A 144,179-nucleotide genomic window follows, 5' to 3' on the forward strand; every position below is an offset into this window, starting at 1 on the left:
AGAGGCTCATCTGGAACCACTGCGACCAAGATTTGGACGTCGGTGAAAAACTTCCCTAATGGCCCGTCATCAACTACATGTGATGGATCAACGCTCATTTGAATGCCACTCACAACTTTGACCGTCTCATGTCGAATGCTCATTAATGTAACTTTAGAAAAAAGCCAAATAATCAGAAATAAAATCATATGTTAAATAATTCAGGCAGTTTTTTCCATATGATATAGATTAAAAGTCACGATATTTATTCCGGTCTTACCAGAAGCTCATCTCCCTGCTTGCTAGTGGGGGGTACATGCTGTTGTGGAGGAGCAAGATCGTCGGATGCCTAAGAAAAAAACAAGATAGATACATGAAGGAAAGACCGAACAAGTAGATCTATTAAATGAAAAATATATTATAGACATACGTTGTGTAAGCCCAATGGTTTCCACCTTGGCATTCCCATCTTATTTTGATGATTCCAATACACAAGTGATTTATGATCACTAATGTGTTTGATTGTCTAAGTTGTAGATCACATTGGTGCTAAGACAACATTGCTTGGACTAAGGCCAAGAAGATCTCATTGGACCACATCATGAAGGCCAAAGTCATCGAAGTCCAAGACGAATGAAGACTTGAAGAATCGCATTGAAGATCGAAGTTAATTTAGATTGTAAAAGATTCAATCTTAAATTAGATTTTAGAGGCATAAATTAAGTAATCTCACACACCCCTAAAATGTATAAGTGATTGTCCTTGTGGTGTTCCAACACTTTGGAACCCTCATAACAATCCCAAGTTGGTGTAAAGTTGGAAGCCCAAAAACAAGAAGTAAAAATCTGCTCTACATAGGCTTCTTGGAACTCCGAGAGAATTCTCGGAGCTCCGAGCTCGGAACTCTGAGAGATTCCTCAGAGCTCCGAGAAATGGTCCAGTAGACATTTTTTCAATTCTGTTTGCATTCCCGGAACTCCGAGATTTTTTCTCGGAACTCCGAGAACATTATAACGGTCGGAAAAAGAGCCGTTGGTAATTTTCCAGGAATTACAACAATGCCCTTGAACGGTCATATTTGGCTTTTCCTATATATATGGGCATTCTAAACTTCAAGACCATCTATCCTAATACTCTAAAACTCTACTTGAATATCCCAAGAGTGAATCAATACTTGTTTATGCCTCTCATCATCTAATGATTAGGATTTGGATCATAGGCTCAATTTGTACATCTTCTACATTTTGTAAACCCTTGTGAGGGATTGTTTTTGTTCTTTCTTTCTTATCAAGAACTTTGTATCGGGCGAGTGTTCGGAGAAGCGTAGCCCACTCTCCGTGGTGAAGATCGCCACCAAGGTTAAAGACGGTTGGAATTTTGTAATCGGCATTGATCTCCGAAGTTAAGAAGATCACATAGTGAAGCCATCAACGGGTTTTTGTTGGTGGAGTGGAGTAGGCCTCGCGTTTTGAGGACCGAACCACTTTAAATCTCGGTTGCACTCTCTCTTGAACTCTAGCTCTTTATTTGCATTGCACCTCTAGATGTAACTTGTGTGCTTAAATTTCATTGTTGATCTCTTAATTTCCAAATTAGGTTTGAGTTTTTCAAAAGGTTAAAACTTGCTAGCAACCTAATAATTTTCATTCCTCATAGTTGCCGTACTCGGGACCACCCTTGGATTTTCACTTGGTTTCAAAGCCTTGACTCTTAAAAGATTTTCTTTTCTTAAAATCTTTGGAAATTTTTTTGTTTTCAACAAGGAAAAGATCATAAGATCTTTGGCAACTTTCTAATTGTGTAATGGCGGATAGAAATGAAACCGGACTTCCGGAGGGCCATTCCACAACTAGACCTCCTTTCTTTGATGGGTCCAATTATGGACATTGGAAGACAAGGATGCGCATCTATCTTCTTTCGATAGATGTGGAACTTTGGCATATTGTTGAAAATGGATACATTTTGCCTTCCACACCATTTGAAGAATGAAATACGGTAGAAAAAAGGCATGCAGATTTAAATTACAAAGGTATAAATTCTTTGTTTTGCGCCTTATCTATGGAGGAGTTTAATCGAGTTGCTTTTTTTATTCCGCCAAGATTATTTGGGATACACTTGCCGTTACCCATGAGGGAACATCTAAAGTCAAGGACTCCAAAATAAACTTGTTAAAGAGCAAATATGAAATGCTTAGAATGGATCAAAATGAAAGTATTTCCGATATGTATACCCGATTTTCTAAAATTTCTAATGAATTAGCAAATCTTGATAAATCTTATGCTACTAATGAGCTTGTGAGTAAATTGCTTAGGTCACTTCCTCCTTATTGGGACCCAAAAGTCACAGCCATCCAAGAATCAAAGAATCTCAAGACGCTAACCATGGAGGAGCTTGTAGGATCTCTTATCACTAATGAGATGCTCCTCACTATCCGACAAGAGAAGAAGAAGCCAAAAGAGAAAGAAAAAGAGAGTAGATCCTTAGCACTCAAGGTGAAAGCGGACTCATCATCCTCAAGCGAGGTGGATAGTGATGAAGAAGAAGCTTTAAGGAAATTTAAAAGCTTATGGAGAAAAAAGCATAAAAAGGATAAAAAGAAGAAGAAAGAAGAAAGTGAAGTTGATGGAGCTTTAAGATGCTACAATTGCAAGAAGATTGGACACAAAAGACCGGATTGTCCACTCCTCAAGTCCTCTTCCTCAAAGTACAAGGGAAAGAAGGATTGGAAGAAGCATAAGGCTCTTGCCGCCGGATGGGATGCTTCTAGCACCTCGGGAAAGAGCTCAAGTGAAGGGAAAGAAAATAAAGATGACCTTTGCCTCATGGCACTCTCCCATGAAGTCGAGGTAAATTCTAACCTCTCTTATAATTCATAGTGATAGTGAAAAAATATCCTATGATGAATTGTGCTCAACCTTGCATTCTCAAATTTCTAAAAATAAAGTTCAAAAGAAATCTATTTCAAAATTAGAAAATGAACTTAATTTTTTGAGGAATGAATCTTCTTCCAAATCTCAAGCACAACTTGAAATTTTTAAACTTGAGATTGAAACCCTTAAGGGTATTTTGGATGAGAAAACTTGCCAAATTGTAAAACTCCAAGATGTGGCAAGCTCTTCCAAATCTTATGAAGATGAATTTAATGATTTTCTAAATCAAATAACCCGTCTTCATAATGAAAATGAAAGGTTAAGATTATGTCTCCATGGATTCTTAAATGGTGACAAAATTATTGACATAATCTTAAAGAAGACTAGTCAAAGACCTAAACATGCATGTTATGATAGGACTAGCGTATCTAACCCTCATGTTAGATGCCATTATTGTGGAATAAATGGTCATTACCAATTCCAATGTGCATCTAAGATTAGGGATAGCGGTGGATCCAAGAAAGCTTGGGTTCCTAAAGCCCCCATATGATTTTCATCATATGTGCTTAGATTAGGGGCTTGCTCTAAAATTGAATATCTTTCTATGGATAATTAAAATATCCCCTCTTATGTTGAATAAAAATTCTAAATAAGGGGAGTTCTAGGTTTGTCTTTTTTCTTGAAAAAGGGGGAGCCTTAAATTGAATATTTCATCCCTTTGTTTCTCTTTTACCCCAATTTTTTTGATTGATGCCAAAGGGGGAGAGAATTCTAGTGTAAGGAAAATATGTATGCTTTTATTGGAAAATCTCTTGTGCTTGTCATCATCCAAAAGGGGGAGATTGTAAGCCCAATGGTTTCCACCTTGGCATTCCCATCTTATTTTGATGATTCCAATACACTATTTATGATCACTAATGTGTTTGATTGTCTAAGTTGTAGATCACATTGGTGCTAAGACAACATTGCTTGGATTAAGGCCAAGAAGATCTCATTGGACCACATCATGAAGGCCAAAGTCATCGAAGTCCAAGACGAATGAAGACTTGAAGAATCACATTGAAGATCGAAGTTAATTTAGATTGTAAAAGATCCAATCTTAAATTAGATTTTAGAGGCATAAATTAAGTAATCTCACACACCCCTAAAATGTATAAGTGATTGTCCTTGTGGTGTTTCAACACTTTGGAACCCTCATAACAATCACAAGTTGGTGTAAAGTTGGAAGCCCAAAAACAAGAAGTGCAAATCTGCTCAACATAGGCTTCTCGAAACTCCGAGAGAATTCTCGAAGCTCCGAGCTTGGAACTCCGAGAGATTCCTCGGAGCTCCGAGAAATGGTCCAGTAGACATTTTTTCAATTCTGTTTGTATTCCCGAAACTCTGAGATTTTTTCTCGGAACTCCGAGAACACTATAACGGTCGGAAAAAGAGCCGTTGGTAATTTTCCAGGAATTACAACAATGCCCTTGAACGGTCATATTTGGCTTTTCCTATATATATGGGCATTCTAAACTTCAAGACCATCTATCCTAACACTCTAAAACTCTACTTGAATATCCCAAGAGTGAATCAATACTTGTTTATGCCTCTCATCATCTAAAGATTAGGATTTGGATCATAGGCTCAATTTGTACATCTTCTACATTTTGTAAACCCTTGTGAGGGATTGTTTTTGTTCTTTCTTTCTTATCAAGAACTTTGTATCGGGCGAGTGTTCTGAGAAGCGTAGCCCACTCTCTGTGGTGAAGATCGCCACCAAGGTTAAAGGCGGTTGGAAGTTTGAAATCGGCATTGATCTTCGCCGAAGTTAAGAAGATCACATAGTGAAGCCATCAACGGGTTTTTGTTGGTGGAGTGGAGTAGGCCTCGCGTTTTGAGGACCGAACCACTTTAAATCTCGGGTGCACTCTCTCTTGAACTCTAGCTCTTTATTTGCATTGCACCTCTAGGTTTAACTTGTGTGCTTGAATTTCATTGTTGATCTCTTAATTTCCAAATTAGGTTTGAGTTTTTCAAAAGGTTAAAACTTGCTACCAACCTAATAATTTTCACTCCTCATAGTTGCCGTACTCGGGACCACCCTTGGATTTTCATGTTGCTACTTTGAACGCCCTGAAAATGAGAAAATAGTGTCGCCATCTGTCACTCCTTTTAGGTCTTCCTATCTCTCATACGCACCACCTCATTATCTAGTTGTTCATTGGTCCGCTCAAGTGATGCAGCCTTCTCTTACCACATCCCACCACCTGACAAAGAGCCAAACAACCTAGATGGGGAAGGGCCAAGTCCCAGCATGCGCACCCTGCCCTGTCTCTCTACGCCAAAGACCTGCCCTAAGTCATCATCTGGGGCAACCGAGGACCTAGACTCGGGATGCTGAGTCTGGATGTCCTTTTTCTGTGTCTATAATAAAGAGAAGGTGAAATAATCTAGTTTTATATAAATTGTAATGTCTGACTCAAGGAATTTATGCTTTCAAAGTGTAAGTTCTTTGCATGCATCAATTCATCTACCAAAGAAAATCTGAGAAAAATTGTTCATTTTTTGCTCAGGTCACTGTAATGTTTGCTCCACACAAATTCAAAATGGTCTGCTCTGAGTAATACCCCAAAACCTTCAGCAATTTCCTCAGAATTCTCACACATGGATGCTTGGAATTTCCAAGATAAAAATAGAGAAACAAGCAATCACAGATCTAACTCTTGCTAAAAAGTATAAAAGATCAATTAACACCTTCTCCAACAGCTTAAGCTTTTGGAGTGACTGGTTGTTTCACATGACCACACATGAGGGGGAGTGTTAAAAAGTGTAAAAGATCAAATAACACCTTCTCCAAGAGTTTAAGCTTTTGAAGTAAACTGTTGTTTCACGGCTATGATATGGCTTGTTCATGATTGAAACAAAAGTGTAAATCCTCTAACTATTAGTGTGTAATCAGCAGCAACCAAAATTATTAACATGGAAAAGAAAATGGTTGAATTCTAATGGAAAATCCTTGGAAATTTCTACTTGTGACAATCGTAGTTTAATGCATAGTACTAAATACCAGTTCTACTATTTCTGATGATTCATCGCCGAATTCATCATAAGAGATTCTTATCAATCAGTCTCCCAACTAACAGAAGTCCAGAATACTACCAGAATAAAGAACAGGGATGAGAATCATGCAAAACTCCAAGAACAAGCATCCATGGCAGATTCAATTGCAAGATCCGAGTTGGTGATCGCAAGAAGTGCTAATTCTATATTTTATTAATAATAATTTGATGAATCAAGAGGGGAGAGGCATGATTGTTCTAATACAAAGAATTCCTTGCAAACAAGGAGTAACTTGATGAAGAACAAGAGGAAGCTTGGAAGAAAACAAGCCATGACCTCCCTCCTTGCACAAAATTTCACTTCAAATTCAGTTTTTTTCCCAAGAAATTGATGCATGCAAAGAACTTAGAGTAGATTAACAACGAATGTTAGGAAACTTACGATAATGGCTCCGCAGGTATCATCATAAGCCGTTTCACCTTTCTTTTGGTGGGTACATATGAAGATATCTCCACGGTTTTGATGCCTACACTTCTTGACAGTCTGCCCTCATATTAGAAATATCATTGTTTGTCAATATCAAAGAGTAGAAAAGTAAATCAATTAAAGTCATTATAGAAATTACCTCCTCTTTCAATATATTGCGTTGCTTTTTGTCCCACCAATGTGTTTTATCGTTTGTAAGGTGCGATTCGCTTTGTTTTAAATGCAAAGGTCCTAAATCATGACATCCAAAAAATATTCAATTTCATTCTTTTGTAAAAAACCCAAAATTTATTTAACATTGAATCTTACCTTTGATGCATGTGCACTCTAGTGGTCACACAGAAATCGGTACTGCGACTCAATAACTCTACCTAGTGGCAGCGGAAGATCCTCGTCAAAATAGACTATCTTCAGGGTACACTTCCATTTCCGCCACTTCCTTCTGATGTTTGCAACAACCCAGCCCTTATGGCTATCATGAAAAGCCCATTTTTCCGACATTACATGTAAAAAATAATAAGACCGGAGTATGTTATAATTGGCAATTTGATGATGAAGAAACAAAGACGAATATGTCTCTCATTTCAGTATACCATAACAATATCCCATGAATCATCTTTTTTTTGCTTAGGCATCTTCCTCCAGTCAATAATAGTAAGCGGCAATTTATCGCCCATTCTGGCTAGTCCCAAGGAAATTCGCTAATTTGCAAGTTTTTAGACAGTTGGGCTGCCTAAACTCATTAAATTCCACAGTTTTTTCTCTTTAGAACCCCACGTATCTTTGCAATGTGTGGACCCTCGAGTCATCCTCGATGAGGAGGGGATGAAATGGGAAGACTGTGGGACCCGATCCCGCGAGAGGGGTGGTGGCGCGAGAGCCGCCACGCACTATCTCTTGGTCTCTCGTACCCACGCGATTGGCGTGTGCCTTTTATTATTAATTTTAATTCATCTTTTATGTGAACTTGGGATCACTAAGGCAATCCGAATTCCACACAAAAGAGACTGACAGAGTCGCCACCTAGATGTGGGATCTAGGACCCATAATTAACCAGAAATCTAGACTCGCTACCTGGTTACAAGAATGGAAGGTATGGGGATTTATCCACCACATGCACCATTCCTGCCCGATAATCGGTCTTCAATTCCAAAAGTTAACTCTTTTAAATTCATTTTTAATGGCTCATTCAACTCTCTGTTAATGTGCTATCTATGTGACATGCATCCTATGATCTAATTTCAATGTGAATCCTAAATGTGTATCTTGATTTCTTAATTGGTTTGGATTCAATCTAAGTGAAAGTTCTCCTAAAATTCTAATTTCATGGAAAATCCTAAGTGATTTGATTGTTTCAACAGTTTTAAAAGTGATTAGCCCGAGTCCTCAGATGGTCTGGTATTCATCCAAAGAAGCCTACGTATCCCCGCCTCCACGAGAATCAAGGCAACGTAGTTCTTCGCGCCTATTCTAAGTTATGATGCCTAAGACACCTAGACTTCTATCCTAGACTCGATCTAAAAGACCGAACCGGTTATTAAAGTTTCTTGTACGATTATTTAAATTTCAGTGAATTGTGGATTTTATGACACCCTATATGCCCTAACTAAATGCAGATTAGCCCTAAGCTAATGCAGGTGGTTCTTACAACCTATGTGTGACTAGGCTGTATTTCCTAAGGAAAACCAAGGGTGGACTAGCGTATCCTACTCTAGTCATCACTCGGCGATATGGATCGCCGACTGACCGGACGGAGGCGCTCCTATAACTCTAGGACAGACCCCTAACTCTAAAAACAAGCACACAACAAACAAACAATCAAACTACCTATCAAAAGAAAAACCCTAACTCTAAAACTCTCTATCTAGGAGAAACTCCTAACTCTAGAGGAAGATCTTTTGAAAATAAGATTTTAAAGGTTTTTGAAGAAAGTTTAAGATATTATTTACAAAAAAGGTTTGGCTGGACTTGGGATATAAATCCCAAGCTGCACTACGTACCTCGGAAGAGGATCAAGCCAACGTAGTTCGAAAACGAACTCTCAAACTACGCTTCTAAAAGAAACACTCACACTTCAGATTTTTTAAGGTTTTTTTATATTTTCAAATGTTTTTGATATTTTTAAAGTTTTCAAATGTTTTTGAGTTTTAAATTTCTAATGTTTTTGGATTTTAAAGCTTTTCCAATGCTCAGGACCTTTAGATGTTTTCAATCTTAAAGGGAACACGCAAGAACAACCATAAACTAGGGCAAAGCCCTAAATCCAAAAGGGGAAACCCCGAATAAGCAACTAACGTCTCAAAGAGACGAACCACAACAAGAAAGATAGCGTCCCAAGAAGAGAGAAAACGATCCAAGATCCCAAGCAAGCAAAGCTCTAATAAGACTGAGTTAGTCTCTAATAAGAGCGAAGTAATCAACAACTCTAAAGGAGAAACTCCGAACTAACAACACTAAAGGGGGGAAACAAATGAGTCAGAGACTCTCTAATACTACAACTTAGAGGAGGAATGAGTCAAAGACTCCCAAAAAACGCCAACAGAAGAACCAATGAGTCAAAGACTCCCTAGTAATACCACAAAAGAACGAATGAGTCAAAGACTCTCTAATAATACCTACTAAGAAAACGAAGTGAATCAAAGACTCTCTAAAAGAAAAGGAAACACGAGTCAGAGACTCCGCTAACACCCACTAAAGGATAGATGAGTCAAAGACTCTCTAAAAGAAATGGAAACATGAGTCAAAGACTCCACTAACACCAACTAAAGATAAATGAGTCAAAGACTCTCTAAGAGAAAAGGAAACACGAATTTGAACATTTGGCAGAGGTAAAACACCCAGCCGGGCCGGACAGCTACCTAGCCCTAGGGTGCAACAAATGTGCAACCCAATACCCATAAGGGTAGGGGTATGAAGCCAAGCCGAGTATGGTGTTCTCCCAAAACCAAACGGCGCACAAAGAGGACTAACGAGAGAATGAGACCGGGCGGGTCTCCCAAACAAACACAAAGATGGGCTCCAAGTAACCTTATCATTGCCCTTGCAAGGGGGAAGCAAGGCTAAGACAACTAATTGACCAAATTGGTCTCTAATTAACAGAGGCACAAATTGAGGTGCAACCTCAGAGAGGATTCTAAAAATGAGGCAAAGCAGACCTTCTTAAGGAATTAAGATGTGACAGAATTTAAGGTCCTTTAAAGATTTTAAGATGATTTTCAATTAATTTCGGATTTTCAATGAATTTTATCAATTTTAATCATAGGAGTGATTTTACAAGTGAAGTTGTTGCAAACGAACTCAAAATGAGTTGAAACTTCTCCAGAAACAAGATATGATGAGATGTAACTTACTGGAATATTTTTACAGATTATTACATTAAACTCATATTTAATTTGGATTTAAAAATTAATTGACCAGATTGCAAAAATAACACAGAAACTACTAGAAATAGAAATCTAAATTCCATGAAATTTCTACAGTAGTAAGATATAAGTGAAAATAGCATGCTGTGAGATTTCCATGAATTTAGAAAACTATTTACTATCAGTTTCGGATTTTTCAAATTTCAAACCAGATTATGAATTAACACTACAGCTCATATGAAACAAGATCCAAATCACTTGAAAAGTTTACAGAAGCAAGAAGTATAGAATTTAAGACTACTGTAAAACTTTGGAGAATTTTATCTGTGATTTGACGTCAGTAACAATTCTCCCAAAATCTGATAATTTTCAAAGAATGCGTAAAATAATATACCAAACAAAATCCAAAAATTCTCACAAATTCATGGTAGAATGTATCATTATCATATTATTTTCCCACGAAATTTCATTATTTTTGGAATCTGTTTAGTATATCATTTAGTTTTCTTTGTTAAAAATCATGCAAAAATCCGAAAATATACCAAATAATTCTAAAAAAAATTCCGAGAACGGTGTACCTACCTGTGATCGAAATCCTCGCCGAATCCGAGAGCCGAAAAACTCGAAAATTCCGCCTCCGTGCGATCGCTTCCGCTTTCTTTCTCTTTTTGCTTCTTTTTTTGTTTCTTTTTCTTCTTTTCTTGTTTCTTTTCTTTTTTTTTCTTTTCAACCCCTCATAGCAACTTTGTTAGAACACATGATAGAAGAGAAATGAGTTCTCCCCCTCTCTTACTCACCCTCATTGAACCATTTATAGCAAAGGAATGGGAGGGTGGTGGCCACCATTGTGGACTTATTCCATGGTAGGTGGCCACCATTGTGGACATATTCCATGGTAGGTGGCCACCATTGTGGACATTGAATTTTGACATGTGTGTGGCCCCATGCATGTTTTTTAAAGTCCTTTTGAGTAGGTAAAAGATAACCCAAATGGGTCCCATATGTGACCAAATTCCCAATTGTGCATAAAATCATATGCCCCACTCCAAAGTATGATCGGAACCGTTCATTTGATGGGCGACAATGTGATTTAATTTGTGCTCCGCTAATCAATCCTATGGGCTGATCCAAGCCATCCAATAGATCAAAATGTGAATATGTTACCCCATTTTTAAATCACTCCCATTTGATGATCCGAACCGTCCATTTGATGGGCGACAATTGATGATCTTGACCGTTCAAATAGTGGGCTGCGATGTGATTTAATTTGTGCTCCACTAATCAATCCTATGGGCTGATCCAAACCATCCAATAGATCAAAATGTGAATATGTTACCCCATTTTTAAATCACTCCCATTTGATGATCTGAACCATCCATTTGATGGGCGACAATTGATGATCTTGACCGTTCAAATGGTGGGTCGCAATGTAAATTGGTTGTGCCCCCTTAAATCATTCCTCTATGACGATCCAGACCATCCAATTGATGGGTCCCCTACCTAAGTAGGTTGTGTCCTCCTAAATCATTTCAATGGGCTGATCCGAGTAACTCAACCTGATGATCGTAACAAAATTGGTTGTTTAAAACGACTTCTCTGAGATCTTGACCGTTCTCTTGATGATCATCTTTAGGTGTTGGATCGAAGTAGGTTCAAAACTCATTTTTCACTAAAACAATGCGCGGGCCACCCTGTTTGATCCAAATCTAAACAAATGCTCAAGACGGGCCCATCAATCGGATCCAAATTCTCTCTTGCTCGGATTCTTGGGAATAATCTCTCTCAACACTTAACGGAAAAGTGCGAAACATGGCGGAAATGATTGGATGGGGTTTCGCCCAAGCATAGCGAACTTGGGTCCGATCAAAATGGGGTGTCTACAGATGCCCCTCTTTGGCAGAGCGTGTGTAACACGCGAATGGCAAAGCTGAACAGACGACACATTTTGACTGACCCAAAAGCAAAGCAAATTTTTGGGTTCTCAGGTTCTAAGGGTGGTATTCACAAGGGCACACAACAAAGTAACATTAAGAGACTCATAAACAACAAGCAAATGGGAGATAACCTCTCACCGACCCTTAACTCGGCAATCACGACATCTCAATGAGATGGCCTCTCTCTAATACTCACGACTCAACTATCTAAAACAAATACGCAAGGGCTCTATTAAAGCAAACACAAACACACACTTTTTAACAACAAAGTTTTAAGAAAACTAACGCAATGAAATTACTTTTAGAGAATGCAGACCATTATCAATGCAAATATAAATCAATCACTCAAACAAATGTGAAACAATCACTCAAAGAGTCAGTAACACTCTGGGAGTTTCAAAACAATCACCCAAAGAGTTTGTAACACTCTGAGAGTCTCAAAACAATCACTGAAAGAGTCTGTAACACTCTGAGAGTTTAAAACAAATCACTCAAAGAGTCTATAACACTCTGAGAGTCTCAAAACAATACAGAAATCTTTATACTCAAAGAGACCTAACTACCCGAAGAGTCTCTAACACTCAAAGGGTCTCAACTACTCAAAGAGTCTTAAACGCACACGAAAAACCTTTATACTCAAAGAGCCTCAACCACCCGAAGAGTCTGTAACACTCAAAGGGTCTCAACTACTCAAAGAGTCTCAAACACACACGAAAAACCTTTATACTCAAAGAGCCTCAACCACCCGAAGAGTCTGTAACACTCAAAGGGTCTCAACTACTCAAAGAGTCTCAAACACATGCAAAAACCTTTATACTCGAAAGAGTCTCAACTACATAGAGAAACCTTTATACTCAAAGAGCCTCAACTACCCGAAGAGTCTGTAACACTCAAAGGGTCTCAACTACTCAAAGAGTCTCAAACACATCAAAGAAACTTTTATACTCAAAGAACCTCAACTACCCGAAGAGTCTGTAATACTCAAAGGGTCTCAACTACTCAAAGAGTCTCAAATACATCAAAACTATTTATACTCAAAGAGTCTCCACTACCCGAAGAGTCTGTAACACTCAAAGGGTCTCAACTACTCAAAGAGTCTCAAACCAACACAAAACATTTATACTCAAGGAGTCTCAACTACCCGAAGAGTCTGTAACACTCAAAGGGTCTCAACTACTCAAAGAGTCTCAAATCAACACAAAAACATTTATACTCAAAGAGTCTCAACTACCCGAAGAGTTTGTAACACTCGAAGGGTCTCAACTACTCAAAGAGTCTCAAATCAACACAAAACATTTATACTCAAAGAGTCTCAACTACCCGAAGAGTCTGTAACACTCGAAGGGTCTTAATTACTCAAAGAGTCTCAAATCAACACAAAACATTTATACTCAAAGAGTCTCAACTACCTGAAGAGTTGTAACACTCGAAGGGTCTCAACTACTCAAAGAGTCTCAAATCAACACCAAACATTTATACTCAAAGAGTCTCAACTACCCGATGAGTCTGTAACACTCAAAGGGTCTCAACTACTCAAAGAGTCTCAAATGAACACAAAATATTTATACTCAAATAGTCTCAACTACCCGAAGAGTCTGTAACACTCAAAGGGTCTCAACTACTCAAAGAGTCTCAAATACAACACAAAAACATTTATACTCAAAGAGTCTCAACTACCCGAAGAGTCTGTAACACTCAAAGGGTATCAACTACTCAAAGAGTCTCAAATTAACACAAAACATTTATACTCAAAGAGCCTCAACTACCCGAAGAGTCTCTAACACTCAAAGGGTCTCAACTACTCAAAGAGTCTCAAATTAACACAAAAATGTTTATACTCAAAGAGTCTCAACTACCCGAAGAGTCTGTAACACTCAAAGGGTCTCAACTACTCAAAGAGTCTCAAAACAAATCAAAACATTTATACTCAGAGAGTCTCAACTACCCGAAGAGTCTGTAACACTCAAAGGGCCTTAATTACTCAAAGAGTCTCAAATCAACACAAAAATATTTATCGATCTTATATCGAGTTCATTGATAGCATAGCTATCTCCTGCCGAGAATAAATGGGAGTGCATGATCATTATTGAAAACCAAACTCAAGTAACTTGAAAGAATTTTTGGGTATTGACTCTTTTAAAGAGAGGAAAAGCATTCTGATGAGGTTTGAAGGATGCAGGAGTAGATTCTATACTCCGCTGGGAATTGAAGTTTCTGAAACTGACTCCAAAAGGAATAATTTGATCAAGGAATTCAACTCAAAGAGTATGCTCAAGCTTCTCTGGTTTCTATTTGCTAAGAATAGATATCCCAGTTATCATTGTGTAATATCTTTTATGACGCCAGTCATAAAAGATGCCCCTAGTATGATGTGCTTCCATGACAAGGTCTTAAAAAAGCAGAACCGAGGTAAGTAGGAAAAATTTGAGTTTGCATGGGTTCTTTCTTTGGTATAATGGTAAGACCATCTTCACAAAGGCTGAACGTAAGAGTTCTTCATTTTGCTCAGTGCTTGAGGCTTTGATGTTTCAGGCAGGTCTGAATAACAAATCTCTTGCCCTTCTTTGATTCTTAAACCAGGATCTACTCTAGATTTTTCTTTACATTTCGGAAGGTGTACACTCATTTTCTCCAGTGCCAAACACTTTGGATTCTAAAAGAAAACAATGATAAACAAGGAACAGACTCCTGAGGACTCTTTCAAAGAAGACTTACAATATTCAAAGGACTTGACTAAATTTTGATTCACTCTTAAATCAAATGTATCATTTTTTAAATGGTAAGGTCAGCCACTCTTAGAGTAGTCTCAAAAACCATGCCAAAAGGCTCTAGTTTCCTCCATCAGGACATCCGTCATGGTTATACCCCTTCGGATTGCTCGGTTTTAATGCCCCTAGTTTAAAAAGGTGTCAAAGTAAGCCTTGCTGACACTATTCGGATTCCAGGATCCTGCCCTATAGAGGTTGCTTCTCGGTCTCCTTGATTTGTCTTTTCGGAAGAAGTCAAAATTAATGTCTTCCAAGTTTTCAGTCTAAAAGACCACTTATCTCAACTTTTGCTTTCCAAGCTTTCAGTCTAAAAGACTACTTATCTCAATTTTTGCTTGTACTCAAACTTAGGAATTCTACGTAACTGAGGAACTCCTTCTGCTTCTATTCAACTCAACTTTTCATGGGAAGTATTTGCCTCTAACTAGATTGTCTCTTCAAGTTTTCAATCCAGCATACCACTACCCTTACCTTCTGATAAGTCAATCATTTTGCTTGTTGACTTAGCAAGAAAAACGACTTTCACCTTTCTCTAGGCCGCCCTTTCGGGTTTTCAACCTAGCGGGTCTTCAGACTCTCATTCTTTTCTTTCTGTTTTTCTTTTCATTCGCCTCGAACCTTTACTTGTTTCACCAGAAGGACTTTCTAGGTGGGCTTGGGTTCAAAAGGGTTGAATACCTAAGTTTCTAAGGATTTAGACCGAATCTGGTCTAGCCAGACTACCTACGTACCCCAAAAATGGAGGATCAGGTCCGCGTAGTTCGCTTAAGGATTTTTCAAATAATGGTTTAGCATTTAGCTTCAAAATTTTGAAAAGGGATTTTATCCCAAGGTTTGACCGAACCTGAATTAATCAAGTTGCCTACGTACCCCTGAAGAAATGGGGATCAGGTCCGACGTAGTTCGGGTGCATAAATGCCCCGGATTTATAATGTGTTTGAAAAGAAACATTGGCTTTAAATTGTTGGCCCAAAGGGTTCTCAAAAGGATTTTAGGATTTTGGCTATTAAGGCTCAAATGTCCAATGATGGCCTCCTGATGTATATGATGTACAAGCTCTTGAATGCTGAGGTTCAAAGACTTAGAATTTTTTTTTTTTATCGAGGAGTCTGGCGGTTTTCTGGCAAAACTTCAACCACTGTGCTCCACTCTCATCTCAAAGATCTTGGATTTATGCTCAAGATTCCACAACTCCTTGTCCGAAAATCTTCTCTCAGTATTTCATCAGCTCCACAGGATGTCTGAGACTTATCTCTTTAAAATTGTACTCTTCAACTGGATGCCTAAAGCAGATGAAGTCTTGCTTTGCTCAACGACAGGGCATTCCCCTGGTTTATCCTTATAGGATCAAGCAAGACCACCTCAAACCCCTCTAAACAGGTTTATCAATTCTTTGCGCTCCTTAGGAGATAAAGTTTTTCCAATCCATTTCTCCCGAGTTTCGAATTTCGATACCACTATCAATGGCTTCGATTTCTTCTTCAAGTGGCTATGCTCGACGCTCTTCCTCTCGTTTGACCATCTTTCAAATCTCAAGGGGAATTTCGTCTGCATTCTCATCCGAGAAGGGGGTCTTGTAGTTGTTTTAAACATTTAATCCAAGAGTGAATCATAAAAAATTGAAGATACAGACTCAAATGCTTTATTGAATTGAAATACTTTGAAGTACATAGATGACTTTGAACGCGCTTCAGTAGGCTCTACATTGAATTTAATCAAAAAGCTAAACACCGACTCTGAACGAGAAAGACTGATTGACATGACACATTTTCTTTTCTTTTTTTAACATCAACATAACTGAACTTTTCCAACTTCGAGAGAAGAAAGTTGATGTACACTCAATGAAAGACAAATCTAAAGACACAGGACACTTCTTCAAAGGTAGTGAACCGGCACTGAAAGTTTATAGGTGATACACCTTTCTTCATGATAATGATAATTACAAAGTTCGATCCCGAAGTAGGAATCCCAGAAAAGGCAACTCCACAAGGTCTAGGTTAAATGGGGCAACAAAAGGCTTATGCTGACAATGTGGGTAAAGCAATAGACTGATGTATCGAATGAATTCAGAAATGGTCAGTCTTTTGGAAGAGGGGCTTTTTGTTGAACACAGACTTTTGACTTAGAAGCAATCACACTATCTCAATAGTCATGGGATAAAAATTCTAAACAAATAGAGAAAAGAGTAATCTTGAAATACATCAACGGGTATGTTAATTTGGAAAGAATCCTCAATCTATTCCTTAAGATGTTCTTTGGGTATAACCGTTCTTCTTTTGGGAATGAAAGAGTCAGGAACGATAAACATCCCTAATCAGAATAAGTTTCGATCTCAGCAACGATCATGCACTCAAAGAATACAGGTAAGATCAAACTTTTCCATCAATGATTTCGATATGATCCAAAGGTAAAAGATATATGATAGGTAAACATTGATCAATGAAAAATCAATGGCTCAGATAATAGACCATGGCCATAAGAATGACAAAAGTAGAGTCCAGGGCCAGATCTAAAATCTGAATGATGGATATCAACAACTGTAGATCAATATGATTAGATCAAGATGAGATGAGATAGCATAAGATTGCTTTCAACGGATGGATCATGAATGACTAATCCTATGAGATCTTTGGAAATGAATGGGATTTACATCCTAACCCCAAAGGAAAAGTTTTTTTAATCTTCGCACATTTTATCAGTGTTACCTGAAGGCATCAATCCTAACCCTAATCTAGCGGAGTGGAGAGAGGATCTCGACTCATGACTTTGTTTGTGTACCTAGGACCGATCGTAGCCATTGGAAGATGGACTACGGCTTAATCTAGACACAAATGGGTTGGATATCCTAAACTAGGCTCACACACGTGATGCACATGTGTTCGTATACTACATGCATGTGTGGGTTAATCTAGGGGTAAGGCCGGGAGTTCCCTTAGCGCGAATCCATGTTCGATATACTGTACCAGTGTCCGGTGTATCAGTACGTGAACAAGAGATCCGTTTACGTACCATAAAGGTACTAGGCTAAGGGTGGAATGCTTCTCTAGCACAGAGGCACCAGGTGATGAAATCCCAGTCAACCATGCTAGATAACACTCCGGGTTCCTAAAATAGGACGTGTGTGCATGTGAGATGCAGGGGTTTAGATGAAAGTGATGTAAGTGTGTGCAATAAGTTCGCGCAATCTATGATGCCTTCAGGTTTTGTTAGATTAAGTTTGAGTAAATGTGATGAGAAAATAAAGCATACAAACTAATCTAACAAGCATAAAAGAGATAGAGTTTTCATGAGCCAGTTGAAATAGATTCAAATGAGTAATCCTTTGGAATTGTAATGAAGTTAGGTTATCCCCAGCAGAGTCGCCAGTCTGTGGGACCCGATCCCGCGAGAGGGGTGGTGGCGCGAGAGCCGCCACGCACTATCTCTTGGTCTCTCGTACCCACGCGATTGGCGTGTGCCTTTTATTATTAATTTTAATTCATCTTTTATGTGAACTTGGGATCACTAAGGCAATCCGAATTCCACACAAAAGAGACTGACAGAGTCGCCACCTAGATGTGGGATCTAGGACCCATAATTAACCAGAAATCTAGACTCGCTACCTGGTTACAAGAATGGAAGGTATGGGGATTTATCCACCACATGCACCATTCCTGCCCGATAATCGGTCTTCAATTCCAAAAGTTAACTCTTTTAAATTCATTTTTAATGGCTCATTCAACTCTCTGTTAATGTGCTATCTATGTGACATGCATCCTATGATCTAATTTCAATGTGAATCCTAAATGTGTATCTTGATTTCTTAATTGGTTTGGATTCAATCTAAGTGAAAGTTCTCCTAAAATTCTAATTTCATGGAAAATCCTAAGTGATTTGATTGTTTCAACAGTTTTAAAAGTGATTAGCCCGAGTCCTCAGATGGTCTGGTATTCATCCAAAGAAGCCTACGTATCCCCGCCTCCACGAGAATCAAGGCAACGTAGTTCTTCGCGCCTATTCTAAGTTATGATGCCTAAGACACCTAGACTTCTATCCTAGACTCGATCTAAAAGACCGAACCGGTTATTAAAGTTTCTTGTACGATTATTTAAATTTCAGTGAATTGTGGATTTTATGACACCCTATATGCCCTAACTAAATGCAGATTAGCCCTAAGCTAATGCAGGTGGTTCTTACAACCTATGTGTGACTAGGCTGTATTTCCTAAGGAAAACCAAGGGTGGACTAGCGTATCCTACTCTAGTCATCACTCGGCGATATGGATCGCCGACTGACCGGACGGAGGCGCTCCTATAACTCTAGGACAGACCCCTAACTCTAAAAACAAGCACACAACAAACAAACAATCAAACTACCTATCAAAAGAAAAACCCTAACTCTAAAACTCTCTATCTAGGAGAAACTCCTAACTCTAGAGGAAGATCTTTTGAAAATAAGATTTTAAAGGTTTTTGAAGAAAGTTTAAGATATTATTTACAAAAAAGGTTTGGCTGGACTTGGGATATAAATCCCAAGCTGCACTACGTACCTCGGAAGAGGATCAAGCCAACGTAGTTCGAAAACGAACTCTCAAACTACGCTTCTAAAAGAAACACTCACACTTCAGATTTTTTAAGGTTTTTTTATATTTTCAAATGTTTTTGATATTTTTAAAGTTTTCAAATGTTTTTGAGTTTTAAATTTCTAATGTTTTTGGATTTTAAAGCTTTTCCAATGCTCAGGACCTTTAGATGTTTTCAATCTTAAAGGGAACACGCAAGAACAACCATAAACTAGGGCAAAGCCCTAAATCCAAAAGGGGAAACCCCGAATAAGCAACTAACGTCTCAAAGAGACGAACCACAACAAGAAAGATAGCGTCCCAAGAAGAGAGAAAACGATCCAAGATCCCAAGCAAGCAAAGCTCTAATAAGACTGAGTTAGTCTCTAATAAGAGCGAAGTAATCAACAACTCTAAAGGAGAAACTCCGAACTAACAACACTAAAGGGGGGAAACAAATGAGTCAGAGACTCTCTAATACTACAACTTAGAGGAGGAATGAGTCAAAGACTCCCAAAAAACGCCAACAGAAGAACCAATGAGTCAAAGACTCCCTAGTAATACCACAAAAGAACGAATGAGTCAAAGACTCTCTAATAATACCTACTAAGAAAACGAAGTGAATCAAAGACTCTCTAAAAGAAAAGGAAACACGAGTCAGAGACTCCGCTAACACCCACTAAAGGATAGATGAGTCAAAGACTCTCTAAAAGAAATGGAAACATGAGTCAAAGACTCCACTAACACCAACTAAAGATAAATGAGTCAAAGACTCTCTAAGAGAAAAGGAAACACGAATTTGAACATTTGGCAGAGGTAAAACACCCAGCCGGGCCGGACAGCTACCTAGCCCTAGGGTGCAACAAATGTGCAACCCAATACCCATAAGGGTAGGGGTATGAAGCCAAGCCGAGTATGGTGTTCTCCCAAAACCAAACGGCGCACAAAGAGGACTAACGAGAGAATGAGACCGGGCGGGTCTCCCAAACAAACACAAAGATGGGCTCCAAGTAACCTTATCATTGCCCTTGCAAGGGGGAAGCAAGGCTAAGACAACTAATTGACCAAATTGGTCTCTAATTAACAGAGGCACAAATTGAGGTGCAACCTCAGAGAGGATTCTAAAAATGAGGCAAAGCAGACCTTCTTAAGGAATTAAGATGTGACAGAATTTAAGGTCCTTTAAAGATTTTAAGATGATTTTCAATTAATTTCGGATTTTCAATGAATTTTATCAATTTTAATCATAGGAGTGATTTTACAAGTGAAGTTGTTGCAAACGAACTCAAAATGAGTTGAAACTTCTCCAGAAACAAGATATGATGAGATGTAACTTACTGGAATATTTTTACAGATTATTACATTAAACTCATATTTAATTTGGATTTAAAAATTAATTGACCAGATTGCAAAAATAACACAGAAACTACTAGAAATAGAAATCTAAATTCCATGAAATTTCTACAGTAGTAAGATATAAGTGAAAATAGCATGCTGTGAGATTTCCATGAATTTAGAAAACTATTTACTATCAGTTTCGGATTTTTCAAATTTCAAACCAGATTATGAATTAACACTACAGCTCATATGAAACAAGATCCAAATCACTTGAAAAGTTTACAGAAGCAAGAAGTATAGAATTTAAGACTACTGTAAAACTTTGGAGAATTTTATCTGTGATTTGACGTCAGTAACAATTCTCCCAAAATCTGATAATTTTCAAAGAATGCGTAAAATAATATACCAAACAAAATCCAAAAATTCTCACAAATTCATGGTAGAATGTATCATTATCATATTATTTTCCCACGAAATTTCATTATTTTTGGAATCTGTTTAGTATATCATTTAGTTTTCTTTGTTAAAAATCATGCAAAAATCCGAAAATATACCAAATAATTCTAAAAAAAATTCCGAGAACGGTGTACCTACCTGTGATCGAAATCCTCGCCGAATCCGAGAGCCGAAAAACTCGAAAATTCCGCCTCCGTGCGATCGCTTCCGCTTTCTTTCTCTTTTTGCTTCTTTTTTTGTTTCTTTTTCTTCTTTTCTTGTTTCTTTTCTTTTTTTTTCTTTTCAACCCCTCATAGCAACTTTGTTAGAACACATGATAGAAGAGAAATGAGTTCTCCCCCTCTCTTACTCACCCTCATTGAACCATTTATAGCAAAGGAATGGGAGGGTGGTGGCCACCATTGTGGACTTATTCCATGGTAGGTGGCCACCATTGTGGACATATTCCATGGTAGGTGGCCACCATTGTGGACATTGAATTTTGACATGTGTGTGGCCCCATGCATGTTTTTTAAAGTCCTTTTGAGTAGGTAAAAGATAACCCAAATGGGTCCCATATGTGACCAAATTCCCAATTGTGCATAAAATCATATGCCCCACTCCAAAGTATGATCGGAACCGTTCATTTGATGGGCGACAATGTGATTTAATTTGTGCTCCGCTAATCAATCCTATGGGCTGATCCAAGCCATCCAATAGATCAAAATGTGAATATGTTACCCCATTTTTAAATCACTCCCATTTGATGATCCGAACCGTCCATTTGATGGGCGACAATTGATGATCTTGACCGTTCAAATAGTGGGCTGCGATGTGATTTAATTTGTGCTCCACTAATCAATCCTATGGGCTGATCCAAACCATCCAATAGATCAAAATGTGAATATGTTACCCCATTTTTAAATCACTCCCATTTGATGATCTGAACCATCCATTTGATGGGCGACAATTGATGATCTTGACCGTTCAAATGGTGGGTCGCAATGTAAATTGGTTGTGCCCCCTTAAATCATTCCTCTATGACGATCCAGACCATCCAATTGATGGGTCCCCTACCTAAGTAGGTTGTGTCCTCCTAAATCATTTCAATGGGCTGATCCGAGTAACTCAACCTGATGATCGTAACAAAATTGGTTGTTTAAAACGACTTCTCTGAGATCTTGACCGTTCTCTTGATGATCATCTTTAGGTGTTGGATCGAAGTAGGTTCAAAACTCATTTTTCACTAAAACAATGCGCGGGCCACCCTGTTTGATCCAAATCTAAACAAATGCTCAAGACGGGCCCATCAATCGGATCCAAATTCTCTCTTGCTCGGATTCTTGGGAATAATCTCTCTCAACACTTAACGGAAAAGTGCGAAACATGGCGGAAATGATTGGATGGGGTTTCGCCCAAGCATAGCGAACTTGGGTCCGATCAAAATGGGGTGTCTACAAAGACGAATCGGGATCCAGTGAAGGTGGGATCAACTCATGTGCATCTGAATGTGGGCTCCTCTCCTGCATCTCTGAAGGTGGGATCGTCTCTTGCCACTCTGAAGGGGGAGCGTCTCATCTGACATGTAAAGTGCGTGTGGCTCTGTCTATATGTCTCCTCATAGAGGGTGGCAATAAGTCATGGGAGGTGGGGATATTTTTTCTCTTTGCTATGACCGAAGGATAAAGATGTGACCTGTAATATCAAAAAAAGGGAGATCTACATCAGGGATCTATAAGATGCAAGCATTGAGTGCAAAAATAACATGTTCATAGATTATTTGCAACGAAACATACAATGTATTAAAAGCACAAATGTAGCACAAATGTCATGAATTAAAATTATAGATATCTATTTCAAATTTGATATTTTTCACCTATGTGGATAAATAATCAACATATGCACTTAGATACTTGTCTTAAAATACAAATAAGTGAATGAGGGGATGTAGACACCCCATTTTGACCGGAACCTTTTTCCCAAAATCAGATAAAATCCCGAGGTTGAGTCGAGGTCCCGAACCGAATCCCCAAAATTTCTGAAGGAGTGGGCCCCAAGTGCGAAGAAGAAACCCAAAATGGTACCAACCTGTTATGCACATCGACAAGTGCAAAGTTCCCAAAAGATAGTTAATGTTTCAAGAAGGGTGCTCGCAAAATTTCAGGTAAATCAGATGGAGAATCACAAACAAGACAAGCTGAGGCGAGTGCAAAAATCAAATTGATGGAGCTAACATTATTTTCTTAGTTAAATAAGGAGAAGAAGGGTGCATTATCAAGGCTAGAGTGTCCAGGTTGATCCCAGATCCGTTGGTGTAGAAAGGACAAAGTAAGTTGGTGCAAATATTAAATCATGGTTGTGCTACTGTCATTTCTATTTCTTTGTACAAGAGGGGAGTGAATTAAGCACAGAGAGGTGTGCCTGTACCAATTTGATAACCACCAAAAACATCCTCTATTTGCCCTTCATTTTCACCCCGAGACCACCCCTATTGTGTGTAAGGAGTAGTAACAAATGTACTAAGACGGGCTGTCCTGTACAAAGAAAAGGGGGCGAGAATATCATTTTCTTTATCATCTTGATTTCGCCCAGGACACCCCTGTAGAAAAAATATAGTAGTCATAAATATGCCATATGGGGGATGTCCATGGAACAAGGAGGGGGCTAATTTAATCATTTTGCTTGTTCTCTAAGCAACCAAATTAGGGCAGAAAAAGGAGGCTTCCTCATTTTTTTAGTTGAAGGGTAAAAACCCTAGCCACAACAGAGGAAAAACAGGGGAGAGAGCCTCATTATTTTCCAGCCGCAAGAGAGAACAGAGAGGGAGAGGGTAGCTGCCATATCCGACCATTTTTCGGCCTCCATTGCCACCACCATATCATCACTCCAACCATCCACCCTCTTCTCTTATCTTCTACCACCATCAACCACTATCCCACCTTCTCCACCTCCCTCCGGTCATCCCCACCTCCATCTACCTCTCCATCAGCCATCTCCCTTTCGTTTTCCTAAACCCAAACCCCAATCCTTCGTCTTCTCTAGCCACCTCCACCTTCGCCCCATCTTCTCTGGCCGGATTGCCGGAATCCGGCCAAGTCGCCTCCACCTTCCTCCATTGTAATCCCCATTTTCTTCTTCTTCTACCATCATCCTCTTCATCTTTCCCATTGATTTCAGCCACCACAACCACAACAGATCTATTCCCAAACTCTTCTTCAAAACCCATATGGATTCTTCACCTTCGGCCAACATCTCAGCCTCCATCTCCATCTCCTTCTCTTTGATTTTTTTTCCAACAAAAAAAATAGAGCAATAGAGAGAAAAATAGAGAGTGAGAGATCTAGAAGAATAGAGAAGAAGAAGAGCTTGGAAGGGTTTGGGCATTTTGCAGAATAGGAGGGTTTAAGGGGAGTTTCGACCGAACACCATTGAAATCTGGCCATGCAACCACTCTACCTCCTTCGCTGTTAGCCCCATTCTCACCTTGATCCACCCAACATTTCACCCTATATCTTCTTGATAAATTCATATGGGTTTGAAGGAAGAAGGAAAGAGCACCATCAATGCGCGGTTCCGATCATTGCCATCACAATTGTACAACACAGGTAACTTCATTTAAAATCCCATTTCCTATTCTATCTTCATGATCTGAATATTTTATATCCTCTTTTTCTCTTGGATTTCCTTCTCGAGTTATGAATTTGATTCTTATCTGATTTTAATCTCAACCATGATTTTTGGTCTGGATTACAAATGGATTGTGTAGCGATCTGTGCTAGCAAAATTGGTTGTGTAATATTTCAGATTTTGTAAGCTAAGTGAAAATGCTTCATGCTAATGAGGCTGATTTAAAAAAAAAATCTGGAGATTTCTATTAAAATGATGTTCAGTCAGTGTTGTAAGGCTATGTTAATTTCAATGTTCCAAAGTCTCTTAAATCATTTTACCTTGCAGCCTGTAGATCAAACCCCTCTTTAGCTTACTTGATTTCATTTTCTGATTTAATCTTTAATGCTAAATTTCACAGGCTTATTCTTTTTCTTTACATGTGTGTTAAAGATATTTTTTAAAAAAAGGTCTAAATGACATGGAATGTATAGCCTGTTTCATTACGGATGTTAACACTTCTATATGTCTGCTAGTAGTTTGATGCTCATTTGCTTGGCGTCTCTTCTACTTTTATTGATGATTGTATGTTTCCATAGTTGGATACTCGTCATAGAGTTCGTTGTGTTTTCATATTTCGATTCGAGTGGATCTTTGCATTTTATTTTGTGACTGTTCTAATCGAATGTTATTACAGTAGATGTGGAGTGGAATTTGTTTAATCTGGTGCTTTAGGTTATTACAATGACTTGAGATCAGGTGGTTTGACCAATCATAATTGAATTTTACTCATTTCGTAGTAGTCTGCCATTGCAGGATCCTTGAGAGGAGATAAATTGATTCTACATCATTGTTGATAACAAAGATATTCCTGTTATATTCCACCTCCATACTCCTTGATACTACTTGACCTTCATTTCTATAATCCCGCAACGCTTATTTCCCATCCCTGCTAACTCGATCTCTCCTTCTATTAGTGGTTCAATTGTAGTGATCTTCGGGTTGTTGTGAATATCAAAGAGTGCTTGGGTTTATTTCGCTGACATGAGAAGGCTTCCTTTGGGCCTAAAATGGGGCTATTCGGAGTTTGCTCTTTTCCCTCCCTTTTCCAAATGTTCTTCGCTTTTAGTTGAGGTTTCCTACTGCTTTCAGAGTTTATACCATAACTAGGAATTCCATTTGGGGATTTGGGACATCCGTTCTTTGGGAATATTTCCTCATGTCAGGCGATGACGGAATGCTTCTTGAGAAACCCCTTTACCCCTCTCGTCTCTTTCCTCATCCTAGGAATTCTTACAGGGTTTAGGGGTACCCCCCTTTTTCAGGATTATTACTCTTTGTAGGGTTTAGGGGTTTTCCTTCTTACCATCATTCGGGATTATTCTTCTTACGTCCTAGGGATTCTCTTTGCATTTCAGGATCCCATCGATTTTGGGAATATCTTATTCGGGTCTAGGCGACGACGGATGGAAACCTCCTGAGCCAAAACCCCCTTTCAATCAATAGGGATAAAAATACAAAACAACAAAAATCCAAAAACAACAAAAAATATAAAAAAACACTCAAAGCGTATTTCGAAAAGCTGTTTTGAACTGCGTTGGCATGATCCCTTTCTACAGGGTATGTAGGCAGCTTGGGACCGTCATCCTGAGTTCAGTCAAACTTTTCAATAAAATCATTTAAACCCTTCAAAAAATCATTTAAACATAAAAAAATCTTTCAAACCTTTCAAAACAAAAACCAAAATGGGCAAGGATGGTGATGGCCAGGTCATTCGGAGCCCTCATTTCATTCCATTTCCGATCTTGATCGTGGTTTTTCGGTTTTCATCGATTTTTCGACGTTTTATCGGGTTTTGGGACGGGTGACAACGTAGCGTGGCCCCTTCACAGGGATTGTCATCGCTGAGCCCAACGATAGGCTATGACGAGCGGCGAGACTTGTCCGATCTTTAGCGGATCAGGATCACTGTGGTCGATTCCTTTAGAATGGCTCCCTGAGTCTATCGTATGTTCCCTTTTCTTTTTCCTGGCATTTTGGGTTTACGCATACCGTCGATTTTCTGATTCCTTTCTTTCCTCGCATCTTTTAGCTTATCGTGTGTTTGTCTTTAGTTCCTTGTGTGTTTACTTTCAGCTTGCTTATTCCTTGTGTGTTTAGTTTTACATGTTTATTTACATGCTTAGCTTTAACATTTATCTGCTTACTTATCATGATCATATGCTTAGCTGTAGATATTTACTGTTTTCCTGCTTATCATATCTGTTATATCACTTGCTTAGCTGTAGCTGTGCATGCGGATGCTACTGCTTTCCTAGATGTGATGGGTTAGGAGTAGATGCAGTGAGTTAGGATTTGGATGTTTATTTTCTTTCGCCCATCCCCGGGTTGTGCATGCTTAGATAGACGTTTTCTCAGGGATACTCGTACCCATTTCATCTGATTTTCGCCCTAAACTCTTCAAACTTAATAATAAATGGCATAAGAGACCAGGTGCTCGCACTTGGGCGAATTGGGGGTGCTCTTCGGATCTTCCTCATTCGTCACTAGGAGCGCACTTTTGTATCTTTGGTTATCCGTTGCGACAGAGTATTGTATGGGATCCAGGGCCCATTTTCTTGGATGGCGACTCTTCTTTGTTATAGGTACATCTTGGTTCCTAGCTAGTCCCTGAATGAAGAAGTATCTCATTTCTATCGCCACCCATGCTGTGAGTGGTATCATTTTGAGAGTTCCTTGGTAGAGCTCTCCTTCACATTGTGGAGATCTTAGAGGATTGACATGGGATCTCGTATCTCTCGCTCACCGTCCTCGGGATCGGAGTCCACAGGCTGGCGACTCTGCTGGGGAGTTCTTGGAACATTGCCTAACTCTGTAAAAATGCCATTTTTTTTAATTTTGAAGAAATTTTGGGGTAAAATCATTATAAATGGGAACCTTTTTCGCTAGAAGCCAGGGGCACTAAATAGGTGCGTAAATTAAAACAAGGGATTCACACACTGCACAACATGCATTATCATATTCCTTACTTCTTTCATGGTTTTTTAGTTCTTTCATTATTTTTTTATTGTTGGCTCCACGGGGTAGATTTGGCACGTACTAGATGGGATGTCATTACCTTATGGGCCGTTGAATCTATTTCCAAGCTATGCGCCAGTGCTGCAGCCATAAACACTAAGGTGTACTTGTGTTTACAGCAGCCGATGAGCAATGAAGCATACTATGTATAACACTAGGTGTACTTGTGTTATACATCTAAAGTATGGATCATATGTATAGTGCCCGATAGATTGAGTCCGAAGACCCTACTTTATTTTATATATTATGTATATACTTGCTGACTTAGTGAAACCCAACTAGGAAGTGCCCGTGTTTATATATATATATATTGCATTCATATGGGGATGAACATGTGTTGCTTACACATGTGGACCCTAGAGTCAGCAGCCTTGACCCATTTATAACTAGGGTAGTTCACCTCGTGTGGCTACAAATGCGGTCCTAGTACACTCATCAGTCTGTCATGAGTTAAGACTTCCTTGACTCTGCTAGATTAGACTAGGGTTGGTGCCCCTGGTTAGGATGTATATATATATATATGTATATGTATATATATTTATTTACTAGATTAGGGTCTGCTTCTTAGTTAGGTTTTCCTCCTTAATCTTACCATTTTTTCCCCATCTATCCATCTTTTGGATTATGATCAGATCATTGGTTTCAACTCATTATCTTTATAAGCCATGATCTATCTTCCATGAGCCGGATCCTTTGATTGACCTTGACCATATCGTGTTCCGCTTGCCAATTATGAGTCTACTTTGCCATTATCATTACCGGAGTGTGTGTTCTTTCTGAGAGTACTGTTTCATCTTGACCTTGTCGGCATACTCTCTATACTTAGTTGTCCAGACCCCTTTGTACAGCCGTCATGCTGTTGGATTTTCCCTAAAAACCTTAAAGTGATCATTATTCTTTTAGGCTTGTTGACAAACCATGTCTTTACCGTACCACATCTCCTAGTATAGCTGTCATGATGCCAAATTTTCTCTAAATACATTGAGTGTGGTCATTATCCTTTTAGGCTTGTTGACAAACCATGGGCTTACCTTACCACATCTCTTTCTACAGTTGTTATGCTGCCGGATTTTACCTAGAATATATTGAGTGTGACCGCTATTCTTTAGGGTTATTGATAAACCATGAGCTTACCTTACCATGATCCTTCTATGGGGCCGTCATGCTGCCAGATTTTATTTAAAACCTTCTGAGTATGGCCCTATTATTTAGTGTTAGTGATAAACCATGAGTTTACCATGCCATGATCCTTCTGTAAGGCCGTTATGCTGCCGAATTTTTATTTGAAACACGCTAACTGTGATGGTAATTCGTTTAGGTTTGATGGGCCGTCATGACCCTTCTTATCATTGTTATACTGCTGGTTTTTACCCAAAGGAGAGATGTGTTTGTATTATCTCTTGTTTCAATTTGTGCATAACATTCTTTCTGATTATCTTAATTTAAATTAGTGTTTTTACTTCCATTTCAGGAGTCTGAGTTAAGCAATAGCCATTGCTCCGAAAAAAGTTACCATGTTAGCATTTCACAGCCTACTTGGTCCCGACAATCTTCTACGTCGAGACTAAGTCGTAGATCTTCTTCACCTATCTCACAAGCTTTATTTCCACTTGTCTCCCCTAGTCTTAACCAAATGACTGAGTCAAATGAGATGCTGTCTGAAATGAGAGACATGATGAGGAACCTTACAAGAGAGGTATCTTCCCTGACGGAAGAAGTTACTCAGTTGAAAAGTGAGAAAGCCGCTACCTCGTAAGCACCTGTCGTCCAAAATCCTCCTAATGTGATTCCAGGCTTTAATCGGTCTGTCATCTCCCCTGAAGATGATTTCTATGACGAGCAATATGTAGAGGAGAACTGTCTCCCGCAATTAGTTAAGCCAAACAAGGAGAAGGAATTGGTTGATAAGGTTGAAAAGTTGACCCAACAAGTTGAAAGCATGCAAGTTAAGGGCCCAAAGAAGATCAATATGTTTGAGTTTTTCCTTTTCCCTGGTGTCACCCTTCCTCTAAAATTCAGAATGCTAGATTTTGATAAATATGATGGGACGGGGTGCCTGTGGAGTCATCTGAGGTTGTTCATTTCAAATCTAGAAGGGTATGGGCTGTCTCCAGAGTAGATCGCTAAGGTATTTTCAATGTCTCTGACGGGAGTAGCTAAGAAGTGGTTCCTTCATCTGAAACCCGAAGAACTCGGAACTTTAGACGAAATTACTAACAAGTTTGTTGAGCAATTTTTGATGGAAGAAGGAATAGAAGTTACGAAGAGGGATCTGAAAGCAATAAAGCAAGGACCTCAGGAAACGTTTACCTCTTTTGTAAGAAGATGGAGGAGAAAAGCGGCCCAGATGACTAATCGCCCTCCTGAAGAAGATCAGATCAAAATTGCGTTCAACTTTTTTGATATCTCCTCTCTTCTTCCCTCATCAAAATTGCGATCAGATCAAGACTAATCAATTTATAGAATACCCTTGACAACTAGTAACATTAGGATTTGGGCGACCACTCAACCATATCAACTTTTTTGATATCTCCTCTCTTCTTCCCTCATGCAATGCTTCAACCTGTTAAGAGTGACATTCTATTAAAATTATAGAGTAACCTTCTGATAAAATGTTACATGGTAGGGGCTGGGTCGGGACGTGGACGTCCAAGTTGATGTGATGTGCACATGTCACTTATGTTTAGACCTGAAAAATGGGTGGGCCAGGCCAAGGTTTACCCAACCCTTACGGGTCCGGGTGGTACGGGCTGGGTCACAAATGATACAGAATCTTACGGGTCACAGTTTATTACCTGTAAGAGTCAGAGGGCTAAGATCTTCCTATGGAAATGATTTTTTGGGCACAACCTATTTACTTTGTGTTCCATCACATGGACGGTTTCGATCATCCTATGATTTGGTCCATATAGTACTTTCTGAAAAATACGGGACTATAAGGGCTTACAACTTATAAAATCTCAATCATTTGGGTTTTTACGGGCACCCACGCATCCCGGCCCAGTTTTGATGGGACTCGTACGGGCCGGGCCAAATTTCAACCGATCACTAATTTAGTGATCCAGACCTGTACATTACAGGCGGGTAGGGTGGCCCGCGAGTCCAGGTCACTTTTTGCCAGGTCTATTTATGTTTGTTAGTAACTAGTTAATTAATTATTATTTAATTAATAACTTAATTTAGGTTTTTTTTTGTGAAAGTCAAGCATATACACGAAGATTGAAGCATTCTATCCTATTTTTATTTAGATAGGAACATACATTCATTCAAAGCACAGATATGTATACGTCATGGACCATAAGGCAGCCATCTAGATAGAGAGGCAAACTTTGCAGACATGATCCCAAGCTGGCTTACATAAGTACTCTCCTCCCTTGCCGGCCTTAGGGTGCGCATGATCGAAGTGTTCATGAACTTTTTGATTGTTTCACATGGGACTATCCCCGGCTTAGATGTATAGGACATTGGTGGAGAACAGGTTGCCAATCAGTTAGTCAGATTTCTAACCATACACACAGGCTCCAGGACGGATTGGTCACAGATCGAGATCACATGCGCATTAAATAATAAGGAAAGGAATGAGTGATTACTCCCGCCACCGATTTCTTATTGTCAGTCAGGTACATAGATTGGGTCTCGAGCATATACTATATCAGTCCGTAGTTAAGAAGAATGGGAAGCTGTGTGTGCGAGTCGATCGAGTTTAGAAACCTGAATGCCATCATTGTTGAGAAAATTCGTCGGGCAGAACAATCCGATCGTGCACAAATTAAACGGGAAAGTAAAACTGGTAAATCAAGCCACAAGATTAACACCAAGATTTTACGCGGTTCGGCCGAGCCTACTCCACAGGTGAGAAACATGATCTTCCACTATGAGAAAAAAATATACAAGGATTACAATGGATTTAAACCCAAGCTCAAAACCCGCAACCCTTTCCTTGCTTCTCTCAACCCAAAACCGTACAAGAGAACACCGAGAAGAAACCCGAGAAAAACCCAAGAGAATATCTAAGAAAAAACTCCAAGAGAAAGCTCCAAGAGGAACCCAAGAGAAAACACTTTCTTCTTCTTCTTTTCTCTACCTCTTTCTCTCTCTCTTTCTTTGTCTCTCTTCTCTCTCTTCTCTCTTGCTTCTCTCTTCTCAAGTTGTCGTTCTCTCACTCACAAGAGAGAATACCAACTCTCTTTTTACACTAGGGTTTTCCAAAAACCCCAAAAAGCATCTTACCTATTTCCCTTTTGCCTTCCCACCGACTATGGTGGAAAATAAGGCAACTTTCCAACAATCTCCACCTTGGCTTATTTCCCAGCCACCTGAAGATTTTCAGTTGATGTCACCATCGGTCCGCTGTCACCGCAAACCACCATAGGCCTTCTGAAGTACGAGCTACACACCCTCAAATTATCCTGGTTCTGACTCCTCCCGATTCGATCAACACGACCAATGCACATGTGTAGCTGCCAACCCGTTGACTCACCTAGTCAACCTTGGAGAGGGATCTCGATCCATCCTCCCCACCGCAGGTACCGTCATCCTCTCACCATCATCTGCAACCCGAAAACTTGTCTCTGCACCAACTACGAAAGAGACCTTACGTGTGAGCACACAATTACCCTGTTTTGAGCTAACCATCGAGATCTAAGGAACACTAGTCACCATGTCCCCAACCGGACGATATAATTCGCCACACTTCTCTCCTTTCATCAGAACCATACAACCACGTGTGGATCTTGACTTACCTTTACCAGATCCCCTGTCAGACGACCTTCCTCTTTGATTCCCACCATGAACAACCAACTCTTGCTCTTCATTTGCACTAAGAAGAGGTCATTTGCACTAAGAAGAGGTTTCTTTCGCATCTCATTTGATAAGAGCGATGCCGTGACTTCCTCCAACTTTATTGTATACTTACCATATAATAAAGTCGTTATCAGGTTGTCATACGAATCAGGAAGTTAAGTAAGAAGTAATAGGGCCTTATCTTCTTCCTTCAACTTTTCGTCAACCTTGTGGAGTTGATCCACAAGCCCGTTGAACACCGTGATGTGTTCCAAAAGATCTCCGCCTTCCTGCATCTTCAGCCCGTACAATTGCCGCTTTAGATACAACCGGTTGGCAAAGCTTTTTGACATGTAAAGCTTTTCCAACTTCTCCCATAATTAAGGCGCATCTTCTTCTTCCATAATGGTAAACATAACGCTATCTGCCAGACATAGTCGAATTGTGCTGACCGCCTTCGACTCAATGTCTTCCCACTCGGCATCCGTCATCTTCTCAGGCTTCTCATCCTTTCCCTTCAACGCCTTAACCAAGCTCTGTTGAACTAGGATGTCCTTCACCCCTATCTGTCATAGGGTGAAACTGCATTTTCCATCAAATATGTCGATGTTGAACTGAGTAGAACTTGATTTTACTGTCATCTCATATTACTCTGCACTTCAGGGTGTAGCTGTAAGCCCAAGGGTTCTCATGGGTTCAATCATTCACCTTTACCTTCTTGTTTTGATTCTAGCGAACCCAAATTGATTAGTCTTTATGGACTAATGTGTTGGCTTCTAGTGTTGTGCCTTAGACCGAAATTTCACATGCCAATCGCCATTACACAACTCACTCAACTCAACACATCGCTTGCGGATCAACATGCACAATGGACCAAAGACCTTGTACACACATGGGAGAGATCATCCTCGGAAGATACTCAAGTCAAGAGCTCAAGTCAAAGATCCCACAAGTTGCCTAGCAAGTGCCAAAGAGAAGTTTGCAGATGAACTAGCATTGGTGGCCTTCTCATGCAACATTGAAGATGTCCAAGAGATGGAGGAAGCCACATGATCCGAATAAAGTTGGAGAGTTCACTCGCAAGTCAGAGATGTCCAAGAAAGTGCAGATGAGCCAAGCAATCCAAGAAGACTCAAGGTTTTATCTTTTTAGATTGTATTTTGAGTCCTCTTGTAAAATGAATTTGCACTTTCAAAAGGTTTTCAAAATGGTTTCGTAAAACAAATTTGATATCTTTCGAAACCATCTACACTCCCAAAAGGTGTTTGAAAATCTTGGACAAAAGGTCAAAGACCATGGCCCAAGACCCTGCATTTTTGTAAGTTAAAAAAGATTTTCAAACAGGGCCGGTTGACGGGGGTTACCCGGGCGACAGCGGCAAGGTGGCTGGAAATCCAGCACTTGTCGAAACATAGCGGGCCAGTCGATCGAGGCTTCCCGAGCCACCGTGGAGGTGTTCGTGGAAATTCAAAAACACTCCATCATGGTCGGGCCGGTCGACTGCCATAGGGCCGGTCGATCGCAGATAGGGAACTAGACAAAAATATAAAAGTTCAGGTAGCCCTCGTCGGGCGACCGCCATGGGCCGGTCGACCGCGTCGGTTTGAAATTTGAATTTTATATAAAGAGCCCGATAAGGGCGGGCGACCGCTGTGCCTCGGTCGACCGCCGCGGCCTGGAAAAAGTGCCGTTGGGGCTTTCGCAGGTTGACTTTTTCAACCCAGTTTATTACGGTTTTACCTCCAAACGGTCATTTCTTTCCATGGGCTATTTATAGCCTATCCTAGACCTTCTAAATAACCTTTTGCAAGATCATTTCACATCTTTGTGAACTTAACTTGAAATCTAAGGTTGTTTTCCAAAATCCTCTTCGATGCTTTAATTTGTACATTTACATTCAACAAGAGGATCTCCATAAGGCTTTTATTGGTGTAAGCTTTTGGAGAGAGTGTGAGCTTTTGAGTGTTTGTATTAGCCTATCAAGAGGCATTAAGTGAGCTTTATTTTCTTCCATTCTCATTGTAATCGGGGTCTACAATTCGGCCCAACAACAAAGGTGAATCCAGCGCGAAGAGGAGCTTTTCCCATTGAGGCGTTTGGGAAGAGGGATTGTTCCTTGGAAGCGGTTTGCAAAGAGCGTTTGTTCCCTTGGAGGCGGTTTACATTGTAAAAACTTGGGGATTCGGCATTTGAAGAATCCCATCATAGTGAAGGAAAGACCAAGTACTTGGGTAGTGGAGTAGGTCCGTTTGTGACCGAACCACTATAAATCTTTGTGTGGTCTCCTTGCTCTCCTTCTTGCCTCCTTTGGGTGTTTGGTAACTTCTAACCTTTATTTATGTTTACGCTTAATTGAACAAGGGTTAGATTTAAACTTCTGTTGATTTCAAAATCCTAATTGAACTCGTAGTTGCTAATTGTTAAAATTGGTTTTAACATTACACTTAATTAGGGCAAAAATTTTAATAACCCAATTCACCCCCCTCTTGTGTTGCCTATTGGGATTTCAGTAGCGCTCCACCTCGAACGAGAATCTTTCTTAGACAATCTTTCCACTCACAAAGATCGCTCTAACTACGATCCAACCACAACACCTACGATCACTCCACCCGGCCTTGAAGATCGCTCCACCTGAGCTCTGATACCACTTGTTGAGAAAATCCGCCGGGCAAAACAATCTAATCGTGCACAAATTAAATGGGAAAGTAAAACTAGTAGATAAAGCCACAAGATGAACACCAAGATTTTACGTGGTTCTGCCAAGCCTACTACACGGGCGAGAAACAAGATCTTCCACTATGAGAAAATAATATACAAGGATTACAATGGATTTAAACCCAAACCCAAAACCCGCAACCCTTTCCTTGCTTCTCTCAACCCAAGGCTGTACAAGAGAACACCGAGAAGAAACCCGAGAAAAATACAAGAGAATATCCAAGAAAAAATTCCAAGAGAAAGCTCCAAGAGGAACCCAAGAAAAAACCCACTTTCTTCTTCTTCTCTCTGCCTCTTTCTCTCTCTTCTCTCTCCTCAAGTTGTCGTTCTCTCACTCACAAGAGAGAATGCCAACTCTCTTTTTACACTAGGGTTTTCCAAAAACCCAAAAAAGCATCTTACCTATTTGCCTTTTGCCTTCCCACCGACTATGGTGGGAAATAAGGCAACTTTCCAACAATCATGCAAAAAGACCAGTACGTACCCTATGTCCATGGCCAATCTACTAGTTGATGGCATGATATTCTTTCTTTCATGGATGGAAAATCCAGTTATAATCAAATATTCAGTCAAGGAATGTGTCCACCAAATAGCCTTTTGATGCTTGTTCTGATTAATAGTGGCATTCATTCTACTGAAAGGTCATGCCCTTAATTTGGATTTTGGACTAAGGAATACTGACTGGTGCAATGTGCCAAAAGGGATGAACATTGTGAATTTGTGATCTTCCATGACATGATTGGCCGATTCATGGAGGTATAAAATGGAGACATCATTAATTATAAAATAAAAATGCTCGGTTAGTTATGTTGAAGACGTAATGCTGGCATTTGTGTGCATGAGGGAGCACGGATTGAACCTTTTGAATGCATCACTGATGTGCCCGCTGGACCGATTCAACTTTTTGACAGGCCGTTTACGATGAGAAATGTACGGAATGTGTGTGATAGTTTTGAGAAATTACGGATTTCTGGCACCTTTGAAAACAAGCACCAAACACGGGTGATTCTTCAAAATTGAGTGGAAAAAAGACCCTAATACCCTTCTGACTTTATCAGAGTCCTTGTATAGTCGTATGTTGCCCTTCCTGATGGATGAGAACGTCAATCATTATCTTTAAAAATTAAAAAGGATGAGAACGTCAATGCAGGGGGAGTGAAAATATCATCAAAAAGCGTTAAAGTTTCCCACTTAGAACGACGACGTTATTGAACATTTTATTATTTCCCACGTCTATTTTGGCTTAGAACGCCGCCGGATTCTTGAGTACGCCGCCGGAATATCAAGTATGCCGCCAGATTCAAGAAACACCCATCGTTCAAAGATATCAAGTACCCCGCCAGAATATCGAGTACGCTACTGGATTTTCTAGGTTCAAACATGTGTTCCAAACGTATCGAGTATGTCGCCGGAATATCGAATACGTCGCCGGATTCTAGAGAATGCCGCTGGAATATCAAGGGATATGCCGGCAGAAATAGGGTGTAAGAAAAAATAATGGGTATGCCGGCGAAATCTCATACAGAGAGGCGGTATTATTAGAATACGCCACCTTTCCATATTGATGTCCACGTGTCATGGATTCGACCGTCTATGCATATTGGCGACGGCCAAGATTTAAATGAACCCAAGGGACTCTGGGTTCAAAGAAAGATTTCAAATCCAATCCAAACCGGCTGTGTATAGATATGCCAGCATTCCAAAAAGTTTTTCAACACGTGTCAAGCATCCATCCGTCTCTAGTTATTTCTGACGGCCAAGATAGAAACGAGCTTGTGGACCCCGATCCTGAGGATGAGGTGGGGGATGAGCCCCCAGCGGCCTCTGGATCATCCACATATGAAGGAGAGCTCTACCAAGGAACTTTCGAGACGGTTGCCACCCTCATAGCATAGCCCGAGTGGCGATAAATGAAAGAGATACCTCTTGATCCAAGGATAAATCCTCAAACCAAGATGTACCTAAAACAAACTCAGAGTCGCCATCCATGGATAGGCCATGGAACCCCAAAAATAAATATGCTCTGTATACCATGGATAACCAGAAATATATATGAGCTTGTGCCTGATTACGAATGGAGAAGGCTTGAAGAGCACCCCCAATTCGTCCGAGTGCAAGCGCTTGGTCTCTTATGCCAATTATTATTAACCTTGAAGAGTTTAGGGCAAAAATCATGTAAAATATGAACAAACATCCCCAAGTGGATATTTACCTAATCATGCATGATCTGGGGATAAAATAATAAGCATGTACAAAATAAATGGAAGAAGTGTCGCCTAATCACAGCTAGGTTATCAGTGACATGCCTAACTGGTGTCTAAGTTTTGATGGACAAACACATGCATGCTACAGCTAAAGGTATAAGGTCTACACAGGATGAGAAATCTAAAACTAGCAGTTAATCATGAAATGAATTAGGATACAGTAAATGAAATAAAGAATACATAGAAATACAGGCAGATAAAAGAATAATGAAATAAAACCTAGGGCGTATGCCTATCTACATTAGGGCGAAAACAATAGCACCTAATATAATATAAGATCCCAACACATCCCATCTATAAAGCGGTAAATGATAGATATGATAAGCAGTAAAGCGTTATAGTTAACTGACAATCAAAGCAGGTAATTACTACAGTTAAGCATGTAAGTAAAACAAGTAAGCAGGATAATGCTACAGCTAAGCATGTGAGTAAGCAAAGAAATGAACACACACTATCATGATCTTATGCAAAAATCATCATCAATATACAAACACAAACCCTAAAGTGCCAACAACAGACCCTAAGACTCTAATGCTTAAGCCTGAGTCTTTAGATGATCTGATGTTCATCTAAAGAAGCCTACGTATCCCTGTCTCCACGAGAATCAAGGCAACATAGTTATTCGCACCTATCTAAGCTATGATGCTTAAGACATCTAGACCACTATCCTAGACTCGACCTAAAAGACCGGACTAGTTATTAAAGCTTCTTATGCGATTATTTAAATTTGAGTGGATTGTGGATTTTAGGACACCATATATGCCCTAACTAAGTGCAGGTTAGCCCTAAGCTAATGCAGGTGGTTCCTAAATCCTATGTGCACTAGGCCAGGTGTCCTAATGAAAACCATGGGATTACTAACGCATCCTAGATCTAGTCATCAGTCGGCGATGTGGATCGCCAACTGACCAGACGGAGGCGCTCCTATAACTCTAGGACAAACCCCTAACTCTAAAAAAGCACACAACAAACAAACAATACATCAAGGACAAACCCCTAACTCTAAAAAACTCTCTACCAAGGACAAAGTCCTAACTCTAGAGGAAGATCTTTTCAAAAATAAAGTTTAGAAGATTTTTATGCTTTCAAAAGATTTGAAAAGTTTTTTATTTACAAAGTTTGGCTGGACTTGGGATAAAGATCCCAAGCTGCACTACGTACTTCGTGGAAGAGGATTAAGCCAACGTAGTTCGGAAACGAACTCTCCTAACTACCACTAAAACTCCAAATGATTTAAGGCCTTTGATGTTTTCAAATGTTTTTTATGTTTTAAATTTCTGATGTTTATTGAGTTTTCAAATATTCTAATGTTTTAGGACCTTTAAATATTTTCACTCTTAAAGGGAACACGTAAGAACACTCAAGTAACACCACAAACTAGGGCAAAGCCCTAAATCTAAAGGGAAAACCTCAAATAAGTAACTAGCGTCTCAAAGAGACGACCCACAACAAGTAAACTAGTGCCCCAAGAACAGAGAAAACGATCTAAAATCCCAAGTAAGCAAAGCTCTAATAAGACTGTGCTAGTCTCTAATAAAGAAGAATGACAACAACTCTAAAAGACAAACTCTTAGCTAACTACACCAAAGAAGGGGTGCAAATGAGGCAATTACTCTCTAATAACGCTGCTAAAAAGTAAGGGCAAATAAGTCAAATGCTCTCTCTAAAAGAAAGGGGGCTCTAACATGAGGCTAGGTAAACCTCCTAAAAGAAACTCTCTAAATGAGACAAGGCTTGTCTCCAAACAGGGGCTTTATAAATGAGGCAAGACATGCCCCCTATACACAAAGGTGGGCTCAAAGTATCCCTATCATCGCCCTTGCAAAGAATGAGCAGGGCTAAGGCAACTAATAGACCAAGTTGGTCTCCAACTTGTGGGGGTACAAGTTGGGGAACAACTTAGAGAGGGATCTATTAATCAGGCAAGGCATGCCTCCTATATGAAAACTCTTTACTAAAGCAGATTCCATAATGGATGGGCTCTAAATGACAAGGTCCGCCTCCAAGGAGAACTGCACAAATGAGAAAGAGTGTGTCTCCTAGCGGGGCTCTAGATAACTCTTTCATTGCCCTAGCAATGAGAAGGGTTCTAATATTTAAGGGTACCTAGAAGACTAGACAAATCTTTTAAAAAAGAAAGGGAAATGCTACTAGGACTTGACAAGTCCTCTAAATAATGGGCTACTAACGTCTAATGTCTAAACATGTCCAAAAGGCCGGGCTACCCTACTAAATGAAAGGAGGGAAAGCTACAAGGGCTGAGCAGGTCCCTTAGGATGGGCTTGGACTAACGCCTTCATCGCCTTTGAATCCGAGCAGAGTTAGAACCAAGAGCTGGAGTCAAAGAGGCGTGAGAGTGAATTATTATTATTATTATTATTATTATTATTATTATTATATATATATATATATATATATATATATATATATATGCTTTTCATTTATTCCTTACCTTAACGACTAGTATAGGTATATCTTGGACACCCCTGAAGTTACTCACAATCCAAAACTACAATAAGAAGAAAACCACTGTCAAAGACATCATTCCCATTAAAACTGTATGAAACATATCTTATACCCTCAGCTTTTGCAGACCTACTACAGCTGATCGTAAATGGACAGGTCAAAATAATGCTTAGCTTTTCATTGGAACATCCTATCTCCAACAGATACAATCTGCATTTAAAATATAAGAACAAACACCTAACCGAACATATCTATTTCCAGATATTCACCAGCATTCTTGAATCAAGTGCATTAATAGTACTTAAATATCTTCATATACTACCTAAAAATCTGAGGCCAACTTGCTTTCATAGCCTAAATCAACTTGCACTGCTATACAAAGACATTTTCTCAATTGAATGAATTGAGTTGAAAGAAGCGCATGTGGGGCATACGCCCTAAGTCTCTACACAAATTTTATTTATTTTTAAATGAAAACAAATACATTCACTATCCCCTGCTTGAATGAAAGAATAGCTATCAGACCCTGACGTGGATCAAAATTGTCTAATAGAGTATCCAAAAACACATCCATTACCATATCATCACAACTATCCCATTTTAACTGCATATCAGTTACAGAACATGCATGAGAATTCATCTCAATTATCAAAACATTTCTGTTTTAAGAGATAATAACACACATCAAGGCCATCATCAAGTAAAGGTAATGGCGTAGTTCAAATAACCCTGCAATTCTCTCTAATAACTACCTTAATCCCTTCATTATAATCAAAATCTAGGCATAGACCAGGGTATGGACAAAGTATCACTTATGACTGCACATCAGTATCACTTTGAAAGCATAAACGTCATTAAGACTTCAATCAATAGCATTATGATCAGCGTCCTCATATTCATCACCATCACCACTAAATTATCATGTATACTATTACCGACTTCAATCAAGCTATAATCATAACCTCAAACCTCATCCAATTACCAAGACCCTGAAAATAAGCAATACAAGACTGAAGGAAAACGGTTATATAATTTCACACCTTAACATTTAGCAATATTATCCTTAAATCACTAACTTCAAGCAATTCATGAGTACCATTCCCAGTCTTACCCAAATCATCCAAAATGTGAAAGCAAAATAGCAAAAATATGCTGGAAACCATAACTGAAGTCGTTTGACAATAGAAACACAGGTTCATAACATCCTTATTAAAACATGACACAATCTGATTGAAGATGCATAAACCAAATCATCTAAAATTCTCATCATAAACTTATTCTTTTAGACAAGAGAAAATAACATCATGAGAGCTTATATCCTGCAACTGAACATGGGTGGAGATCCAACAGGTGGCTCTTAGCAATAACAAGGACTGACTCAAACAATAAGGGAAACCTTGCTATACTTCGATGGCCCATCTAACCAAAGGATACTCACAAGGCTGATGTAATGGTTTCCACAATGCAATTAAACCCAACCCAACACAGTTTTGTGGTTATCAAAACCCAACCTAACCCATTTATGTCTAGATTAGGCCGTAGTCCATCTTCCAATGGCTACGATCGGTCTTTAGGTACACAAACAAGGTCATAAGTCGAGATCCTCTCTCCACTCCGTTAGATTAGGATTATGATTGATGCCTTTAGGTAACCCTTGTCAAAATGTAAAAAGATTAAAAAACTTTCCCTTTGGGGTTAGGATATAAATCCCATCATTTCCAAAGATCTCATAGGATTAGTCATTCCTGATCTTCCCGTTGAAAGCAATCCTATGTAATCTCATCTAATCTTTTGACCGTGTGTCTTTCATTCTTCTGTCATACGATTCGATCGTATCTTCATACCATCCCCTAACTGGCAGGAACAGAATCTCACAATCTTTCGATTATGCAATCTCATGATCTGATCATACCTGGTCCAGATGATCTAATCTTGTTTATATCATTGGTCTCTTCTTACTCCAGGGGTAACCTGTTACAAGATTATTTCGATAAGCCTCTCAGAGTCTATTCCCATGACCCTTAAACTAGGGGCATCCCCTAGTGCATTCGAGTCACCATCATCATATCTCAGTCATTATAGGATTCATTCTGTCATTTCAATTGCTTGTTTAACCCATAACCATCTTTCAGTCGTCAAGTAGAGAGCGCACCTTGAATGTCAAGCTTACACTTTATATTCCTTGTTTCCATTCCAGGAACTGTCATAGCCATGTCTAATATTTTTTGGCTCCGGATCAATTCATTATTACAAATGAGGCCTGATTCTCCACAACCTTCCGTTGTTGATCCAGATTCTGCACCACTTCCTCCGTCAGCTCCTTTGGCTGAAAGCTCGAGAAATACCCGGTCCAATACCACTATTGATACCTTGGCTCTTATCCTCCAACAATTGCAAGAGCTTAAAGAAGAGAATCGTTGCATCAGAGCTCAATTGAATGAGATATTTGGCTCAGCTGATGTTACCTTTAAAGGCAAAAGCCCTAGCTTCTCCATGGCATATGGGCGTGCTCAAAGTTCCATGGCCACGGGTTCTGAAGGATTGATTCTGAATCTCTTTAGACAAGTGGCCGCCCTCACGCAGGAGATTCATCAAATGAAGCAACAAATGAAGACCAATTATTTCCAACCGCAGGACTCCAAGCTCCAAGATGATAGAGAAGGAAGTTTTGTTATATGGAACTCGGCCAGTCAAAGCTCTAAGGAACCACTCAAGTCTCTGACTCATGAGCATGAACACGAAGGACCATCCAAACCAAATCCGATAATCGAGCTCAGTAGTAGCAGTGACTCAGATGCCGGATGAGATCTAAACGTAGTGTTGCCAGAAGGATTCCTTGATCCCCTGTCGCCGGATGATCTCGATGCATAGATGACCCAGGGTTAACAAAAGGAACAGGTCTAGTTATGAGCCATCCCTCGGCGAGCCTCCAAAGCCAGACAGTTGCAACTGTTAGAGTCTTAGTCCATCTTTTTGAGTCTAGTCATCTAGTTTTGTCTTCTGAAGTTTGAATAAATTTTTATTTCGGTCATGTCAGTTAAGTCACTGTCAGTGCCTTGTCCAAGCGAGTCCTTTTCTGATAATGTAAATCTTGAGCTTGTTCAGGATGAGTCTAATAATGATATAATTTCTTTCCATTCAATAAAGCTTGCTTCTTCATACATTCTAGTGTGTTTGCTTCTAACTTTCATAACAATAAAAATAAGACTCCCATCTCGAACGAGGAAAGAAATGCCGATGAAACTCCCCTTAGTTTGTAGCATATGCGCAAACAAGAGGAGCGTCGAGCTTGGCCTCTTAAAGATAAAACTGAAGTGATAAACATTGGCACTGAAACTTTGATTCAGTGAATGCCGATTAAAAGTACATTACCCTCTGAAGAGTGTGAAGAATTGATAAACTTATTTCAAGAATAAGAAGATTGTCTAGAAACGCTACAACCGATACCAGGGGCAAGACATAGTTAGAAAGCTCAAGAGAATGAAGAAAGTGAGAGACATATGCTATACAAGGGGCATAGAGTGGAAACAACTTTCATATTTCCAATCAATGACCTTGGTTCTCAAATTCATAACATGAAGCCAACAAATTCAAGATAAGAAGTTCAAGAGCAAGCATTGAAAAGTGATCATCAAATATCAAGAGTTACAAATTCATAGATGGAGGATGTCAAAGAACAAGTTTCGCTCTATGAAAGTCGAAAGCACATATTAGAATCTTGAAAGAAGAAGATCCATTATCTCTTACATGGAAATGCAGTCAAACTCCAAAAAAAAAGAAATAATAATAAAGAGAACTCATCAACCTAGATCAATTCCAAACCTGAACATTGGAAGGCCTCCTTTGGCTGAACAAATCCCAGAATCATAACCCAATGTCAAAACAAATACCGGTTTGCAAACCCTTTGAGCCTGAATGAAATTTTCTTGAAAATCCATCAAACTAGGGGCATCCGCCCCGAACTACGCGAGACCTGATCCCTACATTGGGGTACGTAGGCAGCTCGGTTAAACCGAGTTCGGTCGATTAAAAAAAAATAAAATTCAATCGTTCCAGAAAAAAAAAGAAGGACCAGTTCCAAAAGAAGAGAAGTCAATCATTCCAGAAAGAAAGAAAAAGAAAAATTAATTAACCTTCAAACAATTTATCTTCAAACTAGGGGCATTCGCCCTAAACTACGCACGACCTGATTCCTACCCTGGGATACGTAGGCAACCTGTTCACAGGTTCGGTCGAAATCTTTGTTCAACCATAAGCCATTCTTTGAAAAGCCCTATCCTACCTATAAAGTCCTTCAGATGCTCAGAATGAAAGATCTATTTCTAAAATAAAATAAAATATGATGAATAAGAAAAAAAACGGAGTTTGAAGATCTGCTAGACTGAAAACCTGAAAATGCGGTCTAAGCAAAATTTAAGATCATTCCCCTGCTAAATTGAAAACCCGAAAGGGCGGCTTAGGCAAAAGCTAAGGAGATAGCCTGCTGGATCGAAAACCTAGAAAGGCGGTTCAGGCAAAAGTTAAGGCTAGCACGGTTCGCCAAGTTAAAAACCCTGAAGAGATGACTTGGTCACGGTAAGAGAATCATTATAAGAAGGCTACAGCCGGTATCAAGACTAAAGATCAAAAAGAAGTTCAAGCGGGTTCAAATGCCATCCTAGAAATTGGGGGCATTGAAACCAAGCAATCATAGGAATGGTAACCAAATCCTTGAGGCATTATTATTTTAAGGAAGAAGTCCAGTGTTTATTAATTGAGAAACTACTCTTTGAAAATATAGACTTACTAAATAAAACATTAACTAAGTCAGAAGCATCACTGTGTCTGTCAGTGTAGTTAGTCAATCTTTGTCATTCTAAGCTCACTCTTTCGGTGTTTCTCAATCCTTTGAATAGTGTCCTTTACCCAAATTTCGTCTTTAAGAAGAGTCAGCCGTCGTCCTTGTGTCCAAATGATGCAACTGTCTCGGTGAAATAAGCCCGGTGTCATCAGCTCCCTGTGATTGTACCTGCGCCAAGTTAATCATAAAGGAAAGATCTCGAGAATCTAGTCAAAGAGCTTCATTTTAAAGAAGATCGGCTCAGAAGCATTCCGAAGTAGAAACATCGGGAAGTGGCGTTTCCATAAGAGGACCATGCCCGAGAAAGGCACCTGAGGCATGGAGAATTTCATATGTGATGATGATTGGGCCAGTTTCTCAGAAAGATGAACCCTTAAAAATTTTAATTTCCTTCCTGATAGTTGAATATTATCCTGGTAAAGAAGTGTTTATCTAAACACCTATCAAAGGAAAAATCCCACTCCCCAATTTTCAGTATCCAAGAGAGCCGTTGTTCTAGATTACCAATGCCAGGTAGTTAGATCAAGGTTTCAGTTATCAAAATCCCCAGAAGAAAAGACAGACAATCTCTTTGCGAAAAAAAAATCATGTTGAAGCTTCCTGATAGCGTTCCTAAACCATTCTCGTTAATCATGTTGCATAGTTCCTAAGGTTTTTCGTCTCGTCATTCGTCAAAGTCTTAGTTTCCCGTATCTTCATCGGGCACGATTTCTATTATCCCCGATTTCATCCTACACCAATTTCAAGCATCTAAAATTCATCAAATTCGAGTTTACCTCAAATTCAAGTTCATGAAAAATCTACAAATTCTTCATTGTCGAATTCATTAATTCATCTCAACCGAAGTTGTCTTATCTCTTTTGAACCCGTACAACTACGGTGTCTCATTCTCTTTGAGTCCATATGACTATGGACTCTTATCCTTTTAGGCCTGTATGACTACAGTGTCCTATTCCCTTTGAGGCTGTATAACTACATTGTCTCATTCCCTTCAGGGTATATATAATTACGGCGTCATGTTCCTTCCGAGTCCGTACAATTACGGTCTCATTTCTTTGGAATCCGTATAAATATGGTATTCCATTTTCTTCAAGTCCATACAACTATGGTCTCTTATTCTCTTTATGCATCATACAAATGTGATGTCCCATTTCCTTGGAATCTGTATAAATACGGTATTTCATTATCTCTGAGTCCATTAAAAAATGGTCTCTTATTCTCTTTCAGCATCATACAAATTTGATGTCTCATTTCCATGAACTCCGTATAAATACGGTATTTCATTCTCTTCAAGTCCATACAACTATTGTCTCTTATTCTCTTTGAACATCATACAAATATGATGTCTCATTTCCTTGGAATCCGTATAAATATGGTATTCCATTCTCTTCGAGTCCATACAACTGTGATCTCTTATTCTCTTTGAGCATCATACAAATGTGATGTCTCATTTCCTTGGAATCCGTATAAATACGGTATTTCATTCTCTCTGAGTCTATTAAAAAATTATCTCTTATTCTCTTTGAGCATCATACAAATGTGATGTCTCATTTTCTTAGAATCCGTAAAAATACGCTATTTCATTCTCTTTGAGTCCATTAAAAAATGGTCTCTTATTCTCTTTGAGCATCATACAAATGTGATGTCTCATTTCCATGAACTCTGTATAAATACGGTATTTCATTCTCTTCGAGTCCATACAACTATGGTCTCTTATTCTCTTTGAACATCATACAAATTTGATGTCTCGTTTCCTTGGAAACCGTAAAAATACGGTATTTCATTCTTTCTGTGTCCATTCAAAAATGTTCTCTTATTCTCTTTGAGCATCATACAAATGTGATGTCTCATTTTCTTGAAATCCGTATAAATATGGTATTCCATTCTTTTCGAGTCCATACAACTATGGTCTCTTATTCTCTTTGAGCATCATACAAATGTGATGTTTCATTTCATTCGAATCCGTATAAATATGGTATTTCATTCTCTCTGAGTCCATTCAGAAATGGTCTCTTAATTCTCTTTGAACATCATACAAATATGATGTCTCGTTTCCTTGGAATCCGTAAACATACGGTATTTCATTTTCTCTGAGTCCATTCAAAAATGGTCTCTTAATTCTCTTTGAACATCATACAACTATGATGTCTCGTTTCCTTGGAATCCGTAAAAATACGGTGTTTTATTATTTCTAAATCCATTCAAAAAATGATCTCTTAATTCTCTTTGAACATTATACAAATATGATGTCTTATTTCCTTGGAATCCGTAAAAATACGATATTTCATTCTCTCTGAGTCCATTAAAAAATGGTCTCTTAATTCTCTTTGAACATCATACAAATATGATGTCTCATTTCGTTGGAATCCGTAAAAATACGGTATTTCATTTTATCTGAGTCCATTAAAAAATGGTCTCTTAAATCTCTTTGAACATCATACAAATATGATATCTCATTTCCTTAGAATCCGTAAAAATACGGTATTTCATCTTATCTGAGTCCATTAAAAAATGATCTCTTAATTCTCTTTGATCATCATACAAATATGATGCCTCATTTTCTTGGAATCAGTAAAAATACGGTATTTCATCTTATCTGAGTTCTTTAAAAAATGATCTCTTAATTCTCTTTGAACATCATACAAATATGATGCCTAATTTCGTTGGAATCCGTAAAAATACGGTATTTCATTTTATTTGAGTCCATTCAAAAATGGTCTCTTAAATCTCTCTGAACATAATACAAATATGATATCTCATTTCCTTGAAATCCGTAAAAATACGGTATTTCATCTTATCTGAGTCCATTAAAAAATGATCTCTTAATTCTCTTTGAACATCATACAAATATGATGCCTCATTTTCTTGGAATCAGTAAAAATACGGTATTTCATCTTATCTGAGTCCATTAAAAAATGATCTCTTAATTCTCTTTGAACATCATACAAATATGATGCCTCATTTTCTTGGAATCAGTAAAAATACGGTATTTCATCATATTTGAGTTCATTTAAAAATGGTCTTTTGTTCCACTTTGGGATCCATATAAATATGATGTCTCATTTCCTTTGGGAACTGTACAAATACAGTATTTCATTCTATCTAAGTCCATTTAAAAATGGTCTCTTGCTCCTCTTTGGGATTCATAAATATGATTTCCTTGGAATCTGTATAAATACGACATTTCATTATTTGTGAGTCCATTCGAAAATGATCTATCTCTTGCTTCCCTTTGGCCTGTACAATTATAGTACCTCATTTCTGTTGAGCCTGTTTGAAAGCAGTATCCATTCGAAATTGATCTCTCATTTCCTCACTGCCCGTTTGAAAATGGCGTGTGGACCCCGATCCCGAGGACGGCGGGCGAGGGACACGAGATCCCACGTCGGTCCTCTAAGAGCTCCACAATGTGAAGGAGAGCTCTACCAAGGAACTCTCGAAATGATGCCACTCACAGCATGGGTGGCGATATAAATGCGATACCTCTCGATTCAAGGACCAGCCCGGAACCAAGATGTACCTATAATAAAGAAGAGTCGCCATCCAAGGAAGTAGGCCCTGGATCCCATGAAATACTCTGTTGCAACGGATAACTAGAGATACAAAAGTCCGTGCCTGATGACGAATGGGGAAGGTATTAAGCGCCCCCAATTCGCCCAAGTGCAAGCACTTGGTCTCTTATGCCATTTTTAATTAATTTTGAAGAGTTTTGGGCTAAAATCATGTGAAATGGGAACGTGTACCCTCGAAGAAACGTCTATCTAAGCATACATGACCCGGGGATGGGCAAAAATAAATAAACATCCAAATCTTAACTCACTGCATCTACCCCTAACCCATCACATCTAGGAAAGCAATAACATCCGCTTGCAGAGCTACAACTAAGCAAGTAATAGCAGATATGATAAGCAGAAAAGTAGTAAATATCTACAACTAGGCATGCGAAACTAAACGCACAAGGAATAAGCAAGCTGAAAGTAAACACACAAGGAACCAAAGACAAACACACGATAAACTAAAAGATGCGAGGAAAGAAAGGAATCAGAAAATAGACGGTATGCGCAAACCCGAAACGCCAGGGAAAAGAAAATGGGACCAAAATGCCCCTATCGGACAAGTCTCGCGATCGTCATAGCCTATCGTTGGGCTCAGCGAGGGCAATCCCTATAAAGGGGCCACGCTACGTCGTCGCCCGTCCCAAAACCCGATAAAACGTCGGAAAATCGATAAAACCGGCAAACCACGATGAAAATCGGAAATGAAATGAAAAGAAGGCTCTGAGTGACCTGGCAATCTCCATCCTTGCCCATTTTGGTTTTTGTATTTTTGGAAAAAACGTGAAAGATATTTTTGGATGCTGAAATGATTTATTTTTTGAAGAGTTTAAATGATTTTATTGAAAAGTTTTGACTGAACTTGGGATGAAGATCCCAAGCTGCCTACGTACCCTGTAGAAAGGGATCAAGCCAACGTAGTTCGAATGGCTTTCCGAAAAATGCTTTTGTTGTTTTCTGATTTTTTTGTTATTTTTGTTGTTTTTATCCCTTTTGATTGAAAGGGGGTTTTGGCTCAAGAGGTTGCCGTCCGTCATCGCCTAAACCCGACAAAGCGTTCCCAAAATCGAGGGAATCCCGAAGCTCGAGTAGGATCCCTAAGAACGTGAGGAGAATCAACCCGAAGAGGAAGGTAGAACCTCTGAACCCCGTAAGTGAAGGTCCTAAAGAAGGAGGAATCCTGAAACCCCATTAGAAATCCTACTTTAATCAAGATGAAAAAGTCACCCATAAGGGTATACTAGGTCCAAATCAAGGTAAAAGTAGCTTCATAACCCGACAATTATCTCAACCCACATTACAAATAACAGATTAAAAGGAGAAGAAAGGGGATTACCCGAGGTAAGCGGATAATGATTGTAATTTTTGCTTCTCTCCTCTTCTTTCGGATAGCAGTAGTGAAAACTTGCCGGGGAAGACGAAGTTTGATCGGATCCAATGAGGTAGTAGGGAGGTCAATGGGATTTTGGAGCAAGAACGGTGGATAGAGGGCCGTAGATCTCGAATTTGATGAGAGGTTTGAGATCAAGGGAATGAGATCAAGGGAATGATTAGTTGAAATGGGTTTGAATAATGGTGATGGCTGAGATGTAGTGGATGATGGAGGTAGAAAAAGAAGATGGATGGGCTTTGAAAAATGGCTAAAATTAATGGGTTTTGAAGGAGATGTAGTAGGCAAAGGAGGGAATGGGGGAACCTACCAAAACCCCTCTCTCTCTCTCTCTATTGCTCTATTTTCTTTTTCTTTTTTCTTTTTTAAAGAAAGAAAAAGAGGGTTTGAGGGTTTGAGGGAGGCCGGTGGTGGTGGCTATGGGTTTTCGAGGTGGGTTTGGGGTAGAAATGGGTTTCGGTTTTGGAGGTGGGGGTCGGAGAAGATGAGGGTGGAAGAGGGTTTTCGAAGTGTGGAGATGGGTTTCGGTTTGGTCGTGGTTGGTGGTGGTGGGTTTCGGTTTTTGGAGGTGCAGAAAATGGGTTTTGGCTTTGGGGGTTGAGGAAGGTGAAGGTGGAGGATGGAAGAGGATTTTCGAAGGGTGGTGTTGGGGTGGAGATGGAGGTGGAGGATGGTGGTGGTGGGTTTCGGTTTTTGGAGATGCAGAAAGTGAGTTTTGGCTTTGGGGGTTGAGGAAGGTGAAGGTGGAGGATGGTGGAGGATTTTCGAAGGGTGGTGTTGGGGTGGAGATGGAGGTGGAGGATGGTGGTAGGTATGGGTTTTGGGTTTCGGGTTTGGGGTTGAGGATGGTGGCTGGTGCGGTGGAAATGGGTTTTGAGGGGTGGTGGTGATTGGGTGGTGCGGTTTTGGAGGTGGCGGTTGGAGAAGAGTGGAAGAGGAAGAGGGTTTGGGGGTGGTAGTTGGAGGCGGTGGTAGAAGGAGGAGAAGATGAGGTGGTTGCAAATCCCTTTTTTCCTTTCCCTCTCTCTGCTGCTCTTTTTCTTAAAAAAAATCCCTCCCCCTAAAACCCTAGTTTTCGATCTTCTTTTAAAGGGGCAATGACATTTTTGCCCCTACTCCCTTTTATCTTTTGAAATGGTATCAGCACTGCCATATTTTAAGCCCTCTTGTCTTGCCTAACTAGCACCACTATGTCTCGATATTCGCACAATCTCAGCTTGTCTTTTCTCAACTTCTTTGTCCATTTTCTTTGAAAATTTGCAGAGACGCACTCAGAAACAACAAGCATTCACAGGTCGCGCAATTAAGCCTTAGAACTCGGAAATTTAGGGAGGAGGGGTAGTACCAAAGCTCCGGGATATTTGGTAAATTTTGTAAATTTCGGGGAATCATTTGGGCTCACAAAGATTTCGACAATATTCTGCAAATGAAGATTTGTCGGGGTCTTTTGCATTTTGGGTTCGGCTTTTCAATTTTTAAAGTTGAAGTGCGGCTTTAGGACATCAGGGAATTGTTTTTGAGATCCAAGGGTTTAGGAACTTTACTCGATTTCAGGATTTTTATTCTATTTTGGGAATTAGGGTCTGGTCAAAATGGGGTGTCTACATGGCGCTGCCTCATAATTATCTTTCATTTTGAGTTGCGTTATTTTTGCAAATCAGATTGGATCAATTTCTCCATTATTCTGAACCACCAAGTCGCGGTGTTTAGAGTAAATGATCATTTCAATTCTAGGACTTCGTCTAGAGTCTTCCATTAGGAAGCATTTAGTATGCATTTGCATTTAGGTTGCATTTTGTTAAGTGAATCATTTGTTGATTAACGCTATGCAAAATGGTTCTGTCATTTTTGCTTTGGTATTCGATGACTACGTCATCTCTACTAAAGAGGGGCATCTGTAGACACCCCCATTTTGCTAGACTTTAGAAAAGTAAAAGATTTGGTAGTTTGTCAAGTTTCGAGTCCGTATTCCACCTACGATTAGGCATCCATACATTTTAGGGTAGATTTCATTTCATTATGGGAGTTTTGAAGTTGATTCGCGATCCTGAAGGTCTCTAGGGGGTTCCTTTGGCCTCTGAAAGATGAAAGTTCAAGTTTCCAAGCAAATGAAAAAGCCTGTTATTTTTAGAATTTTCAAGGTTTCCCTCAGTTTTGCCTATTTTGCACTGCAGGGGTATTGTGGTCATTCCCGATGTGTCTCATTTGAGCCCTGAGTTATATTTGAGAAATCTTGAGTGATTTTACAAATTTTGAAAAATCTACTATTTTTAGAAACTCATGGGGCTTCCACATTTTCATCATCTTATTGATATTTCAATCATTTCTCATATATCCAAAACCATCTTGAGGGTACGGCTGGATGGATTAGGTGTAATTTCTCTTAGTCTTGCACTTCGAGGGTATTTTAGACATTTCCAATATATCATATTTGGTCCCTAAGTTGTTTCTAAGAAATCTTGAGTCCGTTCATAAATTTTTGAAAATTTGCTATTTTTAGAATTTCTCAGGGTTTTCCCTAGTCTCGCCAAATTCTAGCACCTCGGGGTAATTTGGTCTTTTCCTGTGTAATTCTTTTGATCCCCGAAATATGTCTGAGAGATTATGAATGATTTCCTGAATTTAGAATTTTGGAAAGCCTGCTAAATTTAGAATTTCTCAGGGGTTTCGCTTAATTTGGAAATTCTAAGTGTTCAGGGCATTTTGGGTATTTTCAGGGGATACCAAATAATCCTGTTTAATATTACTCACCGAAAGGACCCAATTTTAAAAGTTTCTATTTTTGAAGTTTGACCACAAAGACTTTCCATTTTTAATTTTTCCCTTTAGGGGTGAACCAATCTGAGGGTATTTTGGTCGCATTTCGATGTCTAACAGTCAAATAGGGGCATTTTGGTCCGAAAAGTTATTTTCCAAAAAAGATGGTCTGATCATGTGTGAGGGATGCACCATAAATGTCAAATGGGGTGGGTCCATATATAGAATGTTGAATTTAGAAAGATTTTATTGAATTTTTACGGAAAAACCTGAAACCCGTGTGAAATGGTCCATTGGGCTAAAGCCCGCAAAGATTGAGCTCATGTGGGGTTCACCCATATGGGTCGACCACCATGGTGGGCGCCCCACATGGCTGACCCACATGAGTTGAGCACCCAACCTTTTTGTGACATCATATTTTTTTTAAAATAAAAATTAAAAAAATAAAAAAATAAAAGAAAGAAAGAAGGAAAAGAGGAATGATTGCTTAAAAAGGTTTTCTTCCAAAGCAGCAATGTGGAATGATAATAGCATGTCTTGATTGACAAGAAATTAAGATTGGAATCAAATCCAATTTGGAAACAAGAAAGAAAGAAAGCAAGAGGGGAAAATTGGAAAGAAGCCAAAAATGAGAGCTCTCACATTGGAAACTACTGTTTCTCTCTTAACCCTAGCTTTTTTGTATAAAAATCAAGCAAACAATCCTGGGAAGGATCCAAAAAAATCCAAATTCGTCCTTTTTCTCTCTCCTCCAAAAAAAGAAAAAAAGAAAAAAAAACCTCCTCTCTTGAAGTGTGTTCATCTCTCTCTCAAGTGTTCTTCACAAAAGGAATTCTTGAATTCCTTCTTCTTCTCCAAGGCATCACACAATAAAGGATTATTAGAGTGTTCTTTGGATCTTTTGTAGCGTATAAAAGGGTTGGAAAAAGCGTATATCTTGGATCACCAACCTTACAGACAAGGATCGCGATCAACGGTAAGCATTCCTCATCTTTATGAAGTAGAAAAAGCATGCTAGGGTTTTAATTTTGATGGATCAAATCAACGAGTTTTTCTTTGAAATTCCAGTATGTTATAATATAGATTATGAGTTTTTAAAATCCAAAATTTGATCCAAAAATTAATTTTCCTCCATTTAAAAATGGTTTTCTTTTGTTTTTATTCAATTTGGATTTAAATTAGATTATCAAAGCAAGTATTCGAAAACATGGATCTTTTTAAAAACAGATATTTTCTGAGTATTATATAAAATTGAAAACTACTGAAAACTTAATTTTCAACCGCGGTTCGGCCATTTTATTTTTCATTCTATTTTTCAAAGAATAACCCCGAAAAGGGTTATTTCTTGATGAATGGAGCCAAAAATACATCAAATCATGTCCAAATTTAGTGAAAGTTTGTTTCCACTAGTTTTACAAGGTTTTTAAATCACCCAAAAATTTTCATATTTTTTGGAGTTTATTTAATCCGATTATTAATTATTTTGAATTTCGGCTATTTTTAATAAATACCAAATTATTTTAAAAATTGATGAAACTTTCTAGAACTAAATCCTAATAATAAATCAAAGTTTACATTGAAAACTATTTAAAAAAAAATTGGTTTTTACTGTTTTCTAATCGCTTCCCCGTTTTACGTGCCATAATTATTTTTCTTATTAAATTAATATATTTTCAAAATTTTTCTTTACAAACCAGTAAATTTGGTTACTGGAATGTTAGAGAAATATTTTCAATTAATTTTGCAAAGATTTGATAAGGTTTTATAATTTATTTTAATAAACGGGTTTTAACGCTTAGGAAACAAATTGATCTCTTATATTTAAAAACCAATTTTATGGAGGAGATTTAATTTTTAAGTTTTAAAATTTTGATAAAAAAATTTATAATCTATTATATATCTACTGGAAGTTTTTATTTGATTTTAGGATACCATTAGGTTTGCTTTTTAAGTAATTCTTTGGTTTCATCTGATTTTTGTGTGAATTTAAATGGGCATCAAATCGTAATAAAAATCCATGAAAGTCATACAGTAATCTAAGATCATGATTATATTTATACTGTAAGAGTTTAGGTTGATTTGAAATTGATATGCTATAGGTTGCTGTGTTAATCTATAATCTGATTTGAATTTTGAAAAATCAGAAATTGATATCTAATCTTAATGCTAATTCATGGACATTTTTCAGTAAGATTTAATCATCTATATATTTATTTTGTAAGAGTTTGGAGTAATTTAAAATTGATATGATATAGGTTACTGTGTTAATCTATAATCTGATTTGAATTTTGAAAAATCAGAAATTGATATCAAATCTTAATGATAATTCATGAAATTTGTCCAGTAAGACAAAATCATCGAGATCTTGTTACTGGAAAATTTTGAACTAAGTTGGAGTTTGATTGCTTAGGGTTACTGTCTAATCCTAGCAATCTGGTCTTAATAATATTAAATCACAATTTAATAGCAAATCATTACAAAAGTCAGTAAAAATCTCCAAAAAACCTTAACTTTTCATCATAAATTCAATCCCTAACTTTTTTTAAACAAAAACCTTAGGGTTCATAGATTGCCTTTGTAAATTGGCAATGCTGTGACAATTTAACTGCCGAGATCGTAACCATAATCGTATACTAATTGGGATCGATCTAGCATAATTGGAGTGCGTAAATTATAGTATGTTATTGGCTCCGAGGTCCACTGTCCACGAAAATCCTGAGAAACATGCCAGGCAATAAGATACTATAACTTACGTGCTAAATTATACAAGGGTTGAGAGCACGATTCCCTTCCATGGTTGCGATTCGAGGCCGAAACTTGCGAACCATAGAGCCTTTGGTATTCCTTAGATATTTAGGAATCGAAAATTCTCAAAAATCGAAAATCATTAAATTCAACAAATCGAATTAACTCGATCCGCGTCTTAGGAGCCGTTGGATTACGGTCTCCTATCGTAGGAACCTTTAGGGCCCCTTAGGAACACTTACGTCACGTTGTGTCCTAAGTTTTAGGAAGTCCTAGAGTTAAGAGTCCAGCCTCATTACGGGCGTTTGCTACGGATAGCAACCGTGCCATATATCTAGTTACACTAGTCACCCAATTTTCCCCTTGGACAAACCTAGTTACCTAGGATGTAGGTTAACGTGCATTAGTCTAAGCGACGTCTTGCACTTAGATAGGACGATATAGCATCTTAGATTAAGTCCTAGGATAATAAAATCTTCAACTTGAATTAAATAATTTCTCTTAAACTGTTAAAACAGTCAATCCTGTCTAGGTCGGTGTCCTAGATGAGTTAGGCATAAGTAGCTTAGTTCAGGTGCACCGAACTACGATCGACTCTGATTCCAGTGAGGCTGTGATACGTAGGCAACTTGGATACTTGAGTGGCATACCAAGCCCGAGTCGGCTCCACACATAAGTGGTGGGGTTTTGTACATTAATCCTTAAATTAAAAGTAATTAAATCACTTAGGACTTTCCATGAAATTACAATTTTAGGAGAACTTTCACTTAGATTGAATTTAAACAAATTAAGAAATTCAAGATACACATTTAGGAATTACACTGAAATTAGATCTTAGGATGCATGTCATGTAGTTCACACATTAATATAGAGTTAAATGAGCCATTTAAAAGAATTTCAAAAGAGTTAACTTTTGGAATTGAAGATCGATTATCGGGCATGAATGGTGCATGTGGTGGTAACTCCCCATACCTTCCATTCTGGTAACCAGGTAACGAGTCTAGATTTCTGGTAAATTATGGGTCCTAGATCCCTCATCTAGGTGGCGACTCTGTCACTCTCTTTTGCGTGGAATTCAGAATGTCTTAGTGATCCAAAGTTCACAAAAAAGATGAATTAAATCACACCTTGCTAGGCTCCACGGCTTACCCCTGCCCTTATGGGTACTGGGTTGCACGTTTGATTGCACCCTATGGGTTGGTTGCTGCCTGCTTGGTTGGATAATTAAAATCAATAATAAAAAGCACATGCCATTCGCGTGGGTACGACAGACCAAGAGAGAGCGTGGCGGCTCGCGCCCCACCTCTCTCGCGAGATCGGGTCCCACAGCAACACTAAAAGAGTCTCAAAATAATCACTCAAAGAGTCTGTAACACTCTGAGAGTCCAAAACAATCACTCAAAGTGTCTGTAACTCTCAGAGAGTCCAAAATAATCACTCAAAGAGTCTGTAACACTCAGAGAGTCTCAAAACAATCACTTAAAGAGTAACGATCGCTCAAAGAGTCTGTAACACTCAGAGAGTCCAAAACAATCACTCAAAGAGTCTGTAACTGTAAGCTCAATGGTCTACTCTCCATCTTCTTTTGATGATTCTAAACATAATTGATTATGTTCTTGAATACTAATCAATTTGCCTTGAAGTGTTGTGTTAAGATAGGTTGATCATTGAAGGAACTAACACACCACATGGTCATGCTTTAAGATGTACCACACAAGAGTCAAAGGAGCTAAGTGGAGCTCACATCATCTCTCAAGCAAGCATACACAAAATGAAAGACCAATTGAAGACCAAGGCTAAAGAGAAGTTGAAGGTTACATAGATTTCATTGTACATCTTCTCTCTTTAGATTTCTAAGTCAAGGCAAGGTTTTTCAAAAGAGTTTTTCAAAAACACTTAAGAACTTAAATGGTTTAGTGAATGGTTATGTGGTGGACCAACATGTTGGGACCCTCATAAACATTCCAAATTATCTTAGGAATTGAGTTCGAAAAGCCCAAAATCAAATAGCAACAAAAATATAAAAAGTCTGCTGATTTTAGGCTTCTCGGAACTCCGAGAAATGGTCCAGTAGTATTTTTCAACTTCTGGCCATTTTCTCGGAACTCCGAGAAATGGTCTAGTAGAATTTTCCTTCTTCTGGCCGTTCTCTCGAAGCTCCGAGAATGTCGCGACAGCCAAGAAAAGAGCCGTTGGTTTTTGAATTAAAAATTGGTTTTTGATTCTTATACTTCCAAACGGTCATATTTTCTTGAGAAGATATAAAAACACATTTAAGAGAATTATTTTCCTCTCTTGAATATTTGGAAAAACATCCTTAAGCATTCAAACACTTGCAAATCCTTTTAGCTTGAGAAATTATTTTCTTCTCCCCAAACGTGCCTTGCAACTTGCAAATATTTTGAGTTTGGATTTAAGCTTTCACTTGCAACCTATTTTGGAGAAGCATTCAAGGGACTACAACTTGCATCAAGCTTTCAAGAGAAGCCAAGCTATTCATCTTGTATTCTTGTAAAGGTGGCTAGGGCATCCTATCTTAATACCCTAGAGAGTATCGCTTAGAACTCGGCGAAGAAGGAGTGTCGGTGTAAAGGTGTCAAGGGCATTCTCATTTAATACCCCTTGGAAGTGTAATCGCCTCGGAGCCGGGCATAGTGGAGGTCTCGCATAGTGGAAATCCTTAAGGACGATCTTAAGAAGAGTGGAGTAGGGCTTTCCCCGAACCACTATATATCTGTGTGTTCTTTCTTTGTCTTGCACTTTCATTCTTGATTTTGGTTTGGCATTTCATTTTATTTGAACTAACAAAATCAAGAGAAGAAAAAATTCAAATTAGGTTTAATACTTAAAATTAAAAAAGGTATAAATTAGTGTTAAAACCAATTCACCCCCCTCTTGTTTATTTCAATTGGTATCAAAGCCTCGTCTCTACTTTGTTTTAAAACCCTAACCGGTCTAGAGAAAAGATTCTAAAAATGGCAAACTACCCTCAACACCATGAAGGATACTCAAACAGTAGGCCACCTTATTTTGATGGAACCAATTATGGATTTTGGAAAACCAAAATGAAAATCTTTTTAACCCAAGATTACCAAATATGGAGAGCCATTCATAATGGATATACATTACCCACTAGGAATCTAAATGATTGGACCTAAGCCGAACAAGCCTCAAACTACATTGCCAAAGCCATGAATTCTTTAATTTGTGCTTTATCACCCGGAGAATTCAATAGAGTGTCAAACTTGAATTCGGCTAAGGAAATTTGGGACACCTTAAAAGTTACCCATGAGGGAACCAACCAAGTTAAAGAATCTAAAATGAATCATCTATTTAGGCAATATGAACTCTTTCAAATGACACCCGATGAAACTATTGCCGACATGTACACTAGATTCACTAATCTTGTAAATGGACTAAGGGGACTTGGAAAATAATTTTCAAATAGAGATTTAGTGACCAAAATCCTTAGATCCCTACCTTTATCATGGGAATCCAAAACCTCCACAATCACCGAAGCCAAGGACATGAACACTTTAAACCTAGATGAACTAATAGGGTCCTTGATAACCCATGAGATGATTTTCAAAACAAAAGCACTCGAAATTGAAAATAAAATTGAAAAAGGAAAAAAGTGTTGCTTTTGCTTGCAATGTAGGTGATAATGAAGAGGCAAAGGAAGACATGGAAGATGAGGTAGCCCTCCTAACAAGAAGGATCAAGTTCTTGCAAAGGAATATGGGAGGCATGAGAAATAGAAGGACCAATCCTCCATTCAAGAAGAAAGAAGAGCTCGGTGACGGATCATCTCAACCCTGATGCTACAGATGAAAGAAACTTGGACACATTCGCCCGGATTGTCCACTCAACAATGAGCCTACTTCAAATAATCGTTTCAAAAGAAGAGAAGGCAAGAAAGGAATGTCCGCCACATGTCATGAGGACAATGAAAGTGAAGGTGACCCAAATGATGGAGAAGATTGCTTGATAGCAAAAAATGTTTGCTCCATAGCCTCAACAAATGACAATCAAGAGGTAAGTATTTTAAATGATGTCATTATTTTAAAAGAAGTTCTTGTTTCCTTGCAAAGTGCACATGATGAACTTGAAATAGAACTTGATAAAAATGAATCTCTTGAAAATTCTCTTTCTAGCATAACAAAGGAATTTGGTTGGTTAAAGAAAGATCATGAATTTTTAGATGATGAAAATGAAAAATATAAAATTAAAATTCAGAATCTAAATGCTACCATCAATATTTTAAATGAAAATTGACAAGAACTATCTATTGAAAACAACAAGCTAAAGCATGAAAATAGTAAACTATCTCATGAATATGATGAGTTAAAGAAACTCTTTGAAAAATTTGAACATGTTCACTAAAATTGGATAGGCTTGTTGATATTCAAAGATTATCACATGATAAAAGTGGACTTCGACATAAATGGAATACTACATTGTCAAACTATAAAAATAAATTTGTAAAGGCTTCTTCTAGTGGTACTAAAACTTGCTTTTATTGTGGTCTAGAAGGACATTATAAGGTTGCTTGCATGTATGCTAAACAAGATAAAATCAAATTGAACTCTAAAGTGAAAATAAATGCACTTAGCAAGATTAGAAAATTTTGGGTACCTAAGGGATCTCACTTGCCTATTCATATGTAGGTATGCCTTAAAAGCCATAACAAGAAGAACACATGGTACCTTGATAGTGGATGCTCTAGACACATGACCGGAGATCTCACTCAATTTGCATCCCTATCACTCAAGGATGGTGGAGATGTTACCTTTGGAGATGAAAAGAAAGGAAAAGTCAAAGGAGAAGGCACCATATGTAACTCTACCTCTCCCATACATGATGTACTTTATGTTGATGGCTTATCTCATAATCTTATTAGCATTAGTCAACTGTGTGACAATGGTTTTGAAGTAGTCTTTAACCCCGACAAATGCATTGTTAAAAATAAGAGAGATGAAAAAGTACAATTCATAGGTTCAAGAGACAATAACATTTACACTATTGGGCTAGATGATCTTAGACTCCAAAATGTAACTTGTCTTAATGCCATTAGTGAAGATTCTTGGTTATGGCATAGGAGATTGGGTCATGCCGGAATGGATCTCATTTCAACCCTCTCCTCAAAAGACATTGTTAGAGGTTTGCCTAAGTTCAAATACACCAAAGATCATATTTGTAGAACTTGTCAGTTAGGCAAACAATTGAAGAGCTCATTTGCCCCTAAAAATATAATCTCTACCACTTACCCCTTGCAACTACTTCTTATGGATCTTTTTGGACCAATGAAGACAAGTAGCCTTGGTGGAAAGAGGTACATGTTTGTGGTTGTAGATGACTACTCACGATTTACATGGGTCATATTTTTAGCACCTAAAGATGAAACCTATGAAAATTTTCTTAAGTTGTGTAATTAAGTCCAAAATGAGAAAGGTATTGCCATATCTTACATTCGGAGTGACCATGGAACGGAATTTGAAAATATACACTTTGACACTTACTGTAATGAACATGTCATCAAACACAACTTTTCGGCACCTGGGACACCTCAACAAAATGGGGTTGTAGAAAGAAAGAACCGAACCCTCCAAGAAATGGCTAGAACCATGTTACATGAAAATGATTTCCCTAGATACTTTTGGGTGGAGGCGGTTAGCACCGCTTGCTATATCATAAATAGGGTATATATGAGGCCAATTGCTAAGAAAACACCTTATGAGCTTTAAAAAAACTTTAAACCAAATATAAGCTACTTTAGAGTGTTTGGTTGTAAATGCTACATCTTGAACATTAAAGATAACTTACACAAATTTGATAAGAAGTCGGATGATGGCATATTCTTAGGATATTCTACACATAGCAAGGCATATAGAGTATTTAATAGAAGAACCCTAGTTGTAGAAGAATCCATGCATGTTACATTTGATGAGAGAGAGCCAACACCTCAAGAAATGCCACATGATGAGGATGAACCTATTGAACATCTCCTACCTAAGACAAATGTTCCTCCCCATGCATCTACAAGTAATACATTACCTAGTGAGGAAGTTGAAAGTGTAAATGATGACTCATTACATAGGGATAGGAGAATATTGGTAGATCATCCTGAATCCTAAATCTTAGGTGATACCACATCGCCGGTAAGAACTAGATCATACTATCGAAGTGTGAGTAACAACTTGGCGTTCCTATCCGAATTAGAACCTAAGTCCATCAAGGAAGCCGAAAAGGATGAATATTGGTTGATGGCTACGCAAGAAGAGTTAAGTCAATTCGAAAGAGAAAATCAAGCTCCTAGAGCTTGGTACGAGAGGCTTTGCACCTTCCTACTGGAAAAAAGTTTTGGGATGGGAAAGGTGGATAAAACACTATTTATCAAAAGAGAAAATCAAGGTATCATCCTTGTCCAGATTTAAGTGGATGACACTATCTGTGGCTCAACTAATCAAAAAATGTGTGATGAATTTGCAACTCTAATGAAAAATGAATTTGAAATGAGCATGATGGGTGAGTTAACCTACTTCTTAGGACTCCAAATCAAACAATACCAAAATGGGATATTTATAAATCAAGAAAAATATACAAAAGGAGTTATTAAAGAAGTATGGTATGGATAGCACTAAGACATCAAGAATCCCCATGAGTACAATTGCTAAGCTAGAAAATGATGAATTTGGCAAATCTGTAGACCAAAAGATGTATAGGGGTATGATAGGTAGCCTACTCTATTTGACAGCCAGCAGACCAGACATTATGTTTACTGTCTGTCTCTGTGCTCGATTTCAATCGGATCCAAAGGAATCTTACCTATCGGCAGTCAAGATCTTCAAATACTTAAGAGGAACCCAAAGTCTAGGACTATGGTATGGAAGATCTACTGCCTTCACTCTCATTGGATATTCAGATGCAAACTTTGCTGGATGCAGAGTAGATAGAAAAAGCACTAGTAGGACTTGTCAATTCTTGGGCAAATCACTTGTTTCATGGTTTAGCAAGAAACAAAATTCAGTAGCTCTATCCACAACAGAAGCAGAATATGTGGCAGCTGGAGCTTGCTGTGCACAAGTCCTATGGATGAAAAGCACACTGATGGACTATGGAATTAAAATAAAAAATATTCTCATCCAATGTGACAATACTAGTGCTATAAATTTGACAAAGAACCCCATACAACACTCTAGAACAAAACATATTGAGATTAGGCACCACTTCATTAGAGATCACTCACAAAAAGGGGATATTTGCTTAAATTATATCAACACTGAGGAACAATTGGCTGATATCTTTACAAAACCCCTTAGTGATGATATAATATGTTATATCCGAAGTGCCTTGAACATTTGGAGTGCGGATCAAGTCAAAGAAATTGCCAAATAAATACTTTATGCATTTCACAAGCTTATCTATAAAGTATATATATATCATCTCTATTTGGTAGTATCTGCATGAATGAGATGTCAAACATTAATCTTAAAAATCACTCAATTGGTACTCTTAGCCTTCTTAGTTCTCTAAGATGGAGACGTACCTTCACCTTAATTAAAATACCTAATAATTTGACATATGTCAACATCTCGATCATGAACAGGTATATGTGCACTACTTGGCTACATATTTTATACCATAAGCATTGATTTAGGGGCAGTACCTAACTCAATCTTCATCCACTCCTTTTTTCTATACATTTTAATTCGCCCTTTCTGTAGATGAAAAAAGGGGGAGAAGTTTGAAATTGATTATCTATTCAATTGCCTATATGTACCATATGCTTTTAATTGTTATCATTTATCATTGTGCATATATTGAGGGGGAGTTCCTGCATTCACTTGCCTATTATGTCACTCCACACACACCTCATAATCAATTTTGTTTGTCATCATAAAAAAAGGGGGAGATTGTAAGCCTAAGGGTCTACTCTCCTATCTTGTTTTGATGATTCTAAACATAATTGATTATGTTCTTGAATACTAATAAATTTGCCTTGAAGTGTCGTGTTAAGATAGGTTGATCATTGAAGGAACCAAACACCACATGGTCATGCTTGAAGATGTACCACACAAGAGTCAAAGGAGCTAAGTGGAGCTCACATCATCTCTCAAGCAAGCATACACAAAATGGAAGCCCAATTGAAGACCAAGGCTAAAGAGAAGCTGAAGGTTACATAGATTTCATTGTACAACTTCTCTCTTTAGATTTCTAAGTTAATCCAAGGTTTTTCAAAAGAGTTTTTCAAAAACACTTAAGAACTTAAATGGTTTAGTGAATGGTTATGTGGTGGATCAATATGTTGGGACCCTCATAAACATTCCAAATTATCTTAGGAATTGAGTTCCAAAAGCCCAAAATCAAATAGCAACAAAAATATAAAAAGTCTGCTGATTTTAGGCTTCTCGGAACTCCGAGATTTTTCTCGGAGCTCCTAGCTCGGAATTCCGAGAGTTCCCTCGGAACTCCGAGAAATGGTCTAGTAGTATTTTTCAACTTCTGGCCATTTTCTCGGAACTCCGAGAAATGGTCCAGTAGAATTTTCCTTCTTCTGGCCGTTCTCTCGGAACTCCGAGAATTTCTCAGAGCTCCGAGAATGGTTCTCGGAAGTCCGAGAACGTCGCGACAGCCAAGAAAAGAGTCGTTGGTTTTTGAATTAAAAATTGGTTTTTGATTTTTATACTTCCAAACGGTCATATTTTCTTGAGAAGATATAAAAGCACATTGAAGAGAATTATTTTCCTCTCTTGAATATTTGGAAAAACATCCTTAAGCATTCAAACACTTGCAAATCCTTTTAGCTTGAGAAATTATTTTCTTCTCCCCAAACTTGCCTTGCAACTTGCAAATCTTTTGAGTTTGGATTTAGGCTTTCACTTGCAACCTATTTTGGAGAAGCATTCAAGGGACTACAACGTGCATCAAGCTTTCAAGAGAAGCCAAGCTATTCATCTTGTATTCTTGTAAAGGTGGCTAGGGCATCATATCTTAATACCCTAGAGAGTATCTCTTAGAACTCGGCGAAGAAGGAGAGTCGGTGTAAAGGTGTCAAGGGCATCCTCATTTAATACCCCTTGGAAGTGTAATCGCCTCAGAGCCGGGCATCGTGGAGGTCTCGCATAGTGAAAATCCTTAAGACAATCTTTAGAAGAGTGGAGTAGGGCTTTGCCCGAACCACTATATATCGGTGTGTTCTTTCTTTGTCTTGCACTTTCATTCTTGATTTTGGTTTGGGATTTCATTTTATTTGAACTAACCAAAATCTAATCAAGAGAAGAAAAAATTCAAATTAGGTTTAATACTTAAAATTAAAAAAGGTATAAATTAGTGTTAAAACCAATTCACCCCCCTCTTGTTTATTTCAGTAACACTCAGAGAGTCTCAAAACAATTATTCAAAGAGTCTGTAACACTCAGAGAGTTTCCTCTCTTCTTTTCTTTTAGAAATCGAAGCTTTACCAAAGCAACACTAACCAAATACTCAAAGAGTAAGAATCAACCAAGTACACTAATCAATCAAAAAGCTCTTTTTTTAGGGCAGAAGAAAGGGCTAGGCCATGAATCATGGAATCTAGCAACTTCTTCCTTTAATAAAAACAAATCAAAATTATTGACTTATATCAATTACACCGATGGAAGAATCATTTCTCAAATAGAATAATGAGAATGCATGATCTTTACCAAAGACCAGACTAAAGTAATTTAAACAGAATTTTTCAGGTTGTAACCCTTTTTCAAAAGATGTGAAGCACTTCTACGGAATTTTGAAGATGGGAGAAGTGAGTTTTAGATTTCGCCAGGGATAAGATTTTTGAAAACTTAATTCCAAAAGAAAAAATCTCGACGGGGGAGCTTGAACTAAAAGAGTGTGTTTAAACTTCTCTAGTCTCTATTTGAGGAGAATGTCAATCTCAAATATCATTGTGTATTTGACATCTTTTACGACGCAAGTCATAAAAGATGCCCCTAGTATGATTACTTCCATAACAAAATTCATTGGAGAGCAACACAAGAAAAACAAGCTGAAAGCTTTCATTAATGCACACTTGGGGTTACAAAGTTTTTCGATGAACACTTGGGCTTATAAAGCTTTTCAAAAGTACAAGAACATGGTTCTGCTCAAAATCTTGCTTCATCACTGCCATCTGCTAATGCCGGAACTGGGCTAAAAGCCTATCAACCTCTGAACTCTGCTCGGTTTCACGTAGTCCACAGGAGCCACAAATTCTCTGCTTCTCTGAGTTATTTTTATCACCCCGGCTTTGGGAGGAATACTAACTAAACAGGACTCTGAAAACTGACCTCGACTCGATAAAGAAAAGACTTTGACGAACAACAAACGAGGACATTGACGGACACCTGACTTAAATACCAAGACAGACTGAAATATGCTTCTTAGTCTGATAAATGTTTTAAAATGGTTAAAAATCCACCACTCATAGAGTCTTTTGAATACCGTGTTTAAAGGTGTTTAATTCCTCTTTTCGGTATTTTCGTCATGGTTATTATCCCTTTGGATTATTTAGTTTTAACCTCCCTAATTCAAAGAGTTTCAAATAAAGCTTTACTGGCGCTTACTCAGACTTCAAGAAGGTGCCAAAGAAACTATTCTTTCTTTCTGTTTCTTTACAAACCAGGTCCCAAAATACACCAGAAGGACTTTCAGGTAGGCTTAGGTTCAAACAGGTTAAACTTTGGTGTGTTTGCATGTATTTGGACCGAATCTGGACCCTCCAAACTGCTTACGTATCCTTGAAGAAATGGGAATCAGATCAGCGTAGTTCGCCCATTTGGGTTTCAGGGATTTTTGTTTTTCAAAAAGGTTGCGAAAAGTTGCGAAAGATGGCAAAAGGTTGTAAAAGATGATGACCGAACTTGAAGAGACCAGGTTGCTTACGTACCCTTAAAAAGGGATCAGGTCATAACGTAGTTCATAAATAAAGAATAAAAAATAAAAATGCCCCTAGTTTGTGGGTATCAAAGAAAACAAGGTTCTCTTTTTTTTTTTAGGCCCAAAGGGTTTGCAAATGGTTCAAAAATATTTAGGTTGTTGGCTTGAAATCTCAAATCGACCAAGGATGGCCTTCTGGTGTATTTAAGCATAATATTTCTTTAATTGATCCAGGTTTGTAGGTTCATTTAATTTTTCTCCATTTTCATTGAGGAGTCTTACGAGTTTTCAAGGCAGGACTTAATCAACAATGTAAGGACCAGACCAGTTTGGCCTTAACTTTCCTCTTGGGTCAAATACCGGTGCCTTGGACTTCAATACAAGATCTCTAGGCTTCAAATCTCGAACACGAACTTTCTTGTTGAAAGCTCTCTCAATCCGTCTCTGATATCACTGCATATGATACAAGGCCCTCAGCCTCTTCTCATCTATCATCTGCAGCTCATCATGTCTGGCCTTCACCCATTCTGACTTTGGCAGGTTAGCTTCCATCATCATCCTCAAAGACGGGATTCTTAATTCAACTAGTAGAATTGCTTCCATTCCGTACACCAAAGAATACGGAGTCACACCTGTTGAGGATCTGATCGACGTCTTGTAAGCCCACAAAGCATAAGGAAGCTTGTTCGACCAATCTTTATAAGTTTCTGTGATCTTGTTGATGGTTACCTTAATGTTCTTATTTGCTGCTTCAACGACTCCATTCGTCTGCGGTCTATAAGGAGACGACTTGTGGTGCTTGATTTTAAATTCTCCACACAGGTGTAACACCTCTTTCTTGAAATGTGATCCATTATCTGAAATTAACTCGTGAGGTACTCCGTATCTGCAAATTATATTGGTACGGATGAACTTTGCAACTGTGCTCGAAGTGATGGAAGCATAAGATGCAGCCTCTATCCACTTCGTGAAATAATCAATAGCTACCAGGATGTACTCGTGTCCGCTCGAGGATCTCGGATAAAACTTCCCAATGATGTCTATTACCTTACTGAAAATGGCTACGGCGAAGTCAAGGAGTGCAATTCTGAAGGAGGAACATGAATAAGATTAGCATAAACTTGGCATTTGTGGCACTTCTTCATGAAAGCAAAGCAATCGGCTTCCATAGTAGGCCAATAGAACCCAAGTCTCAAAATCTTTCTGGATAACATTTTCCCATTCATATGAGGTCCACAAACTCCTTCGTGAGTCTGCTCAATGCGTTCTGTAGCGTTATCTTCATCAACACAAAGGAGTTGTATGCCATCAAATGACCTTCTGTACAGCTCTTCACCACAAATGACGAAGTTAGCAGCTAACTTCTGAAGGGTCTTCCTTTCTTTGCTTGAGGCATCCGGAGGATGTCCCTTGCCTGAAATGAGGTTTCTGATATCTGTGTACCAAGGCTTCCAATCTGGACACCTAGCTGAAATCTCTATAGCATTCATATGTACAGGAGCCCATTGCAGTCTGATGGCTAGAGGTTGAACTTCCATTGTAGCAGAAATATCTAACATCGAGGCCAAAGTAGCCAAACCATCAGAAAAATAATTTTTGGTCCTTGACAAGTGAGTAAATGTGATACTCTTGAATTTCTCAACCAGAGATTCCAAATATGCATTATACGGGATCAATTTATCTTCTCGAGTTTTCCATTGTCCATTAATCTGGCAAATGATCAGAATGGAATCCCCAAACACGTCGATGTCTTGAATCTGCAAAGCCAAGGCTGATTCGAGTCTGGCAATACAAGCTTCATACTCTGCCATGTTGTTGGTGCACTCAAACTGCAACTTGATAGAGATAGGAATATACTCCTTTCGAGGGGATACAAGCACAGCTCCTACACCCTGTCCTCGATTATTGACAGCTCCATCAAAGTACATAAGCCACCTTGTACTCAGAGTTTCCTCTTCAATATCCATTATCTCTTCGTCAGGAAAATCTGCCTTCAAGAATGCATTTTCTTCTACAGGAGCATCAACCAACTGCTCAGCAATAACCCATCCCTTTACCGATTTCTGAGTGACATAGGTAATATCAAACTCAGACAATAATAACAATCACCTTGTAGTCCTTCTTGTTGTAGACACCCTCATTTGGCTCCGCTTTAATCAATAAAGAAGTTAGTGTTTTCCATTTCCGTGTCCGCCTGTTATGTTTTCTCTATCTTTTCGGTCATTTTTGCCATGTTTTGCATTTTAACTAAGGGTTGAGGGAGAGTGTTCACAAAATTCCGAATAGAAGAGGTTTGGGCCCACTGGCCAAAGTCAATTTGAATAGAAAGACCCATATATGTTTCGGCCATGTGTTGCAACCCACCATGTGGAGGTCCCGCCATATTGTCTACCCATTCGACCACTTTAAAGAGAAGAAGAAATCAAATGGGAATTGGTCATTGTGTTGACACATGCTGGTAATAAATAAGGTTAGTAAATTTTGGGTTTTCTTCAAAAGAAAATACATACTCGGTCAAGCATGTAAGTGGGGCCCACTATGTTAGGATTTCAATTTTTTTCCATGGAATTTCATCCAACCTGTGTGGCCAATCCAATGGACGATTTGGATCAACATATGGCATCAATTTGAGGGGGGACACAACTTATTTGCATTGTGGCCCATTGTTTGAGCGGTTTGGATCATCTTATGGAAATGATTTGGGCTCACATTCAATATTATTATGGCCTTTCACTTGGGTGGTTTAGATCCCCCTACAAAGTTGATTTAAGGGGTGGAACTAATTCACATATTGTGGCCCACAAGTTGAACGGTTTAGATCTTCCCATGAAAATGGTTTTGGGGCGTCACCTACTCGCTTAGTGGTTCGTAAAATGGATGATTGAGATCACCTTGCGTGAAGGCCCAACAATGGATGGTTTGGATCATCCCATGGTGACTCGTACAGTACTTTTAAAGATGAAAAAAAAAATGCTAAAGCAGCCTCTTTGAACCTTTTTTAGAAAGAAATTAGTAATTTATTTTAAGAACTACAATTCAGTAATCCTCTATTTCCTTGTATGGGGACCCCACACGGTTTTTTAATAGTGGAAAATGTGTGGTGTTGAATATTCACTCGGTCCTGAGAATTTTAAGAGCTACAATTTAAAAAAGGAATGCATACCAACTTTATAAAAATAACCTCAACATCAGTTTTGGTTACTTTTAGAGCTATTGAACTTTCGGTCAACATGGAATTGGATTTGTCCATCTCGTGTGGGTCCACTTGGGGATCATTCTAATCCCATAAGAGACCAAGATCTTCTTGGATTCTAACGCAAGTAGCCCATGCCCATCTTTCACCTATACTAAGAATTCCTTTTCAATTAAAACTTTTAGAAAGTATGTTTGGGAAGGACTCTTTGGGCAAAGCTATAAAAAAGAAAACCAATGGGCTGTTATAAGGGGGGATTCTCTCTTTTATATAGAGAAAGCGATCCACGTGTGAGACACTCTTTCTCTTTTTAATCTCAATAGCTCTATTTCTCTCTCTCTCTCTCATATTAGCAAGCAGCTTATATTGCTCTCGAAGAAAAATAAATTTGGCAACTACTCCGTATCAATTCTAAAAAGAGTGCGAAGCTGCTTTTTCACCCCACTATATAAGAGCAACGAACATGTTTTGAAAAAAAAGAAAAAGACAATTCTCGTGCTCTTTCTTGGTGAGTCGGAGTGCAACTTTATCTCTCTATCTCTCTTCCTCCCTATGCGTTGATCGAATCCCCTACTTCTTCGTCAATTTCTCTCCTTCGGTTGGAATCAAGCGTTTCGGATTTATCTCATCCCTACAATATAATGATCAAGTTTTCCATTAGCAAGTAGGTCACTTTATTTTAAATTCTAGTTCATGTTTTCTAAGCTATATGGCGTGGTCTAAGTTTTTAGTTTTTAAGACTCAAATGCATGTTGTTGTTTCGAGTTCCAAATTGCATGTTATGGTTTAGCTAAATTTCATGTTTAATCCAAAGATTAACTAGGAATTAAAAGTTTTGAATTTCATTAGGATGATTTGATTAAACCTGTAGAATGTTTAGGGAATTCCGGATTCATTGGCCCTTTTAGAAATCTCGAATTTTCTTTGGGAAAAATTAATTAAACATTTTAAACCGGAAAACATAAAATTTCTATTTCATTTAAAATCCAGTCCCAAACACCCTCTTTGAAAAGGAAAATCCAGTCCCAAACACCCTCTTTGGAAAAGAAAATCCAGTCCCAAACACCCTCTTTGGAAAGCAAAATCCAGTCCCAAACACCCTCTTTGGAAAGGAAAATCCAGTCCTAAACAGCCCATTAGAATGAAATAATCACAGCCCATTAAATATTAAAAGACAAGAAAACAAAACGTGGGGGTGCCAATATCATTCCCGTCATAGTGCTAGCTGCTCATCTTTAAACCGATTGTTCAACCTCTAAACAACAGAATCGTGGAAACTAGTTAACTACAAAGTCGTAGATATTTTTAGGCCGTTTCCAACGAGTATTCGTACTTGATCAGAGGATGAGCGGTTAAAAATTTATGGCCAAAATGGCTGCAGCACACCTTTAGGCATTTCCAGTTGAATGTTGCTGCCCTTTTGTTTGCAACACGATTTCGAACCACTAAACCATAAATTCACAGAAAATGGTAAACTACAAAGTTTTAGCCCTTTAAAAGATCTTTCCAACACATATTTTTGCTTTAAATTTGGCTAAGTGGTTAAAGAATTATAACAGTATTAATGGGCTGTGATCACTAAATCTTTAAATAATTGAAGTTTGTCGTATTTGTGCATTTGTCGAACTAACCCATCTAAAATACATCAAACCTAAAAAGTCACCAATCTAAAATACGTCAAACTTAAAATCCATTAATCTAAAATATACAATACCTAAAAGTCGCAAATCTAAAATTTACCCATATAAAAAACCATCGGTCTAAATCCAGTAAAAGCCATTGACCAAAAGACCACTAAAAACTACAAGTGAAACTAAAACCTTCTAAATAAATAACCTAAAAGACACAAAAGACACCTAAATATCTTCAGATAACTAAAAGCTTCTAGAAAACTTTAAAAGACTCAACAAACCCAGAAGAATTGAAAATTCCAAAGCTTTGGATTCGGAATTCCGTAAAGACCTTTAGAACCAATTAGGAACACTTACGTCGCGTTTTGTCCTAGGTTTTGTCCTACAATACCCAAACAGAATCCAAAAATTCTTAAAAATTCATGGTAGAATATATCAGTACCATATTATTTTCCCACGAAATTTCATTAATTTTAGAATCTATTTAGTATATATTTTATTTTTCTTCGTCAAAAAGATGTTTTCGAAGAGTTTTCTATTTTCAAAACATGATTTTTGAGAAAAGTACGACTCCGGAAAATGTCCTCTAAACTTGTTCTGATGTGATGAACACGAGAAAAATTTAAAATTCCGCAAAATAAATCATCCTGAAATAGCTATTTTTTTTGAATTTTTTAATTTCTCAGCCACTATTTTAAATGGAATTCCATTCTTCACTCAAATTTTTGAAATCCTTTGATTCAATGTCCGATCCGATCCGATGGTTATTTTTGTCTATTTAAATAGATCGATGTATTAAATTTCGGGACAAATCGGACTTGAAGCACTCAGGTAGACCATGAATTTGGACATACACATATAATATTGAATTAAATTCAATTTAATGTTAAAATCATGCAAAAATGTATAAAAAAATACCAAATAATCCTGGAAAAATCTGAGAATTGTGCACCTACCTGTAATTGAAATCCTCGCCGAATCCGAGAACCAAAGAATCCGAAAAATTTCGCAGATGCTCGATCCAATGTCCTTTCTTCCCTATCTTTTTTTTATATTTTTTATTCACCACTGTAGAGAGAGAGTGCGAGAGATAGGGAGAGATTAACAGAGAGAGAATGAGAGTGAATGAGAGAGATAGAGAGAGATTGACAAAGAGAGTTCGAGAGTTAAGAGACAAACAGAGAATGAAAGAGAGTGAGAGCGAATAAGATTGAGAGATAATGAGAGAGAGCTAGATTGAGAGATACAAATAGAGAACGAAAGAAGACAGAGAGGGATTGAGATAGACAAAGAGAGACAGAGAAGAATTTAGAGAGAATGTAAGAGATAGAGAGGGATTGAGAGTAATTGACAGAGAGATAGAGAAACCAAGATAGAGTGAGAGTTTGAGACGACATAGAGAGTGTTTGACAAATAGATAGAGAAACGAGATAGAGTGAGAGATTAAGATGACACAAAGAGAGTTTGACAGATAGAGGGTTGAGAGATAGCAGAGAGAGAATTAAGAGTGAGAGAGAAAGCGAGATAGCAGAGAGAGAGCTAGAGATCACAAGAAACAGAGATCGAGAGATGCTCTGTTTTTTTTGTCTCGTATAGAGCGAGAGGGATGAGAGTGGGAATGCTGTAGAAAGGCTGGTGTTGGATGTATGGAGTGAGAGAGAAACCTTGAAAGGCTGCTCTGTTATGGGTGTATAGAGTGAGAGAGAAGAGAGGGGGAGAGAGACGTTGAGAGTGGTGAGGGATCCGAGAGAGCCCCAACAGAGCCGTTCCTCCTCTGTTTTTCAACGTGACTTCTTTTTTTTCTTTTCTAAAAAAAAACCTCCCTTCATTGCTGTAACCATCCTTATTTATCAAGTGAAGGTTGATATTTTTCCTTGCTTTCCAGGATTCCCTCTCTTGCCTTCTTTTGCCACCCTTCCAAATCAAGTAGTTGATGTTTTAAGCATCAATTAACATCCCAAAGATGCTGCAATTTTAGCATTTTTATAAAAATTAATAGAAGCACCTCCTAAAAACAATGTTGGGATCACCTCATCCACACGAGTGAGCTATTTGTCTTCACCGCTCATACACCCAAGAAAGAAATATTCTAAAAATAGGGCAAAGACACAAGTAGCAAGTGAAGGGAATTTGGCAATACCGATTGCTACATTCCAGACTTCCAAAAGGATCGTTTGGAATAAATGGAAAGCCAAAAATTTTACAAAGTGGGCCCCATCAATATCGGTCAAACATACCTTAGAAATCCCAGTCCAAGAATTAACATGGTGAGCCTCATCCCTATTTCGTCGAAAAATCCTTGAAAGCTAAAAAAAAAAATTAATACAACCGATCCCACTAAATATTAATCGAATCCTCTTGAAATTCTTTTAGCATTTCAAATAATGGTGGGCCCCAATTCGGGTGAATTCTTCTTGCATTGCACTACTTGCATTCAAATCCCTTCCATTGGATGATCTCAACCGTCCAATTTATGGGTCACGGCCCAAATGGATTGCGCACCTCGAATCACTCCCATAGAATGGTCCGAACTGTCCATTTGTTAGGATTCGTCCTAAATGGTTTGTGTGCCAAAATTATTTCCATGGGATGATCCAAACAGTCCATGCGATGGGCTGCGGCATAAACGGAATATTCCTCGAAATTGATTCAAATTGTTAGGATCAGAACCATTGATTTGCTAGGCTACTATGTAAGGTTGCGCCCCCTAACTCATTTCCTTATAATAATCGAGAACTTCCCATTAATGGACCACAAAGCAAATTGGCTGTGCCCTCTTAAACCTTTTCCATCAGATGATCCAAACCGGGCTGCGATATCCGTTGGCCGAAATACACTATGCCCATTATGAAAACAACGCAGTCCACACTTGCTTGATCCAAATCTAATCGAAATATTCAATGCGCGGCCACCCAGTGGGTCCAAATTCTCTCCTGCTCGGATTCTCGTGAATAACCCTTCTCAATACTTAGCGGAAAAATGCGAAACACGACAGAAATGATCGAAAAAGATCGAGAAAACATACGAAGCGGACACGGGAATGGAAAACACTGAGAAACCGACAGCGAATCACTAACTTCTTTGTTGATTAAAGCGGAGCAAAATGGGGGTGTCTACAGATGCCCCTCTTTCGTAGAGATGACGTAGTCATTGAATACCAAAGCAAAAGTGACAACACCATTTTGCACAGCGTTTTGCCAACAAATGACTCTCTTAGACAAAACACAACCTAAATGCGAATGCATGCAACCTAACTTAATGCAAGACCTTAGATGAAGTCCTATAACATACTCAAAATATCACTTATTCTTACCACCACGAGCTGGTGGTTTAGAATAACAAAAAGATGAATTCAATCTAAGAGCAGAGATTGTGCTACTTTAGAATGAAAATAATCCCGATGCGGTGCCGTTTTCGAACGGGCAATGAAGGAATGGGATACCATTTTCAACGGATTTTCAGAGAGAATGGAATACCATTTTTGAACGGTTTCAAAGGAAATGAGATGCCATTTTCAAATGGTCTTAGAGGGAATAATGGATGACTTTCGAAAGATTTTAAAGAACACGAAGCATCATTTTTGAATGGGCTTAGATAAAGGTGATACCATATTTGTATGGGTTCAAATAGAACAGGACACTGCAGTTATATAGACCTAGAGGAAACGAGACACTAGAATGAGACACCGTATTAGTACGGTTTCCCAAAAATGAGCAACCATATTTGTATGGATCCCAAAAGAGGAATAAGAGAGCATTTTTAAATAGACTCAGAAAGGATGAGATACCGTATTTGTACGATTCCCAAAGAATATGAGATATCATATTTGTATGGATCTCAAAGAGGAATAAGAGACCATTTTTTAATAGACTCAGAAAGGATGAGATACCGTATTTGTACGATTCCCAAAAGAGAGCAAGTGATCATTTCTGAATGGATTCAGAGAGAATGAAATACCATATTTATACGGATTCCATAGAAATGAGACCGTAATTGTACGGACTCGGAAGGAACATGACGCCGTAATTATACGGACCCCGATGGGAATGAGACACTGTAGTTATACAGCCTCAAAAGGAGCAGGATATTGTAGTCATACAGGCCTAATAGGATAAGAGTCCATATTCATATGGACTCAAAGAGAATGAGACACCGTAGTTGTACGGGTTCAAATGGAATGGGATACCGTAGTTGTACAGGCCCAAAGGAGACAAGGGACCATATTCGTATGGACTCGAAGAGAATGAAATACCGTATTTATACGGATTTCAGGGAAATGAGACACCATATTCGTATGATGTTCAAAGAGAAAAGACCATTTTCAAATGGATTCAGAGATGATGAAATAACGTATTTGTACGGATTTCAAGGAAAATGAGACATCACATTTATATGATGTTCAAAGAGAATTAAGAGACCATTTTTGAATGAACTCGAAGAGAATGAAATAACATATTTATACAGATTTCAAGGAAAACGAGACACCATATTCATATGATACTCGAAGATAACTCAGAGATGATGGAATATCGTATATATACGAATTCCAAGGAAATGAGACATCATGTTCGTATGATGTTCAAAGAAAAAATACCATTTTCAAATGGACTCAGAGAGAATGAAATAACGTATTTATATGGATTTCAAGAAAAATGAGACACCATATTCGTATGATGCTCAAAGATAACTCAGAGATAATGGAATATCGTATTTATACGAATTCCAAGGAATGAGATATCACATTTGTATGATGTTGAAATAAAAGAGACTACTTTCAGAATAGACTCCGAGATAATGAAATACCGTATTTATACGGATTCCCAGGAAACGAGACATCACATTTATATGATGTTCAAAGAGAATAAGAGACCACTTCTGAATGGACTCGGAGAGAATGAAATAACATATTTATACGGATTTCAAGAAAAATGAGACACCATATTCATATGATGCTCAAAGATAACTCAGAGATAATGGAATATTGTATTTATACGAATTCCAAGGAACGAGACATCACATTTGTATGATGTTGAAAAAGAAGAGACTACTTTCATAATAGACTCCGAAATAATGAAATACCGTATTTACACGGATTCTAAGGAAACGAGACATCACATTTATATGATGTTCAAAGAGAATAAGAGACCACTTCTGAATGGACTCAGAGAGAATGAAATACCATATTTATATGGATTCTAAGGAAATGAGACATCACATTTATACGGTGCTCAAAGAGAACATATCATTTTCAAATAGATTCAGAGAGATATGATAATTTGAGTTTTGACAGAGATTATCAGAAAAAGAAAATCAAAATCTTCGATTAACAAATTTTGGAAGCAAAGGATTTAATAACACCATGCAGGAAAGGACTTTCGGGGCTTGAAAATGAGATGCCACTTCATTAGCAACCTGCCCTAGTTTGAGGCATTCTAACCTCCTTCTATTCATTGACCAGAGATCATTCTTCAAAGATTTTTCGCCATTCATGACAGTCTCGCCCTTTCCAAGTTTCTCAGAACCTGTTAACGAACCTGCCTTCAGAGTGATTGCACCCTACAACAATTTTTAAAGTAGAATTCGTAAATTTTTCTAAAAAATAGAACCACAGACATTTGTAATAAAAAAAAACATAAGAAAGATTACTCAAGTAATCTCGTGATGCTTCTGACTTATCAATATTTTCTTTTGGGTTAAGCTGGCCTCTTTAAAAGAATATTTCTCCATTGATAAACATCTTCACTTATTTTTAAGACAGTGATACTTCATGTATCTTTCTATCAACTTTCGGATTGCTTTGAAATTAATGCCCCTAGTTTCAGGAATCATTGTTATTTTTGCCTGACCTACTGTGATTTCAGAGATTGCTGTAATTCTTCTAGGAAGAACCCAATCGCACCACGACCAAGTTCCCCTTTTCGGATTTTCAACTTGGCGGACCGCTCGGCCTTAACTTTTGCCTGAATCGCCTTTTCAGGTTTTCAACTCAGCAGGCCATCCCCTTAACTTTTGCCTAAGCCGCCGTTTCAGGTTTTTAACTTAGCAGGGGAATGATCATAAATTTTGCCTAGATCGCCTCTTCAGGTTTTCAATCTAGCGGATCTTCAAGCTCCATTTCTTCTTTTTTTTTTCTTTTTTTTTTTTTTTACTCGAACACCAAAAGGACTTTATAGGTGAGGTAGGGTTTTTCAAAGAATGGCTTAAGGTTTTGCAAAGATTTCGACCGAACCTGTGAACAGGTTGCCTGCGTATCCCAGTGTAGGAATCAGGTGATGCGTAGTTCAGGGCGAATGCCCCTAATTTGAAAGTATTTTAATTTTTCTTTTCTTTTTTCATGGATTTTCTTTTTCTTTTTTCTTTTCAACTTCTTTTTTGGAATGATTGATTTTTTTCTTTTGAAACAACCGAACTCGGTTTGACCAAGCTGCCTGCGTACCCCAGTGTAGGGATCAGGTCATGCGTAGTTCAGGGCGGATGCCTCTAGTATATTGGGTTTTGAAGGAAAATATTATTTAGGCTCAAAAGGGTTCGCAAAAAAGGTTATATATATATTTTTTATTTTTGGGTTATGAATTTGGGATTTATTCGGCCAAAGGACGACCTTCTGGTGTTTAAGCATAGAACCTCTTGAGTTGATCAAGATTTGTTGGTTCTGGCAATATTTCTCCATTTCAATTACGGAGCTTGATGGCTTTTCCGGGTAAGATTTGGTCCACAATGTATGGTCCTGACCAATTTGGTTTGAACTTGCCTCTTGGGTCAAACATTGGTGCTCGGTTCTCTTTCAGAACAAGATTGCCTTCTTCTGGATCTCTAATTTTAACCTTTTTATTAAAAGCCCGGGCTATTCTGCGCTGGTAACCCTATACATGGTAAAGCGCCTTTAACCTCTTCTCATCTAGCATGTTCAGCTCTTTATATCTGGCATCTGCCCATTCATTTTCTGGCAACTTGACTTCAGTCAAAATTCGGAGCGAAGGTACACGGATCTCAACAGGTAGCACTGCTTCCATTCCATAAACAAGAGAGTAAGGGGTTGCCCCAGTTGAAGCTCTAATTGATGTTCTGTAAGCCCACAACGCGTACAGGAACTTATTCGACCAATCCTTATAGGTTTCTGACATCTTGCTAATGATAGTCTTGACATTTTTGTTTGCAGCTTCCACCGCTCCATTCGTCTGCGGACGATAAGGTGAGGATTTATGATGCTTAATCTTGAACTCTTCGCAAAGAGTGATTACTTCCTTCTTAAAATGAGATCCGTTATCTGAGATAAGTTCATGGGGAATTCCATATCTACATATGATATTGGTTCGTATGAATTTGGCAACTGATGCGGATGTAAGCTTTGCGTAAGAAGTGGCCTCAACCCACTTGGTGAAGTAGTCAATTGCAACGAGTATGTACTCGTGATCATTAGACGACTTGGGTGAAATCTTGCCAATGATGTCAATTCCCCATACCGAAAACGGCCAAGGAGAGGTAAGAGAATGCAATTCGGTAGGTGGTACATGGATGAGATTCGCATGTATCTGACACTTATAGCATTTCTTCACAAATGTATGACAATCTGCTTCCAATGTTGGCCAATAGTACCCCAGATGTAGGATCTTCTTTGCCAGCATCTTTCCATTCATATGAGGCCCACACACCCCTTCATGAATATCTGCGAGAATTTCTTCTGCCTGATCTTCAGTGACACATAAGAGTTGAATTCCGTCGAAAGACCGTCGATACAACTCTCCTCCACAAATGACAAAATTAGCTGCCAATCTCTGCAAAGTCCTTATTTCTTTATTCGACGCCTCATTGGGATGCCCCTGGCCTGAGATGTAGTTCTTTATGTCCGTATACCACGGTTTACTATCGGGACATCTTGCAGCTATTTCTATAGCATCAACATATGCAGGAGCCCATTGCTCTTGAACCGTGATGGGCCTCATCTTCATATTGTGAGGTATGTCAATCATAGAAGCTAACGTCGCTAAAGCATCGACGAATCTATTCTTCAACCTTGGTAAATAACTGAAAGTGATGCACCGAAATTGTTGGGCGAGAGCATCTAGGTATTCATGATATGGCTGTAGCTTTTCTTCTTTGGTTCTCCACTCTCCTTGAGTTTGGCAAATGATTAGCTTCGAATCCCCATATACGTCAAGATTCTCTATGCCTAAGGCCAATGCGGCCTCAAGCCCAACAATGCATGCTTCATACTCTGCCATATTGTTGGTGCAATTAAATTGCAACTTAACGGCAAGTGGAACATGCTCATTTCGAGGTGACACAAGTAATGCCCCTACTCCTTGCCCTGTTTGGTTTGCTGCACCATCAAAATAGAGGGTCCAACCAGTTTCTGGATATTCATCTTCTACCATCATGATCTCTTCATCTGGGAACATTGGCTTGAAAGGCTGACTTTCTTCTCGGGGTGCTTCCGCCAATTGCTCAGCAATGGCTCGGCCCTTTACTGATTTTTGGGTTACATGGGTGATGTCAAACTCAGACAACAATAATAACCATCTGACAGTCCTGCCTATCAGGGCTGGTTTTTCAAAGAGATACTTCAGAGGATCCATCCTTGACAAAAGCAAGACCTTATGTGATAAAAGGTAATGCCTGAGTCACAGAGTAGCCCAAACCAAAGCTAAGCAGGTTTTTTCTAGGACAGTGTACTTCTGTTCATACTCCAACTTCTTCTTACTAAGATAATATACAGCCCTTTCATGCTTGGATTCTGGATCTTGCTGTGCCAACATACAACCCATTATGGTTTCTGTCACTGACAAGTAAAGCAGCAATGGATGCCCCGGTATTACTGGTGCTACTATCGGTGGTTCTGACAAACTTTGCTTTATCTTCTCAAAGGCCTGTTGACATTCCTCTGTCCATTCTTTGGAAGTATTTTTCTTTAACAGCTTAAAGATAGGTTCACAAGTTGATGTAAGATGAGCGATGAATCGTCTTAGGAACTGTATCCTTCCTAGGAATCCTCGAATTTCCTTCTCAGTTTTAGGCGGCGGCATCTCCTGGATAGCCTTAATCTTCTGAGGGGCTAGTTCTATGCCCCTTTGACTCACCATGAATCCAAGCAACTTACCAGAGGTAACCCCGAATACACACTTGCTAGGATTCAGGCGAAGCTGGTATTTGAGTATTCTTTCAAAGAACTTCTTAAGGTTCGGGATATGATCTCTCATTTCCTTGGCTTTTACAATCATATCATCGACATAAACTTGGACTTCTCTATGTATCATGTCATGGAGTAAAGCTGTAGCTGCTCTTTGGTATATCGCACCAGCATTCTTAAGACCAAATGGCATTACCCGATAGCAATATGTCCCCCATTGTGTAATGAACGAGGTTTTAGCCATGTCCTTGGGTGCCATCTTAATTTGATTGTAGCCCGAGAAACCATCCATGAAAGATAGTAATTCATGCCCGACCGTATTGTCTACCAGGATATCGATATGTGGTAGAGGGAAATCATCCTTTGGACTTGCCTTGTTCAAATCTCTGAAATCTACACACATTCTCACCTTTCCATCTTTCTTTGGTACAGGTACTATGTTTGCGAGCCATTCTGGATATTCCACCACTTGCAGAAACCCAGCATTCAACTGCTTAGTAAGCTCTTCCTCTACTTTCAAGACCCACTCGGGCTTCATTCTCCTTAGCTTCTGCTTTTTAGGTTTAATTCCTGGTAACAAAGGTAGCTTGTGCTGAATAATGTCTTCGCTCAACCCGGGCATATCTTTGTAGGACCAGGCAAAAACTTCTTTATATTCCTTAAGTAGGTTTATTAATTCATCGCGCTCTTCAGAGGATAGAGTATTTCCAATTCGTATTTCCTGTATTAAATCTTCTGTTCCGATGTTTATAATTTCGATTTCATCTTTAAGAGGCTGGGCTCGGCGCTCCTCCTCTTGTTTGAGCATATGCTGCAATTCAAGAGGAGTTTCGTCGATCCCTTCTTCCTCGTCTGAGGAGGGAGTGTTATCATTATTAAAGTCAGAAGCAAACACAGAGACATACTGAGAATCAGATTTCATTGAATTGAAAGGAATTACATTATTATCATTGGACTCATCCTGAACAGGCTCAGGATTCACATAGTAAATAAAATCAGAAAATGACTCGCCTGGACTAGGCACTGACTCGGATTCAATCGACTTGACGGGACTTGACTTAATAAAATAAGTAGGAAAAACACTAAAACTCCAATTTGAAAGATTTTTGGTTGCAGGTGCAATCTGACTCTGAGGTTCAGTAAAGGTATCATTGCTCTGAATAACTGCTACTAGCACATGTTCACAGTCTGTCTCTTCTTGCTCTTCAGAATGTTTAAAACTGACAGCTCTTGCCAAGCAACATCAAGCACATCTTCTTCAAACAAGGACTCCAACACATCTGGCTCAAGGTAGACTAACCAGTCCTCAACAGTCTTCTCAACATAATATACTGGCGGTTCTATTTCTGGGAGAGCAAGGCCACTAAATATTTCAAAACCAGGTATCATGATTCCTGTCACTGAGTCATACCATGGTTCGGAGAACCCATAGTATGGAGAGGACTCGCCTTCTTTGATAAAGTGACCATTCATTGACAAGGAATATGGAGTTATCGGGAGTACCCTTCTAGTGCGGCGGATTTCTTCCTTCAATTTCAACAATTCTTCCATGGCTTCTTCCTCTTCCTCAGTAGGTACACATCCCAGACCGAAAATTCCATGGTTTGCTTTGATTGGGCGCCAGTGAGATGCCTTGCTTGGATCACGGCCCAAATTCATACCAGGAAAGGAATTCCTTTTTCTCATCATCTTGGCAACCACAGGACTGATGGCAAAAGGTAAACACAACTCCTCCCGAGAGGCCTCTTCATAAGAAATAGCAGCCACGTCGAACGCGAAACCATTCAAGTTGTAGTCTTCTGCTTTTGCAAGTGGGAGGATCAGAGTTTCTCCTGTTATCTGCCCTATTTCTGGCTCTTCGTCACCTCTGACAGTGATCAACTTTCCATTTTTGCTGAACTTCAATTTTTTATGGAGGGTTGAAGCAACAACACCTTCCTTATGCAACTAGGGACGTCCCAGAAGCATATTAAACGAGGCCTTGATATCAATAACCTGAAACTCAACCTCAAATTCTTGACCACCTACAACAATTTTAGTGGTAAGGACCCCGACCACATTTCTGCGGGTGTTGTCATATGCGAGGATTCCAAGGGTTGATTCGGCAAAATCAGTGGGGCCAAAACCCAAGGTAACACGGTTCTCAACGGACACACATTCAACGCAGATCCGTTATCTACCAATACAGACGGTACTTTCTTGCCTTCACAAACAATAGTGACATGAAGAGCTCTAGCATGATTCCGACCTTGAGGAGGCAGCTCCTGATCTGAGAAACTAATGACCCTGGTGGCCTGGGTTAGAGCAACAACTTCAGCCAGCTGCTCTGGAGATATTTCTGAGGATACCTGTGTTGTATTCAATTCTTTTAACACAGCCTCTCTGTGTTTCTTTGATGCTATCAACAATCCCCAAATAGATATAACAGCCTGAGTTTTCTTCAACTGCTGCACAACCTCATCATCTGGGTCTTTCACATATTGCGGCTCCTCTCCTCGAGCCAATGCCCCTGGATTTTTCGACTCTTAATTCAGCAGGTTTGGAAATTCTTCCACCCCTTGTAACATGTCTGACTTCATCTAATTCTTGCTCATCATAAGTAATAACTTAAGGGACTTGTGGCTCATAGGTGATTACCAAGGGAGGTACAGACTCTCTTAGGTATGATTCGTCACAGAAGATGATTTGGGGTTCAGAAATGGGTTCTAAGGCGCATATGAGGGTGAGAGGGTCAAACTCAGAATCTCCTATGGTTATGGCATTAACGGCAGCAGGAGGATTGGCATGACCAGGTAGCGGGTTTTGGGTAACATTGGGTCTTGGCTGGAATGCAATGACTTTCTCATCAATGAGTTTCTGGATTCTAAATTTCAAGGCAATGCAATTGTCAGTAAGATGACCAGGACCCCTGTGATACTCACAATGTAGGTCAGCTCGCCAATTTGCAGGTAGAGGATTGGGGGGAGGCCGGATGGCAGGTAGGATTATGCGACCTGAAGCAAGACACTGCTTAAGCACCTCTGAAGATGGAATGGGAAGAGGGGTAAATTCTACCCGGGTTTGTTGCCGAGGTGCGGTCGCGGGTTGAGCATAGTCCATCACTAAAGGTTCTTGGGATTTAGTGGGCTGAGCATTGGAACGAGAGATACTACTGACTTGGGCTGGCGGGGATTTTTTGAAATCTCTGGGGTTTGGGTTGCTACGGTTGAATACACCTTGACCCATAGCCTCCTCTATCTGGGTGCCTGCCACAATGAAGTGCTTGAAGTCTGGATAATATTGCAATGACATGTGATATTGGAGTTGGGGGGAAATATTTTTCATGATTATTTGAACTTGCTCTTCCTCATACGGGTGCTCCATCATCTGAGCTGCTAGTCTCCTCCATCTTTTCACAAAAATCAGAAAGGATTCCCTCGAGTCTTGCTTGGTTCTCTCTAAATCCTTTCTAGTGATTTCTGTCCCATCATAATATAAAGTGCCTGATGAATTGCTCACTGATATCCTTCCATGTCCTATAACGAGTCTTGTCTAGGACCATGAACCATCTCCTAGCAACCTTGGTTAGGAAAGCTGGGAACAATTGAGCCATTTGCTCAGGAGATAAGCCTTGAGGCTGACACATGATGGTGAACATTTGCAAATGGGTGATTGGACAACCCACACCATCATATTTGTCGAAATCTGGCATTTGAAAATTAGCAGGAAGGCGGATTTCGGAAAACAGTGTAAGGTCACTTGGATTGAAACCACCCTGGTCTTGAGACTGGGTGTCTTGAACTTTCCTGGTAAGACTTTCTAATTTCTCCATAACTATCTTATCAACCACGGACTGAGAAGGCCTATTGCGATCCTCGCTGTACTGCTCTTTTTCCAAATCTTCTTCGGCTTTATCAGGGATAGTGATGAACACTGGTTGGGCAGGTGCTGCTGAAGTAGCTGCTTGGTGCATGGGCCCTTTATCTTTGGACAACGACGGTCCCAACTTCTCAGAAAGCTGAGCCTTGATAACTCGGTTCTCTTCTTTGAGTTCTTGAAGCTGCTGGAGAATCAAGGTAAGAGTATCGGTAATAGCAGCGGGTGGAAGGCCATCTTGGTTGTCTGCCATTGGTGAGGGTGAGAAAGAAGGAGATGCTGGGGTTCTCAGAGAGGGTGGTGGAGAGACAGAATTCCTCTCCAATCGTGAAGAGATCCGAACCCAAGGAGTAGTAGGGTTAGCTATGGTGTTTACTGCCCTGAAATATTTGAAAAACATATTTTAAGATCACAGAGAAAAACAGACGATGATACACACATAGACGAAGATAATGAAAGAGAAAGATGGACTTTATTGATTAATCATTAAAGCTTGAGTACATGGTTCACTCTTTCAAAGATAAACTGATAAGATTAAACATGACAATAAGCACTCTTTCTAGACTTCTTCTTTGGACGACAATCTTCCTCAGCTGACTCTTTTAAAGGTTTGATGATTCTGACATCCCAAGCAGATGAACGGCTTTGACAATCTTGGGCTTGAGATCCTCAGGCGGATAAAAATGATAAAGGGGAGGCACAATAGATTGCTCCTTTCCATACTGACGCAAGATCCTGGCAGGAACATAGAAGGAAGTCTTTTTGAGACCAAGAAGGCGAATGAAGTTAGCTTCTCCGGTGTTGAAGACAGCTTCTTGGATTTCAGGAATTTGCCAATAAATCTGATCTTGTTGGCGAGAATTTAACCATTCAACCCAATCGCTTTTATGATCGAAAGAAACATCATGACGCCATTCACTGAAGGTGTATAACGTATGATCGAAATGGACAGGAGCTGCAATTTTTAGCTTGTGGCACAACCACACCTGGAGTAATGCAGGACATCCTGAGAAAGACCCAACAAAAGAGCGAACATAAGAGCCTGGATCTGAGCTGGCACGAAGACGAGCCATATCATCCAATCCATTGAAGGTTTCTGCAAGTATAGGAGGAACTGGATTGGCACCATGATCCATTTGATCAACGAGGTCCAAAAGAATAGCTGACGCAAAGCGAGAAGGCTGGACAGTGAGGAACCTAGCAAATGAGCAGAATCTCAAAGCACGACGTCGGGCTTTTTCAATATCAACAGCACCAATGTGTCCCACAGGAGGGTAAATGTCAATCAGTTGTTGCATGGACACTTCTTAGCCTTTCGTGAAAGAGTTCATGGATTCATCTGGATTATTCATCAAGCGAAGGAACAAATGACGATAATCTGACACACAAGATGGTTTCACCAGAGGGCCATCCACGGGATATTCTAATAAGGCACACCATTCTTCAAAGGTACGACACATTTCTTGGTTGCCAAAACGGAAGACATGATGATCGGGATCCCAACATTCTGATGCGGCATAAAGTAATCCCCAATCGAGCTTAATGGTTGCCACGTAGCCGAAGAGATTTTTCTCTTGCTCACTTATGGCATAGATGTGAGATTCTCTTAATGTACCACGGATCCAATCAAGAATTGTACGAGTAGACATGATGCTTGTAAGCCAAGAGAAGGGATACAAGAATGATCAGGGTTATATGAACACGAGATTGGGATAAGTTCCTGCCAGTAAAAGAAAGTATGAATACATGATCGAATCACATGATAGAAGATTGAAAGGCGTACGATCAAAAGATGAGATGAGATAGCATAAGATTGCTTTTAACGGATAGATCATGAATGACTAATCCTATGAGATCTTCGGAAATGATGGGATTTATATCCTAACCCCAAAGGAAAAGTTTTTAATCTTCGTACATTTTAACAGTGTTACCTGAAGGCATCAAACCTTAATCCTAATCTAGCGGAGTGGAGAGAGGATCTCGACTCATTACTTTGTTTGTGTACCTATGGACCGATCGTAGCCATTGGAAGATGGACCACGGCCTAATCTAGACACAAATGGGTAGGATATCCTAAGCTAGGCGCACACACGTGATGCACATGTGTTCGTATACTACATGCATGTGTGGGTTAATCTAGGGGTAAGGCCAAGAGTTCCCTTAGCGCGAATCCGTGTTCGATATACTGTACCAGTGTCCGGCGTATCAGTACGTGAACAAGAGATCCGTTTACGCACCATAGGTGCTAGGCTAAGGGTGGAATGCCTCTCTAGCACAGAGGCCCCAAGTGATGAAATCCCAGTCAACCATGGTAGATAACACTCTGGGTTCCTAAAATAGAACGGTTGTGCATGTGAGATGCAAGGGTTTAGATGCAAGTGATGTAAGTGTGTGCAATAAGTTCGCGCAATCTATGATGCCTTCAGGTTTTGTTAGATTAAGTTTGAGTATGATGTGATGAGAAAATAAAACAAGACAAACTAATCTAACAGGTATATAAGAGATAGAGTTTTTATGAGCCAGTTAAATTAAATCCAAATGAGTTATCCTTTGAAGTTTTGATGAAGTTAGGTGATCCCCAGCAGAGTTGCCAAACTATGGGACCCGATCCCGCGAGAGGGGTGGAGCACGAGCCGCCACGCTCTCTCTTGGTCTCTCGTACCCACGCGATTGGCGTGTGTTCTTTTATTATTGATTTTAATTCATCTTTTCTGTGAACTTGGGATCACTAAGGCAATCCGAATTCCACACAAAAGAGAGTGACAGAGTCGCCACCCAGATGTGGGATCTAGGACCCATAATTAACCATAAATCTAGACTCGTTACCTGGTTAAAGGAATGGAAGGTATGGGGAGTTATCCACCACATGCACCATTCCTGCCCGATAATCGGTCTTCAATTCCAAAAGTTAACTCTTTTAAATTTATTTTAAATGGCTCATTCAACTCTATGTTAATGTGCGAAATATGTGACATGCATCCTATGATCTAATTTCAATGTGAATTCTAAATGTGTATCTTGATTTATTAATTTGTCTGGATTCAATCTAAGTGAAAGTTCTCCTAAAATTCTAATTTCATGGAAAGTCCTAAGTGATTTAATTAAGAATTTACAAGAAAATTAATATACAAAACCCCACAATTTGTTGTGGAGCAGACTCGTGATTGGTATGCCATCAGACATCCAAGCTGCCTACGTACCCAAGCCTAACTGGGATCAGAGTCGACGTAGTTCGGTGCACTTAAGCTAAACTACTTATGCCTAACTCAACTAAGACACCGACCCAGACTGGATTGACTGTTTCAACAGTTTTAAGAGAACTTATTTAATTCAAGTTGAAGATTTTATTATCCTAGGATTTCATCTAAGATGCTATATGATCCTATCTAAGTGCAAGTTGTCCCTTAGACTAATGCAGGTTAACCTACATCCTAGGTAAGTAGGCTTGTCTTATGGAAAGATTGGGTGACTAGTGTAACTAGACTTATGGCACGGTTGCTATCTATAGCAAGCGTCCGTGATGAGGCTGGACTCTTAACTCTAGGACTCTTTAAAACCTAAGACTCCCTAAAACCTAGGACACGACCTGACACTAGTGTTCCTAAATTGGGCTCTAATGGTTCTTACGACGGAAACCATAATCCCATGGTTCCAAAAGACTCGAGACAAATCGATTCAAGTTCTTGAAGTTAATTAATTTCAGATTTCAAGGATTTTCGGTTTCTGGACATTTAAGGAATACCAAAGGTCCTAGGGTTCACCAATTTTGGCCTAGAATAGCATCCACGGAAAGGAATCGTGCGCTCTTTCCTTGTGCAATTTAATACTTAGGTTATAACACCTTATTGCCTGGCATATCTCAGGATTTCCGTGGACAGTAACCTCGGAGCCAATAACATGTTATAGCTTAAATATTCAAATTGTTAAAGATCGGTTGCAATTGGGATACGATATGGATGCACTGGCCATTTTACCAGGGGAATCTAAAGATCCTAAGATTTCTGTTTCAATGGATTAAGGAGTGGACATGTGACAAAAATTCAAGGTTCTTTAGAAACTTTATGATGGTTTTTAATTAATTTCAATTTTTCAATGGATTTTATCAATTTTGAACCATATGAGTGATTTTACAAGTGAAGTTATTGCAAACGAATTCAAAAGAAATTGAAATTTCTACAGCAACAAGATGAGAATGTATGTAGCTTACTGGAAGAGTTTTACAGATTTTTACATTAAGCTCCTATTTAATTTTGATTTAACAATAATGAGACCAGATTGCAAAAATAACTCAGAAACTACTAGAAATAGAAATCTAAATTCATTGCAATTTCTACAGTAATAAGATATAAGTAAACATAGCATGCTGTGAGATTTTTATGAATTTTAGAGACTATTTACTACCAATTTCGGATTTTTCAATTTTAAGACTAGATTATAAATTTACACTACATCCCTTAGGAAAAAAGATCCAAATCAATTGAAAAGTTTACAGAAGCAAGAAATATGAAATATAAAACTACTGTAAAAATTTTGAGAATTGTAATTGTGATCTGATGTCAGTTAAAATTCTCACAGAATCTGATAATTTTCAAAGAAAGCATCAAATAATATACCAAACAGAATCCAAAACTTCTTAAAAATTCAAGGTAGAATATTTCAGTATCATATTATTTTCCCATGAAATTTTATTAACTTTAGAATCTATTTAGTATATATTTTATTTTTCTTCGTCAAAAAGATGTTTTCGAAGAGTTTTCTATTTTTTAAAAATGATTTTTGAGAAAATTACGACTCCGGAAAATATTCTCTAATCTTTTTTTGATGTGATGAACACGAGAAAAAATTAAAATTCCACAAAATAAATCATCCTGAAATAGCTATTTTTTCGAATTTTTTAATTTCTCAGCCACTATTTTAAATGAAATTCCATTCTTCACTCAAATGTTCAAAATCCTTTGATTCAATGTCCGATCCGATCTGATGGTTATTTTTGTCTATTTAAATAGATCGATGTGTTAAATTTCGGGACAAATCGGACTTGAAACACTCAGGTAGATCATGAATTTGGACATACACATATAATATTGAATTAAATTCAATTTAATGTTAAAATCTTGCAAAAATGTATAAAAAAATACCAAATAATCCTGAAAAAATCTGAGAATTGTGCACCTACCTGTAATTGAAATCCTCGCCGAATCCGAGAACCAAAGAATCCAAAAAATTTCGTAGATGCTCGATCCAATGTCCTTTCTTCCCTTTCTTTTTTTTTATTCACCACTGTAGAGAGAGAGTGCGAGAGATAGGGAGAGATTAACAGAGAGAGAATGAGAGTGAATGAGAGATAGAGAGAGATTGACAAAGAGAGTTCAAGAGTTAAGAGACAAACAGAGAATGAAAGAGAGTGAGAGCGAATAAGATTGAGAGAGAATGAGAGTGAGCTAGATTGAGAGATACAAATAGAGAACAAAAGAAGACAAAGAGGGATTGAGATAGACAAAGAGAGACAGAGAAGGATTTAGAGAGAATGTAAGATATAGAGAGGGATTGAGAGTAATTGACAGAGAGATAGAGAAACCGAGATAGAGTGAGAGATTGAGACGACACAGAGAGTGTTTGACAAATAGATAGAGAAACTGCGATAGAGTGAGAGATTGAGATGACACAGAGAGAGTTTGACAGATAGAGGGTTGAGAGATAGCAGAGAGAGAATTAAGAGTGAGAGAGATAGAGAGATAGCAGAGAGAGAGCTAGAGATCACGAGAAACAGAGATCGAGAGATGCTCTATTTTTTTTGTCTCGTATAGAGCGAGAGGAATGACAGTGGGAATGCTGTAGAAAGGCTGCTGTTGGATGTATGGAGTGAGAGAGAAACCTTGAAAGGCTGCTCTGTTATGGGTGTATAGAGTGAGAGAGAAGAGAGGGGGAGAGAGACGTTGAGAGTGGTGAGGGATCTGAGAGAGCCCCAACAGAGCCGTTCCTCCTCTGTTTTTCAACGTTACTTCTTTTTTTTCTTTTCTAAAAAAAAAACCTCCCTTCATTGCTGTAACCATCCTTATTTATCAAGTGAAGGTTGATATTTTTCCTTGCTTTCCAGGATTCCCTCTCTTGCCTTCTTTTGCCACCCTTCCAAATCAAGTAGTTGATGTTTTAAGCATCAATTAACATCCCAAAGATGCTGCAATTTTAGCTTTTTTATAAATATTAATAGAAGCACCTCCTAAAAAAAATGTTGGGATCACCTCATCCACACGAGTGAGCTATTTGTCTTCACCGCTCATACACCCAAGAAAGAAATATTCTAAAAACAGGGCAAAGACACAAGTAGCGAGTGAAGGGAATTTGGCAATACTGATTGCTACATTCCAGACTTCCAAAAGGATCGTTTGGAATAAATGGAAAGCCGAAAAGTTTACAAAGTGGGCCCCATCAATATCGCTCTAACATACCTTAGAAATCCCACTCCAAGAATTAACATGGTGAGCCTCATCCCTATTTCGTCGAAAAATCCTTGAAAGTTAAAAAAAAAAATTATTACAACCGATCCCACTAAATATTAATCGAATCCTCTTGAAATTCTTTTAGCATTTCAAAAAATGGTGGGCCCCACTTCGGGTGAATTCTTCTTGCATTGCACTACTTGCATTCAAATCCCTTCCATTGGATGATCTCAACCGTCCAATTTATGGGTCACGGCCCAAATGGATTGCGCGCCCCGAATCACTTCCATAGAATGGTCCGAACTGTCCATTTGTTAGGATTCGTCCTAAATGGTTTGTGTGCCAAAATTATTTCCATGTGATGATCCAAACAGTCCATGCGATGGGCTACGGCATAAACGGAATATTCCTTGAAATTGATTCAAATTGTTAGGATCAGAACCATTGATTTGCTAGGCTACTATGTAAGGTTGCGCCCCCTAACTCATTTCCTTATAATAATCGAGAACTTCCTATTAATGGGCCACAAAGCAAATTGGCCGTGCCCTCTTAAACCTTTTCCATCAGATGATCCAAACCGGGCTGCGATATCCGTTGGCCGAAATACACTATGCCCATTATGAAAACAACGCAGTCCACACTTGCTTGATCCAAATCTAATCGAAATATTCAATGCGCGGCCACCCAGTGGGTCCAAATTCTCTCCTGCTCGGATTCTCGTGAATAACCCTTCTCAACACTTAGCGGAAAAATGCGAAACACGACAGAAATGATCAAAAAAGATCGAGAAAACATACGAAGCGGATACGGGAATGGAAAACACTGAGAAACCGACAGTGAAACACTAACTTCTTTGTTGATTAAAGCGGAGCAAAATGGGGGTGTCTACATGCACAAGTTTGATTCAAAATCCGATGAGGGTATCTTCTTAGGCTATTCAACTCATAGTAAAGCTTATAGGGTTTATAACAAAAGAACTCAAATTGTTGAAGAATCCGTGCATGGTAAATTTGATGAGTCATTTGAACCTCATAAAGTCATTGAAGAAGATGATGATGATGCCAATCTTCTAGAGCCTCCTAGTCAAGTAGATTCTTTAGTTCAACCCTTAGAAAATTTTGATTTAGAAGGTCAACCCATAGAAGAAGTTGAAGTAGAAGGTGCGCCTGAACATAGTAGAATCATGTCTAGTCATCCTCCTACACAAATCATAGGTGAAACCTCGCAAGGAGTCCAAACAAGATCTCACTATAGGAATGTTTGTGCCAACATGACATTTATCTCCCAAATAGAACCCAAGTCCATAAAAGAAGCTGAAAAGGATGAATTTTGAATGGTTTCTATGCAAGAGGAACTAAACCAATTTGAGAGAAACAAAGTGTGGAGATTAGTTTCTAGGCCGAGTGATCACCCGATTATTGGGACTAAATGGGTGTTTAGAAATAAACTCGAAGAGCATGGAGATATTCAAAGGAATAAAGCTAGATTAGTGGCCCAAGGTTACAACCAAGAGGGAGACATCAATTATGATGAGACCTTTGCTCCGGTTGCTAGATTGGAAGCCAAAAGAATGCTTCTAGCATTCGCATGCCATAAGAATTTCAAATTATATCAAATGGATGTGAAGAGTGCATTCCTAAATGGGTATATTATGGAGGAAGTTTATGTTGAACAACCTCCTGGTTTTAAAGATTTCAAATACCCCAATCATGTCTATAGGTTGGATAAAGCCTTGTATGGTCTAAAGCAAGCTCCTAAAGCGTGGTATGAGAGGCTTAGCTCCTTCCTATTAGAGAGTGGCTTTCAAATGGGCAAGGTTTACAAAACCTTGTTCATTAAAAGAAAATGAAAAGATATGCTTATTATTCAAATTTATATAGATGATACCATATTTGGACCTATTAATAATAAGATGTGTGAAGAATTTGCTCAATCTATGCAAAAAGAGTTTGAGATGAGTATAATGTTAGAGCTTACCTATTTCCTAGGACTTCAAATTAAACAATATAAGAATAGAATTTTCATCAACCAAGAGAAGTAAACTAGGGAACTCCTTAAGAAATTTGGAATGGATAGCTCTCAAATCAAGCCAACTCCCATGAGCACATCCACCAAATTAGAAAAGGATGAAGCTGGTAGATCGGTTGATGAGAAGAAGTTTAGAGGAATGATAGGTAGCCTATTATATTTGACCACTAGTATGCCAGATATAATGTTTAATGTGTGCATTTGTGCTAGGTTTCAATCAGCTCCCAAAGAGTCCCATTTGAGTGCGGTTAAGAGGATATTCAAATATCTCAAAGGAAGTCCTTCTCTAGTTTTATGGTATGAAAGATCAAATGAATTCAACCTAGTAGGGTACTCAGATGCCGACTTTGCCGGATGTAGGATCAATAGAAAAAGCACAAGTGGCACATGTCAATTCCTAGGTACGTCTCTTGTGTCTTGGTTTAGCAAGAAACAAAACTCCATAGCCCTACTTACTACCGAAGCCGAATATATTGCTGCCGGAGCTTGTTGTGCACAAATCCTATGGATGAAGAACACTCATGGATTACAATCTTGAATTTAGCAATGTTCCGATCCATTGTGATAACACAAGTGCAATAAACTTGACAAAGAATCCAATCCAACATTCTAGAACCAAGCACATTGAGGTAAGGCATCATTTCTTAAGAGATCATTCTCAAAAAGGGAATATTTCAATTAAGTATATCCACACAAATGATCAATTGGCTGATATCTTCACTAAACTTCTCAATGAGGATAGATTTTGTGACATTAGGAGTGGACTCAATATTTGGAGTCTAGATCAAGTGAAAGAGTTTGAAAATGAGGTATGAGTAGCTGCTAATGTTCTTTATATGTATAAATATATATATATATATATATATATATATATATATATATATATATATGTAGCATTCTTGTTTTGATATTTGCTCTTGATTCAAGATGATCAAACCTAATGCTCAAAATCACTCAATTGGTGCCCATAGCCTTCTTTAACCAAAGAGGGAGTCGGTACCATCACCTTTAATTAAGATACATAATCATTTGGCTTCATTCCGTCATCTTAATCATGAATATAACTATGAAGTTTACAATTCACTTGTCTCTATATATCTATGTATATCTTACTTTCAAAAAAAAATTGATTTCTCTTTCGTGAGTGTTAAATACTTGAAGCATGTTGTTTGCATTCGTGTCATTGGATGATTTTTGTGAGCTTACAACCCATACACTCATGGTTAGTGGATCCCATGTTCAACTCATTTCTGTATCATCGAACAGATGATGATGGGTCCTTTTCTAAAGTCACATCAATCCATTGACCCTACACCTTCTTGAGGATCACCATCTCAAAGCCCACTCATCTCAAGGCCTACCTAAACCATCATGAACCAAATGTCATCCAAATCTTTCAAAAATTATAGAGCTCACCCCCCAAACTCACCCCAAACCAAACCTTCCTTACCCAAGTTTTAGTTCTGGTCACAGAACTCCGTGAGATACCACGGAGCTCTGTGTACGGAACTCCGTGGAATATCACCGAGCTCCGTGAAACAACTTGGAATAAAAAATAAAAGGGGGACCCGAGCCACTCGGGCCCACTTTCCACTCGGGTTTTTTAACTCGTTTCTCCCTCATTTCCTCTCTTCTTCATGCCCTAACATTCCTCTCTCATTTCCCTTTCCTCCAAACCCTCCAAACCTCCAAATCTTCTATTTTTCTTCCATTAAATTACTGTTTTTCTCCCTAAAACCTGCAATTTTTCCTTTTCCCTCTTTTCTTCCATACAATCCTTGAAAACCTTTGTTTCTCTCCTCATTCTCCATTGTTTTTGTAGGATTTCTTGTAGTTCCTTCAAATCCCACTAATTTCTCCTCCATTTCCTCCCTTATAGGTTTCCAAACCCTAGTTCCTTCTCTTCTTCACCAAACCCTCATGGCATGAACCAAACCTTCCAAACCTAGTGGAGAAGGATCCTCCTGTGGTCATCGCACCGACGAACCTGCACCCAAACGAGCTCGGGAAAAACCCTTCTCTCTTCAAGGACAAACACGCCCGTTCCACATAGAACAAGATCCGCCATCGTGGTGTTCTCACAGGTAGGTACGTCGACCCCAAGGCTATTGTTCATTATGATCTCAACCAATGCTTTGATCACTTCGGTTGGACACCCATCCTTCACATCCAAGAACGGGTCTACCCTCGGTTGGTCAAGCTTTTCTATGCCAACCTTTGCATTTCTCCTTCCAATTTCGCCATTAAGACCCTTGTCAAGCAAACCCCCATCTCGATCATTTAAGAACAATTTAGCATCCTCTTTGGAGTGTCCCCTGCCGGTGCTAATGACTATTTCTGGCCGGATGATGAAATTGACAAAACCGATGTTCCTCGTCTCCGTCTCTTTCGAACCATTGCCGATCAATTTGACTCTCACATTAAGGTTCATTGATTCCATCTCAAACCTGTTGCCAAACTGTTACATAACATTGTTTTTAGCAGCATCACCCCTCGCGTTGGTCAGACCGACGCCATGAGACCTCTTGAGGCTCTCATCATCTATTGCATCTTAGCCAATCACCCTATCAATCTTACAAACATCATCTTCTGTTTCATGAGTGAAGCTCCTACTCGCTCTCATTCCTCTATGCCATATGGGATGCTCTTGACCTGGATCTTCAAAGCCTATGGTGTCCCTCTAAGTGGTGAGATGACAAGTACCCCCACTGGTCCATTTGATGAGCGCACAGTTGGACGCATACAAATGGGAATTGCTCCTGCGGTTGAGGAAGAAGAACTAGGAGATGAGGACACCTCTGAGGAGGAGGCATCTCAGGACGATGAAGACGACGACGAGAGTGACCTTTCTCAGCCATGTTCTTGCTATGATCTCTTCCTCATGCAGGAGGCTCTTGAGCGCTCCGTGGCTTCTCGTGTTGATTCCGCAATATCCACTTGAATCCAGACACTCACTACTCACATGGATGCGCAGTTCACTTCACTCCGAGAGATGTACTCAGCACGACAGGGTGGTCCATCTCCTGGCAGCTCATCTCACCCTCCGCCTCCTTCAGAGGACTAGCTGCTCTCTGCTTATTCCAGCTTTATCTAGTTGCTGTTCCTTTTGGTCTTGTTTATGTGATATGGGTTGATGTTATGTTTTGCTGGCTTTTATGCCTTTCTGTCTATGATATGTAGGATCTATGTGGTGCGCTTATAGTTAGTTTATCTCTTTTCTATTTACTAGCCACTCTGTACTGTTTGATGTATCAAAATGTTTGGCCAAGCATTGTCCTTCTAGTTGTTCTTATGTATGGCCTTTCATTATGAATAAAATATGGCTTGCTTATCACTTTGAGCTTGTATGGCATTGATTGGATGGAATTTCGTTTTGTATTTCTCATTACTCTTAGCTGTCATATCTCTTGTTATACTCTTTATGGTTCCCTTTTTGTGATGCAAAGTGGGGGAGAATGTTTGAGCTCTCATATTATACTTAAATGCATAATTTAAGGGGGAGCAAAGCTAAATTTCCCTTATCTATCTCTCATAAAAATTAATGCTTAATTGGTTAACCAAATACTTCTTTTAAGGGGGAGCATTAATTGTTCTATTCATCCCAAAATGGAGACCTCCTACCCTAAGGCAAATTGTGTTTGTCATCATAAAAAAAGGGGGAGATTGTTAGCCCAAGGGTTCAACAAGTACCCCTAATCAATTGTTTTGATGATGAACAAACTCAATTTGTTGAAAAATATTTGTTTATACTATTGCCTTTCAATGTTTCAGTGTTCATGTCTCAAGCACAAGCAACCTCAAGCATGTACCTCAAATGCCTAATCATTTGGTGATCAAGACTAAGTTAAAGACATGAAGATATCAATGGCAAAGAAAATAAAAAATTAAGGCAAGATCCATGTTCCCTAAAGGCAAAGTCAAAAAATAAGGACAAAGTGAACTCAAGGAAGGTGATCGCTCCAAATGCTAAAGCTATGCGCATGTGGATCAAAGTAGTTGATCGAATCGATAAAGAAATTACAATTCCAAGTGCCTCCATGGAATTCTGTGGGTTCCCACGGATCTCCGTGCACGGAACTCCGTGGAACCTCACGGAGCTCCGTGGCATAACCTGTTTCAAATTTGTTTTAGCCATAACGGCTATGACGGAGCTCCGTGCAGCCGTTGGAGACTCCCAAAATGCCATATTTTAGTCTCCTCTATATATATGATGGTCAAGAGCTTATTTTTGTTCTTGAACAACCTACCTAACCATCTTGGATCATTGAATACATATCTTAGCATCATTATTGATCATTAATCACTCTCACATCCTCTCTTTGTGCCTAACCTTGAAATACTTTTGTGAGATTCTAGGATTAATTTGTACTTTCTTTTCTTATTGAGAGTGAGTGTTCTTTACATTGCAATCAGCCTATCTAAAGGCAAGTGAGCTACTTCTTCATCTATTCATTATACTTGGCAACAAAGGACGCCGTGGTTAAGACCCTTGGAGCTTGGAAGATCAGATTGTACTTGGCGAAAGGAACGTCGTATTTAAGTTCCTTGGAAGAAGATTCTAGTGGAATCCTAAGGAGACAAACTTGAGAAGAGTGGAGTAGGTTTTGGGTTTAAGACTGAACCACTATAAAAACCCTTTTGTCAAGCCTCTTGTCTCTTCCTCTCTTCTCTTGTGGTAAGTGTTTAACTGTTGTCTTTGAATCTCTTTCTTAATCTTTTCAAATACACTAAACCGAGTGCAAGCAAAGTTTTCAAATCTTTAAAATTTCAAAAGACACACAATTCACCCCCCTCTTGGGTTGCTAAGTGGAATTTCAAGTCCCCTGAGATATCCCAACCAATATAAGACGCCTGAGGCAACCTAATCAATGTAAGTCCCTTGAGGCATCCCAATCAGTATGAGTCCCCCCGAGAGCAACAACCTTGAGCATAGAACCAAAGTCTTCCTGAGAGCACCTGCCCTGAGCATACAACCAAAGTCTCCCTGAGAGTACCTGTCTAGAATTTTCAAGCTATGAAAACTGACGCTCAGACAAATCCAAATCAAGGTAAGTTCGTTTATATGTGGTAACCCAACAAACCCTCCAAACCCGAGAAAGACCGTTTGTACGCAGTAACTCATCAAAATTTATGAACTTTGTAAGTGTTTGTATCCGTACAAACACCAGTCGTTTGGCTAATCAAATCTCCGGACATCGAAGAAACATCTTTTCGAAATCAAATACTATTAAAGTTCAGTATCACATCGTATCCAATTTTCAGGTGCCAATTCGGTATTTCTGTTATCAGTGTCCGCACTAGATGTCATAACGACATCCCCCGAGGTCCCTCCCTAAGTCAGATGTCCTGAACCTGACTTCCGATGACCCAGAGGTCCCTTCCCAAGTCAGGTGTCCTAAACCTGACTTCTGAGGAGCCTCCCGGCTGTTAGTAGCGACGTCCACCCAAGACTCATTGTAACGGTCGTATTTTCAAAAACTAAAAAACCGTCGGCGAGAAGTTTCCACTCAATGACCTGATAACAAGATTCTTCGGTGAGGGCTGTACGCCTTAGGATACGATGTGAGTCTCGCAAGCCTATCATTAGTCTTCACTGACAAAATTCTGTTGTCTCCTTACTTTGGCATTCAGGTGCCTTGCACCCTCTACCAAAGAGGGGCATCTGTAGACAGCCAATTTTGTCAAGGCGGTACTAATGATAAGTGTCGCGAGGAATAACCTTTTGATGAGTCTCAGAGCACTAGTTCGGTTTCTCTCAATCTCTCTTTAGGATGTTTTCAGAAGAAAGTGATTTATGAAAGCTATTTTAACAACCGGAAAGCCTGTTTTAAAACAGCACCTGACTTTTTCGGCAAACCAAAAGCCTGTTTTACATAGCACCCGCCTTTTACGGCATAAACCGGTAAGCCCGTTCGCACACGACATTTCAATCGGTAAATTAACTTTGGGTCGGAAACTTCTGTTTTCACTCAAAGGACACTTCGTTTCCCAAAAGCGTACGATATTAGATTCATTGGAAAGCCCCTGGAACATGGAATCCAACGGATCTGACCGCGTGAGAATCAGAATATAATCGGGAAAGTTACGAACATTCGAAACTAAACCGATAAAAAGATGAAAAGTCATGTTTCTCGAGAACCGGGGAAAAAAGACGAAGCATCTCGCCAACCGATGTTGATGTCATTTGGATAAGACTAGATGACATCACCCAATTTCGCCCAGGACGAAATGCATTTCACCCCTGGCGAAATTGGGTCGAAAACCCAAAATTTTTACCCCCCAACCCTATAAATAACGGGTAAGTGTAAAACATAACATCACCCCCTCTCTCCCCCCCTTTTGTTTTGGTTTTCACACCCCTCACTGGTGATAATTTCACCCCCTTTTCCTTATCCTGAACCCCTGCAAAAATTTCAAAAAAAACCCTAGTTTCTTCATTTTCTAGAAGAGAGAAAGTAGAGAAATCTCGAGGAAGCTCACACCGGGCGTCGGCACTCTGCCGAAGTTTCAAAGGTTCGGAGCGCATCCTTACTTCTAAGCAGTTGTTCTGCCGAATTTTGTAGAACTACGAGCTGCTTTTCAATAGTAGCGTCGTTGTTCTACTGAAATCTTGACAAAACTCGGAGTTCTTTCAGCCACATAGCGCCGTTACACCACCGATTTCTCTCCAACTCTGAAGCCTCCTTTGCCAACACAGCGTCATTGCGCTGCTGAATTCCGGAGAACCAACCACCCTATTTTCTAATTAGCGCCGTTGTTCTGCGAGAATCTCGACAAACTTGGAGTTTCTCGTCAAAACAACGAGGTTACGCCGCCAAATCTTTGGTAAAATTGCAATTTCAAAAGCTTTTTGCACTTTCCTTTACAAAGTAATGTACGTGGTGGTGACGTTATAAGCTCTTTGCCTTATTGGCCCCAGAGCTTATGATATAAACTTCTCTACCTTTCTTTCTTACTTACTGTCTGCAATGTAATTTCCTTTACAAAGTATGGTACGTGGTGGTGATGTTATAAGATCTCCGCCTTATTGGCCCTAGATCTAATGATATAAACCTCTCTGCCTTTATTTCTTACTTTCCGCAATGTAATTTTATTTTCAAAGTAAGGTACGTGGTGGTCACATTATAAGATCTCTGCCTTATTGGCCCCATATCTAATGATATAAACCCCTCTGCCTTTCTTTTACTTTATGTACTGTATTTTTCTGTTTGTTTTAAGTTAACCTAATTGTGAGTAGTTGCGAGCTCTTTCAAGACCGTATACAGCTTACGATATCGATAAGGTTAACTATCACTTATTTTTTATTTTTTTATAAATTCATCTTTATTTACATCCTGGAATTAAGCATAACCTGAGTAATGAATAAAAAGATAAGTTATCCTGGTTCAAATTCTTCGAAAAATGCCAATCTAAATTAAGAGACTGGATTCGTCTGGGCAAGAGGGGTGCTTAACACCTTCCCCGATTGTCACCATAACCCTTACCCAGATATCTGTAAGGACCATGCCTTAAACAAACAGAGCAAAATATAAGGTTCAAAGGCCCGGAGCAAAAGAACCCCTTTGGTTACTGCCCTTCCAACAAAATTTGAGTCGCTACTCATTTCATTGGAAGAACAGGCACGGGTCTGTCTAGGCCCTAACCTAGGTGGCGACTCTAAGTTTCTCTAACTTGCGAAGTTAGGACCATGGTCCCAACTACGAAAGTAGCGCAGATCAAATAAACACTCCCTTGAGAACCCGATGTGGTGATCCCCTGCCGTCCTACGCAGCATGGGAAAAAACCAGCTCCCACAGTGCTCTCGTGCGAGTGGGGTGCCTAACACCTTCCTCACTCGTAACCAGGCGCGAAACCTTTCTTCTCTGGTTATCCGTTGCAATAGAGTATATTTTATGGGTTCGAGGGCCTTATTCCCTGGATGGCGACTCTTCTTTATATTTAGGTACGTCTTGGTTCCGAGCTTTGACTCCGAATTAAGAGGTATCGCATATACCACCATAACTCATGCTGTGAGGGCCCCATTTAGAGAGGTCGTTGGTAGAGCTCTCCTTCTCATGTGGAGATCGAAGTATGAGAGGGGATCCCTCCCCGCCATCCGAGATCGTGGGTCCACAAGCTGGCGACTTTGCTAGGAATCTTTTGAAATTATACCTAACTCTGTAAACATGCCATTTTAATTAATTTTGAAGAAGTTTGGGCCAAAATCAAAACAAATGGGAACCTTATCGTTAGAATCCAGGGGCACCAAGTAGGTGCGTAATAAAACAAGGGATGCACACACTTCACTTCATGCATTTTTTTATTTGAGTCTTGATATTTATATGAGTCGGCCTCGGGGTAGATACAATCAGGCCAGCAGCAAGTCATGACCTGGACGGGGCACTGGCTGAGATCTACACCCATGATATGCAGCCAATGAGCAATGATCCATGGCTCTGTACATCGCTTAGATATTCGGGATGTATGGATAGAGTTGTGGATCAGCATAGAGACCCATGTCTAGGGCATACTTTGACATTAGTATATTATATATACATATAGGACGAACATGTGCACCTAGAACATGGGAGCCTAGGTTAGAGCCCGGCCTTGACCCATGTAGTGTAGAAGAGTAATTCGCCTTATGCAGTTACTCGCTCCGTCTTTTAGTGCACTCGTCAGTCAGTCATGAGTTAGGACTTTCTTGACTTCGCTAGTTTAGAATTAGGGTTGGTGCCCCTGGTTAGGATATATATATGTATATATGTATATATATTGATTATTGTTAGGGCCTACTTTTTTAATGAGGCTTCCTTATCTAATTCAATCAATTACATCTATTCATCATTCAGATCTAAATCTGGTCTGTGGCTCTTACTTGTCATCATTATGGTCACGATCCATCTGTTGATCCTCTGATTATTAGATAAGGACTTAGGCTTTACTAAGGATTCCTTATCTATTCCAATCAAATATATCTATTTATCACTTCAGATATAAATTTGGTCAGTGGCTTATACTTGCCATCATCATGGCCATGGTTTATTTTATGATTCCTTTGATTATTAAATTACGGCCTTCTCTTCAGTACGGTTTCCTTATTTAATTCAATCAATTATATCTATTCATCGTTCAGATATAGATTTGGTCCGTGGTTTTTATTTGCAATCATTATGACCATAATCTATCTTTTGATTCATCGATCATCTATCTCATCCGTATCCTTTTGCCATCGATTTACCTCTACTGGATCATTTTGAGATTGCTGATGAAAAGTTACAATTATATCTGTCCATCATTCAGATCTAGATCTGGCTCGTGGTTCTTACTTGCCATCATTATGGCCATGGTCTATCATCTGATTCTTTGATCAAAAATCTGATCCATGTCATCTGCCATTGTTACACTTTTTTCTAGATCATATTGAGATCATTGATGAAAAGTTAGCCTTGCCGAGAGTATCCTTATCACCATAGCATGATTTATTACTGAGATTATCCTCATTTCTTACCTATTTAGGGTTGACTAGCTTCTCATCATTCTGTCTTATGTGAATGTCAGGAAATTTCCCAACAAACCGTTTGTTGGAGAGATGGATATATCAGATCCCCAGAAATGAAGGACCCTTCCCTTTAAAGGATCCTGTTGATCAGATTGTAGATATTTCCATTACCTGGACACTTCGAAAGTAGAATGGAACCTTTTACATGTGGCTGCAAAATGTTGGGACTCCACCTTACACGTTTTTCATTTTGGACCTTATGAGGTTTGCCCAATCTTTGAGGAGTGGTGCTCCTTGCTAGAGTTTCCCCACACCGATCCCTTGATTCAACCTACTAATGTGGACTCTCGATACCCTGTGTTCCGTAAGTGACTGAATGAACCTTTTCTTAATATCCCCTCCTGTTTTCAGGGCGATGAAGTAGATATTACCAAGATTATTGAGATCTTTGCCAAAGGCCATAAATCTACTGATCCTCATTTCAAGAAATGTCGGCGTACTGCCCTCATACTTAGTGCCTTTGCCCGTTTTCTCATTCATCGAGGACAGAACACTGCTTCATCAGTCCTTCTTGACTTAGTGGATCAAATCCACAAAGGAGTAAACCCGGTGGCCACTGTGTTGGCTGAAACTTTCTTTGGTTTAGACCGTATAGTCAACAATGGAGAGAAAAGTCCTTTACTGGATGCATTAATGTAAGCCCAAGGGTTCCCATGGGTTCAACTCATCACCTTATTTTGATTATCAACATACATAAATTGATTAGTCCTTTATGTACTGATGTGTTGCCTTGGAGTGTTGTGCTATAGACAGGTATTTCACATGCTTACATAAGCTAGCACACCACCATAGATGGCCTATGCTTGAAGATGAACCAAACACAAGTCAAAGGAGTTGGTGCATACTTGGATCAATCATGCCTTCGAGGGAAAAGTAAGGAGAAGCTCAACATCAAGCATCCCAAGCATTCGAACAAGCAAAGGAGGATCATTGAAGGCCAAAGCTTAAGGATCAACATGCAAAGGAGCTTGAACACACTGGTGGCATCATCCTTGGAAGATGTCAAAGTAATGAGCTCAAATGAAGATCCCACACGCAAGCCAAAAACCACATTGAAGATTAAATGAAGATTGGCTCAAAAGTTCATTCAAGAGAGTGTTCAAAATGGTAGAATGTATTCCTCTCTCTCTTGGACTTTCTCTTAATCAAGGCACATCTTAAAACCCACCAAAAATATTTTTCAAAGAGATTCACAACCTTAAAAAGGACTTAAATGGATAAGTGAATGACCATGGTGGTGTACCAACATGTTGGGACCCATATGGCATTCCATTACATAGTATAAAAACCAGTTCTAAGAGGCAAACCTGGACCGGCAACTAAATCCTATCATAACTGGTCCAAAACATTTTTAAATATTTTTTAAATATTATAACAGAAAGATCTCATCGTTTCCATTCAAATCAAGTATAAGAACGTTGAAATTTGATAAGAAACGAAGGAGACATGAATTTTACGAGTTTGCACATGAAATATGGAATCCAGGTACGGAACTCCGTGACTTTCCACAGAGCTCCATGCACGGAACTCCGAAGAATCTCACGGAGCTCCTTGGAGCAATCTGTTGGAAAATAAAAAAATGTCCAATGGTCATTACGGAGCTCCGTGGCAATCCTCCGTACTAGTCGTTAAAGACTCCCAAACGGTCATATTTGAGTCTCCTCTATATAAATGAAGGCCTAGAGCTCATTTACTTCTTCTAACACATTGCCTAACCTTCTTGGATCATAAGACACACCTTAGCATCATTAAAGATCCCTAAATCAAACTTGTTTACCAATTTTGGGTCAAATCTCTCTCCAATTCTCTTTTTGCCTTGTTCATGAGAAAACCTTTTGAGATTGGATTAGGCTTTACTTGTAATAATTTTTGAGAGAATCTTGTGAGCTTTACATTGTATCAAGCCTACAAAGAGGTCAAGTGTTCTACTACATCTTCTTCATCTTGTTCATTGTATTTTGCCGAAAGGAACGCCGTATTTAAGTTCCTTGGAGCGGTTGTGCTCGGATTGAGCAATGGAGGTTAGATTGTATTTGGCGAAAGGAACACCGTATTTAAGTTCCTTGGAAGATCATTAATGGATTCCTCAAAAGATCAACTTTGGAAGAGTGGAGTAGGTCTTGGGTTTAAGACCGAACCACTATAAAATCTTGTGTCAAGGCTTATTGTCTCTTCTCTTCTTCTCTTTGGTAAGTGCTTCTACTCTTGACTCAAAAACTAATCTCTATTCTTGATCTACTTAAAACTAGTGCAAGAAAGTTTTTCAAAGTTCAAAATTTTTTAAAAGACACCTAATTCACCCCCCTCTTGGGTTGCCTATTGGGATTTCACTTGTCATCAGAGCTAAAGGCTCTTATATAGATTTTTGAACTTTCAAATTTCTTCAAGAGAAAAGATCTATATTGCCAACCGAATGGCTTCTAGACTTCTATGTTTTGATGGAACCGACTATGGATCTTGGTCGATCCGTATGAGGTCTTATCTCAAGAGTCTAGATAGTGAATTATTGAAAGTAATTGAAAATGGTTTTGCACTAAACTCTAAATCCAGAAAAATTAGTGATTATGATAAGATGATATTTTCATTGAATTCAAAAGCTATGATTGCACTTTCTTGTTCTTTACCATATGACATGTTTGAAAATATTTCATCTTGCAAAAATGTCAAAGAAATTTAGACTACAATTGAAAAGAACTATAAAGTAAACATTTGTCTTATGGCATTAGAAAATGATTTTGATGATTATTTACATGAATTCATTAATGATGAATTGTTAATTGCATGAGAAAAACTTCATGAAAACTTGGATTTGCAAATATAAAAAAATAAGATTATGAAAAAATCTTTGCAAATCATAACTAGAGACTTTGACATTTTAAAGAAAGAATATGATTCACTTGCCTCTACTAATGAAAACTTAATGTTGTAAAATAAATCTCTTAGTGATAAAGTAGAAAAACTTTTGTTGGAACACAAGAAATTTAAACAAGAAAAATAAGAACTAAAGACAAGTTCATCTCTTGAAATTAGAATGTTGAAAGATCAAATTGAAGAGATGGAAAATAAAAATGAAGTACTTAAGTTAGAAAATTACAAACTACAAGAAGAGGTTAAACATTTTCACCATCATAGACATTCTTGTAGCTCTTCTTATCTTTCTACATGTTCTTCTATATGTTATGATTATTGTGGTAAACTTGGACACTACAGGTCTAAATGTAAATTTAGATTTGTGTATTCTAACAAATTTGTGTGGAGAAGAAAAGACAGATCACATAACACAAACTCTATCGGACCCAAGATGGTTTGGGCTCCAAAATCCCTCACTTGATCTCTATTTTGATTCTAGAAAATTTAGGGATTATGCCTAAATGGATAAAATCTTTTGAAACTATGAAATAATGCAATGTGCTTCTCTTAATAAATCCTTTTGCATCTATTTTGTGCTTAAAATTGATTTTTTCTTAAAATCCATTTAAACTAGATACAATGTGGAAATCTTAACCTATCACAATGTATCTAGGTTTTCTAGCAAGGTTCGGTATCGAATGTGACAGGTAGGTCTATCCTTCCTGTGATATGAATCGATCTGCCAGAAAATCCATAGATTGACCATTCTACTGGTGTAAGCCTGTCCAATCCTAGGTGCATATCTTTAAAAGCATTATAATGTAAAATATTGACAGAGCTACCAGTGTCTATCATTACTTTACTCACATTGAAATTGGCGATAATGAGGCGGACAGCGATCGCATCATCATGGGAGAGGTACACATCGTCGTAGTCTTTTTCGGAAAAGACTATTTGTTCCTTACTATCAGTAGAATCCGATCTCAACTTCTTTGTTGAAGCCTCCACCGCATGAATTTGGGCAGCATACGCCTTCTACCCGGAAATTGTTGGTCCTCCTGAGGCCAGTCTTCCAACGATTACATCGATGCTTCCTGTAATTCTGAGTGGAGCGTCGGTCCTTATTGTTAAGAATTAACAACGCAGTAGAATAACGATGCAAAGATAAAACGAAAGATCACACATAGAACACACAGATTTACATGGTTCACCCAACCAGTTTGTATGGGCTACGTCCATGGCAGAGCGACAAGAAAAGATTACAAAATCCTCACCCTTTTCTGGGGCGTCTCCTGATAACACATCCCTTTTATATGGCATTCTAAGATGCGTTACAATAAAGAGAAAAAACCCTAATTCATGAAAGTACGAAACTACCCCCAATAACGGCAGAGCGGGACCGCCGCAGTCGAGGTAAAGTGTATAGTACTTTCCAGATTAGACTGAGATCAGGCTTCACCAATAACAATCTCCCACTTGAAGACTGATATTTGCACTTCCACTGAATAGCTTCACTCCTGATGACTTATCGCTCTCGCATCCATCAATCATACATGAAGATCAATCAAAGTTGAGCAAAGGCTCAACTTTTCCCTGTCAATCACCTTTGTTAACATATCTGCAGGATTTTTACTGCCATCAATCTTGTCAAGCTTTAGTTGTCCATCCTCCAAAACCGACCGAATGAAGTGATACCTCAACTGAATATGCTTCGTTCTTGAATGAAATGCTGAGTTCCTTGCTAGATGAATAGCACTTTGACTGTCGCTCCACAGTATGTTGTTCCCTTGCTTTCTACCCAACTCTTCCATAAATCTTTGAAGCCAAATCATCTCTTTACTAGCCTCAGTAATAGCAACATATTCTGCTTCTGTTGATGAGAGAGCAACCACCTTCTGCAAATTTGAAATCCAGCTAACTGTTGTTCCACCTAAAGTGAAAACATATCCTGTGGTGCTTCTTCCTCTGTCTCTATCACCTGAATGATCTGAGTCAACATATCCTTGTACATCTGTGTCGGCTCCCCCAAAGCATAAGCAATAATTGGATGTACCTCTGAGAAATCTGAGTATTCACTGAACTGCCTTCCAATGCTCTTTTCCTGGGTTCTGCATATACCTGCTGACAACTCCCACTGCATGTGTGATGTCCGGTCTCGTGCTTACCATTGCATACATTAAACTTCCAACTACTGAAGAATACGGCAAGTTTCTCTCTCCTCCCTTTCTCGCCCAATAAGTGGGCCCATCTTGGGTAGGTGATACCAATTAAGATAACTAGAAAGAAAAGAAATAACGTAACCCAAGAGATTTGGTAAAGTTATTTTAGATAGGTTTGCATCTCTAAAAATTAGGAAGTTATAATTTAAGTAATCTAATTATACTAGTGGTGGGATAATAGGAGAAAAATAAGGGAGTTATACAAAAAAATTTGGGAAATTCTAATCGTGAACAACTCCCAAAAAGGGTGGCGTGCGCACGATTTTCTCCTCCAATTCCTCTTTGGGCGTCAACTAGTGGGCCTCATTAGATTAAATAAAATCTTATTATGCTATTATAAAACAATAAAAGAAAGGGGTAAGATTGCTTAGAGGCTAAGTAATAGTAAAGATTAGAATGAGAGAGGGATTTTAGGGTTTGAATTTAACAAGATTGGGAAACCAATCAAAAGAAAAAAAAATATAGTTGGGGCTCTCTCTCCCACGTCCAAAAATTTGGACGCCCAATATATATATATATATATATAGAGAGAGAGAGAGAGAGAGAGAACTGAGAGAGAGAGAAAAATAAGAAAAACTAGAAGAAAAGAAAAAGCTGGTTCGAGGCATTCGTAATTGTCATTCATCTTCGGAAATCGTACACTCATCAGGTTAGTAGTTTATTATTTCTAAAAATCTTAAAGTCTTCTGATTTTCAGTTTTTCCGACGTAATAAATAAATAAAATGATCTTTTCCGTATACAGATTTGTATAAATGGTGAACTAATATAATTTTTTTGTATATGTATGTATTTCCATCGGATTATAAAATTTAATAAATAAAGTGATACTTTTACACAGGAATAAATTCTAACAAAACTGAGTAAATAGATAAACAAAATTAATTTTGTATATGAAATTGGTTTGGTCGGATTTATACGCATAAAATAAATGAGTTGATAGTAGTGTATGTATTCTGATTTCATCATATATATATATATATCTGTGTGTGTGTGTGTGTGTGTATACATACACAAAATTTATGTTTCTGATGTATACACCATTCCATTTGACCTGGTAAAATAAATTATATAAAAATGATTTTTTTGTTATTAGTTTATGAAAATTTTTAGTTAGAGTGATTTTATTACATGAGTCTTATCCAACAGTTCTATGTCATATGTCAAATAAAATGACTCTCTTTATTTCCAAACAATATCTGTATATAGGATAACTGCTAGAATTCTTTATATATAGGCCTTGATTTCCAACAGATATATGTACCTAAAGTACATAAGAACAACTTTTCACATGTATATTTTTTTTGTTTAAATGGTTTTAATGATGTGTAGAGTAGATAAAACGATCTTTCTTATATGAGCCTCTTTCCAACAGTACTATGAACATAAATTAAATAAAGTGTTTCCTTATTATACATATATGTATATGTGTTGTATTTTAGCAATTCTGTATATTTAAATACATATACATATATATATATATATATATATATATATATTTGATAAAATGATTTTGTGTACGTCCCAAATGAATTTACCAACAGTTGTATTTGTTGGAATGGATTTAATGGATTTCTTTCAAATTCCTCATAAATGGTTTCGTACATATTATATATCAAATGATTTTTCGTAGACCCAAATAGATGTTCGTGAAAATTTCCTTAAAACATTACAATCTACCTATTAGTATGTCCCTAAGGTTTAAATTAATGACCAGGTCTAATCCACCTCAAATAAAATTGTAAGTTTATGAGAAAATTAGGAATTGTGTGTATGGCCTCGTTTACAAGCTGATCAACCCTCATTTCAACGTAGAGGTCCTTTAAATTTCTTCACATCTTCAGTTGGAAAAGGCAGGTGATAGCTAAACTTGTTTTGTATAGAGTTTCAATTCATGCAATAGGGATGGAGAGGTATTTTAGTTGTTTTTTTTTACTAAGTTGTAATCCTGTTTAATGATCATAGTTTTGTACATTATATGTTTGGAACGTAACCTGAATGTAAATTGATATATGCCAAATTGTAGTTATTTCAATAACACGAAAAGATTTGAAAAAAAAAAATAGGGATATAGAAAACTATTCAAAGAGGAAATAGGGAAGGGTGATGGGAGGACCATTGAGTCATCCCTGGAATTAAGGAAAAGAATAATTAAAGGATGTACAACTTGGGAGAACCGCGCAACCCCTCGTTGATGATAGAATCCTATGGAGACTACGAGTTCCTAGGCGGTATGATCTACGGAATAAGACCAAGCGGAACCGACCGTGTCGGCGAAGGCAACAAGCTAGTTGGGAACCAGTCTGCCTTGGGTTAAGAATTCGTAATGATTAAGAGTTGAACTGATTAACACTCTCTCATATTGTCTCTTGCTTTTTATGCCAGTTGTATCTATGTCCTGTTTTCTCTAAATCAATTCCTCTTATTTCTTTTGTAGAACTTTTTATAAATCATTGTTATGGAAAAATCGTAATTGTTCAACTTATTCTATTTTTCAGTTTGCTAAATATTGATTCTGAACTGTTGTTTGATATTGAAATTTTATACTTGCCTCGTTTTCTATCGACCTGCTGTTGACCCATATTTTTTCCCAAGATTAGAAGACTTAAGCATAGGAGCGTTTGCGAAGGAGGATGTCTAGAGGCGTAGGAGAAATAAAAGAGCGAATAAATAAAGGAGACGATGTTTTTCGTCCATTCTTTTGGTTATTTTAAGTTTTCTTTAAGTTGGATATGATTAATTTATTTGGGACATTGAATAGATAGGTTATTTGGGATTTTTAGTTAAATTAATTGTAGTGGAACAATTTATGCTATAGAATAAGAATTTATGGTTTATTTAACATTCAAGTAATGGTATCAAAAAAAAAATTCTTCTGGTTTTAACAGGTTCGTTGCTCGTAGTGACCCAGTTATGGAAATTAGGTCGTTACAGATTTCAACAAAACATTTTGAACATTGTCGACTAGCTTATAATGATTGTCTTTGAACATTGTCAACTAGCTTATAATGAATATCCCATACCAGAATAATCAGTCAAGAGAATGAAATGGAGCCGATTCCAGGAATATTGTCTTACACTATGAACTGGAATCTGAGATGCATGCTTCCATAGAATTACAAAAGCCTCTCCAAGAAAATAACACACATCAGATGATCAAGCACTTACAAACAACCATTTATAGTTCCAAAGGGGTATCTTAACTACAGCCATTTAAAAAAAAGAGGTATCTTAACTGCAGGCATTAAAAAAAAAGAGGCATCTTAACTGCATAGGAGCGAGGACCCAACAAATGGGGGAGAGATGTGCCACTTCCTTCTTCCCAGTGACCATGGGTGGGCATTGATTAATTCCAAGGTACCCATGAAGCATGGCAAGGGGGAGAAAAGGATCAAAGACAGCTGCAGAAGTTCTAACGGACTTTGAGCTAATGGGGTTTAACTTTGATTTATGTGTAAAATTAAGTTTTCATGAAATGAGTCACGCAAGTTTGGAAACTTAAATCTCCCACGCTTCTGAGTGATGCAATTTTTATTTTTATTTTAAAAATGTATGACATATAACTTTCCTATTACATGTTTCTGTATTCCATTAAGTTCATCTTATTGAGTTCCAGAAATTTATGTACTTACTGAAAAAATAATGCATACTCTTCACCGAACGAAATCAAATATGCAATTCTAATGCCAGGTGGATGGCCACATACCACCTTGAGATGCCAACATAAAGATAGGATATCATATGTGTTAGAAACTTACCGACTTCTCCAAAAGCTTAAGCTGTTGGGGAGGGCAGTATTTAATCTTTTATACTTTAACACTCTCCCTCACGTGTGGCCCAATTGGCAAACACATGGCACATGTGGTCCCACATTGGGCCGACCATTACATGTGGATTTTTTTGACATTGGGGAGGTTTGAACTCGAGACCTTTGGCCTGATACCATGTTAGAAACTTACCGATTCTCCAAAAGCTTAAGCTGTTGGAGAAGGGCAGTATTTAATCTTTTATACTCTAACAATATGAATGCAAATTCTCAAAGATACTACTGCTACAAAATCATGCTCAGTAAAGAGAAAAGAATGTTTCATTCCCTTTGGAGTATAAACTCACAAGTAGAAATTAAGGAAACCTGTTCTGAATCGAAAGCATAGGAAACTTCATCAATAATATTTTTCTTCGAATGCAGAAACTTCATCAATAATAAGTCATGAGCAAAATTTATTAAACCTCCAACAGCTCAAGATTACGCCCAAGAATCTTGTTGATCCAATAGTTCATATTTGGACACACTAAGGTACTATTGGATAAATCAATTTTTGGTAAAATGGTTCAAGAGAGCCACATATAGTGGAATGCCCCAATATCATGGATCAGAGATACAATAGCATTCTCAAGTTCTTAAAGATGTAGAGATGCCAAAGGGCTAGGGACCATACGAAATTTGAATATGTACATTACAAATTAAGCCAGCTCCAAAAAGAGCTGGAATATAAAGTCGAGAATAAGCAATTTCAAATCCTTTTCAGCACTGACCAGATTGACTTGGGAAAGAGACAATGGCCGGAGAGTAAAAAATGAAGAGTGAGAAATTTATTCATAGCAATAATACATTCCTTGATTTAGAACATGCTAAAAAGGGTAATTTGAAGAAAAGCAAAAAAAATTGAATTCGAGCCTCACATAGAATCAGAAAATATACCCAATGATGGAGGCCTTGATGCAAAGTGAATTGAACCTAATGTTACAGATTCTGAGAATGAAATAAGTATCATACGCCCATCTGGATCCCATGCCGCCCCCTGATAGTAAAACCATGACATGGTTGATTAATGATAATTAGGATTATATTGAGGTTTTTCTTTTGCATAATGATGATCTATCATGATTGTCATGGTTGATAAATGATAACTAGGATTATATTGACGTTTTTCTTTTGGATAATGATGATCTATCATGATAGAAGGCTATGTCAGGAAATTATTAAGATTATCAACTAAAACAACAAATATTTTTGATTAGTCCACATACACAATTATAAAATAGAAAAAAAAAGAAAAAAAACACAAGAAATTTTAATGGCTTGATGGAAGATGGAAACAGTTCAGCAAGTCAAGCATATGCATCGTTCAAAACCAAAAGTCAAGCATATGTATTGGAGGCAGATGATATATGGTTTTCAACAATAGCAATCCAAATATTGTTGGAAATTGTTTGCATAACAGTGCCTGCGATTCTTAGTAGGTAAAAGAATGATTGGTCTCTATTAGCTTTTTTTAAGAAATTAACAAATTTATTATGAAAACAAAGAAGAAACAAAGCAGGTTATCGGGCAGAGGTTGCCTAATAACCATAATTGCTTCTTTTACACATCCCTATGCTAATCTATCTTCTAGTGTGTTAGCCCTTCTAAGGATATGCCTGAATGATATCTCCACCCCCTTGTCTCTGTCCACAGTTTCCTCAACGATTGGAGCTAGTCTCCATGGGCCCTGACAATCCCTTTTAGCCCATGCAATGACAATAACTGAGTCCCCTTCTACGCCAATCGCTTTTCAAATATTCAAAATACAAGACCAAGCAAACAATGCATAGCTTTTTTTCGAAAAAGAAACCAATTAAATAAAACAATGATTACAAGTGAATTTCGGGGGGAGTGAGTACCCCTAAAAGAAAGAGTTACTAGAAGCATGGTTTTAAATTTCCACTACAACCAACACAAAACAACCGAACTGCATAACCCAAAATCGTAATTGTAATATTGGTATACTGTACTAGTATGTATAACATAATTATATTTACATAAATTGCATGCAAAGAGGATGTTAACCATAGAATAAGAGCAGGTTGGTTGAAGTGGAAGCTTGCCTCAAGAGTTCTGTGCGACCGTAAAATCCCTACCAAGTTGAAGGGAAAGTTTTATAAGACAGCTGTGAGGCCAGCCATGTTGTACGGCTCAGAATGTTGGGCCACCAAAAAGCAGCATGTGAATAAGATGAGTGTAGTGGAGATGCGAATGCTTTGATGGATGAGCAGCCACACAAAGTTACATAGAATTAAAAAAGAAGACATTCGTAAAAAGGTGGGGGTGGCACCAATTGAGGAGAAGATGAGAGAGCACCGCTTAAGAGAGGCGACTCTTGCCAAATTGATGGAGTAAAAAGAGGTAGGGGCAGACCGAAACAACTTGGGCAGAAACAGTGAGGAAAGACTTGATAGCTAGGAACATAACAGAGAACATGACCTTAGATAGGATAGAATGGAAGAAAATGATCCACGTAGAAGAACCCAACTAGAACCATGATTAGAGCCAGGTAGATTCCTTTTACTTTCTTTTTGAATTTTTTCTAAAGGATTCATTTAGCCGACCCCAACTAGTTTGGGACAAAGGCTTTGTTGAGTTGAGTTGATTTGAGCATGCAAAATGTGGCCCATGTAATAAGTATAAATATTAATATGAATTACATGTGAAATTTGGAATGCAGTACACTGCATGTCACTAAGTGTTCGATGCTTTTAAACCATTATGGATGGGTGTCTTGTGTGATAGTATCTACGTGTGTATTTGTGCTTATTCTAGCATTCTTGAAGTTTCATCTTTAAATTCTAACATTTGCATATGTTTCCTAGATTTAATAGGATTCTTGGTAAAATTTCCAATTGAAACCCAAACATTCCCATTTCCGTGGCAGCCGAAATCGAAAGCAAAATCAAAATTTAAAACCTTGACTAGAAGCACACGATTTGGCTAGGCTATCCGCCAAAACATTGGCATTTATAGTAGGGGTGCAACTCAGGTTGGGTTGGGTAGGGTTGAGGCCAACCCGAACCCGACCCGAGCAACCATTTGCTCAACCAGAACCCGACTCGACCCGAGTTCCAACCCGACGAGGTTTAACCCGACCCGAGGAACCCTTTTTACCAACCCGAACTCGACCCGACCCAAGTTCAGCCCAACCCAACCCGAGATTTTAAGCTTGAATAATTAAAAAAATTATTAAAGATGTAGGATTCACTCGGGACGGGTTGCCCAAGCCCTCAACCCGAACCTGACCCGAACTCAACCCGGGTTGAGAAAACCCAACCTGACTTTTTCCCGGTTTGAACCCGTCGGGTTCGGGTTGAGCCCGCCCAAGTTGCACCCCTAATTTATAGGAATAAGAGAAAAAGAGAGCCTCCATACAAACACATACCTTTAATCTCATCTATAAAATTGTCAAGTCTCCATGAACCACCTTTGGTCGCATTGGCCCACTTCACAACATTAGAAGAGTCACTTTCCAGTTCCAAATTTCCCTCCGTATAATTCATGAAGATGGTCAAATCCCGATAGAGTGTGTAGACCTCATCTTCTGTGGAGTCCGTGAAGCCGATAGAGCCAGCAAAGGAGTAAGGAGTAGATGATGTCGCCAGAATAGTTCCTAAAAATGCCTCCAATAATACCTGCCAAGCCTTGGTTTCCAATAAAACAACCACCAACATTGAGTTTGATGGATGGGGTTTCCATCTTGCAACCACGCTTTTACTGGAAGTGATGCCTCTCAAAATCGTGTCCCAATTCCTTGTAATGTCCACTGAGTAAGCCTAAGAAAGATTGATTTTGTAGAGCCCAAGAAAACGCTGTGAATCTGATTTTCTTTACCAATAAATTTAGAGTGGAGACTTTTTACCCTTGTTAGGGGTAAAATCCATTCTCCCCTCGGATGCTTGACATGTGGCACTACTCCCGAAGCCATAATGTTTAAGAAGCCATAATGTTAAACCGAGAGAGCCAAAACCTATTGCCCTAACTCCAAAGCAGTTATCGAATTGAATTTGGAAAAACCCAATTAATCTAGTACCAACTAAGAACACGAACCCAAATGGAGGAGGCCACTTTGCATTGAGTGAAACGATGTGATACGGATTGCACAAAATGTGCAAAGGTCAAATCTGTTTGCCTGTTCGAAACGTGAAGGGTTCGAGCTTTGAGCCCATATTGAGTGTTGGTCTTGTTGTGAATTGCTGCCCACAAAAAAACCTGAACTCTTGGTGGAAAATGAGAATCCAAATTTTTCGCCGAGGAAAAGTAGAGGGTTGTGTCCCAAGAACCTAAATAACGATTTAACTGAGTAAACGACACTAGATTCTGCGGCCCAAAGCCATAGAGCAGCTTGATCCACTGGGACATATTATTCCTCCAATTTGAAAAGAAGATTAGTATAGCAAGAAAATTCAGTGTCTGAGAGGTTCCTATACATCCCCCTACACCACGCATCCCTTCCCCCCACCCACCCACCCCACGCCCCCCAACACCCTTTGAAAACACCCTGATAGCCCCACATTTTTAGTTCTTGCAATCCTAAGGGGACTAGGGAGTTTGTGGGATAACAAAATAATACCTGACCATTTGTCATTCCAAAAGCTCACACTATTTTCCTCCCCCATCCTAAATCGAATCCCCTGGGTAAAGATTTTAGAAATAGAGAAAATGGACCACCACACCCACGAGCCTCGACCATTACCAACTCTTCCTACCTCCCATCTGATGTTATAAATAGAGAAAATGGACCACCGCACCCACGAGCCTCGACCACTACCAACTCTTCCTACCTCCCATCTGTCTCTCACTTACTTGCTTTTGATAATTTATCTCCAAAGAGTGTTCCTTTTGGGACCAATGCATTACACCTAGTTCGCTAAGAGAGCGCTATTTTTTTTTTCAATGGTCGCCAAATTTTATTTGAAAGGAAGTGGGGGGGACGACGAGATGGTCAAAATACAAAGAATAAGAAATACAAAGAAGAATAAATTATGGGGGCAGGCGGGGTGGAGCGGGCGGAGGGGAGGGGGGAAGAGGGCCAAATCCTCTTTCGACACCCCCAATCTAGCCAGACTATCATCCACCTTGTTTGTCGATCGACGAATGTGCTTAAATGTTAGGTTCATAGATCTAGAACAATCTAACACCCCTTCAAATATCTATCAAATCGCCAGGGGGTTTTGGGCACTCGTCGAAGCCACTTGATGACGTCTAGGGAATCTCATCTACCACCAAATTATCCACCCTCAAGAGAGCCATATTCCTTTGATCAAATTTTAGATCCTCAAACCTCCTTATGACATTGGCAAACAAACTTGAGTCCAATTCACCAAATATTTCAATTTTGTTTCCTCCTTGCCTTGCCATAGAGAGTCTCTCTTGACGTTTTTTGAACTTCTTAGCATCAACTGACGGGGATCATAAACAAAGATATATTCTGGAAGATTGACTAGGGCGACTTTTGCTTATGCGTCTCCCAAAAGATCGGAATGATTATTTGTTTTTTCATTCTGCCAGCTTTTTCTCCAACCTCTCAATAATCGGATTCCATAACCTAATCCCAGCAACCTGCCAAGGTAAGTGAACGGGAGGTAAGATGTGGAACAACCAAAAACTCCAGCCAAGCCTTGCAAAAGAATTTGATCCATGTTGCACTCTACTATTGAACTTTTTCCCAAGTTGATTTTCAAGCCTGGCAACACTTCCAACAACCTCAAAATTATACAAAGGTTGTGAAACTGCTCTTTGATGGCTTCGCAAAAAAATGATTGTAGCATCAACAGAATAAAGATGCAATATGGCCCCCCAAACATTCATTGGTAATAAGAATCCCTTCTAGAATCTCTTTACCTTCAACAAACTCTTTGAAAAGGATAAATAATGGAGGCCATAACAGAATTTAGGCGATCAACAAGAATTTTGGCAAGGATCTTACACAAGCCTAACTTCCTTTTATCTCCCTAGCTCCCTCTTTCTTGGTGATAAGGGAAATGAAAGTAGACTTGAGACAGTGATTTAATTTACCACTTTTGTGAAATTCTTCATGCATGTTCATGATATCTCCTTTAGGCTCTCCCACATCTTCGGGAAAAGTACTTTGAAGAAGTTTCCCATTAACGACCGAAATGTTTAAGAATGATCTCTTTTAGAAAAGGACTTTGAAGAAGTTTAAGACAACAATGCATATTATTAGCATAGTTCTAAATTTCCGCAAAATTTCCCTTAAACGACCGAAATGTTTCCATTTTCATCTCCACTGAAATGATATCTCAATGAATTCCTTCGATGTCACTATTTTCGTCGAAATTCCGAAATTCGAAACTCGACCGAAATTCTTGAAATTCAACCAAAACGGTCACAGCGACAAAAAAAATGGAAAGATCTTAGGATTTGCATTTCATTTCATAGCATTAATGTAGAGAATGATATTTGGTAGGCAACCTCATTGAACTGCACAGCAAAGTACCTGTATCTCATGCATGGGAGGGGAGACTAGTTGTTGTACTTTCTTATACATCACTACATTGTACTTCTTTATTGAGTTTATTCTTCTAAAGATGTGTGAGAATGCATGTCACTAGATGTTCGATGTGATTAAGCCATTATGGATGGATTTCTTGCTTATGTGGTGATTTCTAGGCATGTATTTATGCTTATTCCAGCACTTCCCAAAGTTTCATCATTTGCATATGTTTCTATATGGTTTCGTGATTTTACAAGTGTTAGAAGTGTGTATATGCCTAAGGGTAAGATGGTCATTATACTATGTTCTCTTTTATGTAAATACATAAGTGAGGGGGAGACATCCCTAACTCACTCTCTTCTCTTCATTCTTCTTCTTCTAACATGGCATCAGAGCCCTCGGGTTTGGTGCCTTACGGACCTCCATTGGAAGAACCCATCATCCTCTTCATCATCTCCACACGCCACGCTCCTCCAGGTTCCATCTGACGACCACTCCAATCTCCACATCCTCCTTTCTCCACTCGCCTCACGTCCCTCATCCACACCTCTCCACTCTCACCCCTTGTCCAACACCCTTCTCCACTCTCACCCCTTGGTCACCCTCGGATTGCCACACCTTACGCCTCTCACTCCACCAGCTCCTCTCGCCCTTGTCTTCGTCATCTCCACGCCCCACAATCGACCAGCACCTCTCGCCTCTCCACCTCCACACCTTCATGCCTCCACTCCATCAATCCTCCAACCGTAAAACCCTCAACTTAAACCATCTACACTAAACCTTAGACCCTCAAACCCTAGTAGTACTCCCTCCTTGGGCTTTAGCCCCTCTCATTCATGACCTAAATCATCTTAACACATTTTTTATCCATTTCTCGGGGCTCTGATCTATGTTACTTGTTTCTCTTCTCCTTATTGCACACCACGTGTTTGTTGAAATGTCCGAGTGACGTGTCGTGCCTCCGATTTCATTTCCCAGCCTCTATTCTCCTCCTGGCTAGTGACCATATGTCTCGTTCTACTGTGTCCCTTCATCGGAGCCGCAGCATCATGGCCAGGCCCGTCATACGATTCTCCGTCTCTCCTTTGCATGGGACACAACCGGATTCTTGTCGTAGCTGTGTCCCGCACGAATCCTATTTTTTCGAGTGAATCCAACATGGCGTTGTCTCTTTTAAAATGCGAATCTTGGATATTTTTCCTTTAAACTTATTTTCTTCTAAACTTTTTCTTATATAAAGCACAACCCATCGTCTCTTAATAAAGACCCTAGCACCTTGACCCTTCACCCTCGAACATCGACCCCCTTCCCCTTCTCTTCTGCTCTCTTAATAAAATCCGAAGCCCTCAGAATTTTCATGAATATATATATATATATGGAATTTAAATATTTTATTTTATTTTATAAAATAACCAAATCCACGAATCCTACTTTTTGGGGTTTGCCGAATCCGACAACTAAAATCCATGTCGGATCTTTACACGTGAATCCGTATCCATGCAACACCGAGGAAAACTCATTGCTTTACTGTAAATGTGGATGACATGGTTGTGACAGGTAATGATCCTGAATAAATGAAAACATTAAAGGCGCATCTGGAAAGTGAGTTCGAAATCAAAGTCTTAAGTTCTCTCGACTATTTTCTAGGATTGAGCTTGCTGGGTCTAAATAGGGAGGGAATCTTCATATTTCAGAGGAAGTATGTCCTGGACGTACTTAAGGAGATAGGAATGCTAGCATGTAAACCCATTGATACTAGTAAGAGCCGAATCAAAATCTTGGGGAAGATAGGTATGCAATTTTTCTTTGAGCTTTTTCTTCTCTACATATAAATACAAAAGGGATTAGAGAGTTACCAACACTCTCTAACTCCTTTTCTCTCATGTTTTCTCTCTTTTGTCTTCTCTTTCCTCTCATTCCTCCTGCTACAAACCCTTAACCCACAAACCAATTTTTACTTTGGTTGCGTGTTCCAACGTATACCTAGCCCTCTGAAATCAGAAACGATCTCCTCCCCAAGGGATTCCATAACATCTAACTACGTTGAAAACAAAACATTTTACATTAACGTCACCACCTACACACCACAATATCATCCGACAAACTACAATAGCATACAATTCCAACCAAAAACTTGGCAATGATCGCCGACCTATTAGCATCAAGAGACAATAAATAATTACTGAAATAAATAATCTCTCTAAGGTCCTACCTTGACCATCCTCGATCATTTTATATAGTTTTAAATTTTCGACGAAACATATACAAAACGATTGAAATGTTTCCGTTTCCATCCCCATTGAAACACATCAAAACAAAAACGCATTGTGAAACCAAAATTGTAAGAGTATTGCCAGTATACTATACCAATATGAATTAAAGATTTAAATGAAAACATGCATTATATGTATATGAATTGCATGTGAAACGTGGTGTGTGCATTATGCATAAATATTTATATAAATTACATGTAAAAATGTGGTATGTACTGAATTATTAGACATGAGCAAGAGCACGTCACTAGGTGTTCAATGTTATTAAACCATGATGGTGGTCTTTGGCTTAGATGATAGTTTTTAGTGTGTATTTGTGCTTATTCTAGTAGTTGCAGAAATTTCATATTAAATTTCCATTATTTGCATAGGATAGTTTTTGTTTGATGCTATTAAACCATGATGTTAGTCTTTTTGCATGTATTAGTGCTTATTCTAGCAGTTACAGAAATTTCATCTTAAATGTCCATCATTCGCATAGGTTTTTAGAGTCATTTTATGGTGTATGCACAGCTGCACGTAATCAGGGTTTTGCCCTTGATATTTGATCAAACGATAGCTGACTTTTTCAGAGATTGTCGTTAGATCAAATATCAAGGGTGTCACCTAAGTCGTACTTGTACCCCCGTTAGGCGCAACAATGCCTGGACACCATCTTACTTCAAATGTTTCCAAAATTTTACAGGATTTCTACCGAAATTTTCATCTAAAACCGACATGTTTTCATTCCATCACGACCGAAATCTATACTGAAACTAAAACCAAAAACCTTAGATTCTTGGAGGGAGAACAAAGGTTTGTGTCTACATAGAACAGTACGCTTTTTTGGATGTGGAACTCTAACCAAGGATGTTGCAAACCATAATCTTAATAATAAAATGATGCCAAAGACACCCCCCACGACCACTCTCTTTCTCTTCCAACAATATTGTTGGTTTGGACCCTTTATGCCAAAGATACCCAAAAATACCCCCCATTAAAATTTCGTCCCCCCTTTATTAAAAGGGGCATTTTTGTCAGTTGGAATTTGGGTTTGATTAGGGCTTCTTAAGAAAAGCCTATAAATATATCGTTTTGTGGCTAAAACAAACCCTAAAAGTTTTGTTCAGCCTTAGAGAAAGAAATCAGAGAAAGAGAAGAAGAAGACCGAGGGGATCGCGATTTCAGAGTCGAAGCCGCGAACCAAGGTAAGATCTATGTTCTATGAGAGATTCTGTATATTAGAAACCCTAACTTAAGAGCTGTAGGGTTTATAAGAATCGATTTGGATGTTTGATTTCATTACGAAAATAAGAACTGATCTTGAATTCCTTGGGATTAGTATCATTCTTAATTCCGACGAACTCAAGATCAGGAAATTAGAGTTTTGGAGATTCGACATAGAATCTTTAGCGATTTTTCTTAAATCATATATTTGAATTTGGAGTGTGAAATCAGGTTTGGCGGATTCCTCTCGTCAATACGAATCCATCGGATCCGACCTCGCGCAATTTGGAGGCCGAAAGAATAAGATATGAATTTGTTATGTTTTGAGAAAGTCGAAATAAAATCTGGAATTTCGTCAAAAAAACCTAGCCTGCACTTCGGACGCCCGACTTAGGGTGTTCGGGCGCCTGAAGGGGCCATTCGGGTGTCCGATCCAGGCGTCCGAATGTGAAGGGAATTGAAACCGAGAGTTGGATTTTTGGAAAAAGTCTCAGAGACGCCCGAAGGGGGAGTCCGAAGATCTGGTTCATGCGTCCGAACCCGCCTGAAATTTGAAAAATTGTTTTTGAGTTTTGAACTTCCATCCTTTGGCTTTTGGGTTACCTTTTGGGACCCTTATTTGTTACCTGTGCTTTGTTCAGATCAGGATATTGAAATATAAACGGATTAAAGGAAAGAAACGAACGACATTGAGGTACATTCAGATTAGGATATTGAAATCGAAATGGATTCAAGGAAAGAAATGAACGACATTGAGGTACGTAATAACGTACTACTTTGGGTATTTTGTAAACCCATACACTTTGAATTGATATTGACTTTGGAACCCTGTTATTGATATCTTTGCACCTCTGAAATGGCCTTAGGTCTAGTATGCCTATTTCTGTTTCACCTATTTAGTGTGATACCGTTATTATTCTGAACCTTTGAAATAATTGTTCTAAACGTTGAACCTTGGAAAACTATCAGTTTGAACTTTGAATAATTGGAACCAATTGAACATGAACCTCTGAACCTATTTCTAAACACTTCTGTGGAGGCTTGGGTATTTCTGAAACCCTGCCATATGGGGGTAGTACAATTGGCAACTCTGAAACCCACTGTGGGGGTAGTACACTGGAACTCCCGTCAGTGGGATAAAACGCTGGCCATGTCGACTTGTTTCTGAACTTTGAGGAACTAGTTCCAACACCGTGGACTGTCGGTGTAAGCAATAACATATCTTCTGGGCCATGGCAATGATTATGCAGCGTATTTGAATTCTGAAAATCTTTGACTTTGACCAGAACTTAGATATTGAATTGCTTTATTGCACCTTTAATTCAGAACCATATTTGACATGCACTTATATCTACTTTGTGCCTATTATTTCAATTGAGACCTCAGTATTCAGCTTTGACTCTGTTATCTGACCCCTGTTGAGCCTTGGCATGCTTAGATCTGTACTTAGAGTAGTGCTTTATTATGTACTGAGCTTTTCAACTGACTGTGGTTATATAACATTTTTCAAGTCTTGACCCTCGTGAGGTTAACGAGGAATAGGACACTTAGCTGTGGAACTAGACTTTGGCTTGGAGAGTAGTTAGTTATTTTCTATTCATTAGGAAGTGAGTCATTCGAATAAGATGTAAAGACCTTATTATATTATTTTGTTTTGACTCGGGAGAGAGCTGAGATTTGATTTGACTGTGTTGGGTCCGCAATTATTGAGACTTTAATCTTTTAGTTATGGAATGCGAGGTTCACTTCTGTTATTACTTGTAGCCTTGTACATTTGTGGGACTGGTCTTGCAGGTGTATGGCAATGTCATGCCCTACGTCCAGGGTGGGGGTTTGGGGCGTGACATAATACTAGAAGGTCCTTCAGAGTTCACATTGAATTCTAATCTAGCCATCACCCTTTCTCTTCAAGAAACTAAACTGCTTTTAGACTTTTGGATTCTGAGGGAATTTTCCAATCACAACTCTATAGCTAGAAAGAAAGCCTTGGCTTCCTTTTCCAGCAAGCAAAAGATAACCCCAAAACCTGGCTCATTTCTAGCACATGCTTCTCCACTAGCTCCGTCATCTCCTTACAAGATAAATTCCCTTTAATTTCACTGAAGCCTAGAAAATAGGTTGCTCGTCGGTGACTGGCAAATCCAAGACCAGTTCATCATCAGCCCTAACTGAAAGCTCGGATACATGAGACCTCAAACCATCCTTCTCTGAGATCGACATTTTGGCACGACTCCACAAGTTCCCAAGAGAAGAATAAGAGAACACCAAGAACTTGCTGCAAGACAGGAAAGATAGATGTCAGCCACAATGGCTCCAATCACTCACCCCCAACAAATTTAATGTTTGACACTCAAATTGAACACCCAAAGAAAAAAGACTGCCTGAATTAGCCAGAAACCGATTGAGGGGCAGAATAGGATCATCCTAGAAACCTAAAAGGAATCTAAGAAGACTCTCCTACTATGCCCTGAATCAACTTGGCCCATACTAAGAATCGGCACCCGCCACCATCAAATATGTCGCTATGCAAAGGCTCAGTGTGGAGAGAAAAAGGAAGAGAATTCAGAAGTCAACATACATGATCAGTAGATGGTTGCCATCCTCGAGGGCTCTATCTTTGAAGAAGATATCCATGCATGTTGTTTTCCTTAACCCCTTGACTCAAAGAAGTGTCCAGCAATTTCTCTCTTGCAATACCGTGGGGAGATGCTTCAGACTCAGCATAAGTGAAACGATGTACAAAGCACCTTCCTTGAAAGCTTGCAAGCTCAAAAGAATCAACAAAAAATGTCCCAACAAATCCAATCTCCAGTTGATACGAGGACTCCTAAGATCCTCGCCCCCAGCCACCTGATAAAAATTTCTGATTCCTGTGTTATAATATTTATTTCATTTGAATATTATCCTGTGTTATAATATGTGAGCATGTTCCTCCTACTATCTGCCTCTTAGCAATACAGTCTCATAGCTCAACTCCATCAACGGAGAATGCATGTCCTTTGAAACCCAAAGTCAGGTTTCCACAGAACATTTGAAAAAAAATCCCTTCCACTACAGATGGGCCAGCATAGGCAAGCCCGAGCAAAAATGCGCCCCCTATCATACATGTGTATCAAAAGTGTCTCCCCATCTAAAAACTCATGCCTATCATCACATTGTCACTGGCCCCACCTAACCTTCTCAGATCAATCCCCACCCTCTGCTCAGCTCTTGAAAGTTGGATGCCACCCGTGTACTCTAAATTGTCAATATGAGTGTCACTGTGTCACACCTAGAAGACCCAACCGCCCTACATTCAAATTTGAACAGCCTGCCTCGCTAAAGTTTCTTCCTACTACCACCTAGGGAACCGTGTCACAACATGTGGTTGTCCTGTCAATTGGAGAAGCCACATGTCTCTCAAACGCCTGAAGAGAGTTGTCATCCCCCCTGCCCCCTCCCCAAAATTAGCAATTCCTACAAACATCACACCATTGTCGAACTTGCATGGGTCCTGTTCCCATCAACAGATCATATGCATAGTTACAAATTTCGTTTCGACTTCGGACAAAATGGCCGAAATTTTGAATTTCATCCGAAATTCAAAATAACGGCTTTTGACTGGATTTTGCAGAATTTACGACAATGCCCCTGGAACGGCTCTTTTTTATTTTTTACAATTTTAACCTCAAAATGTGACAGTTTATAGTTGTTGGGAAGGGTATTTTAGTCATTTTTAAATGCACAATCAATTAAAAACTTTATAAATAGCCATTTCCCTATCTTCGTATCCTCCAACTTCACATAAGTGATTCTCTTTCTTTCTCTCCTTCTTTCTCTACTTTCACTTACATTATCTATTCTACTAAATTTCCTACAAGTCTACCATCTTCTTCAACTCAATCCAAGTCTATTTTGGAGCAAAGGGAAGACATACATTCAACTTACCACTACAAGAAGTCAAGAACTATTTCCAAAGGCTTATTTCAAGTGAGTGAAGGCTAATTTTTTCTTCTTCTCTTCAACTCAAGTTCAACCTCAAGGTTCTCTTTATTTCTTTCCATTTTCTTTCTTTTATTTCTTACTTCATTTGTCCCCTTCTACTTCATTTTTTTGTAATTTGTTTAAATTTTCTTTCTTCTAATTCATTTTTCTCCTTCTTCTACTTCATTTTAGAATGAGTGGGTCGGGCTCGGGACCTTCTGCAGGAGCATCCTCTATTGGTTCGGCACCCGCTAGATCGGATGACCCGGCATGGGCTTACAGTACATTGGTTCCGGGTCAAAAAAATAAAGTAACTTGCATATTCTGTGGCAAAGTCATATCGGGTGGAGGTATAACCCGCTTGAAAGAACATTTAGTGGCTGTTCCTGGTGAAGTAGCATCATGCAAAAAAGTGACTGAAGATGTAAAATATCGAATGAAGCAACTTTTAGATGCAAAGAGAAAAGAAAGGGATAGGATGAGCCTATCCAGAGCAGAGGTTGGAGGTTTTTATGGCACACCAGATGAAGAAGAAGAGCAGGATGAAGAAGACATTGGCACACAATTTCCTCAACGAAGAGGTAAGGAAGTTCTTGTAGAACCGAGTGATACAAGAAGGAAGAAGAAGGGAATCACAGGAGGGATCAGGAATTTCTTTGCAGCACGAACAACCCCTGGAGCCCAGCCAAGCATTAAAAGTGCTTTGGCTACTAAAGAAACAATGGATAGAGCAGACATGGCGGTTGGCATGCTGTGCTACGATGCCAATCTCCCTTTCAACGTTGCCAATTCACCTTTCTGGCAACCTGTGTTTGATGCTGTGAATGCCGTGGGTTCGGGTTATAAGGCACCTACTTATCATGCTTTAAGGGGTCCCATTTTGAAGAATACAATGGATGAGGTAAACAACTACTTGGAGGAGATTAAGATGTCATGGAGATACACTGGCTGTAGCATTATGGCAGATGGATGGACAGACACCAAACAACGTTCCCTAATCAACTTTTTGGTGTACTGCCCTAAAGGAGTCATATTCCTCAAATCCGTTGATTCATCTGGCATAGTGAAGAATGCCGATGAATTATATAATATCTTTGCAAAGTTTGTTGGAGAGGTGAATCCGGAATATGTGGTGCAATTTGTAACTGATAGTGAGCCAAGTTACAAAGTTGCTGGGAAAAGACTAGAAGCCGCGTTTGGTACATTCTTCTGGACTCCGTGCACAGCTCATTGCTTAGATCTCATCTTGGAGCATCTGTGCAAACCGACTGTATTTCCTCACATAGCAACCACAATTGAGAGGGCTCGAACGATTACAAAGTTCATCTACAACCATGGAAGCCTCTTGAATTTGATGAGGAAGAAGTTCACAGGTGGGAAGGAGTTGTGCCGCCCTGCTGCAACCAGATTTGCTACAAATTTCATTAGCATACAAAGTCTGGTGTTGAATCAGAAAGCACTTCAGCAGATGTTTGTGTCTGATGAGTATAGTACTAGTAGGTTTGTCCAACACCCACTGAGTGAAGGGGTAGTTAGTACTGTGTTGGATAAATCTTTTTGGGACCAATGCAAGTACATTCTAAACATCAGCGAGCCTTTAATGAGAGTGCTGCGTTTGGTAGATCGGCAGGACAAACCGGCGATGGGTTACCTATATGAGGCCATGGATAAGGCCAAAGAGAACATCAAGGAGATGTTGAAGAGAAAATCAAATTACAATCTCACCTGGACGATCATCGACCAAAGATGGGATAGGCAACTCCACAGTCCCCTCCATGCAGCAGGATATTTTCTTAACCCTGCTCTCTTTTTCACTCCTACCTTCTCTAGGCACAGTGAAGTAATCAAAGGCTTGTTGGCATGCATCACTCGACTGGTACCTGATGAAGCTACACAAAACCTCATCATCAATCAGATTGACGATTATCGAGAGGCTAAGGGTACGTTTGGAATGAAGCTTGCAATCCGCAACCGAACGAAGCTGAGACTAGGTATATTTGAGTTGTTTGTTTAATTAAGTATAATTCATTTTAACTTTCAGTTTCTCAACAAATAATGCTTTACTATTTGTTACTTTACAGTTGCATGGTGGAATCAATTCGGAGGTGACGTGGAAGAATTACAGACATTTGCGATCAGAATCCTCAGTCAGACCTGCAGTGCGACTGGGTGTGAAAGGAATTGGAGCACCTTCTAACACATTCACTCTGCAAAGAGAAATAGGTCGGAGCACCAGAGATTAGATGACTTGGTGTTTTTCCATTACAATCTTAAGTTTCGAGAAAGGTATACAACGTAATATAATATTTTCAACTCTCACCCCATCACTTTAAGCTTTTAAGTTTAACCTTTGACATTAAATTTAATGTTTTTCTTTTCAGGGACTTGTTGAGGAAATCATCTACCACTAGTGACCCTTTGAGCATAGACCATCTGGATGTCATGATGGATTGGGTTGCAGAAGAAGATGTCATATTCAAGCCGGAAGACATTGGGTGGGAAAATCTTGAAGCACCTACTGCTGTGGTTGGGGCCGGGGACGACGACAACAACTTTCTCATGCCTCTTGAAGAAGATGTCCCTACTGGTGGTCCAGGTGGTGATGACGGCGGCGACGACGACGACGACGAAGAAGACATTGAGTATGATCATCCGGGTTATGATGACTGAGTGTTGTTGCTACTAGCTATTGTCTATGTCTCACGTTCATGTATCTCTTTTTTTTATGTTTTTCTATGTATCAGACTATCAGTTGGACTTGTGCAAGACTTTATGTGTTTAAGTAATGAATATGCCTTTTGGGACACATATTTTGGACTATTTATTAGTCTTTCATCTTTTTCAATTGATTTTATATTTTTTTGGAGTTTTCTCATATTTTTTAATATATTTTTTGTGTGAACGAAAAGTTTTGACCGAAATGCACCGAAATGACCGAAATCCCACCGAAATTCCATTTCGGTAGCCAAAACGAAATGGCGACCGAAACGGAATTTACAACTATGATCATATGTCTTCCCCAACCTCTCACGGCTCCCAGAGTGCTCACCGCAACTCAACGACCATCGATCAGCTCGTGATCTAGCGATGAACCCAATAAGCATCTCCCTTTCTATCATCTACTCCGTCCCGATAACGTCTGACTTCAGCTAGATGGAAATTCAATATTCCAATAGACGTTCCTTCCACTTCAACGTGAAAATGAAGTGTTTATGGGCACGCATCAATGATTCTAATATATATTCTTCCCACCTCAAGGCCAAAGCCTGGTTTGCAATAACGGTCTAGGGAGACAACCTCTACTGACGATAGAAATGAAATTGCCTGTCATCCACCGGTGAGGTGAAACACCTTTTTTATCTCCCATCATAAATCCATGCTAACACTTCTGCATCTAGTAGTCCATCGTGAAAGCTTTGTGAAAGGGCTTCCCGGTTTAAACAACCAAATACAAATCAGGTCTTCAATATAGACATCTTTAGGGATAGAGATGATAACCTCCTTGGGCCTAACCTGCTGCACACCTAATCTCCCTTTCACCCAGTTGGTTAGTCAGACCAAGGAAGTAAGATTCTTCCCTGGGAGGGGAACTGCGATTCCCCGGTTTGTAAATCTGAAACATGAATATTCTCAAATCCCCAAAAACTGAGAATCCTGGTTCGAATTCGCTGGAAACCCTATTACCACTTTTGGGAACCGCAGTTTAATGTTATGTGAAACACGATTTTTCGGCAATTCATTGGCGATTCCCAACTCCCCAACGATTCCCGGCGAATCTTCGATGACTCTCTGACAACTCTCCGGTAACTCTCAGGCGACTTTACGATTCCCGCTTCCGACCATTCTGGGAGCCTTCGATTCCCGCTCTAGCAACCTTGAGTCAGACTCCATCTACTAAGTTCTCCTCAAACTCTATTAGGGATGGGGAAATCAGAGTCGTGTATCCCTTTGGCAGTTGATATCCAATTATCCATTGATTAAAGAAGGCCAAGTAGTCCAAGGACCCTCATGGTATTTCTGTGTCAATCTAATCTCTTCCTGATTGTTTGCGTTAATAGTTACTACTCTCTAGATGGTTACTGGGATTAAGATCAGACCAAACCAAGCAACATTCTGATCTCAACTGGACCAGATTTTGTTATAGAATCTACATGCAATCCTTCTCTTGAATCCTTCTCTTGAAGTTGAAAATTTTGCATCTACTACAGAACCAGTCTCCGAGGCTCCAAATTTTCCTTTACTTCTTTCACAAATCTCCCTCCCTGTTTCTTTGAATGTCCCATCTTCCATTGTCTACCATCATCTCCCTAGATCCACTACTTGAACTCTGATGCTAATCAAAACTCTTGTTTTCCCCATGTTAACTAATAGTGGGGACTATCGTTTTATATTAGTCTATTATATTAGTTACTAAAGAAGGATCATAGGATGAGATTAATAGAGGTTCAAGGGCTTTATAAGGGGATTTAAGTTGTAAACTCAGACATAACTTCAACTTCCCCCAAGAAGTTTTACGACAGAAATTTCCCCTTTCAGCTTTTTTCTCTTTCATTTTCTTGTTTAATCTTTGCAGATCAGATATGTCCACATCTCAACATATCTTGTGCTACATCACTTTGTGGTATGAATGAGGGAACGGAGGAAGAAGGTGATTGTATCTCCTATTGGGAAAGGAGACTTCTCTTTAGTATGCTTTACTGGAAGATGCTTCATTTAAAACCTTAATAGGGAAGAGGGCCTTGTCCCGGTGGGGTGGGAGAATGTTGTATCTTAAAAGGCAGTTTTCATTTTTAGATGGGTCCAAGACCACATTTTTCCAGCCTTGGTTTCTAAATTCAAAAGGTTGGTGAGGCTGGATAAGAACAATACTTATCTCCAATGCTTAGACTAGGGATACTGGTGTGTGGAGATGAAATCAATCTCCAAGAAGCGATGATCATAAACAATGACAGTGAAGGAATGTCTGTTTGACATTTTCTAGCTCCAAGGGATCCTCCCAACTCGTAAGCCCAAAGCTCATGGCTAAAAATAAACAAGGAAAGTTAATCCCTCAATGAGATTGGGGCTGATTCCAATTAAAAAAAAAGAAGTATTCCACTGGGATGATAGAATGAAACCTTCCATTTCAAAGAAAAGGGAATCCCTAAAAAATGAAGAAGACGAGTTCTCTACTACACAACTTCTCATGAACGAGCCATATATATTAGCTTTAAAATAAAAGCAAGAGTACCATGGTGAATTACATTCCTCAATCCTGGATGTTGATGAAAGATGAGACGTCAACATGAATTGAGTCCAAGTTTGAGACAAAAGTGTGAAGCTCTATTGATCGTCTCGAACAATAGGTTCGACAAATCCTGATCTTTGGGTCGTTGTCTTTCTGATTGGTCATAAATTTTTAAGTCAAAATCCAGCGAGGATTAGGCTGGCAGATGATCATAATTACTAGTAATAGTAATAATTATCTCATTCTCACCACTTGTGTAACTATTGATAAGGAAGCCCTCCCTATGAAGACATGATTTTTCATTTCAGCAGAAACAATTCGATTCGGCTGAAAATTTTCAATTTCGGCTGCTACCGAAATGAAATTCAATTGGATTTGGAAAATTACAAGATTCTGCCAGATAAGAGCCCATCTAGGCCTTTTGGGCCTTTTGGGCCAACGTTGTTGGCCTCAAGGCCTACAAGAAGAGCCCATCTAATCAAAGATGGTTCTAAAGTTTGGGTCCATCAATTGGTAATGTTTCCAAATCTATTTAGTCAACCTGATAGGCCCATTTTGTGGGCCCAATCTCAATTTCAATGCCCTAGAGTAACTAGTCTTTCTTCATTTTGGAGCCCATTTCTCTGCATCTGCACTTTTCTCAGCCTAATAGGCCCATTTTGTGGGCCCAGTCTCAATTTCAATGTCCTAGAGTAATGGTCTTTCTTCACTTTGGAGTCCATTTTTCAGCCTTTTGCACTTTTCTACCCGAAAGGCCAAAACCACATTATGGCTAGCAAATAGATTGCTAAACACGGATAGAAGTTCTTGGGTGCCAACCCAACCATCCCGAAATAAGTCCAAAGCAATTGAAGGATCCAGGGAACCCCTTAAGACATTATTTATTTCTACCTGACCTAAAGTGGTAAGAACTAAGAAGCATTTCCCATCTTCTCAAGCTTCCTACTACAAGCCCAAGTATGGCTTGCGCATACTCTTCTTTGCTAATGTTTTAAATTATAACGTATAAGGGAAAAAATTTTGATGGGATGGATGCCGACCGTGGAAGGAAGGGAGCTTTCGCCACAACGAAACCACAACCAGTGGGGAAATACACAAACCAAATCCGAGAAAGGGATTGGAACTGCGCTGCATGTAACTATCATAACTTCAAATGACGTAGAGCTTGTAGATGGTCTACTGGTGGAAGAGGTGACAGCCTAGATATGCCATCTATGTCCCAAATCAAATCCCCTCGGCACCAAAGCACAGGAGAGGAGAAGACGTGGCCCGATTCTGAAAAAACCATTATTACCAAGATGAACGGAACCCCGACTGTCTTGGTTTCTAGGATAGAAATTGAGAAGAGACAACAGATCTTAAAGTCATGCTTGATTGGGCGATTAAAGAACCCTGAGGGGTGTTTGGAAGATGTGTGGGAGTTGGCGAAAAGGTTTTGGGACCTCCCTAGTCTACCAAAACCATCTATCTTAGCTCCTCAAGAAGTTCATTTTATGTTCCACGAGGAGTACATGGTGGCCAACCTAAGGAACAAGGGAAACAAAGCTTTAGGCGACTACTTATCCTCCCTCACAGAATGGACCCCAAACTATCAACAAGGTGCTGAAGTTTCTTGCGTCAGATTTACAGGAATCCCTCTTCACGTATGGGCCATCTCAACGGTGCAACCCTTGGGGTCTTTATTTGGTACTGTGCTGGAAACATATAATGAAGGGCAATCATGAAGACTGCACGAATTTTGCATCGGCGAGAATCTTGTCTCCAGGTTGGAAACTCCAAAAAACAATGGTGGATCTCCGGGTTAATGGCACCACTTCAAAATAAGGGTTGACCGGATTGCAGAGGATAAAGGGGAACCAGGGTTATTCAATGAAACAAATCCAAACCTTGCTTAATCTCCGGATAGAGGACGATCCGTGGAAAAGAGGGGGCGGGGGGATCATATCCCGGTGCAAGTGACAGTCGGAAGAGATCAAGGTAGGGTGGTGGTGCTGGTCCCGAACTCCAGTGACCGTCCAATTGCTGGTGAGAAGTCTGGTACATTGATTCCCACATGGCATCCCCGCGGGCGTGTTGGCGAGAAGCCCGTTGCATCGGTCCCCACGTGGCAGCCTCGCATACATACCGGGGAAGACTATGGCGGTAATTCAGAGATCCAAAAAGCGATTTCAAAATTCAAATTTCAAATGCCTTTGTCAGAATCTTCTAGAAAAGTGACCAGACCGGGCCTTATGGCAACATTGCATCCTGGGCCTAGAGGAAAATACTTCCTAGCCCTCTGTCCCTCTAAGACTAGTGAAAAAGGTAAATCGGGCTTTGGGTATCTTACAACAGTCTCTGAAACACTCAAGAAGACTCTCAAAGGGGCATCCAACAAATCATTGGACTGGAAGGGGAAGGAATCAAAATCAATGGGATTCGCAAAACCAAATTCTAAGCAACAAGCCCAAATTTACAACCTTTGGAAATGGTCCTCACTTTGCCTGGGAAAACTTGAGAAATCTACCGCGCCTTGGAAAGGAGGGTCCTTCGCAGATCCCAGGCCGGTGAGAGGTTCTTGTCTGAAGATATTAGAAGCCTTGGGAGTACTTATCCCCGCTCCCGATGAAGATAGGCTTCTGGAATATTAGGGGATTAAGGGAAGATAGGAAATTGCGGGCGGAGAAGAATCTCATCTTCAAGAATCGGCTAGATTTGGTGGCTATAATCGAATCGAAATTGATGAGGGTAACTGATATTACCATTAACAAATCATGGGGTAGGAACCAGCGAGAATGGGTTGCAAAGGACGCAGTGGGTACAGCAGGAGGAATAATTGCAATTTGGAAAGAAGGAAGATTTCGTCGAAGGGAGGTCAGAGTAGGGAGATTCCTAATGTCTATAATCTTCTCATGATTTGATTATAATGAAGATTGGATGCTTACAATCGTTTATGGACCTGTCCGAGCTCCTGAAAGAATATGGCACGAGTTGAATATTCTTCGAGACTCATGGCAGGGCCCTTGGATACTTGGGGGCGATTTCAACACAATCCGCTTTCCATCTGAAAAGAATACACTGACGAGGAGCACCACCAGCATGAGAAACTTTTCCAATTTTATTCAAAATCATGAACTATTAGATATCCCACTCAATGGAGCGAATTCACTTGGTCCAACAATCAAACACGCCTAGTTATGTCAAGGATTGATCGTGTCCTCCTATCCAGAGAATGGGAGCAACATTTCCCACTCATCTCTCAAAAGGCACTTCCAAGAACTGACTCCGACCATAATCCAATTATCCTGGAAATTTAAAATTTCTAGGGGGGTCTGCGGCCATTCAGATTTGATATAGATCTCTTGGTGGTACCAGGTTTTGCAGAAAATATCAAACTGCGGTGGGATGAGATTCATATCAGAGGATGGAAAGGATACATTTTATGTCAAAAGCTGAAGGGTCTTAAAATCAAAATTAAGGAGTGGCAAAGGGCCTTTGATGAAGAATCCAGTCAAAGGAAAGAGGTTATTCTAAATAGACTGGCCTCTTTTGAGCTCAGGGAGGACAAAGGACCCCTATCAGAAGAAGACCAAGTGGCTCGCATCAATCTTCTGGAATAAAATGATATTATTCTTCGCAGAGGAGAGATCCACTGGAGACAAAAATCACACGCCCCTTGGCTAAAAGCTGGAGACATGAAATCTGAATTTTTCCACCGAACAGCCAACTCCTGAAGAAGGATGAATTTGATTGACTGCCTTAAGCATGGGTACTCAATAGTTGAAGACCCAAACACCATTAAATCCGTAATTGTGGATTTCTATTCGGGCCTCTATGCCAGACCTGTAGAGTGGCATCCAAAAATAGAGGACCTTCAGTTCAAACGTATAACAGTTGGACAGAGTGCTGACTTGGATCGAAACTTTACAGAGGAAGAAGTGGAACAAGCTATTTTTTCAATGGCTGGCAACAAGGCCCCTGGGCCAGATGGCTACCCGATGGCCTCAACACTTCTGGAAGATATTGAAAGATGACATCATGGCTTTCTTCCTGGAGTTTGGTGAAAGGGATATCATCAGTGAAGCAGCAAAAGCCACTTTCATTACTCTAATCCCAAAGAAGGAAGGGGTGATTGGAGTTGGGGACTTCCGTCCGATCAGCTTAATGCATAGCATCTCCAAAATAGTGGCCAAGTTATTAGCCTGAAGAGTGAAAATTTTTATGGGAGATATTATATCACAGTTTTAGGGGGCCTTTGTTGATTCCAGACAGATCCTAGATGGTGTCTTAATAGCTAACGAACTTATTGATTCGGTGAGGAGAAGTGGACAGCCCGGCTTTGTATTTAAAATTGATATAAAAAAGGCCTACGATCATGTTGATTGGGATGTCCTCGATTTCATCCAAGAAAAAATGGGCTTCGGGCCATCATGGCGGGAGTGGGTTAAAGCACTGATAACATCTAATTCCTTTTCAGTAATCATTAATGGCTCAGCTGAAGGATTCTTTAAAGCATTGAGGGGGATCTGTCAGGGAGACCCTTTGGCACCGTATCTATTCATCATGGTAGTTGAGGCCCTTAGCCTTATGTTGACAAAAGCAAATAGATTGGGATTGATAAGGGGACTTCAAGTGGGACCATCAACTGAAGAAATAACCCGCCTCCAATTTGCATATGACACTTTAGTCTTCCCTCAGTACTCTCCTCAGGCTATTCCTAACATAACGAAAATTTTCAAGTGGTTTGAGGTGACATCAGGCCTCAAAATCAATTTCAACAAAAGCACGCTCCTGGGCATAAATCTAGACCGTCTCGAGGTACAAAGATTGGCTGTGTCTATTGGGTGCTCTGTGGAGACTTTTCCTGTTTCTTATCTGGGTCTGCCCATAGAATTTGGTATTCCATCGGCATCCCAATGGGACCCGATAATTGAACGAATTGAGAGGAAGCTTGCAACTTGGAAGAAGAAGTATATTTCCTTTGGGAGAAGAATCACACTGATCAAAGTGGCCCTATCCAATCTACCGGTATACTTCATGTCCTTGTACAAAATACCAGTCAAGGTAGCTTTGACGATCGAAAGGTTGCAAAGGAATTTCCTATGGGACGGAGACGGGTCCCTAAAGAAGGTAAGGCATTTAATCTGTTGAGATAAAGTAACACAGCCTAAGGCGAACGGAGGCTTGGGTATTGGCAAGATTAGATTGCGAAACAAGTCGTTAATTGGCAAATGGCTATGGAGGTATGGCAAGGAAAAATCTTCTTTGTGGCATCGGGTTACTGGACTGAAATATGGTACCGAATGGGGAGATTGGAGTTCTAAGAAACCCCTGGGAGGAAAGGGATCAGGTGCATGGAAATCTATCTGCTCTGTTAAAGATGATTTTGACCAAGCAATCCGCTATAAAGTTGGACAGGGCTCCAAGGTTAGATTTTGGCTTGATCTCTGGTGTGGCCAATCTAATTTATGCTTGGAATTCCCGACTCTCTTTAGAATTGCATCGGTTCCTGAAGCTACAATTGCAGATTACCTGGTCAGAGAAGGTCGGGGGGAGAGGATTCTGGGACATCTGGTTGCGCCGAAATCTTAAGGATGAAGAAATTCAGGAATTCGAGAGACTGCTCCGACTCATCGAACAGACATATTGTTCGCAGCACAAGGAGGACGAAAGAATCTGGATTCCATCTCCTGATGGGGATTTCACCGCTAAGTCTTTCTTCAATATGTTAAATGACGGCCCTATCTCTCCGATGAGGCGGATTTGGAAATCATTGGCGCCACCAAGAGTGATGGCATTTGGATGGACCTTGAGACATCGCAAGATTAACACATGTGATCGCCTAAAGAAAATACACTTCAGTATGGCGAGCATGTGCGTCCTCTGCTACCAAGATGAAGAAACTTTGGATCACTTAATGCTACATTGCCCTTTTGCTTACCACTTATGGACAAGACCAATTGGAAGTTTTGGGATTTCTTGGGCATGCCCGCAGTCTATTAGTTCCCTTTTAGCTGGCTGGTGCACAGGGCCGTTTGGAGAAATGGGTCGATATCTTTGGGCAACAACCCCTTATGCCATAGTGTGGAATATCTGGAAAGAACGCAATAGACGCATTTTTCAAGAAAAGAGTAGAACTACCTCTCGTATTGCCTCCGATATCAGTGGAATTGGTATCCTGGACAAGGGTAAAGAAGCAAACTCCATATGGCATGGGAGATTTGATTAGGAACTAGTGGTCGATAATATGGGATAGAACTATCAGATCCAAGCCTAAACCTAAATGGAGGAGTCCACCGGCAAGATGGGTGAAACTGAACTTTGACGGCAGCTCTTTGGGCAATCCTGGAAGGGCAAGGGTTCGAGGTGTAATTAGAAACTCCAATGGATCAATTGTCATGACGTATTCCGGACCATGTGGCATATGTGACGCTAATGAGGCTGAGGTCAGATCATTACTTTTCGGTCTGAGGTGGGCATGTGAGCATGATCAACGTCCCCTTATAGTGGAAGGCGACTCTTCAAATGTAGTGGCCTGGGCCTTTGAATCATCATAGGGTCCTTGGAGATTGCAGGATATCGTTGCGGAAGTACAGGATTTAATGCGGCTACTCAATCCAAACCTTGAACACCGTAGGCAATCGGCAAATGAGATGGATGATACTCTCGCTAAGGCGGGAGCCAACAGGTATGGTTTTGAAGTACTATCTTATTTGTAATTAATGCATACCAGCAAGGAATAAAATTGTAGTTCAGTCTTTTGTAAGGGCTTTAGGCTTTCTTCCTTTTAAAATCATCGGATATGTCTGGTGCTCTAGAACGATTTGTAACAGCAGGCTGGGACTACTGGTCCCGAATGCTATTTCAATATCAATGAAAATCGTCATCTTTCAAAAAAAAATAATAACCTATAAGGGCCCACACTTTCTCAATTGATGAAGAACATGCAAGAAAGGGATTTGAAAGTGATCCAACCCTAGCCTAGCTGATGGGACACAAATATGGCTCCGCTCCCAAATATCGCCACGTGTCATCAATGCACGAGTAGAGCCCAACCAACATGAAGAAAGGCGTTGGAAAACGGTAAAGACCACGCAATCATGACCCATGTCGCCCTCTCGCCGCCCAGGCCTCATCATCACAAATTATGGAAGGGAATGGCCGCAAAAGCCATGCGCGCCGGCGAGGCAGGGGGACTGCCCCATCCTGCAAAGGAAGGTTTTCTCCCCATAATGATGAAAAGGGCCACGCACCTCCCTTTAAAAAGGAGGGAAAGGAAGAAGAGAGGGATGGACCTTTTCTCCAAAAAAAGGACTCCCCCCATTCTCGGCTCCGCAAGGACAACTGGAAAAAGAGGCGAGGCAACAACAGAGGTGGCTAGGAACTCAATCCTACTCTCCCTGCTGGTCCCCTCTGACCCACTCATTCACACACCCAGAAAAGAACCCGCCCGCTGGCCCTGGTAACTCTGATTGAAACCCCTTCCCCCTCTCGCTATTCTTTATATTGATTGGTCGAAGGATCTGACTTGGGTGTCGAAGTGGTCGTCCGGGACCCACCCCGGACCCCCTGACCCCCTTTGTTTGTGATTGCAGACCCCGTGGAGGCCCTCTACCGACCGTGCGATCGTAGACCAGGATTCAGACGCCATCATATTGGCGCCATCCGTGGGACTCATCGAGTACTGGTCGCCTTATGGCGATAAGAAACCACACCCAACAGCAAGAAACAGGGGTAATAACCAGGAGTCAGGCCTAGCACGCGCAAACCAACAGCTCAAGCTCCCGAGAGCCCAACTCACCACTCTCGGGCCGACACGAGCCCCCCTCTAGCGCACCGCAGATGGTCTCCACCATGGAAATGTTCAACGAACTCCGCCGAGAACTACTCCAACGCTTGCCTCCTCCGGCCCCGGAGAGGCCCCTGACGACGCAGGACCAGACAGAAGCCTATGACGAAGGCAACGAGGAATAGCCAGGGGAGCGTCATACCCAGCGAAAGCGAGCACCGACTCGCCGGACGCCGTCCGCATCAGCGAATAGCCCTTTGCCCCCCGCGGCTAGGGGACGCCAGCGAGACAGCGGGAAGCAGGCTACGCTAAGCCGCACTCCCCCTACCCAAACTGCCCGCCTCCAGGAACCGCCTCTACCTCGGGCGGAAGAAGTAGCAACCTCAGCGCAACCGCCCAACGTGGATCCAATAGCCGACCTCCAGAGGTAGATTCGAGAGGTAAAACTAGAAATGAAGAAGCCCTATGCCCATGGCATCCTCGACGAATGGGAAAGGGAAACGGCATCCCCATTCACCTCGGAAGTTTTAAAAACCCCCGCAGAAGCGGGCATAGACCTCTCCCACTTCGGCCTATACGACGGAAGCACTGACCCCCTCGAATTCCTCCAGACATTCAAAAGGGTAATGACGCTCCGAGGCGCGTCGGACGGATTCATGTGCAGAGCCTTCGCCTCCCTGTTAAGAAAGACCGCTAACGACCGGTACATGAGATTGGAGCCCGACTCCATCACATCCTTCCACGAATTCGGGAGGAAGTTCAGCGCAAGATTCGCCAACAACCGCCTCCGCCATGATCCAGCGGAGGCCCTCTTGGCCCTCCGGCAGGGAAGAAACGAGACCCTAAGAGACTTCATGTTAAAATTCAACGCCGAATTGGCCCAACTTTCTAACATGGACATCCAAATAGCGGTCGCCACACTAAAGCATGCCACCACCGATTCAAATCTTAAGCTGCACCTCACCCTCAAGCCGCCACGGGACCTACAGGAACTTGAATCCAAGGCTGACAAGTTTGTACGAGTAGAAGAAGCCTGCGCCCGAGATCGGAACCAGCCTGGCCCTGATGAAAGAAAAAGCAGCGACGGCAGAAGGATCCTGAGGCCGAGGGCCGAGGAAAAACAGGTGAGCCGGAACCCCATCCCCGTCTTCGAAAGACTGGGAAGCGCCCCGCTAAAGGTTCCCCTCTCCCACGTTCTACTAGCTATCAGGGATCAGGGTCTCCTGACCCCCCCCCCAAGAAAATGGCCACAGACCCAAAGAAGAGGTCCGCCAGAAAATTCTGCAAATTCCACGGGGACCACGGCCACGAAACTGACCATTGCTTCCACCTCCGCCTCCAGCTAGAAAAGCTGGCCGAAGAAGGGCACCTAAATCAATATCTCAGGAGCCCTGACGAAAGCTCGCGCGAGGTCCAGCATCCACCCGCCTAGCCCAGGGGTAGGCGTCGGTCACCCAATAGGCACCGGTCCAACAACCGTCGTCGATCCACAAGCCGACACCGATCCCCTAGCAGGCATCGCTCCCGAAGCAGACGCCGATCCCGCAACAGACACGACACGCACCGCCACCAGCGCCCCCGGAAAGAAGAGCCCCCCGAGCAATCGCAGGCCCGTGAGCAGCTGCCCACCATTATCGGAAAAATCAATATCATCACGGGCGGGCCGGCAGCGGGAGGGCCGACAACAACCGGTCGGCGGGCATATGCGGAACGAGTATTCTCCATGGATATGCCTTCCAAAAAGGCCCGAACAGATCCGCCCCGTGAGGACCAGAACATCACTTTCTCCAACGACGACCTTGACGGGCTACAAGTCCCGCATGACGACATACTGGTCATCAGGCTAGTCGTCGCCAACTTCGACATAGGAAAGATCCTGGTCGACACAGGAAGCTCCGTCAACGTGCTGCACCTCGGCACTTTCGAAGAGATGAAACTGGGCAAAGAGAGGTTGGGACCCGCGGAGTAATCCATCTACGGGTTCTCCGGTGCGTCCGTGCGGGTCGACGGCAAGATCGACTTACCCGTGACCTTTGGGACGTACCCCCTCCAAAAAACCATCCTGACCAATTTCATGGTTGTGGATATACCTTTTACTTACAGCGCCATTATTGGGCAACCCGCTCTAAGAGATTTGGGAGCAGTAGTCTCCACCCCCCACCTCAAGATGAAATTCCCCACCCCAACCGGAGTAGGGGAGGTCCGGGGGCAGCAAATGATAGCACGCCAGTGCTACGCAGCAAGCCTGAGAGGAACCAACACCCCGGCCAAAAACTTCACGATCGATAGTGAAGATCCCCGACAGCGGGCCCGCACAATCAGAGGAGAGCCCGCCGAGGAGCTAGACTCCATCCCCATAGCCCAGGATCAGCCGGAGAGACAAGTCCAGATCAGTTCCCTACTAAAAGGCCCCCTGCGAGACCAGATGATCAACTTCCTTAGAACAAACAAAGACATGTTCGCATGGTCCGCTAAGGACATGCCCGGGATACCCAAGGAGCTGGCCGTTCACAAGTTAAACGTGAACCCAGCCCTTAAGCCCGTCCGGCAGAAAAAAGGAACTTCGCGATAGAAGGTCAAACTCACATACAGGCCGAAGTGGAAAAACTACTACAAGCCGGGTTCATCAAAGAAATCCGGTACCCCGAGTGGCTGTCAAACGTCGTCATGGTCAAGAAAGCTAGCGGAGGCTGGCAGGCCTGTATAGACTTCACAGACCTAAACCGGCCCTGCCCAAAGGACCCCTCTCGCGCATAGACCAACTCATCGACGCCACATCCGGGCATGAACTTCTCACCTTCTTGGATGCGTTCTCAGGCTACAATCAGGTCAAAATGCACGCGCCAAACATCCCGAAAACAGCGTTTATCACCGATCAGGGCGTCTACTGTTACACCGTTATGCCCTTCGGGTTAAAAAACGCAGGCGCCACCTACCAGCGGCTCGTAAATAAGCTATTCCAGGCGCAAATTGGGAGGAACGTAGAGGTGTATGTCGACGATATGCTGGTAAAAAGTCTGGAAGCCTCCAAACACATCTCTGACCTTCAGGAAACTTTCAACCCCCTACGACGAGCCCGAATGAAACTGAACCCCACAAAATGCGCCTTCGGGGTAACTTTTGGAAAGTTCTTGGGGTTCATGGTCAACCAGAGAGGGATCGAGGCCAATCCCGAAAAGATCCAGGCCATCCTAGACATGGAACCCCCGACAACAGCGGTAGAAGTACAAAGGCTCGCACGTCGAATCACAGCCCTCGGCCGATTCATGCCCAAATCGGCAGAAAAGTGCCAACCCTACTTCAAACAATTAAAAAACATACGGGAATTCGAATGGACCCCAGCCTGCCAAGAGGCCTTCGACTCCTTGAAGCAATACCTTCAGACACCACCCGTACTCGCCAAACCGGAGCAGGGGGAAGAACTATTTTTATACCTGGCCGTCAGCCCCACGACGGTGACTGCGGTGTTGGCCAAGCAAAGCGACAAAAAGGAACACCCGGTGTACTACGTCAGCAAGACTCTCCACGGTGCAGAAATCCGGTACCTAAACATAGAGAAGTTCGCCCTCGTAGTCGTCAGCGCCGCCCGAAAGCTCCGCCCCTACTTCCAGGCCCACCCCATTGTGCTTCTAACCGACCAACCCCTGAGGAACATTCTCCAAAAACCAGAGACCTCGGGTAGGATGGTAAGTTGGGCTATCGAGTTGGGAGAGTTTGACATACAAGTCCGCCCGAGGCCAGCTATCAAATCCCAAGCCCTCACTGACTTTATAGTGGAATCCACGGCCCTGGCCGCGGAACCAGCAACAATGGAGGACGGCGAGGGCCCCATCGAACGGACGGCTCGCAAAGACGTGGCGCCAGACTCAGCGGAACAAAGCGACGAGATTCAGTGGACCCTGCACGTTGACGGCTCAGTAGGCCAAAAAGGGCATGGGGCGGGAGTGGTCCTCCACGGCCCAGAAGGATTTACACTGTAATACGCCCTCAGGTTGGATTTCAAAGCCTGCAACAACGAGGCTGAATACGAAGCCTTACTGGCAGGACTAAGTCTAGCCTCGGAGCTCGGCACGGGAAAGTTAAAAGTCCATAGCGACTCCTAGCTCGTCGTCAACCAATTGAACGGAATATACGAAGCCAAGGGCCTCAGAATGAAGAGATACCTCCAGAAGTTAAAAGAAAAGCTGTAGGGAATGAGAGAGGTAGAGATCCTCCAGGTACCGCGAGACATGAACAATCGAGCAGATGCATTATCGAAAATGGCCGCCGAAGAGACCCATGACTTCGGCACCGTGCTCACAGAAATACTGCCCCAACCCAGCATCGACGAGGTGCAAGTTTTGGAGATTCCACCTGGACCAAACTGGATGGACCCCATCATGCGATACCTGAAAGACGGGATACTGCCCGCAGATAAACTGGAGGCCCGGCGCCTAACCGCAAGAGCCGCCCACTACGTGGTCCACGGGCCCAGGCTCTACAAACGGTCATACACATGGCCGTATCTCCGATGCCTGGTGCCCTCCGAATCAGACTACGCGCTACGAGAAGTACATGAAGGAATCTGCGGAGACCACGGAGGCGGCAGGACTCTGGCTCAAAAAATTGCGAGGCACGGCTACTTCTGGCCTACGATTCTCAGGGACGCCAAGGAGTTCGTCAAAAAATGCAGCCCATGCCAAAGGTACACGACCACCCCCCGCCAACCGGCCACACCATACACCGCGATGGGAGGGCCCCTGCCTTTCGCCATGTGGGGCATGGATCTACTCGGACCCTTCCCGAAAGCCCCCGGGGGGCATACAATATTGTACGTCGCATCGACTACTTAACCAAATGGGTCGAGGTCAAAGCCGTGGCAAAACCCAATTCGAAAGCGACGGAGAAGTTCTTCTATCACGACGTAGTTTGCCGTTTCGGCATTCCAAAGACACTTGTAACAGACAACGGTCCCCAGTTCGCAAGTGCTGAGTTCAGCAGATTCTGCGATAACCTAAGCATCGAACACCGTTTCGCCTCCGTAGCACACCCGCAGGCCAATGGGCAGGTAGAGGTAACTAACAGGATCTTGCTTCAGAGCCTCAAGAAGCGATTAGGAGAAACCGGGAAAAATTGGGTAGAGGCACTCCCTAGCGTCCTCTGGACCTATCGAACGACGTCGCGGACCGCGACTGGAGAATCCCCTTTTAGCTTAACCTTCAGGGCCGAAGGGGTCATTCCGCTAGAAATTGGCCTCCCCAGCTTCCGCACCGCGAGTTATGATGAACACGGAAATTCTGAGCTCCTCCGGAACACCCTCGATCTCGTGCTCGAGAAAAGAGAACAAGCCCTCCTCCGAACCGCCTCCTACCAGCAAAAGGTGGCACGGTACTACAACGCCCGGGTAAAAAAGCGCTCGGTAAAACCTGGAGACCTGGTTCTACGGCGGGCGGAGGTATCCGACCCCCGTAACACCGGAAAACTCGCACCTAAATGGGAAGGGAATGGCCGCCAAAGCCACGTGCGCCGGTGAGCCAGGGGGACGGCCCAATCCTGCAAAGGAGAGGGTATTGAATTTTAGATTTTGCTGATGAAGGATAGAGGTTGAAAAAATAGAAAGTTTTTTATTTTAGAACTTTATAAAACATAAATCTTTTAGACTTAATAAACCCTAGAGTTGGTGTAAATGAGCTTTTAGCCATGTTTTGAGATGAGGATGAGATGCTATTGAATTTTAGAATAAGTTGATAAAGGATGGATATTGAAAATATAAAAGGTTTCTTATTTTATAAACTTTATAAAACGTCCATCTTTTACACATCGGAAATTCTAAAGATCGTGTCAAACAGCTATTAGCCAAGTTTTGAGATGATGAGATGGAATTGAATCTTTGATTTAGTTGATAAAAGATGTAGATTGAAAAAATAGAAAGTTTCTAATTTTAGAAACTTTATAAAACATCCATCTTTTAGACATAAGAGACCCTTCAGATGGTGTCAAGGGGCTTTTAGCCATGTTTGGGGTTGATGATGAGGTTTTGAATCTTAGATTGAGTTGATGAAGGATGGAGATTGAAATATTACGAAGTTTCTTATTTTAGAAACTTTATAAAACACCCATCTTTTAGATATAGAAAACCCTAGATATGGTGTAAATAAGCTTTTAGCCAAGTTTTGAGAAGAGGATGAGATGGTATTGAATCTCAGATTTAGTTGATAGAGGATATTGAATGAAAAAATAGAAAGTTTCTTACTTTAGAAACTCTAAAACATCCATCTTTTAGACATAAGAGACCCTGAAAATGGTGTCAAAGAGCTTTTACCCAAGTTTTGGGATGATAATGAGATGGTTTTAAATCTTAGATTTAGTTGATGAAAAAGATGGAGATTGAAAAAATAGAAAGTTTCTTGTTTTAGAAACTTTATAAAATATCCATCTTTTAGACATAGGAAATCCTAGAGACGGTGTTAAGGAGCTATTAGTCTAGTTTTGAGATGGGGATGTGATGGTATTAGATCTTGGATTTTGTTGATAAAGGATGGAGATTAAAAAATTAAAAGTTTCTTATTTTAGAAAGTTTATATAACATCCATCGTTTAGACATAGCTGACCCTATAGATGGTGTCAATGAGCTTTTAGCCAAGTTTTGGATTGATGATGAGATGGTATTGAATTTTAGATTTAGCTGATGAAGGATGGAGATTGAAAAATAGAAAGTTTCTTATTTTAGAAACTTTATAAAACATCCATCTTTTAGACATTGGAAACTCTA

Source organism: Tasmannia lanceolata, unplaced genomic scaffold (assembly GCF_043159265.1).
Source record: "Tasmannia lanceolata isolate RefF3 unplaced genomic scaffold, GAP_Taslan_0.1 ptg000079l, whole genome shotgun sequence".
Lineage (NCBI taxonomy): Eukaryota > Viridiplantae > Streptophyta > Magnoliopsida > Canellales > Winteraceae > Tasmannia > Tasmannia lanceolata.